Source organism: Coloeus monedula, assembly GCF_965178545.1.
Source record: "Coloeus monedula genome assembly, chromosome: 22".
Taxonomy (NCBI): Eukaryota; Metazoa; Chordata; class Aves; order Passeriformes; family Corvidae; genus Coloeus; species Coloeus monedula.
The window spans coordinates 8,190,258-8,331,035 of NC_138802.1; the positions used below are offsets into that span (position 1 = coordinate 8,190,258).

Here is a 140,778-nt window from a genome sequence, read left to right on the forward strand (position 1 = left end):
TCAATGTTTGCACCAGTGGGGTCCCAGTTTCCAAAAGCCGTCCCAAATTTCCACAAATGCCCCCCAGATTTAAGAAAATGCCTTCCAAATTTGTGTGTCGGGGTCCAAGGGTCCCAGATCCTGGACGGAATTCCCACCCTGTCACACGTGGGAATTACCTTTGAACCCCCAAATGGACATTACCCTTCCCAAAGCCGAGTTTTGGGAAATGATGGAGCTGGCAGCAACCCCCTGGGGCTCAGGGGTAAGATTTCCCTGGATAATCCTCTAATTCCTTGAGCCCCGTGCTCCAATTGCAGCAAAAACCTGTGGAAAAAGCAGCAAAAACCCCTGTTTGGAGCAGAAAAGTTTTTGTCAGGGCTGGTTGTGCCCCAAAATCTGCATGATCCCCCAAACTGGAATTTAGGGGTTCCCTCCCCAGAGTAAAACACGTGAAATTGCAGTGGGGGGGATTGTATGACAGGGTCTCCCAGTGAACCCATTTTTGGGGGTGGGGTCCCACAAGAAAACAACTTTTGAAGCATTGGGATCCCCCCAGATTTTTGCAGCACAAAATCCCCCATTGGAGGTTCCCTGTGGGATTGGGGGCCCCAAACCACCAATTTTGCACTCCTGGGACCCCCCAAAAAACTATTTTTAGAGTGGGGGATCCCTGCCAAAAAGATCAATTTTGGACTATGGGGTCCCACAAAAGACCCTTTTTTGCACTCTTGGAGTTCACCAAAAGACCCCATTTTTCCAGCACAGGGTCCCCAACAAGATCTAATTTTACAGCATTGGGATCTTCCCTAAAAAATCCATTTTTGCAGCATGGGATCCCCCAAAAATCCCAGTTTTCACTCTTGGGGTCCCCCCAAAAGACCCTTTTTTGCAGCATTGGGATCCTCCCCCCCCTCCCTCCCCAATTTTTGCAGCATTTGATGCATCTCTGCATCTCCCTGGGGACCTAATTTTGCACTCTTGGGATCCCCCACAAAACCTATTGTTTTTGGCATCATGGGGCTCCCCAAAATACCCAGTTTGCAGCTCTGCGATCCCCAATAAACCTATTATTTTAGCAGCATGGGGTGCCCCAACCAGCCAATTTCTCCCCAAGGAGACCCCGTTTTTCAACTCAGGGCCCCCCATGAGATCTGTAGATTCAGCACCATTGAGTCTTACAAAACTTCACTTTCCCAGACTGACATTCCCCAGTAAAAGAATTTTTACAGCACTGTGCCCCCAAATAAATCGGGGGGAGGGCCCCACAGAGCTCCATCTCCACAGCCCCCAGAATTTTTCATCGGGTCCAAAGATAAACCGAGACTAAAGAGAAACCCAGCCTGAAATAACCACCCCCTCCTTGTGCCCCCCAAACCCCTTTGTTTTCCATCCCCCATCACCCAGGGATCCACTCTCTGCAGCAGTGATAATGAAAATGATAATGATAATAATAATAATATAGTAACAATAACAGCAACAATAACAACAACAACAATAATTAATCATCTATAATTTTAATTTTTTGAGAACTGTTTCATTTACTGGCTTAAGCAGGTTTTTAGCAGAATTTCACCCCATATTTTACTACACTCAGATGGTAAAATCTCCAGGATTGGAGGTGGCAGACGGAAAATGCCCCTTTAAAGGTGGATGTCCTGAAAAAGAGTTGGGAAAAGGCAAAATTTAGTGGTTTAGTGGCAGAATAAAGGGGAAAAGATAATAAATAATCTGAAAATGAAGGAATAGAGAAGGAAAATGATGTGGAAGTCAAATAGTGTAAAAGGTAATGAAGGGAAATTAAAATAATAGAAAAAAACCCAGTTAAAAAGGAATAAATGCAGGAAGGTAAAAATGGGAATAGGGACATAAAGAATAGAAAGGTGAAATAATGGGAAAATAAAGGCAGGAAAAGAAGGATAAACCCACGTGGATGCAAAAAGAAACTAAAGGAAGACGAAAAATAATATAAAATAATAAAGAAAGGAATAATAAAATAATACAATCCAAAAATAATGCAGAGCAAAGTGATAATAAATTAATTACAAATAAAAATGCACAAATAAAGTAGTAAAATGGATAAAAAGGGAAAACAATGTAAATTGAAAAGAATATGAAAATGAGAAAAATTTAAAAATGAGAATATAGGAATAAAATAATACAAAAATAAAAGAATAGAAATGTAAAAGTATATGAAATATGAATTAAACCCAAAAGAATATAAAAATGAATGATACAAAATAAAATAATAGAAAAATGAATAAAAAGAGAATAGAAAAATATTACAAAAACCCAGGAAAAAAAGAATGAGAAATAAACGAATATTAACAAACTAACAAAAATGAAAATGATATGAAAATTATTAGAAGTAAAAGACTAAAATTAAAATAATATAAAACCATAAAATATAAAACCAACAATAAACACAAAGTATACTTAAATAAAAATACAGAAAATAAGTAACATTAAAAACTGAAATAAACCAATCCCAAATCCGAGCACATTAAAACCCAGGGATGTAAAACTGAACTCAACACAAGAATTCCATTAATTGGATTTATGATTTCCCTGCCCCCTCCCCGCGCTCCCAGGACATCGCCGAGCCGGGAAGGGAATTCCAGGGAGGGAAGGACTCGGCGCTGCAGCGGATGAGGAACGCTCACACCTCCTCCTGCTCTTCTTCCTCCTCTTCTTCTCCTCCTCTTTTCCTCCTTTCCTCCTCCTCCTCCTCTTCCTCCTCCCCGCGGGGGTTCCCGGCCCTTTGTTCCCCCCACAAAGCCACATCCCGCCGTCAATAGCACCGGGAGGGTTTTTTTTGCGTTTCCTAAATTAAATAAACACGTTTTTTTCCCCACCTTTCTGGAATTTTCCTGCCCCGGGAATGGCCTCAGCCGGGCTTGATTTGATTACTTTTTATTTTATTATTTTTTAGTTTGTTCTCTGGCTGTTCTGGGAAGAGGAAAACAACACACGCAGGCACCAAGCCTCCAGCATCTCCCTGGGCGGGGAATAAGAGCCCAAAAATACCTGGAAAAAAATTCCATCGCGGATTAAACTCATTAGAAAAGATTTTTCCTTAAAAAAAGGAGGATTTGGGGATTTGAGGGGATGCTGCGGTTCCTGCATCCCTGCCCACACCACCTGCGGTACCCACAGCTGGTGGGATGCTGCAGGCACATCCCAAAAAACCTTCATCCATGGATTGACCTCTCCCAGATGATGGAAAATCCTTCCCCAGAAATCACAATTCCTCCCCTTGGTGGAGTTTAAGAGGGAAATTTGGGTAAAACTTTGAAAATCTTCCCCCAAAAGTCACAATTTTCCTTCTCAGTGGTATCTAAGGGGAAATGTCGGAAAAAATTATGGAAAATTCACTCCTAAGTGTCACAATTTCCCTCCTCAGTGGGATATAAGGGGGAAATTTTAGAAAAAAATTTGGACAATCTTCACCAAAAAAATTACAGTTTCCTCCTCAGTGTTATTTAAAGGGGAAATTGTGGAAAATTCTCCCCAAAATATCACAATTCCAGTGAATCTTCCAGTGGGATTTAAGGGCTCACAGCCGGTTCCATGAGTGTCACAAGCTTGCGTGATCTCAGCCTCTCTCCAGGCTGCTGAATCCATAGATCAAGCTTCCCTAAGGTATGGAAAATCCACCCCAAAAAGTCGCGTTTCCTCCCATTGCTGGAATTTAAAGGGTTAAATTTTGGAAAAATTATGGAAAATATGCACAAAAAAATCACAAAAAAATTCTCCCTGTCATGGGCATTTAAAGGGGAAATATTGAAAAAATTATGAAAAATCCACCCCAAAAATCACCTCCTCTGGGTGTCTGAGGTCTGGTGCTGTCAGTGTCATGGGCTCACCCTTCTCTCCAGCTGGGAGTTTTTGCTCCACTTTTCCTTGGGAAAAGGATGAAGAGGTTTTTCCATGGGATTTGAAAGAGTAAAATATGTAGTTTTGGGAGTATTTATTGAGTATATTTTATTAACACTGTTTATTTTAGTCATCTTTAGATAATATTATATTAATATTGAAATATGGATAATTATTTATTCCATTTTATTCTGTTCTATTATTCTATATTATATCTTCTTATATATTTATTATATCTTATATCTTATATCTTTATTATCCTATATTATATGGTTATTTTATCACATGATACTATATTGCCATATATTTATTGTACAACATAGCCATGTGAATTAGTATTATATTTATATTATTATTAGAGTAATACTATGTTTATACAACATACCAATATTATTTTTATCTCATATATTAAATACAGATATAAATTTTCTACTTTCTAGGAAAAAAGGCCCCAATCCCCCATATATAATTATTTTTTTCATACAATTTTGTGTCTTTCTAATACAAAAAAGACCCCAAACCCTCCATATATTTAAATTTATGTATAATTTTGTGGCCTTCTGTTGCAAAACCCACCACAAGCCCACTCCCTATATTTGTATATAATTTTACAGTTTTCTAGTGCAAAAATGACCCCAAAACCTCCATACACGGGTTTTATTGTGACTTTCTTGTGAAAAATTCCCAATTAACCTCTGAATAGATAGATTTACATCTAATTTTGCAGCTTCTTAATGCAAACTCCACCCAAATCCTTCTATATATTAATATACAATAAGTATTTTATATACATTTGCAATATTCATGTGTCTGAGCATCTCAGCCCCTCATTCCACCTGGGTACCAGCTCCTGGCTCATCCCAAACCAGCATCCTCAGGATTCTTCTCCATAGGCCTTATATCTACAACCCAGGAAAAAACCCCTTCCACTGCTCCCTGGTATCCCAGATCCTGATGTCAATCCATTTTTGATGAATGCAAAATGATAATTTTCCCCAAAGTTTTGGAAAATTTGAGTTTTTGGGCAAGATCCTCCATGCAGAAATATATTTATTATAATTTTTTTTTTTTTTTTTTTTTTTTTTTTGTTCTTTCTCCCAAATTTATTTTCCCAACTTCTGGGGAAATGAATTTTCAGGATTTGGAGGGAAAATAAATGAGGGTTTGTGTCTATAAACCCCACAAATGGTTTTATTCCGCGGGACAGGAATTTTTCAGGTGGGCAATGCGGGAATTCACGGATTTGGAGCCTCGATGGAAAATTACCACCGGGCAAACAAAGAAATCTGGGATTTGGGAATAAACAGGCGGGCCAGGAAGCTGGGAGGAAACCTTGGGCAGGGGAAGGGAAGAGAGAGAAAAGCTCACACTGTGGGGGGCAGCGAAAATAACCCTGGGGGGGGCCGGTGCGTGGGAAAGGGGCTTCGGTCCTTGTTGGAGGGACCCCAAACCTGGGATTCTGCAGCGTGGGGGTAAAACACAGCTCCAGGCTGGGGGGCCAGGCCTGCACCCCTCTGATCCTGCATTTGGGGCAGGGCTGGGAATTCTAGGGGCAAAGAGAATAAACCTTTCCCTGGGTTTATTTGGCCTCACGGCTCTTTGTGAATGGCAGGCGTGCAAGGCAGGGAGTGTGCAAGGGAATGGGAGTGTGGAAAGGAATGAGGAGCGTGCAAGGAAATGGGAGTGTGCAAGGGGAGAACATGTATGAAGGAAATAAATGAGCAAGGGAAGTGAGAGTGCACAAGGAGCAAGTGTGGAAGGGAGCGAGTGTGCAAGGACAACAATTCTAGAAGGGCACCAAGCTGCAGAGGGGCCTGAGTGGGCAAGGGGAGAGCCCAAACAAAGGGAGAGAGAGTGGAGGGGGAATGAGTGTACAAGGGGAGTGAGCACAGAGGGAGAGTGAGAGGGAGAAGGGACTGAGTGTGCAAGGGCAGCAAGGGCGTTGGAACAAACACGTGGGAGCAAGTGTGCAAAGGGAACCAGGGCTCCAGGGGAGCAAAATTCCAAAAGGAACAGGCATGGAAGGCATGTGCACACCTGTGTGCAGTGTGCACATGGAGCAGGTGTGCAAAGGGAGGGAGTGTGAGCTGGGAGTGTGCAAAGGGAGTGTGAAAGGGCCCCGTGCGAGGTGCTGTGGGGGCAGCCAGGCCATGCAATGCCAGCTCCCACCCCCGACTCCTACCGGAGCCCCCAGCATTCCTATTTTCCTTAGGTTGTCCCAGTCTTGTAGGAAGGAAACTTCAAAGTATGTCCATCAAAAAAAGGGCCTCGAGCTGAATGAGCTCCCAGCACCCACACACAGCACCGGCACCTGTGGCTTGGGGGCTGGGAATGTTTGAGAGGTTTTGTGGGAGCAAATTCCCTAAATGTGGCTCCTGAGTGAGCAGGTGGGATGTGAGGATGTGGGGAGATACAGGGGCTGGCAGACGCCTCAGCCAGGTGGTTGTTGCCAGGGAGCCTGACCCTGGGAAAAGGGCTTGGACATGATGCTGCTCCCCAACCCTGGGGGATTTTTTCTACCATCCAGCTCTGGAGCATCCCAAAAAACGGGCAAAGAGGGGGTGAGGAGGCAGGGAGGAGGCAGCTCCCGGGCAAGACTGTGCCCATCGCCTGCGTCAGGCCAGCACACGCCCACCCCACCCTTGTGCAAGGGCTTGGAATGAGGAAGGAACTGCTCCTGCTCCTGCTTCTGCTGCTGCTGCTGCTCTGCTGCTCCCACAGCCTGGAAGCACTGCTGGGCCCTGGCCGGGGCCTCACCCCAAAATCCAACCCCACCTCACAGTGACCTGTTCCCAGGTGTCCCCAGTGCAGGACCCCTCAGTGGGACCCTGCTCAAATGGTGTTCCAGGACATCTGCCCATCGTCACCCCATGGAATGTCCTTCACTCCTCCGTGGAATGTCTTTCATTCCCCACACACATCCTTCACCTCATGGAGGTCCTTTACCCTGCAGATGTTCTTAATTCCCTGAACTTCCTTCACTCCACAGGTGTTCTTCACCCCATGGATATCCTTGACACCATGGATGTCCTTCACTCTGCAGATGTCCTGGATCCCACAGATATCCTTCCCCACACGGATGTTCTTCGTCCCATGAATGTCCTTTATCCCCCCATGGATGTTCTTCACCCCAGAGACATCCTTCATTCCATGTATGTCCTTCACCGCATGGACATCTTCCACCCTATGCATTTTCTTCACCCCACGGATATCCTTCACCCCGGAGATGTCCTTCACCCTGCAATCTTCTTTATCCCCCATGCCCCGCCCCCATTCCCACTGGGAACTGGTGCCTATCCATGCCATGATCTTCCCTGGACTCAGCCTTTGCTTGGATCCAGAGCAGTGCTTCTAAGCTGGCCTTGACTCCTGCAACAGGAGGCAACAAGCCCTGACCTGACCCCACTCCCCAAATTTTGGGGCTCCGGTGGCCAAGCAGGGCAGGTCCCAGCAGCTCCTGGCTGGAGTGGTTTTGGGGAGGGTGTTACCGGGATTTGACCTTGGGTTTGGGAAGGGAGAGTTTTTTGTCTGACCCACATTTTTTGGAGGTCTGTGGAAAATGGGGGTGAAGCCCGAAAATGCTGATCCCCCTCAATGAGCCAAGAAGTGTGGAAATCCATCTGAAATCCCAGGTTGGGGAATACAGAATGAAATTCAAAAGCCGCAGGAATTTCAGAGACTGAAAAGTGCGGGAGGGATCAAAGTGCCTGCGTGGGAATGGACAAGCCCCGGCAAGATCCAGGGTGACCTCGCTTTGACATTCCCGAATCTTCGGATCCATCCCGCCGGCACTGCTCACCATCCCGGTGTGCATTGCTGAATCCCCTCACTCCCAAAATTGTGACTTGAAACACCCAAGGAACCCCAATGGGGGATGTTTTTGGACTTTATGGGATGTTCTGAGTATCCCCCTATCCCACTGGGACGGCTGCAGCCGGGCCGGTTCCCCGGCATGCCAGGACGTGCTGGGAAGCACTTTTCCAGCATTTTCCTATCTCCCTCTTATGCAAAGAATTCAGTGCTAAGAACCAGTGCCGGGGGCTTTGCCCTGGCTCCATCGCACCCTTCCTGCAGGATGCAGCAGAGCTGCTGCCCGTGGGGGCTGAATTTTGGGATTGCATGGGAATTGCACAGGAATAACATGAGATTTCATGGGATGATTGCATGCGATTTCATCATCTTTCATGGGATTGCATGGATTACATGGGAATTGTATAGGATAATTGCATGGGATGGTTCCAGGTTATTTAATGGGATTCCTTGTGGTGATTGTATGGGAACTGCATGGGTTGGTTGCATGATATTTAATGGAATTCCATGGGATGATTGCATGGGATTGCATGGGATTCCATGGAATTGCATGGGATTCCATGGGATGATTGAATGGGACTCCTTGGGATGACTGAATGGGATTATTGATGGGATTGCACAGCATTTCGTCAGGTGAATCCATAGGACTGCATGGGATTGCATCAGATTCCACTGGGATTGCATGGAATTCCGTGGGATTGCACGGGATTGTGTGGGACGGGAAGCTTGGGAACACAGCAGGAGATGCTTACACAGGTGCGTGGTGGATTGGAGGACGTGGGATCAGGGTGCAGGGGGATAGAGCCAGGCACTGCTGGCCACCCTTCGGCACATCCTCAGGGCTTTTACCCGCCCCCATCCCATTTACATCCCCGGTAATGGGGAAGGAAAATCCCCCTGGGGAGACACAAGAGCCAGTTTGGCCTCAGTGAATTCCAGACCCACTGGAGCCTCAAATTTGTGTTTAAAATCCTTAAACCTGCAAAATGCCTGGATAGGACACAAAAAGGCTCTTGGCATCTCCTTGGCCAAATCCAGCCGGGAAAACCGCCAAATATGGGAATTTCATGGCAAACGCCATTGGTCCCCCCTTTTCCAGCCACACCCTCTCCATCATCACACATTTCTGGGGGGTCTAAGCCCCCCACTCTGTTGTCTCCACTTCCATCTAATGAGTGGAACCTTTTCCTTTTCCTAATTAAATCCCGCTCATTAACCCACGGGATTTAATTGCTCCCGACGAGGGGCAGCGGGGGCCACATTTCCAATTTCCTTCCCTTAATTCTTTTAATTGGGAGAAGCAGACGGATGGTGACCCAGCACCGCCAGAAAATCCACCCAGGCCAGAGCTTTTGGGAATATTTTCCATTGCTTTCATCCAGCAGCTCTGTATCACCCCCAAATATAAGGAGAATATCCCCAAATCCATGAGGAAAGGGTTGTAAGCGTTGTGTTGTCTCTCCCGTCGATGCTGACAACAGCAACAGCAACAACAAAATCAACAACAGCAACAACAATAATAATAATAATAATAATAATGTCGATCCAACCTTTTATTCCAGGTTATTTATAAAGCAGAAGAAAGTAGTTCAATAAATCCCTGAGCTGATGGAGGCATTTTTTGGGAGGTTTGGGGATTTTTTGGAAGCAAGCCGTCGGCATGGCTTTTCTTCTTCTCCCACTTGGAAAGGAGTTTGTAATCTGCCTCCCGGGTTTTTTGGGAGCTGCTGAATCATGAGTTTGGGGAATGGGGTTATGGAGAGGGCGGGTGAGGCTGTAGAAGGTGGAGTGGTGGTGGGAGAACCTCACAAAAATCAAGTTGCATTGTCTTGGGTGGGTGCTCTTCCCAAAAAATCCAATTGCATCATCCTGGAATGCTGATAACCGCCCCTGAATTGAATTGTGTTGTCCTGGGAGGGTGACGATCCCCAAAATGTCTGATTGCATCATCCTGGGAGGATGATACCCTCCAAAAAGTCCATTTGCATTGTCCTGGGAGGATAATGATCCCCCCAAAATTAAATTACATTGTCCTGGGTATCCACTAGCCCCCCCCCAAATCAATTTTCACCATCATGGGAGGGTGATAATCCCCCCCAGAAATCCCATTGCATTGTCTTGGCTGGGCTATATCCCCCCAAAAATCAAAGTTCACCCCCCTGGGAAGCTGATGCCTTCCCAATAAATCAATTTGCATGGTCCTGGAAGGATAATAATCCCCCAGAATTAGACTTCCATTATCCTGGATGGCTGATGCCCCCCAAAATGGAATTGCATTATCCTGGGAAGCTAATGACCCCCCCTAAATCAAATTTTATAAGCCTGCCGGGTGTTGCACCTCCAAAATTTCAAATTGTGTTTTCCTGGGAGGGTTATGACCCACTCAGAATTCAAACTCCCTGGCGCTCCCCAAAAATTCATATTGCCTACCCAAATTTAAATTACATCACACTGGGAGGGCGATATTCCTCAAAAAATCAAGTTGTATCTTTCTGGGAGGATGGGAGGCTCCACAAAAATCAAATCTAGCCATCCCGGGAGGGTGATATCCCCCCAAAATCAAATTGTGTCATCCTGGGCGAATAATGATCCCAAAAAATTTTAATTTCACTCTCCTGAAATTGTGATATCCCCCAAATAAAACTGCACCATCCTGGAAGGGCAATATTCCCAAAAAGCTGAGTTGCAGCGTCCTGGGAGGACGGAGCCGCCGGCCCCACCCTGCGGAGCTGCTCCCTCCCCGGGAAAGTTGGGATCGGAGGAATTTTTAGCTCCTGGATTTGCTGAGCCGCGTTTGCTGTCTCCGACATGTCCCTGCAGCCAAGAGCTGATGACACACAAATACCTGACTCATTATTATTCAGGCAGTTAATTAGGTAATGGGGATTAATCCTCCTTCCTGCGGGGCGGGAATTGCCCATGGAGCCTGCTCCGACCCATTCCCAGTGCTCAAACTGGGCACTTCCCAGTCCAGTAAGGGATGGGGAGGCAAAGCCCATCTTGTCTGGAGCCTCAGGGATTTTTAACGGAAGGAATTAGGATTTGGGGGCTTTTCTTCCCCTTCCTAGTGTTTTCCAGCTTGGGATGCCAAAGCCACCTGCACCCACATGCTGTCGGTGGGCCCAGGGGGTGAAATGTACCTTGTGCAGGAAGAGGGAAATAATTATTAAATTAATTAATTGAAAGTGGAGCATCCCAAAAGATGGGATCTCCTTCTCCATCTGCAGTGGGATGCATGGAGCACCTCACCCTGTGCCCTCCGGCAGCACCTGGCTCACATCCCCACCCTCAAACCCAACATTTATGCACCCTCTGACCCCAAATCCCCTAAAATTCATCCTCAAAATCCTCCTCCAGCCCTTTTCCAGGCTCCTCATGGATGATTGGGCATTCCAGGGATGCCAAAGGGCAGAAGGAGGATCCCTCCATATCGGCACCTCCAGGGTTGTCAGGATGCCTTACGTTTGCCAAATTGGGCTATTTTGAGTGAAAAATCAGGATTTAGGGGTTTTCCAAGCCTGGCAGGGAATATAGGATGGGAAGATCAAAATCTGCCTGTAAAGAAATTCATCACTCTGGAAGCAAACACCGGATTTCTCTGCGGGATGCTCTGATCAGCTGCTCGAAAATCCCCCCCAAACCTGGAAAATTCCTAAATCTGAGCAGGTGTGGGTGGATTCCCACCGGGATCGTGATGCTGGAGAGGGGAAGAGGGTCCTTTGGGGTACTGGGCGTTCTGGTACCGCTCCCGTCCCCTTCCTTGCAGGATTCCTGCTCCCAAAGCCCCGAGTGCTCCTACGGCAGGCCAGGGCTGAGACCTTGGGAATGTGCCTGGAATGGCAGACACAGGGAAAAACGGCCTTTCCCCACCCTTTCTCTCGCTAATCCACTCTTTTCCCCGCCGTGTTCCACCTTTTTTCTCTCTCTTCCAACCTATTTTCACCCTGTTCCGCCCATTTTCTCCCTATTACACCTTTTTTCTCCTCCTTATTCCACCTTTTTTCTCTCTGATCCAACCTTTTTTCTCCGTCCCACCTTTTTTTTATCTCCAATCCTCCCGGTTTTCTCCCTATTCTACCCTTTTTTCACTCTGTTCCACCCATTTTCTCCCTATTCCACTAATTTTCTTCACTCCACTCTTATTTTCCTTCCATTCCACCTTTTTTATTTTAATTCGTGTTTCACCTCTTCTCCCTATTCTACCTTTTTCGTCCCTGTTCTTCCTGTTTTTCTCCCTATTCCACCCTTTTTCTTTGTAATCCATCTCTTTTTTTCTCCCTATCCCACCTTTTTTTTTTCCTCTCTGTTCCAACCTTTTTCTCCCCAGGTGGAAAAAATCCCAGTGACTGAACCCCAAAAACTCAGCAACTCTCCCAAAACAATTCCCCCATGGCATCCTCCACATCACAGCAACGGGATGAAATAAAATCAAAGAATTAATCCAAAAATTAAACAATAAAGGGAACATCCCACAGGAGTGGCCATTATCCACTTATTATCATTAATGATTAATTATTGTCATTAACAGCCTTTGACTCCAGAAATAGCTCCCCAAGGGGAAAAATCATAGGCAAGTGGGAATTAATTCATCATAGTATTATGGAAGAGGAGGGAAAAATCCCCTTTTTCTGCTGTTTTGGCTGTTTTAGGGGTTCTTGGGAAATCCAGGGGGGGTGTATGGAATGAGAAAAGCAGGATTAAATGCACATTTATAGACACACACACACACACACACACACACGTATATATATATATATATATATATATATATCCATATATCCTCCTTTTCCTTTCTTCTCGGAGAAGGACTAGGAATCCTCATGCATGAACATGTGGAGCCAAAGGGAAAATGGATTTTCTCCTCTCCTCTTCTCACGGGTTTCAGCTCTGGCTCCGTTGGCACAACGCTCCTGGTGCTGGCCCTGACTCACCCGGTTATTTTTAGCCCCGACCTCTTTTCTCCCCATGTTTTCATCCATTCGTGGTGCCCTAAAAATGCAAAATAAGGGATGAAATGGAAAACCCACCTTTGGAAGAGGCAGAACTGCAGGTTAATTTTCCCCTTTTCATGGATAAAACAGAATTTCCCTTTGTTTTCCCATCTTTTCTGTGTTTATTGAATGAAAAGCCAACAAAACCAGGTCAGTTTAGGACAAGGAAGTTGCTGCCTGGGCTGGAAAACTTTTTATTTATTAATTGGGATACATTAAATTATAATAATTGATTTTATTTGGACCAGTGTTCCTGCTTTTTCAGACATAGAACCTTTCTCCAGTCTACTCTAACCCAAGGACTGGAGGGTTTAATGCACTTTAATCCCAGTTTTGCTAATCCTGGGGTTTAACTAATCCAGGTTTAAGGATGAAAAGTGAAATCCAAGGAGATCCAGCTGCTAAATCCAAATACTAAGGATATTCAGGAGCTCCCTCGCATCCCTAGAGCTGGACCAGGAGGCTCCAGGAGTATCCCCCACATAACAAGCCAAAACCAGCTCAAAATCCCAAAGGAAAAGCCAAGCCAGGGCATTTCAAGTAAGGCTGAAATCCCTGTGGAAGCTGTGTCACCATTGCCCAACCCAATTTTATGACAAATCCTGTTTCTGGATGGACTTTATCCCCAATTTCATCACCTGGGCTGCGTTTTTCCAGGTGACCTGACCCCGACTCAACCCACACCTTCAAAGAGCCTCACGCCAGGAAAACCACGCCGGATTGACCCAATTCATGGAATGCTGGCGGGATCACTGGGGTGTGGCGCCGGGCAGATGTTGGCAGCTGGTCCAGCTGTTGGGGGCTGGGGTTGTTGTACCGGAATTCTGCACTCCTGCATATGTTTTCCTTGATTTTTTTTTGGGATTTGGAGGAATTGGGATGGTGGAGCTCTGGAAATCCCATTTTTGGGGATTTTTGGCTGGACTTTAAAAGAATAAAACCCAATTTTTTGCCTCAGGGAAATATTTTAAAGCTCCTCGAGGCTCAAACGTTGGAGGACACTGGGAATATTGAAATAAATTCCCCCCTGGAGTGGATTAACTCCATCCCAAGGATGCTCAGCGTTGGGTGTCAAATTCTTAGGATTCCCTATATTTTAAGGCATAATCCAGGATTTTTGGTGTATGGCATCAAGTCCCAGCCAAGCCACATTCTCTCCCATGATCCATCCTGTGATGCCAGCTTTATTACCCCAAAAAAACATTCCCGGAAAGATGATTTCAGCCTGGACTTCACCTGAAAAAATGGGAGCCGTGTCCAAATCCCCTCCCCACATCCCATGTGTCACCAGGACTTGCGTGTCCCTGGTGCTCCGGAGGGTGAGTCTGGGTCGGGATGGGAGAGGCAGTGAGATAACGAGCTTGTCATGAGTGATGCAGCGCAAGGAAGGGATCGAAGAGATCGCCAACCCGGATTTCCTTGTCTGCTGGGAACGAGAGTTTGCAGGAGACATCCCTGGGGTGGGGGGCTGTGCTGGGGGCGTCAAAGCCGAAATCTGTGGTGGGGATGAGGAAGCTGAGCCCATCCCTTTGTCCCGGTCCTCCACACAACCCGGATCCATGGAGAGGCTGATCCCATCCCTTTGTTCCTGTCCTCTCGCACCGCTGGACTCCCTGAGCCCACCCCTGTAGCCTCGGGTCTCCCCCAGAACTCCAGTCCCATGGAGAGGCTGATCCCACCCTGTGACCTGTCCTGGACAGAGGTCGCCTCCCTGAGCCCACCCTTGTGGCCTCGATCCCCAGCAAAACCGGATCCCTTGGAATGGCTGAGCCCATCCCGGTGGCCTCCGGCCTCCCCCTCGCCCTCCCCCCGGTGTTATTTTAACCCTTTTCCCCGGAGCAAATCCCCCTAAATCCCCTCCAGCCCCTCGGCCCCGCCGGGATTATCCCGCTCCGGCCGTTTTCCTCCATCAGCATTCCCGCGGCGCCGGGGAGGGGTCCCGCCGGGAATGCCGAGTCGGCAAAACCCCAACCCGGCTCGCTTGGGATGGGCAAAAAGGGGGAAAAGGGTCTGGGATGGAGCCAGTGGTTATTTAGTGGAATTTACAGTTGAGGAATTGCGTGGAAGGGCCAAATTTGGGGCAAAATCGGGCAGATTTAGGAAAGAAAATTAATATTTATATTAGTTTTTCTGGTTTTTGGTGCAATTTCTGCTTTTGTCTTTTTAGTGCTTTTGGGACTTGCTCTTTTGGTGTCTTTTCTTTGCATTTCACCACCCTGTTTTGCTCTTTAAATTTTTGTGCATTTTGGTGCACAATTTTTTCTAGCTTTGTTTTTTGTGGTTTTTTTCCTAAGATTTTTTTTGTGCAATATTTGATTTTTCTTACTTTTGTCAGGCTTTTAAAATTTTTGTACATTTCTGTTCTTTATTTTTCCTTTCCTGTTTTTTTTCCCCATTTTTCTTCAATTTCTGTGCACCTTTTAGTCAACTTTTTTTTTTATTTTTTTGCCATTTCCCCTCTCTTTTTACCTTTTTGTGGTGCAATAATTTCCTGTACTTTTGGGGTGCTTTTTTCAATATTTGTGCGTTTTTTGTGCTTTTTTTTTTATTTTGAGGACTTTTTTTTTTAAAACAAGACCAACAAGGGGAATTGCATTTTTCATCCTCTTTTTAGGCTTTTAGTGATTTTTAATGATTTTTTAATACAAATTTTTTGGGGGAAAAGGGGAATTTTGGGGTGGGGGTGGCAGAGCCAGGCACACGTAGGTGTGCACTCACTTGTGCACACATGTACAGCCATGTACCCCTTGCACACTCGTGTGCACGCAGACACACACAGCACACTCACACACGTGCAGGTGTGCAAACCCTTGCAACACATAGAGAGCCACACAGCCCCTTGCACACTCACACACATGTACAGGTGCACACCCTTGCACATTCATGTGCACATGCCCTTGCACACTCACATGTGCACAAACAAGCACGTGGACACACATGCCACTCATGCTCACACTTGTGCACACACACAGTCACACACATGAACATTGACACAAATGCAGTTCACATACACAGATATGTGCACACACACTCCCACACATGCAGCACACACACAGACACCCCCTGCACTCACACGTGCACTTACACACACACACACGCACCGTGACACTCACCTGCCCACACCCGCCACATGTGCCGCCCCATGCAACCATGGGCGCGTGTTTACACACACAGACACACACACGTGTACAGCGACACACACAGCTGCACACTCCCGCACACACACACTCACACACACACATGCACACAGTGGCACACACACCTGCACACTCTCTCTCTCCCACACACACACGTGCACTCTACACACACACACTCACACGCATGTAAACACAGCGACAGCCACCCCCCACCGCTCCCCACATGTGCACGCTCCCGCGTGTGTATTTACACACACACATCTGTACACAGTGACACACACACGCACACACACGTACACACACAGACACACACACAGACACCCAGAAACACACACAGACACACACAGACACACAGACACACACACACACAGAGACACACACACAGACACACAGACACACACAGACACACACAGACACACACACACACTCACACACACAGACACACACACACACACACACACACACTCACACACTCACACCCACCCCCAGACATGCACACCCAGACACACAGACAGACACACAGATACACACACACCCAGACACACACGCACACACACTCACACACACACACACACAGACACCCAGACACCCAGACACACACCCAGAGACGCACACAGACAGACACACAGACACACAGACACACACACACTCACACACATACACACACCCAGACACACACACACAGACACACACACACAGACACAGACACACAGACACACACACACACACAGAGACACACACTCACACACACACACACAGACACACACCCAGAGACGCACACAGACACACACACACACCCACCCCCAGACACGCACACACAGACACACACACAGACACCCAGACACACACACACACACAGAGACACACACAGACACACAGACAGACACACAGACACACAGACAGACACACACCCAGACACACACACACACACACACTCACACACACACACACACACAGACACACACCCAGAGACGCACACAGACACACACACACACACACAGACAGACACACAGACAGACACACAGACACACACAGACACACACAGACACACACACTCACATACACACACACACAGACACACAGACACCCAGAGACACACCCAGAGACGCACACAGACACACACACACACAGACAGACACACTCACACACTCACACTCACACACACAGACACCCAGACACACACTCACACACTCACACTCTCTCACACTCACACTCACACTCTCACACTCACACTCACACACACACTCACACTCACACACACCCAGACACACTCACACACTCACACTCACACTCTCTCACGCTCTCTCACCCGCTCCCGCTCCCGTCCCCTCCCCCGCCGCCCACGTGCAGCCCCGCACGCGCCGCCGCCCCCCTCGCTCCCCTCCCACGCCCCCCATTCGCGGCCCCCTCGCTCCGCCCCTCGGCGTCTGCCCCGCCCCCGCGCCAACACCGCCCAATGGGCGCCGCCGCCTCGCGCCGCCCCCGCCCGCGCTCTTAAGCGGCTCCAATGCCCGGGCGGCGGCCGCGCCTCCGCCCCGCTCTGCTCCGCGCCCCGCGCCCCGCGCAGCGCCCCGGCCCCGCCGCCCGCCCGCACGGCCCCGCCGCCCCGGCCCCGCCATGGACACCGGCAGCAAGGTGAGCCCGCGCCCCCCCGCCCTGCGTTACACAACCCCCCGGCCGCCCCCGCGCGCGGCCCCGCCGCCCCCGCACACGCGCGGCTGTCGCCGCCACCCGCGAACACCTTTTTGCGTTATTTTTTACCCTAAACCTGAGTGGAGCCGCTCCCGAAAGAGCGGCTGATGCCGGCTCAGCGTCTCGTAGCGCGCTCGGCAGCCACTTTTGGGCTCCCCCCCCCCCCCCCCCCCCGGAAATGCGGAACCGCGAGGGAGCGACCCAAAACTGTCCCTTTTGACCCTATTTCGGGGGAGGTGGCCCCAGAGCCCGGCAAGGGCCGAGGTGGCTTTTGGGGGGTGCGAGGTTGGGATGACGCCGCCGGGACCCTCCGGATCCCCGCAGTGTTGGGGCTCAGCTGGGCACATCCCGCCTGGAGCTCCTGACCCAATTCCTATTAATTTATCCCAAACTGTGAGTTATTAAATGCTCTGAGCTCGCCCGGCCGCTCGGCAGCGGCCGGGATCCCCCAACACCCTCCCCATCCCAAATTAATTGATTTATGATTAATTTGGGGGGGTTAAAGCCCAAAACGATCCTGGTGGTTAATTCCAGCAGGTCACTGTTATCAACCCCTATTTGCTTCATCCCAACCACTAAAACATTCCCGTCCTCCCAAACATTCCCATCTGGGAGCGGTTGGGATAAATCCAAGTGGTTTTTTTGGGGGTGAGGGATCGGGGGGATGTGTTTAGAAATTGACTGCGTGGCGGCACGAAGTGTAATAACCCCCCAAATCGTGATTTTATCCTAATTAAAGATGTGACGGGAACGATCTCCCTTGGTATTCCCCCCCCCCCCCCCCATTAAACATGAACTACACAATTTTCTTAAATTTAATGGATCTATATCAATCTCTGTATATGTATCTCCTAATTTTAAATGATTTTGTTCCGAGCCGGCTCGCCCGCAGCGCCTGTTTTCCAGGATGAGTGGTGGGATTGGGGGTGGGAGCCGGGAACGTGCCGGCCGGCAGCGCGGTGATGGGGGCAGGAATCAAACACAAATTTGGTCTCATACCCAAATCCTGCGCACTTTAACTCCCGGCTTCCCGAATGGAGTCGGAGTCGCGTTCCCGCTGCTTTTCCAGCTCTGTAACTCCCCGCCTTGGATGGATTTGGGTTAGAAATGATTAATTTTTGTAAAGGTAATTAATCGCAGGGCTGATTTGCCAAGCGCTGATGGGCAACACTTCCATCCAGAGTGTGTTTTGCATGGAAGAAAACCGGATTTTTCATGGAAGCAGCTGGCGGTTGGGAGGTGGGGGACTAACTCCCACCCCCAATCCCCTTGAAATTTAATAATTAATATTATTAACCCAGGATGGTTTTTTTGGTTTTTTTGTTTTTCTTTTTGTTGCACATTCCGTGTGTATTTTCCAGCTCATTCCATGCAAAAACGTCTCCCATGCTTGTCGCAGTTGCAAAACTCGCCGGGATCGTGTCGCCGTCCCTGGATGACCTTTAAGTAGGGAAGAAAAATAAATAAAAAAATCACATTCCGCCACTCCGATGCTTCTTCCCATCCCCCCGGTTCTCTCCCAAATCCCACCCCGTCCCCACAGTGCCAGTGTGACCCCCAAATTCTCTGGGTTTAAGTCCCCTCCTGTGGGTTTGGAGTGGATTTTTTTCCAGTTTTCGGTGGGGGTGCGAGCTTTTCCCGTGTTGGGAGGCAGCTGCAGCTGTGTTGTCCATGTGCCCTCGCTCCCAGGAATGTGCAAATGAGTGTGCAAGGGGCTGCACCCACTCCCCACATCCCCTCTTCCACCCCTGGTTGGGAGCACTCGGGAGCAGCCTCTGGGCTGCTGCTTAAATCCTCATGGATCATTTTAATGGTGTCTTTGTCATGTGGATTTTCCCAAAATTCCCTTGTGGGACCCCCTTTTTTTAACTATTATTTTGATTTTTAAGGAATTATTATTTTTTTCTTGCTCCATAGGACAGATAGCATCCCAAAATCCTCCATGACAGAGTGACAAAAGAATTTGAATTCCCTCCTAAGACTCTTTTTAAAAAAATATTGTTTTAAAGGAATAAGTAATTTCTGTGTTTCATGAGGCAGCAGCATCCCCAAACCCTCCATGGTGGAGTAAAAAAAATGGGATATCCTCCTGGGACCTTTTTTTTTCATGTTATTGCTAATTTGCTTTTAAAGAAATTATTAATTCACTTGATCCGTGAAACAATCAGCATCCTAAAATTGCCCAAATCCTTCTGCACTGGAGTAAAAAAAGTTCAAATTCCCTTCTGGGACACTTTTTTTTTTAGTGCTATTTTGAAGGAATTATGAATTCCCTTTTTCCATGAAGCAGCAGCATCCCAAAATCCTCCATGCTGGAGTGACAAAAGTTGGAATTCCCTGCTGGGCCACTCTTTTAATATCTTTGTATTAATATTTCAGTTTTATTATTATTTTGCTTTTAAAGGGATTATTCATTCCCTTGATCCATGAGGTGGTCTGTATCCCAAAGTCTTTCCAGGCTGGAGGATAAAAAAAAAAAGGCTTGAAAATAGAGTTGTAAAGCCCAAGGCAGCAGGTCTGGGGGGCCCTGTCACCCCCCCACCCCGGTCCTCCTCGGAGTGTCCTGGCTTCCGTGTTGGAGCTGGGGAGGAAGCAGGAAGCAGCTAAGAAGAAAACAAATACTCTAAATTCATTAAAATTCTGGCTTTCCTATAACATAGAGGAATTATTAGGGATAAAGCCTGGAGTTTGGGGTCTAGTCGGGCTTAAGTAAGTTTATTTTTTGGAAATAAGAGGGAATTTGTCCCAAAATTCCTGATAAAGCTGTTTTTCCTGCAAGGAGTTAAAAAATCTCCCCACAGCCCCACGTGGGGTTTGGCAGGAACTGCTTGGGCAAAGCTGCCCTTAAGAATCTACTTTTTCATTTATTTAATTATTTTTTTTCCCCCCAAACTTGCCTTTAATGGCGACGTTCAAGCCGAAAGGCTCCCGGATCCGAGCCGGGCAGCGTGTTTGGAACAGGGAAGGGAGCGGCAGGAGCTGACTCACCCTGACCCTACTCGGGAATAGCCTCCAAAAAGCAATTTTCCTGCCAGTTTTACCCTTTCATCTCTTCAAACTGCTGGAATTTAATCAAAATACAAGGTTTTTGTTCTGGAATTTAATCCAAAAATCTTTTTTATTTTCTTTTTTAGTAGCCATGAAAAGTTCTCTTTTTCTAAATGTTAAAATGGAAAAATGAATTTAATTTTTTTTTTTTTCTTTTTTTGGGTAGTGGCTGGTGTGGGAGCATCAAGGTGTTGTTACCTCTCACCTTCCTGGAGCAAAGTTCATCCGGCTGCTGCATCCTCATCTTTGCAGCCGTGACTCACCTGTGCTCGCCCTACCTAGGGGAGCGCCTGGCAGCTCCCGGGGTGCCCTTTAGCCAGGAAAAGGCAAAATCAGGACCCAAACAAATCAGGGTGATCCCCGAAAAGCAAAGGAAAATCACCCCACCCCAAAACCTCCCAATTCCCCCCCAGTCCACTCAAATCTCCAAAATCCCTCATTTTTTAATGAGGTTTCCCCAAGCAACAGGTGCTTTCAGCATTCCCATCCTAGGTTTTTGGGGGATGGATAAGGTCACAGTTAGAATTGTGGTGTTTTTGGGGCTTTTTTTGTGTTTTTTTGGGATACCACCAACTTCCCAGCCTGTTTGTGCCCTCCCAACTGCGGCGTTTTCTCCTTGGGGTGGATTTATTCTGAAGCACTGACCAAATCCAAGTGCCAGAACCTCCCTGATTAGTTGTGTTGGGGCCAAGCCTAATTAATGAGCTTCATTAAGGGGCCTGGCTTCATTCCCTCTGCTTTTTCCCTGGGAACTTTCACGCGGAGGGAGGTGGTGGCCGGAGTGGCAAGGTCAGGGAGCAGCATTAATTCCATTATTAAAAGAGGAAAACGGTTCTTAAATACAAAAAATATCCTTTTGGTGGGGAAATTGGAGTCACCCCTCCTCATTTAGATGGGATCTGAGACATCGATCCCTTGGGAATATTAATCCAAGACCCCATGGAAGCATCCTTGGGGGTGACATGTTGGTACTTAGGGAGGACCACCCCCTTTCACCCCCCAACCCCCCCCCTCAAATTAAGGGGTTTATAAATTTCACGTGGCTCATCCCAAAGCTGATTAAGTGGGAATGTCGGATCCTGGTTCTAGTGCCGGGAAAATCTCCTGCTTGGGATAATTGGGCCTCTAACGAAGGTGGCCCAAGCGCTGGCCTGCCCTGACCCTGCTCCCGAACAAGGCTCTGATTGTTGCTCCAGCTCAGGCGGGAGGAAGAGGAGGCCTGGGAAGGCTTTGCCAGCTAACCAGGATTTTGCTCAGCGACTCTTAATTAGACTCTGATGGAAAACCTTTGTTAGTGACAGCTTCCCGGAGCATCCTCGGCCGTGAGTGCACGGAGGCTCTGCCGTGGCCCGGGAGCGGCCGGTGCTGGCCCGGAGCCTGATGCTCATGTGGAGCCTCCGAGGGGACCCTTGGAGCTCAGATAACACCTCCGGCCCACTCCAGGGCCGAAATTCCTGGAATCCCCCAAACCATGGGGTTTTTTTAACTCCCAAAATGACATTTTTATTATTATTTTTCCCCCTCAGCGCCAAAAAAAGTGAGTTTTCTCTTTTATCCTGAATATTCGTACTCGCCGCCTTCCCAGCATCCCGTGCAGCGCCCTGGGATCGCTCTGGTGGGGGAGACAGGGCTGCGGGGATCCCAGATTTAACCCCTTTTCCGTGTTTTCTGGCAGATGACGGCTCGCTTGATGCTGGCTGTGGGAGGAGCGGTGCTGGGCTCCCTCCAGTTTGGATACAACACCGGCGTCATCAACGCCCCGCAGAAGGTGAGTGCTCCCAGAGCCCTCCGGAGGGAAATTCCAGCCCCTCTGTCGCAAAATTCCACACCTCCCCCTGCCCCGTGTCTGAAAACAAACCAGCCTCCGCTGCCAGCCTGGCTAAAATAGTACATCCCGCTAGGCAGCTTAGGGCTGTAATGGGATTTGAGAGGGAGTTATTTAGCTCCAGCCTTCCCAGGAGAATTTGTTTCCTCCTTGCTTGGCATTTTTGCTGGGAAAAATCCCAGCAATGCCTGCAGGATGCTCTCTGGGTGTGGCCTGTGGAACTTTTAACCTCGGCTCTTAGTGAAGGTTTGGTAGTTAGTTAAGGTTTGAGTCATCCCAAGTGGCTGCTCCGGACAGAGAGCCCCTACCTCGGAGTTTTGCATCCCGGCACAACATCCCGGGAGGAGAGGGGGTTGGCTGGGAAGTGCTGTAAGGGGAATGGAGCGAAGGAGGTGTTGGCTCCTCCCCTAATGTAATGCCAGGACCCTCCAGCTGCTGGTAGATACCCGTGGGCCATGGAAAATGGCCACATGACTTTTCCCAAATTTGGTGTCTGTTTGAGGTGTTAAAGACTTGGAAAATTATCTCAGGCTTCCCATGTGGTACGTGCCCAGGTGTTCCCTGGGCACAGCTCTTGTGCTGGGATAAGGTGTGGAGGGACAGCCTGGGCTCTGGCAGGAGCCCCAAGTGTCACCACCCCAAAGAATTCAACCCACCAGGGCAGAATCCAGCAGCCAGAGTTTAATCCCATCCCAGTGGATGGCTCTGGAATGTTGCCTCAAACACTGGGAAAACTCCTCATGGGAGAGAAGACCCCGTGGAAAAATTCCCCAGGCCCCATCAGTGTGGCAAGAGGAAAAAAACAGGAATTTGTTCGAGGTGTTGCATTATCTGGTATTGAATCCCGCAATTCGGTTTCTGGGGCTGGAGGCTGCAGCTCCCACCCAGAACCTGCAGGGCGCTGCTGAAGGCATCAACCTCCTAAAATATCCTGATGCCTCCTTGCTTTCACGTGGACTGGTCTGATGTTGGGCATGTTCATTCTTGGGTGGCCCTAAGCACCGTGCCTGGGAGACAGGCAATGGAGCAGTGTTTGAACCGTTGGAGCTGGGAAATCCCTGGGATTGCACTGAGGAGCTGCTCCCCGGCATCTGCCCTCATTTTCCCAAGCTCTGGCACTGTGGGAAGCAGGAATGCTGTGATCACCACCCTGGTCAGAGCCCATCCCAGGAGTTTCCCTGGACTGAAGGATTTCTCTTCATCCTCTCACAGCTGGCTGCTCTGGGTGACATGGGCAGGGATCAGCTGTGAGCTTCCCATGGGACTGAGCTCCTGTGCCCACAGTCCCCAGCAAATCCAGACTCTCCTGATGGGTGTTGCCACAGTTTTCCTCATGATTTTGGGTATGAATCCCTGGGGCTCAGGCCAGGAGGAGTCATGTGGTGCAGGACAAGTCACCTGTGTTGGGTGGAAGGATTTGGGATGCTCCATGTGGGAGCATGAAGGCAGATGGGATGAGGGTCATCCTGGGCAGCAGGATGTGCTGGACACAGGGGGTCATCCCAGCTTTAAGAATGGGGACACATAAAGTGTGGGTTTTGGATAGGGACACGTTACTGTGCAGGACTGGAATGCATTGGAATTGGAATGGGGGTGCATTGGGATAAACTGGGGCACAGGATTGGGATGCAGGACGGGGATGCATGGAGGTGCAGGACTGGGACAGGAATGCCTCAGGATGCACTGGGGCACAGGATGGGGATGCACTGGGATAAACTGGAGTGAAAGGTTGGGATGAGGATGCACAGGGATGCAGAGTTGGCATGGGGATGCATTGAGATGCATCCAAGCACAGGACTGCACTGGTATTGGGATTCATGGAACTGCAGGATAGGGATGCATCACAATGCTCAGCTGAAAAGGGGGGTAAAAGCCCCAGTTTTAGGGACAACAATTTTTTTTTTCACCCATCTCCCTTTAAACCCATTTTTCATCCCTTCCTCTGCCCCAAAAAATACTGGACTCTTCAAAGCATCCCTTTTTTCAGGAGGAAGGGGGCAGGAGGGGGTGTTATTTTCAGAGATCCCCTGGCTCTACTGAGAGCCTGAGCCAGCCCGAACTTCTCCAATAATCCAATCAATTATTTAGTTTGGGGATGTTGGGAAAAGGGGGAAAAGCATCCAAACCTCCAGGTGAAACAGAAGGGAACAAAATCACTTAAATATGGCAACTCTAATGGTTTTCCTTTTCCTTTGGAAAAGGAACAACTCAGAAAAATGATACTACTGGGACTTGTATCCAGTGCAGTGTGAATTTCTTGTGCTGTCTCTGCCAGGGCTCCTGTTTGGGCTTGGATGGATGGGAAAAGTGGAAAGTGAAGCACGATGGTGTAAGCAGTGAATTGGGAGTGGAACCCTTCAGAACAGCAGAGTCTTGGAGCCACCTGAGGCCCAGCAGAGCAGGGAATCTCTGCAATTTCTGCTCCTTCCAACTTGGGTTGGTGGGGTGTTATGGAGCCCTTTGCTTTGGTGGTTTGGGGATGACTGACCCTTAAATCATGGTATTATGAAGGATTTGGGTTGGAAGGGACCTTTAAAGGGTCATTTAGGCCATTTCCCAGCCATGGGCAGGGACGGGAAGTTGGTGAAGCTACCAGTGATGGGCTGGCTTTAAAAATACATTAAAAGTGTACAAAATGCATATAAATGTATATATTTTGTATATAAGTGTATACTTTTTGTGTATAAAAATATACCAAACTTATATAAAATCATCAAAAATTTATATAAAACCCCCTAAAATTCACAAACCAGGCTGTTCTTAGTGTTTAAAACCAAGGCCTGTGTTGGGTGTTGGCATCACAGTCCTGCAGAACCATGGCAGAGATTGTGTGTTATGGAATTCTTGGGGGAAAAAAACCTGGAAATCCAGCTCCGGGAGTATCCAAGGGGATGGGAACTGCCCTGTGTTCCTTCCCTTCCTCTGCGGGGCTGGCACATCTCTGCCTCCTGCCCTGCCCTGGGGAGCAGCGTGACCTCCCCGTGCCCGCCCGGCGAGTTTTGGCAGCGCAGTCTCTCCCTCTCCGGGCAGGGTGAGTCCAGAACCCGTCCGGCTGCATTTCCCCCACGTATCCCAGCAGGTTCCCTCCCTTGGGCTGGAGTCGAGCCTCGACCGGCGGCTCTGGTGATGGTGACGCATTGTCTTGTGAGCCGCGGTGGCCGCGGGGACTCGTCCCTCTGGTGGCACGGCTGAAGTGGGGGCGGGTTTGATGCGTGGTTTGGTTTCTCTCCTTGTTTTCCAGGTGATTGAGGATTTCTACAACCGCACGTGGCTGTACCGATACCAGGAGCCCATCAGCCCTGCCACCCTTACCACGCTCTGGTCCCTCTCTGTTGCCATCTTCTCTGTTGGGGGCATGATTGGCTCCTTCTCTGTGGGTCTCTTTGTCAATCGCTTTGGAAGGTGAGCTCTGAGCCTGCTGGATCCCTGGTGGATCACTCAGTGGGGAGGTTGTGCTGCCTCACCCCACCCTGGCGTTCCAGGACTGCCAAGGGCTGATGTTTGGGTTCTCCTGGTGTTCCTCATCTCTCTCCTCCATCCCTCTCCAGACGCAATTCCATGCTGATGTCCAACATTCTAGCCTTTGTGTCAGCTGTCCTCATGGGCTTCTCCAAGATGGCTTTTTCCTTTGAGATGCTCATCCTTGGCCGCTTCATCATCGGCCTCTACTCTGGCCTCACCACGGGTTTCGTGCCCATGTATGTGGGTGAGGTGTCCCCCACTGCCCTGCGGGGGGCCTTGGGGACCTTCCACCAGCTTGGCATTGTCCTGGGCATCCTCATCGCACAGGTGAGCACTGGAGAATGTTTTGGGGGGGGGGGGTGGGGTTCCCCCTTTTTTTTGATCCTGACACTCATCAGGGCCTGCAGGGATGAGGTGCTGTGGATCTGCACAGCCTTTCAGGTGGAGCTGGGGTGGGAGGGGTGGAACTGGAGCTCAGCAGGAGCAGGGTTGCTGTGGGATCTGAAGGTTTGGGATGGGCAGCATCAGGATGTTGACATCTGTTGGCCACCTGGAAGCAGCAGAGGAGTCCCTCCAATGGATGTCCCAGCTTGGAGTGCACCATGAATTGCAGAGTCGTGTCCAACCAGGACTTTTCCAGCTGGGTTGGGTGGCTCAATCCCTCTTCTCCTCTTCAGGTGTTTGGTTTGGACTTGATCATGGGAAACGACTCTCTCTGGCCACTGCTGCTGGGCTTCATCTTCGTTCCTGCCCTGCTACAGTGCATCATCCTGCCCTTTGCCCCCGAGAGCCCCCGGTTCCTGCTCATCAACCGCAACGAGGAGAACAAAGCCAAGAGTGGTGAGTGACTCCTCCACAGGGCCCATCCTGGCACGGAGGGTCCTCGGCATCTCCTGACCCCACCTCTCCTTCTCAGTCCTCAAGAAGCTGCGGGGCACAACGGACGTGAGCAGCGACCTGCAGGAGATGAAGGAGGAGAGCCGGCAGATGATGAGGGAGAAGAAGGTCACCATCATGGAGCTGTTCCGCTCACCCATGTACCGCCAGCCCATCCTCATCGCCATTGTCCTGCAGCTCTCCCAGCAGCTTTCAGGGATCAATGCGGTGAGTCTGGGTGGGATCTGAATGACAGGGGTTGGCTTGGTTCACCCAGAGCTCCAGGACCTGACTGTGGCACCTCCCTGCCCTTTGTAGGTCTTCTACTACTCCACCAGCATCTTTGAGAAGGCGGGGGTGGAGCAGCCTGTCTACGCCACCATTGGCTCTGGTGTGGTGAACACAGCCTTCACCGTGGTCTCAGTGAGTTTTGGGGCCTCCCCGGATCTCTCCAGGGAAGGTGGGAGAAGGGGCCTTTCCTGCAAGCTGGAGAGGTGCTGATGGGCCATGTCCATCCCACAGCTGTTCGTGGTGGAACGAGCCGGGCGCAGGACCCTGCACCTCATCGGGCTGGCAGGGATGGCTGGATGTGCCATTCTCATGACCATCGCCCTCACACTGCTGGTGAGTGCTGGGGAGGCTGGGAGGAGGAGGAGGTTGAAGAGGGATGGTTGGAGTGGAGGAATGACTTATTCCTCCTTGAGGTGATGGCTGAGCACTCAGTTCCCATTGTCACATCTCTCCTGAGCTCCCAGAATTCCAGTTTCCAGCTCATGGCTCCTCTGCCAGCACCAGCTGAGGCGTCCAGGTGACATGTTCCCTTCACGGCACTGACCTTCTTCCTTTCCCTTGGCCTAGGACCAAATGCCCTGGATGTCCTACCTCAGCATTGTGGCCATCTTTGGGTTTGTGGCCTTCTTTGAGATCGGCCCAGGCCCCATCCCATGGTTCATCGTGGCAGAGCTGTTCAGCCAAGGCCCCCGTCCCGCCGCTTTCGCCGTGGCTGGGCTCTCCAACTGGACCTCCAACTTCATCGTGGGAATGGGCTTCCAGTACATTGAGGTAATCACAGCTGGAATACTGGGGGAGGGGGGGGTGTGACTGGGGATACAGGAATCTGGGAGTCCCAGGGGATCCCAGGAATCCTCCAGGGGAGTCTCAGTCCCACCCTTTGAGGCTGTGTTGGTTCAGGGTGGATCCAGATCCCAGTTCTGGATCAGGGATGGAAAGAGTGTCCAGCTGGATCCCCATGCCAGACTTCAGTGCAGGATCCCATTGCTGGACCCTGCTGCCAAATCCAAATCCTGGGTCTGGTTGCTGGTTCCTGGTGCTGGATCACGTTGCCAGATTTTGGTGTGGTGTCCTGGTGTCAGATCTTGGTGCCAAATCCTGCTGCTGGATCCCAGTGTTGAATTCCAGGGCCACATCCTTGAGTCCTAAAACCTGGGCTGAGGTGGTTTGGTTGGGTTAAGGTCCCTTGGGAAGGAGGACTTGAGCTGGAACTGGACTCAGTGTTCCTTATGGAACTTGAGATGTTCCTTGAAAGGAGGACCTGGGTCTTGGATGGCCATGGCAGGTGTGGGCAGGGTGGTACCAGCTGATCCTTCAGCCATGGCCCATCGCTCTGAGTCCAGAGAGGGGAACAGGGCTGGGGAAGGGGCTGGAGCACCAGGAGCAGCTGAGGGAACTGGTGGGGCTCCACCTGGAGAAAAGGAGGCTCAAGGGAGACCTTCTGGTTCTCCACAGCTCCCTGACAGGAGGGGGCACCTGGCAGGAGTCAGGCTCTGCTCCCAGGAAACAAGGGACAGGAGGAGAGGAAAGGTCCCCAAGCTGTGCCAGGGGAGGTTTAGATTGGATATTGAGAAAATTTCTTCATGAAAAGGGTGGTCAGGGAGGTGGTGGAGTCACAATCCCTGGAAGTGCTCAAAAACATGTGGATGTGGCATTTGGGGACATGGGTTAGGGGTGGATCTGGCAGTGCTGGGTTGGTGGTTGGACTCGATCTTGGCAGGCTTTTCCAGCCTCAACAACTCCATGATTCTGTGACCTCCATCCATGCACTCACGTCCCCCTTTCCCTTCAATCCCAGCAACTCTGCGGCTCCTACGTCTTCATCATCTTCACGGTGCTGCTCGTGCTCTTCTTCATCTTCACCTACTTCAAGGTGCCGGAGACCAAAGGCCGGACCTTCGACGAGATTGCCTCGGGCTTCCGGCAGGGTGGGGCTGGCCAGAGCGACAAGACCCCGGACGAGTTCCACAGCCTGGGCGCTGACTCGCAGGTGTAACCGGGACCCCCGGCACCACCGCCCCCCGAATCTGGGGGGACTTTTTAAAACACTTTGTACAGACCCCAGGCAGGAGGGAGTGGGGGGGGTCCGGCTCCGATGCCCCTTCTCCAGCCTCCCCCAGTGGTTTATTGGGGACAGACTGACCTATTTTATTATAATTTTTTTTTCTGCTAGAAATGATTTTTATTTTATTTTTTAGCTGGTTTTGCGTCCAAGATTTCAAAGCCAATAGGTGTTTTATAAACCCAGCCATGCAGCCTCCACCAGCAGGAGGGCAATTCCCTGTTTTTTATTAACGATGCAATAGTTATTTAACAGAAAATCACATAGAGGAAGTTTTTTAAAAGCTGGAAACTTATTTTTTAACATTCTAATCATAGAGGAAAAAAAAAATCACATAAATTGACTAAATCTAATATTTTTTTAAAAAAAAACTACCAAGAAAATGAGTCATTTTTTAAAGTCTCCTTGATTTCAAGCCCCGCAGTGGGTTCGTGGACGGGGACCTCCCGCCCGGGGCAGCGTGGAGGACGGAGCCGTCCGGATGGATCGGTTGGAAAGGTCAATCCCTTGCCACAGGCTCCTCTCCTTTCGCCTGAATTCCAGCTGGGAGGGGAAAATGGGAGGGGGATGTGTTCTTGTTGAATTTTGGGATTAATCTCGGCAATATTTGCCCGACAGTGAAGCGCCAGCGGCAGCCGCACACGACAACATCCCCCTCCATCACCACCCCCATCCTGGGAGTCACCAAAATCCAGCACTGCATGGATACAGCCGTTTCCTGCTCTGTGTATAGACTGGAAGATATTTATATTATATATATTTTTGTTCAATGGTTGTTAATAGTAGACATTTAAGTTATAGCATTTCTGATTTGACAAGCCAAGTACTGTAAATATTCTTGGAGTATATTCACACTGTATAATGTATACAAAAGGTACAGAAAAAGGTTATAGTTTCTATAGCAACTAAGAAAAAAAAGCTTGTACATGGTTAGGATGACTTTTGTATAGTTCTGCACTGTAGTTGTATCTATTGCACTGAATTTCAGGCTGTAGTATATTAAAGAAAAAAAATACACATGAGAAATACTGTCCTTTTCAAACAAAACTGAAAACACACACAAAAAAAAAAAGCATTTCCCTGAGTGCAGCTGGTGTGGGAGCTCCTGGCACATTCCCAAAGCCACAGGGAGGGTTGGTTTTTTTTGTTTGTGTTGGGTGGGGTTTTTTTGTTGTTGTTGTTTGTTTGTTTGTTTTTTTTTTTTTAATAGTATCTTTTTTTTAACTTATTTGTCTGGTTTGGAAGTGATGACACTTGACCACACGTGAAAGAAAAATAAAGGTTGGGGGCGGGGGGAGTAAAATAAATCTCTTTAAAAATGCCCGTGCTCAGCTGGTTGTGGCACAGCTGCGCCAAGCTGGGGGGGTGTGTGTGGGTTTTTTTTTTAAGCAAATCCCTGCAGTCAAGTGCTAAGGGGAAGGTGTGTGGTGTGAACAATAAAGGAGAATGTGAGCAGCCACCCAGCCCTGGTGTCCTGTGCCTTTATTTCTTGGAGCCAGACTTTCCCTGCCCTGCCAGGGATGGGGGGGAGGTTCTGGGAGTGCGTGTCCCTGCAAAGCTTTTTCCACCACGGGAACGACTCACCTGGTTGCAAAATACCTGCTCTGGGTGTACAACCTGATTTTAATTGCCTGGAGCAGCCTGGGCTGGGATCACGGGGGTGCCCTGGCTGGAGCTGTCCTGCCCTGTGGATCCCAAACCTGCTCCCCTGGCCTGGGACAGAGCTTTAGTCATGCCACGAGCACCTGAGCAAGGGCAGGGAGGGAGGAGGTTGCTGCTGCTCTGTGGATTTGGTTTTTTCACCTTCAGCTGAGAAGGTGCCAAGAACTGCAAGCCCAAACACTTTCGGGCAAAGAAATGCTGATCTTGGTCACTTCAGGCTTTTTTCTATTTATTGAAGCAGCTCTTTGCCCTGCAGGGCGCACACTGGGCATGGCTGTTGCAGTGTCTTTTACAGCTCCCCAGAATGTTCTTTCTGTGCCCAGAGCTCCTCTCCTCACTCTGCTGTTTAATTCCTGGCTCCAGGAGATGCTCAGCCCTGCACAACCTTCATTTCCAGGCTGGGTTTGTTTTGTTGAACATCCAGAGCAGCCACATGGTCCCACAGGCTCAGCCTGGGAGCACTGGAAGGATTACAGCCATGACCAAGCTCCAAATCCCTGGTGACCCAAATCCCTGTGCCCTGGGGCACCCCCAACATCCCCCGCCCCACAGAGGTGGTCATTCCAGCCCCTTCCAGCACTCCCACCCCATGGAGATGACCATTTCAGCCCCTTCCAATATCCCCCACCCCATGGAGGTGGTTATTCCACACCTGATGAGGTGGAGAAGCCACCAGCATCTCCCACAGGAGTGTTGGGAGGTCTCCTAGCCCTTCCCCAGGCCTGGGCCGTGCACCCCGAGCAGCCTCATCCCACCCCCTGGAATGGAACATGGCTGAACCTGCGCTTTTCCAGCAGCAGCAATCCCTGCTAATTGCTCAGGCCCCAGCTTGACGAAGCATTTACAAAGCACACTTGATTCCAGCCCAACTCGGCGAGGCAATTAAATACTCTCATAAATCCTCCTGAAGTAAATGAGCCTTAATCGCAGCTCAGGGCTCAGCCTGGCACAGGCCAAGATTCCCTTCTCCCCTTTCCCAGCTGTGAGGGATCAGGAGCTCCGGTGGCTGCACCGTGCTTCCCATACTCCCCATGGCCTCTGGAGCCTTCTGGTGGCTGGCCCTGCTCTGGTGTCCTTGTCCCTCCCCAGCAGGGTCACCTCTGTCCTGAGGGGTCTCGCTGTTCCCTGGGGCAGGAGCCAGCTGGGAATGGGCCTTGGGGTGGCACGAGCACCAGAGGCTGGTGGCAGATCCAAGGGGATGTCAGCTCTCTGCCAGAAGGAAACTACATCTCCTTTAGGTTAGAATGCCCAGTTGCAGCCTTTTCACTCTTTCCCTCAACACTGCTTACAGTCCCTCATGCCTCCCATGGTCCCTCCTGGATGGAAATACTTCCTGTGGAACTTCTACCTATGGAAGTGGAACAAAGGAGTCTCTCAGTGCCCAGAGCTATAAGAAGCTCTGCAGAAAGAGAAAATTCTAAGCACCTGCCCTAGTGGAAAGTGTCCCTGCCCATGGCAGAGGGTGAAGCAGGTTGAGCTTTAAGGTCCCTCCCATCCCAAACCAGTCTGGGATTCTCTGGAAATTGGTTTGGAGATGGAGGGGCTCTGCAGGGAGCTGCAATGCCTTGTCAAGGCCAACCAGGTCCCTGGGAGCAGGTGTCCACCACCCCAGCCCTTCCCTGTGTTCCTCTCCTATCCCTCCATGGGATCTCCCTCACCAAACTGGCAAGCAAAGCCAGGAAACCAGTAAGAAACACACCTGAGCTCGTCTTGGCTCCTGGACAACCACCATGACACTGTGAGAGGCTGTTTGCTTATTCCCAACCTGGCCAATAAATGATTAATTCAGTGTGTTCATGGTGCTTTTGTTTCTCATCCTGGTGCTGTTACTCCCTGAGAGGTTACAGAGGTGGAGCAGCACATGAAGAGTAACTCAGACCAAAATGTTTATTTTCCAAACAGTTTGGGACAGCCAGGGATGCAGCTGGAAAGGGGAAGCAGCAGGAAGGACCAAAGGCTTGTGACACTCGTGGTGTTCAGGAAACCGGGTAAGAGAGAACCTGGCCAAACACCTGGGTCTGGCAGAGCCAGTTTTTATGTGGTGTGGGAAAACTGGGCATTAATCAACTCCAGCAGGTGACCAATGGTTTCTAGAGAGTCTTGCTGGGGCAGCTGCTTGGCCAAGTCAAAGGCTTTCATCCCCACCTCCTGGGCCTGGAATGGGGCAGAAGAGACACCCAGAAATTGTCAGGAATCTGGCTTTTGTCACAGGGTAGTTAAATACCTGCTGAGGCTCAGTGCAGCCTGGAGCAGATCCAGGCTCCCTTTTCGAGGTGACCTGTACAAGCTGCTTTACAGGAGAGCCTAAAGCTGCCAGCAGATCCCATATTTAGGATCCAGTGGTGCAGACAGGAGATTACTGACCCCAGCCCCCCGTGCTGGACATCACCTCCTGTCTAATACAGCTCCTCTGAACAATCCCGAAGCTATGAAAAAAAACCAGCTTCACTGACTCTGAACGAAATCCTTCATTTCTCTTGATAAGGAACTAAACCAATTCCCTTGGTAGCTCTTCCAGGGATCAGACACTCTCACAGTTATAAAGCTTTGTCCTTTTTCTAATTTGAATTTGTTTCTGTTTCCCAAATACCCCCATAGTTGTGGCTTTCTATAATACAATGGAGAGACCATTAGTATTTCAACACAGTATTTTTCACCATCTGTATTTTCACTCCCCATAACCCAGGCTGAAGAAACCCGGGGTTTTGAGCTCTGATCCCAAACAGATGGGCCTGATTTCCAGACGGTTTTTGCTCAGCACTTCCTCAAAATCAATTCTTGGTAAAGCACAGAAGTTAGCAGTCACCTGTGAATTTTTTAGCCAGAAAGATTCAGGAATGCAGATTCCAAACTGGAATTACAGACTCCAATAGACTGAACTTTGAACTCAGGGGAATCTGGCTAAAGAACAGGTCCGTGAGCCCCAGGTGTTGCTCTCTGTGTAACCCCTGAGCTCAGGTCTAAAGGCAGCTACACTGCCAGGATAGCCCAGATAAAGGATGAATGCAGGAAATGTGGATAACTCCAGGATCCACTGGCCTGACAGAGACCAAAACACATCCACCAGGACTGTCAGCCTTGACAGAGTGCAGATCACAGAACCATGGCATAGTTTGGCTTGCAAGGGACTTTAAAGCTGATCTCATGTCCCATGGCAGGGACATCTTCCACTGTCCCAGGTTGCTCCAAGCCCCATTCAATTGGGCCTTGGACACTTCCAGGGATGGGCTGGCCACAGCTTCTCTGGGCACCCTGTGCCAGGGCCTCACCACCCTCACAGGGAAGGATTTCCTCCCAATATCCCGCCCAAACCGTTGGTTTGAGAGCTACGAGGCACTTTGTCCTCAGTCACCACCACTGTGGGCTCAGGAGAGGTGCTGGCGAACAAGAGGTCCAGGAGATAGGATGACCCCCAGGGCAGTTGACCAATTCTCCTGAACCTTTTCAGACACAACCTACCTTGGCTAAATCCAGGCCCAGGTAGTGGATCATGGCCAGGGCATGCAGGACTCGGGCTGTTTCCCTGGGATGATGCAGTGGTCCCTCTTCCCGGACCTTCAGCACCGCCCACAGCACCCGTGTTCCTTCCTCACGCTGGGCTTTGGCTGCATGGAGAAAGAAATGATCCTGATGGATGGATATGTGCAACAGAATACATTCAAAACTGCCCAACTGGCTCTTCTGGACAGCAAAGTATTTCTACTACAAACATCAACATGGTCTGAGGGTGGGGAGGCCCTGCCACAGGGTGCACAAAGAAGCTGTGGCTGCCCCATCCCTGGAAGTGTCCAAGGCCACGTTGGATGGGGCTTGGAGCACCCTGGGACAGAGGAAGGTGTCCCTGCCCATGGCAGGGGGTGGAATTAGGTGAACTTCAAGGTCCTTCCCACCCAAACCAGCTGGGATTCTATGATCCCAGCTTCATGCAAATTCCATGCCCTTGAACAGGACTCCTTTCATCCAGTCACTGTTTTTGTTGATCAGCCTTTAGAGAGGATGTGGAGTCACAACAGCTGCAGGAAAAGAGCTACTTTTCTACTCCTGTCACACCAAAGATGGTCTCCTGTAGCCCTGCCTTGGTGTTCTTCCTACTCTGGGAACTCCTGATGGAGGTAGTGCCAGGAAATGGGATTTACAGAAATGTTTCTCTTATAATCACAGAATCCCAGACTGCTTTGGGTTGGAAGGCACCTTAAAGACCATCTCATTCCAACCCCCTGCCACGGGCAGGGACACCTTCCACTTCCAGATCAGGTTGCTCCAAGCCCTGTCCAACCTGACCTTGAACATTCCAGAGAGAGAAATTGTTATTCCCGTTCCTGACAATGTCCTTAGCACAGATGGTAGAAAGGAGCCAAGAACCAGAGTCTGCTCTGGCCAGTGGAGCCTGAGGTAGTACCAGGGGCACACTGATGCTTTCTGCACCTTTACGTGCCAGTGAGAAACTCCCCAGCCTTTCCCTCAAGAGTACTTTCCTGATTAATACATCCAATTATCTGTACAGGCTATTCCACCATGTCCTACTGCTCCAGAGAGGAGCTGTAGCCCCTCCCAAGTGAGGTGAAATGTCACATCCATTATTAAAGGCAGACGGAGGAACTGCAGAGAAATGAGAATGTTGAAGTATCAGATTGCACCAGGAGAGGTTTACTTTGAATATTAGAAGGGATGTAAAGCATTGGAACAGGCTGCCCAGGGTGGAGTCACCATGCCTGGAAGTGTCCAGAAAACATGTGGATATGGCATTTGGGATGTGGGTTAGTGGTGAACAGGACAGTGCTGGAGGAATGGTTGGACTTGATGATTTTAAAGGTCCTTTCTAACCCAAATGATTCTATGATTCCATGGATCAAATCTTGCTTTGCTCCAGTCAGTGCCAAGGGAGCTGTGAAATGGAGAATGCAAACAGAAAGGGCAAAGCTGGGTTTCCACGGCACACTCTCACTCCTGAAGTGGCCTGCGGCAATCTGCCAAGCACCAACATCAAGAATACTTGGCATTCCCATTAAATTCAGCCTCTGGAAACACCATGCCAACCCCAACACTGCCAACATGATCTGTAGGGTGCAGGGACTCTTTAACCCCCCACTTCTCAAAGGTTTTGGAGCAATAGCAGCTCTTACTCATCCCATCCTCGATGCCTTCCTCATCCTCAGAGAAGGGCGATGCTTCCACGTGGGCCTGGAGCGCTCGCTGGTGCCTGTGAAGGGTGCTCAGCAGCCAGTCATGCCAGAGGCTACTCACCTGGCAGGAAGCATGGGAATTATTTCACTCCTGTGAATCCCTGGTATTCAGTTGTTCTCCAAACAATGTCCCTGCACGGCCCATCCCCTCTGAGTGCCTGCGGGTCACTGAGCTAGGCTGGATGTTCCTGGAGGGATCGCACCGCTCCTCTCCCACACAGCCCCAGCTGGAATCCCTCACTTCTTCAGTTGATTAGGGATTTTCACCTAACTTGAACAAATCTAACCAAAATACTAAAACCAAATCTAACCAAAAGCTAGTTGAGTTGAAGTTTGGGACAGGAATGGTGGTGGATTTTGCAGCTCCCAGCACCTTATTTCCACAAAAATTGATTTAAACAAATAAAAGCTCGTTTTTTTCAGTTATTAAATCAAGTAGATAATTATTACTTTCCTAGCTTGATCAATCCATTCTGAAAATCTTTTATCAGTGTGACTTTTCACTGATTCCCAGTGTAAATTTTAGGTGGCTTGTTTGTATCCCACTCTTCCCTGGCTTTAGGAACTCCTCAGAGACCCTCTGTGCTGGTGGGACTCTAACCTCTGGCACAGGGAATTTGGTAGCAAAGCTGTTTTTTGACAAGGTTTGGCTGCCCAAACTGAAGACAGTTTATTAAGAATTTTGAACTGATTACAGGATTAATGTCTCCTGGTTTTAACTCAGAGAATTATTTAAGTATGAAAAGGGTTTCTGGGATTGATCCTTAAAGGTAACACTGACACTTGATATAGTCATCATCTCTTTAAAGGGAAATGGAAAAACCATTGGAAAGAGTACCAAAAAAAGCTGAGAAAAACTCAAGAGGATGATTTTTGGTCCTACCAACCTCAGTATAGAGCGAGTTTGCTGCATCCATTTTATTCTGGCGGAAGAAAATGTTGGCCATGTGGAAGTACCCTCCAGAGACCTCAACAGAATTAAGTCCAAACTCAGCAGTAGCCAGGTAAACCTGAAATCAATATTAAACAAAAAATAAACCCCAGAAGGTTCATGTTCATGTCAAACCTGGGAAGTTTTTCAGTGTGGATTAATAATATCGCAAATGTTCAGGGTAGATTATAGCTGTTAGTGATTGGAAAATGTGGTACTTAAAAGCTGGTTTTGGGGGGTTATATAAAGGAATGAAGTACTAAAAACTCTACTTGGGGGTTATCCATAGGAATGAGGTACTAACAAGCTGTATTTTGCGAGGGGTTATCCATAGGAATAAGGTATAAAAACTCTGTATTTTGGGGTTGTCCATGGGAATGAGGTCCTTGGGAACCGTATTTTGGGGTTTATCCATAGGATCCATAGGAATATACTTAGCTCACAGAGTTCATCCATAGGAACATACTGAAAAGCTGTATTTTGGGACTGATCCATGGGAATGCAACACCCTAAATCCCCTCTGTCTGGGGCAGAGACACCTGCTCGGTTCATTGTCTAAAGCCCAGGGCAGGATTCCCCCGCTCTCCCCCTCTTCCTGTGCCACCTCTCCCAAAGCCCATCCTGCTGCTTTCCCAGCCCCCAGACAAGCCGGTTCTTCCCTGGGAGCCCTGGAGGATCAGTGGGAAGGCAGTGGAGCATTCCAGCTATTCTGAGCTGGCGTGTGACTCTCAGCAGATCCCAGACATGCAGCTAAGGTCCAGGCAGGTCCTGAACTTGCTAAGAGCAAAAAAATTCTTACCTGGTGCCCTTTCAGGCACCACATTTAGGGAATCTAAAAAAAAAAAAAGAAGAAGGATTTTGGCAATCTCCCAAGCCTTTGGGAGACTCCTGTGCAGGATTCTCAAATTCCCAAAGGGTTTCTAGACTAAGCAGAGACAAGTTTGTGTGTTATAATAGAAAGGGTCTAATTCTTCTCCCTTTATGTCATCATTTATACCCACACAAAGCCACTATCAAATTCCACAGGAGTGGGGATACATCACTCCGCACTGGATAAATTTAGTCTACATAGGACAGAAATAGGATGTGGAGAAGTTCATCTGGCTTTGGAGGATCAAATGACAGGCAAAGCATCCTCAGGAACACAGCTGGCAATGACCATTTCCAATGTAACAAACTGTTTTCATGGTTAAAGAGGTAGAATCGGAGAAAACGTCATTGAACCAGATACTGAAATAGGGAAATAATGCATTAATTAAATAATGGGTGACAGACCTGGGAAAGTATTGAGGGAAATAACAGCCAGAATGTAAATTATCTGTGGAATAAAAGGCAACTCCATCAGTTTGGGGCAGGAATGTCTGGGCATCTCAGCACTGTAATGAAGCTGATGGAGAAATTTATAGGGAGAAGCAGTAAAGACAAGGAATGCAAGAAACATATGAGGAGTGGCTGAGGGAGGCTCAGCCTGGAGCAAAGGAGGCTCAGGGGGGACCTTCTGGTTCTCCACAACTCCCTGACAGGAGGGTGCAGCCACGGCGGGGGGTCAGGCTCTGCTCCCAGGGAACAGGAGGAGAGGAAACGGCCTCAAGTTGTGCCAGGTGAGGTTCAAGTAAGGATATCGGGAAAAATTCTTCATGGAAAGGGTGTTCAAGTATTGGAACAGGCTGCGCAGGGCAGTGGTGGAATCACCATCCCTGGAGGTGTTCAAAAAAATGTGTGGACGTGGCACTTGGGAGACCTGGGTTAGTGGTGGACCTGGCAGTGCTGGGGGAATGGTTGGACTTGATCATCTTGGAGGGCTTTTCCAACCGTAGTGATTCCATGATTTTTTTGTCACTTCACGGGAATAGGGGTAACTGGCAAAACACATCTTTAGCTCACACATGGATCCACAGGTGTCTCAGATCTATCCAGTTCAGGTAATGTAATGTGAACCCTCTCAAGATCCCAAATCTGCCTGCTGGCATTTCCATATCAATGTGGGAGGAGAGAAAGAATTAAAATGGAAGTGTTGCTTGTTCCTGTACTCCAAGGGACTTACATCATTGGCCAGGTGATACAAAGCCTGGTCCAGGTTTCCTTCAGCAACAGAGAAAAGCCCCAGCCCACGGTGTAACTTAGACTGAAGAGCAGCACTGCAGTCTGGGGTTTGGAGGATGATCCACCGGGCTTGGGAGAGATACTTGGCTGCCTGTCGGAGACGGCCAGTGCCTGGAATGACATGTAGGAATAATCAGGGGAATAAGGAGGATAAGGAGCATTTTTTAAACAGGAAAGTCAGAGAACACTGCTGGCTGTCCCTTTGGGGTAGCTTGATATGGAGCTGCAATTTGGGGATTGCCCACTTCTTTCACAAGTGCTTCTGAGTTGCCCAGGTGTCTAAAGTCTCATTTACAGACAGGTGAATGTGTAGAGAACTCCAAAAGGAGCCAGAAGCCACAAAATTCCAGACTTATTTGGATTGGAGGGGACCTTCAAGCTCATCCAGTTCCACCCCCTGCTTCCACCTTCCACTATCCCAGGGTGCTCCAAGCCCCATCCAGCCTGGCCTTGGACACTCCCAGAGATCCAGGGGCAGCCACAGCTTCTCTGGGCACCCTGTGCCAGGGCCTCACCACCTTCACAGGGAAGAATTCCTTCCCAGCACCCCATCTGACCCTGCCCTCTGGCAGTGGGAAGCCATTTCCCCCTTGTCCTGGCACTCCAGACCCTCGTCCAAAGTCCCTCTCCAGCTCTCCTGGAGCCCCTTTAGGCCCTGGAAGGGGCTCTGAGGTCTCCCTGGAGCCTTCTCTTCTCCAGGCAAACACCCCCAGCTCTCCCAGCCTGGCTCCATGGCAGAGGGTCTCAATCGCTCTGGAACACGTGGCCTAGACCAGTCCACTCTGGGCAGGCACTGATGACTCGCACCTTGTCACACTGGAATTACTCACAGGATTTTTTCTCCCTGCTCTCACCACGCCATTTACGACAACCCCTGAGCCAGCTCTGTTGTGCCAGCGGAGCATTGTGTGTGCTCCTGGAATGGCAGTGATTTACAGGGATCTCTCTTGCTGGGAGAGCAGCTCCCATGCCCTCATTTGCCATGTTTTCCAAAGCACACAATGAGAAAAGGCTCTGCTCAGGCAGAGAAAGATTTGTGAATGAACCGGGGAGTTCTTCGGGTGCAATGGCCTCTGAAATGTTTGCTGGTTCCCTGAGATAAGAGCACAACCAATCACCTTCGGGAATTTAATGCTTTGGAGAGTCACCCGAGGCCACGGAGGTAAAGAACAGACTTTCATAAGGCTTCTCTTGTGGGAATTGGTGGAGAGGGAGAAAACATTTCATTTGCTTTCATTGATCTCCTGAGTGCTGAGAGATTCTTTTCCCCAGAGCCACAGAAAAGGGGTGTGAGGGGGGTGTGTGTTTGGGACGGCTCAAATCTCTGCAATGCCCTTGAGGCAGAGCAGGGCCCAGAGCTGCTCCTTCCCAGATAAATGGCAAATGGAAACCAGAAACCTGACCCGGGAGGCCTTGCCCTTGCCAGCATTCCCGTGTAGACAATGCTCACCCGTGGAGGCCTCAGCCAGGAGCAGATAGATGGGCACGAGCTGCATGGAGCCGGAGCCGAACACTCTGGAGCTGAAGCGCAGCGCCTGCAGTGCTGCAGGAATTGCTTCCAGGGGCTTCCCTGCCCACACAAACCCCTGGGCTGTGCTCAACGCCACAGCAATGAGGGATTCCTGCAGGGAAACAGAGCAGGGGCAGAGTGAGAAAAGACAGGGAGAAAGGAAATCACAGAATCCCACAATGGTTTGGGTTGGAGGGACAATAGAGCCCATCTCAACCCATCCCCTCCCATGGGACACCTTCCACTAGACCAGGTGGTTACAGATGCACAGGGTCTTTTTAAAATCGAGTTTTCAAATTATAAAGCATCAATTGTAATGTAGTTTGTGGCTGTAATTAACAGACAGACATTAAAGCTGTCATATTAGAGCATATTAGAGTCTGGCTCCGTTCCTGCTCTGAGCAGGAACAGCTTTGGACATCCTCACAGGTCATGTGGTGTCTTCTGGGACGAAGAATCCTTTACACCTCCTGACAAGGTCTCATAAGGCTGCAGCCATAAAAGCTGTGAAGCACAGAAAACGATCATCACAAGACCAGAAAGGAGATTAGAGCCAGGGGCCCCAGCGTGACTCAGAGCCAGCCAGGCCCTGTGGTGCCAGCACGGCACATCTCCAACTGCTGGAGACACGGCCAGCGAGTGAGGAGAGAGCTCCTCACAGGGAACTGCAGCTTCATCCCACCCTCTCCTGGCTGGTCCTGGGCTGAGATTTTGTGTGCAGAGTCTGAAAACTGGTTAAAATCAGAATGTGTTACACTCACCAAATCCATCCCCAGCCGGAGTTGGTGGTGCAGCAGCTTCTGCAGCCTTTGTCAGAGTTTGTCAGAATCCGTAACTTATCCTGTACTTATCCATGTATAGCTGCTCCCTGCCTTTTGCTGTTCCTACCAGTCCACACCATTTGGCCTCTTCACTGTTAGCAGCTGATGTAATTGCCAGCTCCACAAACAGATCTTCATCCCAATGCCTGCTCCCTGCCAGGAGCTGTGCATGCTGTGCCCTTACAGGGATGCCAAGGAAATAGCGCCAGGATCCTTGCAGAACCCCAGAATCCCAGAAAGGTTTGCGCTGGGAGGGGCCTTAAAGCTCATCTTTTCCACCCCCTGTCATGGGAAGGGACATATTCCACTAGACCAGGTTGCTCAGAGCCCCAGCCAGCCAGTTACTAACACTTCTTCATCAGCTTTTCCCAGCAGTGGTGCAGCAGGAAAGGTGCCTGAGAAGCAGTGGTGCTGCTGGAGAGCAGTGGGACCCTGAGAAAACACCAGTTCACCCTTTTATCACCCTCTGCCACCAGCTGGGGCTGAGCTGAGCAGAGACACCAATCTCAGAGCTCCGGGAGGCCAGGCTTTGGCATTTGGCTGAGCTTGACCTGCTTGGAGTGAGGCAGAGTTGTGCCATGGGTGAAGGAGCAACTCTGGGACAGCCTGCGAGTTGTTTCCTGGAGATCCTGGCTCAGGTAAAGAGACACCTGTTTGGATAAATGCAATTGTGGAAGAACACAGCCCAGAGCAACAGCCCCATCTCCAGTGAGGAGAGCCAGGAGCCAGAAAACACAGCACCCATTCCTGAGCTACCAGAACATGGAGAGGGGAAAGGCAGGTTTTCCAGAGAAGCTGTGGCATCCCTGGAAATGTTCAAGGCCAGATTGGACAGGGCTTAGAGCAACCTGGGGTAGTAGGAGGTGTCCCTGCCCTTGGCAAGAGGTGGAATGAGATGGACTTTAAGGTCTTTTCCACCCCAAAACAGTTTGGGATTCTGTGAAACACAAACTATGTCCAGGGAGCAGGTGGTGCCCAGGAGAAAACCAGCATATGCTTGGGGCAGCAGCAGGAAAACCTGGTATTTCTCAGGCTCTCTGGGCCAGTCTGGTGCAACCAGCGCAGACCCTGGTGCGTGGGCATCGCCCAGATTGGCATCTGGGAGGTGCTGGAGATCGGGATCATTCTTTCTTTACTCTATTGTCAATGGTACCATCGCTGCTTCCCATGGCCTGAAACATCTGCAGTGAGGACAAGCTGGGGGTTGGACTCTGGCACAGCTTCCAGGAGGAAAAGGAAGGGCGGGAGGCAAGAGGAGCCCTGGAGCGGTGAATATTTCCGACCACAGTTCCAAGCCTTGGAGGATGGTTTCCTTTGGCCCTGAGGAGCCCTGGGGGAATAGTTCCTTTTGGCCCTGCCCTGGTTTCCCCCTTGCCCCTGGCCCTGTCACTTTGGGCTCTTTCCATGTGTGTTGCAATTTGAGGTTTCTCTGAAGGCGCTGCCACACAGTTTTTGGGGCTTGAGGGGGCTGAGGACCCCAGCTCTGCTCCAGGTGGGAGCCGGGGGTTGGGAACACACTCAGGGCTCAGTGCCACTTCCATTATTCACACTGAGGCACCAAAACTGATGGTGTGTCTGCAGAAATGAGGATTTCAGGAAGAGGGAAGGCTCCAGTGAGCTGGAGCTGAACCTACAGCCAGAGCAGTGCCGCGGCTGGCTGGGCTGGACCTTTTCCCATGCCCAGGAGCTGTGGGGAGCTGACATCATGCAGGCAGGTGAGGCTCTTCTCCAAACAGAAACTTGGAGTTCTGTCAGTTTGGAGGTGCTGTCTGCAGGCTCCCCCCTGGCTATGTTGACAGAAGCAGATTTCTATCAACAAAGCTTTGGAGCACAGATGAGGAATGAAACTCATAAAACCTCCTGGCTCCCAGCTCCCTGCTCCTTGAGCCACAGGGCATTTGGATGTGCCCAGGTTTCCCTGTGTCCTGACTGAGGCTGGAGCTCTGTGTTTTCTAAACAAACATGAGGCAGGAGTGGGTGAAGTACAGCAGAAATGTTCAAAAAGCAGCAAACCCACAGGCAGGCTTCGGGCAGAAGGTTTTTTCTCTGGTTACCATGAGACTGAAGAGCTTTTCCCTCAACTTCAAAGGCCTTTTTTGCATAGAATCCCAGACTGGTTTGGGTTGAAGGAACCCTAAGGCTCATCTCATCCCAACCCCTGCCATGGGCAGGGACACCTTCCACTATCCCAGGTTGCTCCAAGCCCTGTCCAACGTGGCCTTGGACACTTCCAGAGATCCAGGGGCAGCCACAGCTTCTCTTGGCACCCTGTGCCAGGGCCTCACCACCCTCACAGGGAAGAACTTTTTAAAGCGCTTTTGTTGAATCTGCAATAGGAATGTGATGCAGCCAGTGAGACAAGGCACTGAATAATCTCCCCCTCTCCCAATATCTCTGAGCCAGCCCAGGCCCAACTTGGCTGTTCCAAACCCTGCCAGACAAAAAGGAACTTCCCCTCTTGCTGGGAAAGCCAGCAGATAACTGAGGGATTTCCCGTCTCCCTCCTTTCTTTGGAGAGAAGGAAAGCCAAGTGTCCCTGCACAGACTGTTCTCACAATCTATTTTATTTCAATAGGCTGGAGACAAAGGTCAAAGAGCAGATGTTGTTAAGGGTTGTTAAGGAGCCTATAAAAATCTCCACTTCAGAAAAACCCTGGAGTCTGCTCTCCCCACCTTGCCCATGGAGCCATTCCCAGCCCAGGCTCCCGCTCCAGGCTGCTGTTTGCTGACCCAGTGTGAACCCCAATCAAGAGTGACTTTCTCTCCACCAGCCTCATCTTCCTGCTGTCTTTCCCTTCACCTAATTAAACCAGCAGATTAACTTCCAGCTAATGAAGGAGCACTTCCCTCAGCTGGCAGCCACGTGGCCTGTTGGAATGTATGGAGATAATTTTAGTTGCTGATGTAATCAGTGTCAACATCAGTGTTCAATAGCAGGGGAGCTTCTTGGAACAGCTTCAAGCACTTCTGGATGCAAAATCCTGCCACAGCCCCGTGACACCCATTTTAACCTTCCTTGCAGGCTTTATAAAGAACAACTTAAACAGAACCTAGAACTAAGGAAGTTTTTCATTTTCCCTTTGGGACACACTGGCCTGACACACCTTCCGTGGACTTTGCTCAACAGTCTCACCTGGGATTTTCAGCCAGACAGAAGTTCCCAAACCAGCCTGTGATATCATTGCCCAATTCCTGTAAAACCAAAAGGAATCTGCTGCCTAAAGCCTGTCGTGAGCTCTCACCAAGCAGAACTTTTGCCTTTGGACTTTGTCTTTCTGGAAGCTCCCAAGACAGGTGACAGAAATGAGCTGGTCCCCAAAGCCCCACAGTTGGGCCAGAAACACCTTAAAAATAATAATTCCTATAAAATTCAAGATGAGGGATGTTATCTTCAGTGGCACCATTGGATTGTTCCAAGTCCACTGCGTGCTGCCCCATTATTCTGTGTCTGGGAGTTGTTATAGAGGGAAAATTATTTCCATAGGGAGGATTTTCAGGAGCAGATGCACCTGGGTGGGTTATTTTAGCAACAATGTGGAACGGCAGCTCCTGCCACTCCATAAACAGAAAAAGAAGGAGTTGCAAACCACTGGGGCTGGAAAGGAGCTGCACATCTGCACATCCCTGAGGCCTGATGGAGATAAAAGGCTGCACTTAGTGGGAAAGGGTGTTCCAAGTTGGTCAGGAAAACAAAGGGAGGGGACTTGGTTTCTTTGCCTCTTTGCTCTGGGAAAGAGGATACCCTCCCATCAAATAGCCTGGAAGAAGCAAAGCTCAGCTGGATCCCGGACTAACCAGGGTGATGGACCAACTCCCTGGCAGGGTGGGAAATCCAGGACTGCTGCTGCCTGAGGAAGTTCAGGACACCAAATTAACACTTGGTGGAAAAGGCTGGAGGCTCAGGAGTGACAGAGAGAATAATCCCACTCCCCTTACTTTTGAGGTTTTGTTTTAAAAAAACAACCCCCAAACCTCTGCAATCAAGTCCCAAATCAACCAAGGAGGTGCCATCCTCTTCTTTGGGAGCATCCACATGGAGGAATTCTAAAGGGGTGGATCCTGTGAAGGCAAAAGCCCTGCTTGGTTTTAGGCAAGAAATTCCTTTCAGTTTTATAGGAATTGGGCAGTGACAGCCCAAGCTGCTTTGGAGACTCCTGTGTGGCTGAAAATTCCAGGTGAGCGCAGTCTGCCCCCGGTGTGTCCCACGATGTACAGCCAGGGTAGGGAGAGGAGCTGGAATTCCTTCCCTGGCAGCACTTTAAAGTTGTGCTTGTTCCTCCCGCACCCACCTGCCTCCTCAGCAGCTGCTCCTTGCCAAGTTTTCTGTCTTTTTCAGAATGGAAACAGGGCTGGGGCCCGAGGACTGGGAGGAGCAGCTGGCAGATATGGCCATGGATGCTGATCCAGTCGGTTCTCTGGTGGGAGACATCGCTGGCAAAACAAGGGGAGAAGGATACTGATATTTGCTGGGATATGATGTAAGGAAAGATTATTCCCTACTGTATTTTAGGACTTTCTCTACAACAATTACCCACAGCCCCTGGGCTGTTTACAGGGCGCCCAGTACATGATATTTCCAAATGTTTCCATTCCGCAGTGCTGTCCTGCCACATCTCCACAGTTCTCTGTGTTAAAATCCTTATTTAAATCACTCCCTGAACTTCTGATACAGCAAGGTTTGAGCAAGTCCCTGGGTTCCAACACTGGAAAAACAAAAACCACAAACCAACCCACACCAGGTCACTGTGGGAACAGGGAATGTTCTGGAATTCAGTGACTGCTCTGAGGGCATCTGAGGCATATTTGTGTGACACTCCAGAGCTCCCGGCTCTGTTGCCTCCCTGATGCAGGAGCCACTGGAAGGGAGCAGGAACATCCCAGGTGAGTGTGTCTGCTCCAGTTGCTGCTGCCCTGCTGGCTGAGCTCCACCCTGGGTCCTCTCTAGGCTCCCAGGCTCCATTCTGAGTCTGGTCCCTGCCTCCTGAGCCCATCCCTGCTGGCTGAGCTTTGTCTCAGATCTCATCCCTGAGTCCTGGGCTTTGTGGAGGTTGTCGCTGTACTGAGCCTCATTCCGGGGATAATCCCTGCCTGTTGCCTATGTCCCAGACCATGTCCCAAGCTTTGTCCCTGTCTCTCTGTCCTTGTTCTGTACCTGCCTCCTACGTTTCATCCTGGGCCTTCTCCACGTGTCCTGAGCCTCATTCTGTGGCTGGTTCCTGCTTCCTGGGCCTCACCCTGGGCCTTCTTCCAGTGCCCTATGCCTCATCCTGGGGCTATTGCCTGCTTCCTGCCCTGTTCGTGTGTCCCAGAACACATCCCAAACTTTAATCCTGTCTCTCAGCCCTTGCCCTGGGCCAGTCCCTGCCTCCCAGCCGTTTCTCCTGCGTCCTGAGTCTTCTCCTGGGCCTGTTCCTGCCTTTTGTGCCACATCCTGGGCCTCGTGTTCTGAGCCTTGTTGTGTCCTGCCTCTCGTCCTGTCCCAAGTCTGTTCCTGCCTCCTCCTTCCTGGGCCTCATCCTGAATCCCAAGCCTTATCCCAAGCTTTCTGCCTGTGCCTCGAGCCTCACCCTGGAGCTAATCCCTGGCCTCTGCCCTGTCCCTGTGCCCCAGACATCATCCTGCTCCCAGGGCCTCCCCCCGGGGTCTCTCACCAGTAGTAGGTGAGGCGGCAGCCGGGGCAGCGCAGCGGGGCCGTTCGGGCCCCGCACAGTTCGCAGCGCGGGAGCCCCGCCATGGCCGGCCCTGAACCCTCGACGCGTCCCTGGTTACCGGGGTGACGCTTCCGGCGAGGCGGAAATACGTCACTTCCGAGAAACACTGACGATAGCGCTGGCTTGCCGTTGCGAAGGCAACACTTCCGGTACGGGGAGGGTGTTCACGTGATTTCCGGCGGGGGTGGGCGGGCCGGTCATGGCGGCGGCGGCGAAGGAGGAGAAGGAGAAGGACGAGGAGAAGGACGAGGACAACGACGTGGATGCGGCGGCGACCGAGGGCCGGGTGCGGGCTTGGGCGGCGGCACAGGCGGCACGCGGGCGGCGCGTGGCGCTGGTGACGTCGGGCGGGACGCAGGTGCCGCTGGAGGCGCGCGCCGTGCGCTTCCTGGAGAACTTCAGCAGCGGCCGGCGCGGGGCCGCCTCGGCCGAGCGGCTCGTGCGGGCGGGCTACGGCGTGTGTTTCTTGCACCGCGCCCGCTCCGCCTTCCCCTGGGCCCGCGCCCTGCCGCCACACGGCCCCGCGCTGCTCGACGCGCTCCGCCTCACCCCGGGGCCGCCGCCCGGCGTGGCCGCCGCCCCCGCCGCGCTGCCCGCGCTGCTGCCCGCGCTCCGCGAGTACCAGCGCGCCACCGAGGCGGGCGCGCTGCTCGCCATCGAGTTCACCGGGCTCGCCGAGTACCTGGCGCTGCTGCGCGCGGCCGCCCGAGCCCTAGCGCCGCTCGGTACGGGGAGAGCCTGGGCGTGAGGGGACGGGGGGACCCAGGAATGAGGGACGGGATGGCCACCGTGTTCGTAGGGCACAAGGCGAGAGAGGATGAAGCCCCCATGTGGGTCTCCAGTGTGAGGGAGCCCAGGAAGGAGGGAACAGGGTGGTCCTGTGAGAAGGTTCAGGATGAGAAAGGATGAGGCTCTCATGCGGATCTCCAGTGTGAGAGGACAGGAGGACCAAGAACGAGGGGATATGGTGGTTGTGGGGGGAAAGGTCTACCGGCATAGGGTAGATGATAGAACCCCCTCGCGGTAGCCCCAGGGCCTGGGTATGACGTGACCCCGGGGCCTGTGAGGCTCTGGCATGAGGGGACAAGGGGGGGCCCTTGCTTGGAGGGCTCCTGCACCCCGGCATGAGAGTCTGGGCTGTCCCTGCGGGCTGTTGGGGTTTGGGAGGAGGGGACAAGACAGACCCCAGTGGAGAACAATGTGTCTTAGGGGACCCCAGGGTGGGGTCAGTGCTGCCAGTGCTGGCGGTGGGGGGTCCCTGGGGGAGGCCCTGGTCTCCCCTGTTTATTGTGTGTGGGTGGCAGCCCGGCTGGCTCTGGGGTGACAGGGACAGGCCATGGCAGTGGGGGACAGCAGTCGTGTTCCCACAGGCTCCAGTGTCATGTTCTACCTGGCAGCCGCCGTGTCGGATTTCTACATCCCGGCCTCCGAGATGCCGGAGCACAAGATCCAGTCCTCGGAGGGGCCCCTGCAGGTGAGGCCCCCCTGGGCACGGCTCTCTCTGCCACCCCCCTCACCTGTCCCCTCCTTGCTTCCAGGGTCCTTCTCCTGAGAACTGGCTGTGGATAAAACCTGGGAAAGCTGCAAAGCAGAAGCTTGTGTGTGTTGTCAGAGGGAACGGGAGGGTGAGATCCCACAGGAATGGAACCCTGTGGAAATCCTGGAGTTGCGTTGTTTTATTCTTATCTTGCCCCGAGGGGCCCAGATAAGAGGGCATGGCAGGGTCAGCCCTGTTCTGCTTTGATCCAGGTTTATTTTTAGGGTGGAATGAAGGGGTGAGTGGTGCCATGGGTTATCTGCAAGGAGGTCAGTGCCGCTCTGTCTGATACAGAGCAGCTTCAACATGTCTGCAGTTGTGGTGTGGCACATGAAGAGGGGCCCCTGAGGTGCCTCCTGCTCTTCTGTCTTTGTCCTTTAAAGCTGCCTGTGCTTCCATGGAGATGAGGAGAGGGTGGGTCTCAGAGAGCTGAAGTGCTCCAAGAATAGCTCCTGGAGTACTTGAGTTGCTGCCTGTTGTCTGGAAAGAGGCTTTGGACAAGGGCCTGGAGTGACAGGGTGAGGGGGAATGGCTTCAAACTGACAGAATAGATTTAGATTGGATATTGGGAAGAAATTCTTCCCTATGAAGGTGGGGAGGCCCTGCCACAGGATGCCCAGAGAAGCTGTGGCTGCCCCTGGATCCCTGGAAGTGTCCAAGACCAGGCTGGGTGGGGCTTGGAGCAACCTGGGATAGAGGAAGGTGTCCCTGCCCATGGCAGGGGGTGGAATGGGATGGGATTTAAGGTCCCTCCCAACCCCAAATCATTCCATGACCTCAGGATCCATCCTGCTTGTACAAATGACAGTCCAACACTGCAGCACCGAGGTCCCTCTCAGCAATGGGAGCAGGTGGCTCTGGAATTCTTTATATAACAAATATATAAAAATTTATTTAATTAATTACCTTCTAAGAAGTTGCTGGGCTTCATTCTTTATTGTTGGCATTGGAAAGACGAGACCTGGCCTGATTCCCAGTGACAGATCTAGAGGTTGGGAGGCTGGAGAACAAAGTCTCCTACTATTTTTCCCCCATGCTTTGGCACTGTGATGCCTCATGTATGTTAAGGAGTTGATAGAAGGAAAGGTGAAGATGGGATAAACTGCCTGGATTCTGGAGAGCTGAAAACTCAGATTTATGCAGTTGTAATGCTTTTTTTTTTTTTAATCTTCTCTCCTCATGTTTATACTCCCCGAGTGGGGTTAGCTCTGGGAATGCAGAGTTCCTGTGGCCCAGCCCCAGAACCCCCTGATTGTGAGCACCACATGGATCATTTAACTTAAATTTACAGTGTCGTTTGAACCTTGTTTGGTGAGAGCTGCCCAAACACTGCCTCGAAAAACTTCCTGGTGTAAATGGAATATGAAACAAAGCTGGAATTTCTCTCTTTCCCATCCCATCTCCTGTTAGAACTCCTGGTAATGTTTCTACTGATTTTTTCTTTTTATCTTTCCCCACTGCAGATCACAATGAAGATGGTGCCAAAAATGCTGTCACCCCTGGTCAGAGACTGGGCCCCGGAGGCCTTTGTGATTTCCTTCAAACTGGAGACAGATCCCCAGATCCTCCTGGATAAATCTCAGCAGGCTCTGGAGAAATACCGGCACCAGGTGGTGGTGGCCAATGTCCTGGAATCCCGGAGAACCTCCGTCATCATTGTCACCAGGGACTCGCAGACTCCCTTATCCCTGTCTGACGAGGAAATAGCACAAGGCATGGAAATAGAGGAGAAGATTGTGAGTTACCTCCAGGGCCAGCACACGGCCTTCATAGAGAGAAATGGCTGAGGAGCATCTCGGAGGAAACGAGGGAATTGTGCTGGAGAGGGAGTGGGACCGGAGTTATTCCCTGTCCAGGTAGATAAACCAATCCCCACAGAACACTGAGGAGGGCTGTCCAACACTGTGTCACTTTTCTACAGCTTGGCCACGGCTATTGCGGTTTTGTAAAAGAGAAATACATGGAAGAGAAACCATTCCAAGGATATTTGTCCTGGTGTTTACAGGAGAAAACGAGCTCGCTTCTGTCCCGTGGGCTGGGAGAACTGGGAGGACGAGAAATGATGAAGGTCTCTGTATATAAAGAATTTCTTGAATCTCCCTCTTTGAAGTTTCTTTTGGAATGGCTATAGGAAGGAATGGGGCTTTGCAGGAAAGATGTGCTGGTTTTATGACTGGAGTGGGGAATCATCTGGTGTTGAGAGTGGATGATGAAACCAGGGTGTCACAAAGGAGAATGAGGTGACAGCGACTTTGGGGGAGCAGGTCTTGTGCCAGGAGAGATCCTGGGAGAGATCCCAAGTTCCTACAGTTCAGGTGCTTCAGCAGCGTCCCTAAAGCAGCTGTTTCAAAGGTTTTCCTTCCATCCCAGGTATTTGTAGGTTGCTTTGCTTCGTATTCCGTTTACACCAGGAAGTTTTCCAAGGCAGTGTTTGGGCAGCTCTCACCAAACAAGGCTCAAGTGTCACTGCAGAGCTCTGTAAACAAAGGCAAGGCCACATCTGGCTCAGAGCACAGAGGAAGGATCCAAGCTTAAGGCCAAGGCTGGAGAAGGGAAGTGGGCACTGAGGGGCATGGTGTCCAGGGAAGGGACTGGAGCACCAGGAGCGGCTGAGGGAGCTGGGAAAGGGGCTCAGCCTGGAGAAAAAGAGACTCCAGGGGGACCTTATGGCTCTGCACAACTCCCTGACAGGAGGAGGCAGCTGGGGACAGGGTGGGGGTCGGGCTCTGCTCCCAGAGAACAAGGGAGAGGATGAGGAAACAGCCTCAAGCTGTGCCAGGGGAGGTTAAAGGGTGGATATTGGGAAAAGTGTTCATGGAAAGGTGTTCAGGTATTGGCACGTGCTGTGCAGGGCAGTGGTGGAGTCACCATCCCTTGAAGTGTTCAAAAAAACTCTGGATGTGGCACCTGGGGACATGGTTTAGGGTAAATATGGCAGTGCTGGGGGAATGGTTTGATTTAAAGATCTTGGAGGGCTTTTCCAGGCTTAGTTATTCCATGATTCTCTGACAGCAGAAGGGGTGGCAGTGATTGACCCTGGAAGGGGACACTTCCTTTTTGGCTGTGTGGAGTTAGAACTGGAACGTTCCTGGTTTTGTCTAAACCCTCTTCCAACGATTACCAACTTCAAAGTGTGTGCTCCTCATGCCTGCAGGAAACTTGACTGCAGCTCTCCTGCTGTCCACTGTGTGTCTGCTCACAGGCTATCCTCAAATTCACTGGGATCCTGGAAAGAAGGACAACAGCACACGGGAATGCTGGAAGCATTTCCAAAGGCAAGACTGTGCTCTGGGTGAAACCACAGAATAGGAGGCAGCAGTGATTTTGTAATAACACCAATTCCCTGAAAGTGATGGATGCTCAAAAACCAAGGAAAATAAAGCCAGAAGAGCAAGAAAAGAGCACAAGGACAGGATCAGTGGATCCCATCAGTGATGGGAGAAGTCCAGGTTGGTCAGGAGAGGAGAGATCCGGCTGGTTAACTGAGTCAGGAGAAGGAACTCACAACTTCTCTGTGACCAGGACTGATACAGAAGGTGAATAAGCTCTGAGAACTGCTTGTCTTCATCTCCCAATATGTAATTGATGGGAATGTCGAGTCTGGGATTTCCCTTGTCTTAGAGCCTCTATGGACAGCATGGATGTGTCAGCAGGGATGAGAATGTAAAAATGTGTGTAAGTTGAACATGCCCTTGCAGGAGTGTTGGGACAAGGGATGGGAGAAATGCCACCAACACGGTCTTCAGAGTGTCCTGGGATTTCTCTGAAGTGGTTGGAAAGGAGAGGAATAATCTGAGCTTTTTGAGGAGCAGACTGGGGCAGTGGGCCCTGGGAATCTTGGGGTTTCATTGGACTTGGGAACACTTTGTGGGCTTCCAGCGTTGTGTCTGCCCCTACTTGTGAAGTGCGGGCTGGGGAGGTTCTTTAAGCTCAGTCTGAGGCACAGCCATCCCGATCCCATGTCAGGGATGCACCTCTTCCGTGTGGGAGGTTAAACCAAGCCCATGAGTGCTCCCACCCTGGCAGTGTTTGGGCACCAGCTCCGGGAATGCCGGTTGTGGTACCTAAGTTGGAGGTGGCTCCTGCAAGTCCGGGACCTGTCCGTTGCTTTCTGAGGATCCCAGAGGGCTCAGTGGAAGGTCCTCACTGGACTCTGCCATGTCCCTCTTCTCCATGTCTCGGTCTTCTTTCTCTGCCATCCCTTTGTGCAGTGTCTTCAGCCAGTGAGTCAGTTCTGCAGGATGGACCTACTTTGCTCTGCAGTTCTTCAATCTCATGGAATCATCTTTGGGTTTCAAGGGGCTTTAAAGCTCATCTCATTCCACCTTCCACTAGTCCAGGTTGCTCCAAGCCCTGTCCAACCTGGCCTGGAACACTTCCAGGGATGGGGCAGTCACAGCTTCTCTGGGCAACCCATGCCAGGGCCTCCCCCTCAAAGGGAAGGATTTCTTCCCAATATCCCATCTGACCCTGCCCTCTGGCAGTGGGAAACCATCCCCTCTTCTCTTGTCACTCCATGTCCTTGTCCCAAGTCTGTCTCCAGCTCTCTTGGAGTAGGAACTGGCATGGTTTCTAAGGTCTCCCTAAAGCCTTCTCTTATCTAGGCTCAGCTCCATGTACTCACCTGCTTCCCCTTCAGCTGTAGCAGATTCACTTGGGGTTTAGAAGAAAATCGGGAAAACTTTGGGCCCCTTTTGTTCATGTTTTTGGCCCGTTTTTTGTGACCCAGGGGTGACCCCGGCGGGAGCTGCGCTGCGCCCGCTGCCGGCCGCCAGGGGGCGTCACGGAGCGAGGAGGGGGCGTGGCGGCCCCCAAACCACACGTGACGTGAGCGTGGGGGCGTGGCCTCACAGGCCCAGCCACGGCATTGCGGATTGGGGCGTGGCCGTGGCAAGGGGCGTGGCCTGTTGCCATGGCGCCGGGGGGGCTCAGTCCCGCCGCATGGACGCGGCCTCCGCCGCCCCGGTGGGTGTCCGGCACCGGCTCGGGGGCATCGGGGGCCAGTTGTACCCCCGGGACCAGCCCAGGGGAGGGTTCGGGGTATCGGCTGTACCCCCGGCACCGGCCCGGCGTGGGGGGGGATTCCGGGGGGTCGGTTGTACCCCCAGGATCGGCCCGAGGGTGTGGGGGTACTCGCGCTCCCCCTGTCGCTCACGGCTCCTCTCGCTGCCCCGCAGGCGGAGCCCCCGGTGCCGGCGGAGCCCCCGGTGCCGGCAGACACCATCCGGCGCTGGCTGCGGGCTGTGGGCGCCGACCCCGCCGCCCCCGCCGAGGAGCAGCTGGGCCTGGCCTGGCGGCTTCTGCGGCGAGCGGAGACCCGGCTGGGCGAGCTGGAGCGGCGGCGGGCCCAGGACATGAGAGACGTAAGGGCCGGAGAGCGGGCCCGGCTGGGGCCTGTCCTGGGAGGAGAACGGCGCTGGGGAAGGTGCTGGAGCACCAGAAGCGGCTGAGGGAGTTGGGAAAGGGAGAAGAGGAGGCTCCAGGGGGACCTTGTGGCTCTGCGCAACTCCCTGACAGGAGGGGGCAGCCGGTGGGGGGGGGGGGGGTCGGGCTCTGCTCCCGGGGAACAGGGACAGGAGGAGAGGGAACGGCCTCAGGCTGCATCGGGGGACATTCAGGCTGGACATGAGAAATTTCTTCACTGAGAAAGTGGTCAGGCATTGCCAGGGGCTGCGCAGGGTAGTGATGGGGTCCCCATCCCTGGAGGTGTTCAAAGAACGACAGGACGTGGCACTCAGTGCTCTGGTCTGGTGACGAGGTGGAGTTTCATCACAAGTTGGACTCTTGGGAGTCTTTTCCAACCTCAGTGGTTGTAGGATACCCCCCGAGTTAACCCACCGAGGCCTGCATCCCCTGATCCCCCTCTATGCAGCAGCAGGTTCAGGGGTGTCACTGCCACACTGCTGCCCTCAGGAGCTCAGGATTTATGTCCCCATTCCTCATGTTGGGCATCACAAAGCACCTGGTGAGCCCAGCAGCTCCCACAGAGCCATGGTCAAAAGCTCCACACATGCCAGCACCCGCATAGCTGCCTGACCTGCTGACCTCCCAGTCAAGGTTTTACCATCCCTAGGTGTTCCAAAGGCATAAGACATATTGTCCTGCAAATATTTGAGGTTATCCTGTAAACATGATGAGGTGGAGAACTTTTTGTGCTGCTGGCTCATTGGAGGTGCTGGCAGACATGGAAGTAGCTGGATTTTCTGTATTTCAGGTGGAAAGCTATGTGGGCCATGTCCGTACCCTGACAGAAGAGTGGGATGCCATTGCCTCTGAATATGAGAAGGAGAATGAGCAGCTCAGGCTGGAGCTGGCACAGCTACAGCTGCAGCAAGGTAGTCCCTTCCCTCCAGAGCGTGGGCCCCAGGAATGCACTGGCAGGTGTTTGGGTCTGGAGAGCTTCTTGGAGAGCTGAGAAGCATTTTTTGGGGAGTTCTAAGGGAGTTCTCAGTGGTTTGTTGTTCAAGAAGTTGCTAAAAGTGTTAATGAGCTGTTCAAACAGATTTGTAATTGATTTAGAGATTCTTGCCTGCTTTTACTGCCTTTATTCAGGGAATTTGGCAGGTTCTGCACGTAGCTCTGTTGTTGCACAAAGCATCTTCTAGAGACTGTTTGAAGACCAGAATTGATGGTGCTCTTTGGTTTCCAGCTCTGAATTACCTGCTCCCACCAAGTCAGTGAATTTGCTCTTGGTTTTGGTTTACACAAACTCCACATTTTTTAAAACAATGTGAGGGACAGGAATTGTTTGTTCTGGCGATTCAAACTTGGGTGTGCTCATTGTTATGGAATCCCGGGATGGTTTGGGTTGGAAGAGACCTTAAAGCTCATCCAGTTCCACCCCTGGCCATGGGCAGGATGCCTTCCACTAGACCAAGTTGGTCAGGGCCCCTCAGAGGTTCAGTAATTTTATTTAAACAAATTATTTCACTTATTTAACTTCAAATAATTTGTTTTCAAACTCTAGGGCCCCTTTTGCTGGGTTTAATTCTTGATTTTTTTTTTCAGTCTTCTGGTGCACTTTCAGTGGTGCTCATAGCCCATGTCACCATTAACTCCTTTCGTGACCTGTATCATCCTGGGCCCTAAGATAAAACTGGCAGTGATGGCACAACTTAAAGAGTTTCTTTGTGATTCAGGCTTTTTTTGGGGCAGCAAATACAGGAGTTTGGGGAAAATTTTGAGCATCGGTTGGGTTTTCAGGGAGCACATCTGGTGGTGTGACTTTCCAAAGAGGGATTTATCTAAAAATTTGATTTTTCTGGGCGCTTAAAGGCGTGGTTTGTGGTGAAAAGGCTGCTTACAAAGGTTAAAATGAATAATGAGCTCTTGGGAGCCTCGCTGTGGCAGAAAACTCTGTTCCTGGTTCTCTCCGTTCCCACAAGGTGTCAGTAGAAAGACAGAATATCCCCAAAGCTGGAATGCGGTCATTTCCTCCTGGCGGCTCTGCTCCTCTGGACTTTCTCCATTTCTTGGGGATTCCTGAGGCTGTTGAGCAATGAGTACGTCTGGAATGGAAGCTGAGATCCTTGTCCATGGATCTCGGTGTATCCAGGGGGGGTTACTGGTTGCCATCCAGTTGTTCCCAGTGTATTGTCCTTGGGTGGGGGGGGTGGCTTTGGTACTGTAGAGTGTTTCTGGAGGGACTTTTTTGGGGCTATCACTCTGATTTTGAGGTTCAGGACTTGTTGTTGACTCACTGCTGGCATTGGCTGCCATGCTGGGATGTGTGTGGATAATTTAAGAAACTGGAAACCCTGCTCCCTCTGGGCTGTCACCTGCGGGGAGAGGTGCCAGCCCCAGGATGTTTTGGGTCCTTGTGGAGCACTTTATTGAGTGACTGGTCCTTTCATCCAGGTTTGTTCAGCTGGAGCAGAGGAGGCTGAGGGTGAGCTGAGGGCAGAGCTCATCCCAGGCTGCAGCTCCTTTGGAGGAGGATTTTATCTCTGCTCTCTGGGACCAGGGAAAGGATGTGAGGGAAAGGCTGGAGCTGTGCCAAGGAGGATTAGGTTGGATCTCAGGAAAAGGTTCTTCCCCCAGAGGGTGCTGGGCACTGCCCAGGCTCCCCGGAGAATGAGCACTGCCCCAAGGCTGCCAGAGCTCCAGGAGCATTTGGACGCCACTCTGAGGCACAGGGTGGGATTGTTGGGGTGTCTGTGCAGGGCCAGGGGTCGGACTGGATAACCCTTGCGGGTCCCTTTCAGCTCAGGATATTCTGTGGTTCCATGGTTCTAGGTCATCCTCTTCTTAAAAAAATCCCCCCGGCCATCTCTATTACAGAGTGCATGGACGTGCTTGTGCTGGAGATGCTGCACAATCCCAAAGGCTTCTGTTGGGCTGCTCCAGGTCTCTAATGCGTCCCTGCTGCAGGGTTCTATGCTGCATCCCTGTGTCTGTTCCCCAGGCCTCTGCTTTTCGTCAGAGTTCTTGGAATCATCATCTTGTCAAATCCAACCATTCCCCCAGCACTGTCAGGTTCACCCAAAGTGCCACATCCACATGTTTTATGAACAATTCCAGTTATGGTGACTCTGCTTCTCTGGGCAGCTGTGCCAGTGCCTGACCAGCCTTTCCATGAATATCCACCCTGAACCTCCCCTGGCTCAGCTTGAGGCCGTTCCCTCTCTTCCTGTCCCTGTTCCCTGGGAGCAGAGCCTGACCTCTCCCCGGCTGCCCCCTCCTGTCAGGGAGTTGTGGAGAGACAGAAGGTCCCCCTGAGCCCCATTTTCTCCAGGCTGAGCCCCCCAGCTCTTAGCTACTCCCCATAGGATTTGTGCTCCAAGTCTTGCTCCCCCTGTTGTTTTTGCAAAACACCCGGATGTCTCATCAGGCATAGGATGATCCAGGGGATCGGCCTGGAGAAGGAGCTTTGTGGAAAGACAGACCCTGGTCTGCTGGGATTGTTAAAAATGTGGGCAAGGCAAGAGGACAGGATGGTGGTTGGTAGCTTTTGGAAGCATTGAAAGGAGAGTGGGAAGGGGCAGCTGGGGACAGTGGCTGGTTCAAGCCAGTGGTACAAAGGAGGGGCTTGAGCTGTGAATGATGCAGGGCAAGGGACAGGATCTGTCCTGAGACACCTGAGCTGAGAGCTGGGGAAGGGAGCCTGGAGACCTCCGAGTGGGCTCTCAGGTCTGAGCACACTCCCTCTTCCAACAGCAGGCAAACGGATCAGAAACTCTGCTTGGTCTGGCATCACTCAGAGCAACTCGATCTGCTAAAAGCTGTTTCATAAAATCATGGCATTATGGAATGGGTTGGGTTGGAAGGCACCTTAAAGCTCATTCCATTCCACCCCCTGCCATGGGCAGGGACACCTTCCACTATCCCAGGTTGCTCCAAGCCCTGTCCAATGTGGCCTTGGACACTTCCAGGGATCCAGGGGCAGCCACAGCTTCTCTGAGCACCCTGTGCCAGGGCCTCACCACCCCCACAGGGAAGAATTCCATCCCAATATCCCATTTAACCCTGCCCTCTGGCAGTGGGAAGCCATTTCCCCTTGTCCTGGCACTCCAGGCCCTTGACCAAAGTCTCTCTCCAGCCCTCCTTTAGACCCTGAGGATAATTAGCGCTGGTGACTGAAACTGAGCAGTTTCTGGAGATAAAAAGTCAATCTCTGCTCACACGTTTGCTCCGTGCCCATCCTGGGCTCACAGGTTCCTACAGGGAGCAGCCAAGGCTGGTTGATGCTGGGCCATCGAGCTGAGTGTCACCTCATCTGATACTGCCCAGAGTGACATTTTTCCTTCCCTCCAGGCAGTTCCTGATCCATTTCTGATGCTCTCGCTGAACGCGCTGGGTGTTGTTGGAGGGCAGATCGATGGTGCTCCCAAAAGCCTTCCTGAAAAACAACTGGAATGGCAGCAAAACACAGCGCTGGGGGAGTTGCCTGAATTTGTTTAAAAAGTGGAATATAAAGAATAAGTAGTCATGGTCTGAGCTTGTTGTAACAGCTGGGCTGGTTAAACACACCCAGCAGGTCTGGAGGATGCAAGGCTGTGGTGGGGTGTGGTGGCTGCTGTTTCTGAGAGTATTCTTGGGGCAGGAAAATAGAAATATTAATGTAAAAGTTGCTTCCACACAAGTGTGGATGGAGGTGGGAGATGCCAGTGGAGCTGTGGTGTGACAGTGCCTGGGCAGGGATTGGCTCTTCCCAGACATTGGATGGGGGAGGGAAAGGGCTTGTAAGGAATCAGTGGGGTTTACACACAGGTAACCTGTGCTGTGTGGGCAGACCCCCCTCATCCTCACAAATAATTTTTTCTCTCCAGCCTCTGGAATATGTCTGGGATCGAATATGATACCACTTCATCCTGCATTGCAGGCTGGGGACAAGGGAAGCACTGGCAGGTGAAGGTGGTTCAGGGCACAGGGGGTCCCATCCTGGCTATAAACCAGAGCGGTTTCTGTTCATTTTAGCTGGAATTTGGCAAAACTGTGGGAGGAAAGTGCCAGGCAGGTTGGGGTTCAGTTTAGTGTGATCCATGGGCCCTTCCTGAGGCACACAGAGCAATTTAGATCCTGCAAACTGCCTTGTTTGCTCTGCTGCAGCAGGAAGCTGCTGGGGAACCCTGCTTGACCCTGTATTGACCAAGCTATGCTTTGTGTCCCTGGGGAAGATGCCCAGGAAACCGCAGGGTGTTTTCCATCCACAGGGCTGGATGGAGCCGGCTGCGAAGCGCGGAGTGGAAACATGGGATCGATTGGAGCCTCGGGATGTGATTGTGCTGGGTCCTGTGTTAAATCAGTGCATGGGAGTGAGGGGCAGGCTTGTCCAGGGCTGTGTATGTCCTGTGTCTGAGAAATATTTGCTCTGCTGAACCTCTGCTGTCCAACTGTAGATCCTTGAGCAGGGAAAGAGTGGGAATGTCCCTCCTACCTCTATACAGATCCCTGCACTTCCCATCTTACAACACTTGGAAGCCTTTGTAATCTGGTTTGGGCTAGAAATTTGGTCTATTGCTTTTGTTTTTAATATGAATTACACAGGGAGGGTTTGAAAAGCCCTCCCCTGGCTCCACAAGCTGCTGGATCCAGTGCAGGAGTTGCTGCCCTCACCATGCCAGACACCAAAGGTTCCTCATTTTCTCCTGGCAGGTAAATTCCATCCACAGCAACAAGGGGGTCTTTTTAACAACTGTTTGTTGCACAAACACAATGGTGCCCAGCCATAAACTGACTTCTGCAAGTCTTGTTGTCATGTTTTTGCCTTAGAGACCCTTGACTCTGGAAGTTTTTCCCAGTACAGAATCTTCCAGGCTATAATTTTTGGATAAATGGTGAAGCACTGGCAGTTTAATTCTTAAAGATATTCAGATCTGCCTCCTTTCCAGACATTCCTTGGGAAAATAGTGATGCTCTCCAGGAGTGATCTAGTATTTTGTGTGTCTCCTGCCAAAGAAAATGTGTCTGTGACTCTGTGTCTGTCTATTTGCTTTCTCTCCAAGACTGGACTTGATGATCTCAGGGTTGGAACTGATGATCTTGGAGGTCTTTTCAACCTTAATGATTCTCTGGTTCTCTCAGTATCTGTTTACTGGTGTTTAGTTTCCACCAAGCTGTACTTAGGGTTGAAGGGGCTGAGGATAAACCAGGCTGGAAGAACTCTGACTGGGGGGAGCAGGTCCTATCACACGCTTGGCAGGCAGGGAAGGGTATGTGAAGAGAAACCTTGAGAGAGAGGGAATAGGGCTGAGATAATGGATAGCAGGGAGTGGGAGGCAGTGAGGGAGCTGGGAAGCAGGAGAGACTTGAGGAGCTGTTGGGCTCCAGGAGAAATGGGGCTGTTGCAGTGAGGAATGTTTAGAGGAGCTGGGACAGATCTCAAGGAAATCCTGCCCTTTGTTTGTTCCTCTTCTGACACCAAGCCTTGCCTTGCCTTGCAGAAATACAGCTGAAGGAGGTGCAGGAGATGCTGGAGCAGGAAGGTTTATCCCAGATCTCCTGCAGCGCTGCCAGTGAACAGGTCGCGTATTTCCTGGTGGAGCGGGCGGCGCTGCTAGGAAAGCTCGAAGTGGCAGCCCAGCAACTGGAATCCCACAGCATCATGGATGGACTCCAGGTACCTCCTGCTCTGTGGCTCTGGCTGCCTGAGAGCTTCTGGGAAAGGAGTATCTTCTGGATATTTCTGTGATTAAAACTTCTCCTGTCTTTGAGGCCACTGTGGAGTCTTGGGGCTGAAATACTTGAAGGAGCTACAAAAAAGATGGAGAGAGAGTATTTACAAGAGCCTGGAATGTCAGGACATGGGGGAATGGCTTCAAATGGACAGAATAGGTTTAGGTTGGATATTGGGAAGGAATTCTTCCCTGTGAGGGTGGTGAGGCCCTGGCACAGGGTGCTCAGAGAAGCTGTGGCTGCCCCTGGATCCCTGGAAGTGTCCAAGTCCACGTTGGACGGGGCTTGGAGCAACCTGGGATAGTGGAAGGTGTCCCTGCCCATGGCAGGGGGAGGAATGGAATGAGCTTTAAGATCCCTCCCAACCCCAAACCAGTCTGGGATTCCAGGATTCTAAGTCAGCGCCTTTCTTAATTCTCACACTTTGCACTTGATTTACTCCCACATCTGCACAGGGACAGTGAAATTGATTAATTGTAATACTATATTGAGGAATTTGTGATGTGGTTGGGGTGAGGATCTTCACTGGGTAAGAATGACTTTCTCTGGGTTCAGGGGGAGCAGAGGAGGCTGAGGGCAGAGCTCACTGGCGGCTGCAGCTGCTCCTGATCTCTGCTCTCTGTGAGCAGGAGCAGGATCTGAGGGAGCAGCTGGAGCTGTGCCAGGGGAGTTTAGGTTGGATATCAGGAAAGGCTCTTCCCCCAGAGGGTGCTGGGCACTGCCCAGGCTCCCCAGGGAATGGGCACGGCCCCGAGGCTGCCAGAGCTCCAGGAGCGTTTGGGCAGCGCTGCCAGAGGTGCCCAGGGTGGGGTTGTTGGGGTGTCTGGGCAGGGCCAGGGGCTGGACCGGATGATCCTTGTGGGTACCTTCCAGCTCAGGATATTCTGATTCTATGGTTCCAAGGCCACCAGTTTCCACCTACTCTTGACTTATGGCCATGTCTCAATGGAGCTGGCGTCCAGGAGTGCTCTGGGATTCTGGGAGCTGCTGTTTGTCCCTGAGCTCCCAAACACTGAGGACCTCAAATAGGGGTCAGGGCTCCTGCTCTTGTTCCTTTCTGTTTCTTCCTGCTGACAGGAATGGAATGACACAGCAGTTTGGATTGGAAGGGACCAGGGACACCTTTCACTAGACCAGATTGCTCCAACCTGGCCTTGAGCACTTCCAGGGAATTGTTACAAATCTAATACTCTCCAACCAACCACAGCTTCTCCACAGTTCTTACACTGGGCACTCTTTCTGTGGTTTTAACCAGATATGGACACACTGGAGATGTGTTTTCCTGGCAAACGGTCTCCCTGACAGGACTGATTACTCTCCCCAGTGATGTCATTGCTATCTGTGCCTGTGGAGCAGAAACTGTTGATCAAACACTCCATTGTTCCGAGGAGCATCCCACTTGTTTTGCAGAACCATTAGAGTTGCTGCAGTGTTACAGGTTCATGTGTTAATTGCTCCTCTTACTCTGTTTACTGGAATGTGTGGCCTTGCTTGTTCCCAGCTGGCCTGTTCCACTCCGGAACGAAGGGCCGGACACGTTCCTGTCTGGTACAGGGATGAATTCAGCTTTTAGCCAGACTGCTCAAGCAGAATTGATTGTTTTATTGCATCCCCAGGAAAGCAGAAAGGCAGGATACAAACCTGCCTCACTGTGTGGTCAGCTCTGGGAAATCCATAGGGAAATGCCTTCTGGATTCATGGCATGTGCCAGCTCACTCACCCTCTGAAGTGCCGCATATTGATGGCAACCAGTGTGCTGAGCCTTAGGATGCAGTGGAACCCTCAGTGCAGATGCAGTGGAACAGGAATGTGTAACTCCATAAAAAAGAGGAACATGGAGCAGTGGTCCAGGGAACCTCATGGAGTTTGAGTCCCTGTGCCTGGGTTGGGGCAATCTGAGAATGAGCACAGGCTGGGGGAGGAATTCATGGAGAGCAGCCCTGCGGGATGGATTTGGGAGTTCTTACGGAAAGCTGGACATGAGCCAGGAGTGTGTGTTTGCACCCCAAAGGCCAAACAGCATTGTGACTCTGCTCCCCTCTGAAGAGACCACCCAGCAGCGCTGCTCCAGCTCCAGGACCCCAGCATAGGAAGGACCTGTTGGAGTGAGGCCATGGAGATGCTCTGAGGGCTGGAGCCTCTTGAGAGCCAGGCTGGGAGAGCTGGGGATGTCCATCTGGAGAAAGCTCTGGAGAGACCTTAAGGCCCCTTCCAGTGCTTAAAGGTGTGCCAGGAGAGCTGGAGAGGGGCTTTGGACAAGGGTCTGGAGTGCCAGGACAAGGGGGAATGGAGGAGGAATTCTTGGCTGTGGGGGAGGTGAGGCCCTGCCACAGGGTGCCCCGAGAAGCTGTGGCTGCCCCTGGATCCCTGGAAGTGTCCAAGGCCACGTTGGACGGGGCTTGGAGCAACCTGGGATAGTGGAAGGTGTCCCTGCCCATGGCAGGGGGTGGAACTGGATGGTCTTTAACATCTCTTCCACTCCAAGCCTTTCTATGATCCCATGATTCCAGGTCTCCCAGTGTTACTCTGACAAAGTGAGCCAATCACACTCAGTGCCAACACTTGGGGCAAAACTGAGCCCTCCAGCTCTCATGGGCAGGCCCAGGAGATGAGAGGTCTTAAAAAAGTAGTGAACCCACAGAACCCCCTAGAGTAGCTGGGAGAACTGAGGGATTTTCACAAGTGTTTTGAGATAACTCCGGTTGAAACATTCCCGTCAAGTATAAGGCACGATAATAAAACCCCTTCTAGTCAAGATAGGTTGGAACTGAAAATCCCCCTCAGTGGTCCTGAGGGACACGTGTCAGTGCCAAGGGGCACGTGGCCCTGTGCTGGTGGTGCTGCTCTTCAGGAACATCTCTCTGTGCAAGGCTGGCTTTGCTCACACCTGTCAGGCATTGGGAGCTGAATTCCCAGAGCAACAGGAATGCATACAGCTTCCTGGGGAGACAGAAATAAGGAAATATACATTTTCCTCCTGGTGACCTGGCTCATAGTTGAGATTTCATAGAATCAGCAAGGTTGGAAATGCCCTCCAAGATCGTTGAGTTCAACCATTCCCCCAGCACTGCTAGGGCCACCACTAACTCAAGTCCCTAGGTGCCACATCCACAGGGTTTTTGAATACTTCCAAGGGATGGTGACTCCACCACTGCCCTGGGCAGCCCATTTCAACATCTGACCACCCTTTCCCTGAAGAAATTTTCCCTACTATTCAAGCTAAACCTCCCTTGGCACAGCTTGAGGCTGTTCCCTCTTGTCCCGTCCCTTGTTCCCTGGGAGCAGAGCCTGACCCCTACCTAAGGCATCAACATCACCACAGGGTTTCTCATTTCCATTGGCACGTTAACCCTTGTGCTTCAGTTCTGCAGGGAAGAGCTGGAGGGGGAACCAGCATTGCCTGCAGGAATTGTGGGAGATCTGGATGAGGCCCCACAGAGGCTGGTGGTGGCCCAGGAAGATATCCAGAGGGTGACAGAGGAGCTGGAAGCACCAGACAAGGAGCAGAGTGGAGCAGGTAAGCGCTGCTCTGGTGGCCACTCCTGGCCTGCTCTTAGCCCTGGCTGGGTGGGGGTGCAGCCTGTCCTGTGTCCTCTCTGTTTGGAATGTGGGAAAATCAGTGCCAGGAGTCAGCCTGCTCACTAGGAGGTGGGAATGCAGTCGTTAACAGTCACAAATCCATTAATTCTGAGACTGGGCTTCTCTGGTCTGTGATGCATCTGCACAGTCTGGACTAATTTCCTATCCCTGGTTCCTCTTCAGGGAGAAATTTCTGCCCTAGGAGGGGATGGAGAGGAAATGATGGCTTGGTCTGGAAGCACAGTAGCTGAATTACCATGTGCACAGGGTTAGTTAGCAGAGCTGGACCCCTCATCCCAGGGTTCTCCAGGTGCAGTTTGGGATGTTGCCTCCATAGGATCCTTAGCAAGTGCAGCAGTGGGGAAGTGACTGGGTACGTTGTCCTTGCTGAGAATATTCCCTTCACCTCCTTCTTGAAATAGCTGTTGACCAGCCCTGAAGTGTTATTTATTAGTAGGATTTTTTATAAATTCTGACTGTAGAAATAAACAGCTTTCTGGTGGTAAAGCTGCTCTTGGAGTGAAATGTCCATGGAAAATGTCCTTAGGATACACAGGTGTCTAGATGCTCTTTTGGGGGGTTCCTTGCATTGTCCCCAAATCTGTGATGCAGAATTTCATTGGAGAACAGCAGCTGGGATGAGGTGACTCATCCCAGCCCCATGTGCCTTTCCAGGGACCAGCTCCCTTCCCTGGCACTACCTCGGGCAGGTTTAGGGCACAATTGCAGGTCCTAGGGCTCCCCTTGGAGCTCACACACACAGCACCAGGACCGGAGAGCTCCTCTCCAGCCCCAGCAGCTCCTCTCCAGCCCCAGCCCCATCATTCCCTGCCTTTTCATCCCTGGACTGGGTGGGGATCGATCCATAGTCGCCAGGGATGGGGTGAGTGGTGTGGCAGCTCCAGTGCTGGCTCTCTGGAGCACGGACGGGCTCCAGCCTGGGACTGTCACAGATTGTAGCCTGCTCAGGGAAATCTGTGCTTTCTGAGGTGTCAAATGAATACAAGGCTTTGCAAACGGTGAGTAAGGGTTTAATGCTTGTTTTGTCTCTGGGATTTGTTGTGCTGTGTGTGCAAAATGAGGGTGACAGAGTCCCAGTGGCTTCCCTGGTTGTCTGTCTCTGCATGGCTTCTCCTCCTGGCGAGCTCCGAGACAGCTGCTCTGGGAATCAATTGATTTGCTACTAAAAACCTAAACTGGGATCACTGATCTTTAGTAAAACCCCCTTAAACAGCATATTTTGGTTCGGTGGTAACTTGTGTGCATTAGAGGGAAGAATTCCTGACCAGTTTGAGCCCAGTTAGTGGGATTTTGGTGAGGAAAGGCTTTAAATGCTATTTAACAAAGTGCATAAGGAATGTTGCGGGGTTTTTCCAAAGCAGAACTAGGCTGCCACATCCAAACACTGTTCTCCTTGTGGAATCACCCCTGTGGTCGGCCCTGAAGGAAGCTGAGGGGGAAAACCAGGAGAAGGAATGGGAAAATAGGGGGTGGTCAGGATTTTTGCAAGAGGAAAAGAGCTGGAATTTTATTATCCTTTTATCATCCTTTCAATCATCATTTTAGTATAATTTTATCATCAATCTGTGTAGTGATCAACAGGCTTTTGAGTAAAATTTCTGTTCTGGTGGAAGATGGGGTTGGAAGGAGATGATCTTCAAGGTCCCCTTCCAATCCAACCCATTCTATGATTCTGTGAAGATGTTCTTTGCTTTTTATTTTAAATGACACAACTGAAAATCCGACATCAGAATCCTTGTTTGAAAAAGGAATTTGTTGCTTTTTCTGAACTGGAACCAAAGAAAGAGATTTGTTTATTATTTTTTCCTGAATAGACATAAAATTTAAACTAAAATTTCCTGTGCCCAGTGTTAAGCTTAAAAGGGAAAAATATTTCTTCCCTTTTCTCTAAGGAAATTTGTCTCCCTGTTTTTTGGGAGGAGATCACTGTGTCCTCAACATGTGCTCTTAGTACAAACACCTTTTCCTATTTCTGCCCTGGAAATATTGGGAATCTGCATTAATTGGTTTTGGTATTAATTTAGTCATTGATCCAGGTTTGAGGGCTTGGTGTGCAGTTTTTCCAGTTGTAGCCATTCCATTAAATTTTAATGCCTGGACAACATGGATACATTGGCTGGGATTGTGTTCCTGCTTGTGGCAATGATGGATTTTATGGTGAAAATTCAAAATGCGGCTGTTTGGGTTTTCCAAAGAGTTTGTGAAACCCATATGAAATGAGGTGAGTGATTTAAATGAGGTTTACCTCCATGATCCAGAGGTAAACTGAATCCCTGGAATAATGATGGAGAGACTGCTGTTGAATCTGGATCTCCAGGGACATCCTTTGCTGTGGGAGGGAGAGGGCGTGGATGCGGGATGTGTTCCCATGTGGATGTGGGATGTTTTCCCAGTGGATATGGGATGTATTCCCACATGGGTGTGGGATGTGTTCCCGTGTGGATGTGGGATGTGTTCCCATGTGGGACGTGTTTCCAGTGGATGTGGGATGTGTTCCCATGAGGACATGTCCATGCTGCCTCCCACCTTTCCCATGTGTGGGATCGGTGTGGGCAGGGACAGGCCAGTGACCACTTTCCTGGTGCCACTGTCTCCAGACAGGACTGAGCTCCAGAGGGCCATGGAGCACAACAGCCGGCTGGACAAGGAGATCCTGGCGCTGCGGGCGCGGGTCCAGACACTCGACCTGGAGAGGAAAGCGTTCCTGGAGCTGGTGAGGATCCACCAAGCCAAGCCAACAATCGTGGGCTGGCTCCTGGAAGTCATCCCTGCTCCCAAACCTGCCCTGCCTTCCCCTTTCCCCTCCCTGTTCTATGCCCAGACTTTCCAGAGCTGCACTTTGGCTGTGTTGTGGTTCATGGAGCTGTAAAATTTGGGAAGCAGGCAGAATGCAGCTCTGGGAGCTTCGTTCCATGCAGGAAGAGTTGGAGGGATTCTAACTGAGTGGGGGCTTGAGGATTTTGGGATACATTTTCCTGTGCCTGTGGAGAGGGATCAGCTCCCTGCTCCTGGTTGGTGTTTACCCCAACTCAGGTGTGTAAACAGAGTAAGGAACACATGTGCCTTTCCCTGGACTGGATTAAAGAGTTCAGTTTACCTAAGTTTATCTTTAACCCCTCAGGAGCTGGTTTGAAATCCATTTGAAATTTATGCTCATTTTTGATCCCTCTCAGCCCCTTTAGTTTTTAACTGGGCCACATTGATTAATTTGCTTACTTTCTGTGGGCTCTCTTAATGGAATGACTCACTATTACATTACTATTACATTATTATTAGTTAAATGCTTGGTGTTGTACAGCCAGGATTCTCTAAATGCCACCTAGAATTAAGGAACAATTAAGGAACTATCAGCCAGATAATTCCTTACTGAGGTTGCCAACAGGGAAGGGATATAGGAGTCTGCTTCCTATTAAAATGTGTCATTGGGCACAAAATCTGCTGCTGTTCTTATTTCATGATTTCCTTAGATCAGCCTTTGAGAGCCTGGAATTGCCTCTGCCATCCCAGCACTGAGAGTTCTTGGCTGTCTTGCAGTTCTCTCACATCAAATGAGTATCGTTAAATTAATACAAGTATCTCTGAGAATATAACTTTTCAAATAATATTTATCAGATAATATCTTGAATAGTATTTATTCCCATTTGAGGGGTTCAGAATTTTACGGTATTTTTTATAGTACAGAATTTTTTATAGTTTTGTTCCTTGCATTTAAAAAAGTTGCTGGTTCTTCCATGTCTGTCACCACAAACCTTGTGTTTACAGCATGGTCTCTTTCTGGAGCTGCAAAAAAACATAGCTTAGTTCAAATTCCTCTGTTTACTCTTTTTTTTATTCCCAATAATGTTTTCCTTGCTGTAGGACATTGCTCCTTTCAGTCATTATGGATACACACTTGTATGTATAGATTATAATAAAGTAGAAATATAATATTAAAATCTATTTATTTGTCTATATATGTCTATATAGACAAAAACCATATAGATACATGTAACATATTGTGGTCACCAAACAGGAAAAAATGTAGCCAGACTGAGATCAGTTCCAGTCACATGTTAAGCTAAAAGCAAATTGCCTTTATTCCTTAGGAATGGGGTTTAACTGTTGGCACAGAAGTTGAGAACCCCTCAATTTTTAATTTATAGAGTAGAAGATGTAATTTATTACCAACTACATCAGCTCTGTGTCCTGAAAGGTGTTTTCTTGCCTGTGGGTTATGAAGAGCAGGGGAGGAGCAGGGTGGGCAGTTGGTCTGGGATGAGCTCTGACTGTGGGGTGAAGAGCTGCTGCCAGTAATGGAATTCCATTGATCTCATGGATGGAAGACACTGAAAGGTGTCCTCAGAAATAGCAGTTGGAATCTGACACAATGTCGGTGTGGTCAGGAAGCGAAATAAATTCAGGAAAATCACCCTTTAATGGATTGCACATTCCCACTTTCGCTGTTCCTTGTCTGAGGCCATCCGGCAGCTGGAGCAGCCACAGGATCTCAGCAATCCCTCAGGATAAGGAATAGCAATAAATTAATAATAAATATGAAAATGGAATGTTTGCCAAAACTCAAAGCAGGTGTTTTGTGTTGCAGGTGGAGCAGCTCAAGGAGGAGATCTGTGAGTACCAGAGGAGCGAGAGGCCGGAGCCTCCACCGGCCGAGGGAGTTGGAGCAGCCTCACTGCAGGTGTTTCCAAGGGCTCGCCCTTTGTCATTCCAGAAAAACAGGGTCCCCTCTGCATCCCTGACCCTAGCTGTGTGTGAGAACCTGGATGTTCTGTGGTTGGAGGGTTTTGCTCCTAGGGCCTAGAGATGAAGGTGACGTGACTCATGTTTTATTTCTGAGAGACTCAGGTGGCCTTGCAATCACTCTGTGCTCGCATGGGAAAGATGTGGAGCTGTTGGAGCTGAGTGAGAAGGCCAGAAAGATGCTCCGAGGGCTGGAGCCCCTCTGCTCTGAAGCCAAGCTCGCAGAGCTGGGGGGGTTCATCTGGAGAAAAGAAGGCTTCAGGGAGACCTTAGACCCCTTCTAGGGCCTAAAGGGGCTCCAGGAGAGCTGCAGAGGGACTTTGGACAAGGGTCTTTAAGGTCCCTCCAACCCAATCCATCCTGGGATTCTGGGATCTCAATCCTAGTTCTGTGCTAATGTTTATTTTCTCTCAGGCACAGGGCACACGGGAAGAAGCAGGAGCCAATGGAGACGCTGGTGCCAGCAGAGCTGCCCCGTATCAGGAACATGGGGATCAGGGTGGTGAAATTCTCCACAAAAGGTGAGAGGTGTAGAAATTCTTCACCCCTTGTACTTCCACTGGTTCCTGGTGCTGTGCCTCTGGTGCTCTGTCTTGCAGGATTATTTGGTTACTAAATTGTTTTAGGAATTTTGGACTTTGTTCTTCTGCTTCCAGATGGGAAAATTTGGAGGTGATGCAGTCCTGAGGAATCACTTCCTCCAGTTAAATGCTGACACTTCCTCCAGTTTGTTGCTTTCCTAAAAGAAGGGATTTGGGCTTTTGGAGCTCTCTGCAGACAAAAATGTTGTCTTTAAACCTGTTTTGGTGCTGGGAAGTCTTCTCTGGATTTGAATGCTCTCCAGGAGTGCATCAAAACACCTGGCTTTCAACCATAAATACGTAAACAGGAATTTCTAAGGGAATTCAAAGCTTTGTTCTCCCAATACCTGGTCAGGAGCTGCCACACCTCTTTTGGCAGATTCAGGGAGGAAAGGGGGGCTGATCCCATCCCTCTGGATTTTTCCCTTCAGATTCCCAAGCCTGTTCTCCACCTCATGCAGCTGAATTTGCTGTTGTCTCTCTGCTGCTGGCAACCTTGTGCCTGACCTGTTTCCTGCCGAGACCTTCATAATTCCTCGTGTAGATCCCATCACCCCTAATTCCCTTCTAAATAAGGACAGGCACAGACCATGGTGGATGTGAGACTGGAAATCAGCAGGAGAGTGTGAGGAAAACCTCGGCTTTTCCTTGCTGGTGGGGAGCAGTTGGAATGCAGTTCCAGTCCTGGTCATGCTGGGTTTTGACGTGCAGGTGCCGGGAAGCCGTGGAAAACATCGAGGGCAGGAATTCCCAGCTCCTTCACAAGCTGCAAAAACTGGAGCAGGAATGCGAGGGTTTGGTTGAGCGCAATGAGGAGCTGGAATCAATTCTGGGAGAGACACAGATCCAAACCAAGCAAGAGAAGGAACAGCTGGAGAGCGAGGTGGAGGGACTGCACCAGAAAGTGAGTAAGGAGTAGGAGAGACAAAGTTTGGGTTTCTTTCATTCCAGCTGCTTTGCTCTCTGATCGGAAGAATAAAATGATATTTGACCTGGCCCTGCACTCTGCTGTGTTTAGTTTGACAAGAAATACAGCCAGAAAACCCTGCCAGTTTGGGAGAGAGGGGGAAGGAAGGAAAAAATCCCAGCAGGGAGTAAATGACTCTTGGTTGGAAGTGCAGATTCCCCAGTGTTATGGCAGCATTGTCTTTTCCATTTCCTGTTCCCCCTCACAGAATCCCAGACTGGTTTCACTGGAAAGGGACCTTAAAGCCCATTCAGTCCCAAGCCCTGCCATGGGCAGGGACACCTTCCACTATCCCAGGATGCCTCAAGCCCCGTCCAGCCTGGCCTTGGACACTTCCAGGGATCCAGGGGCAGCCCCAGCTGCTCTGGGCACCCTGTGCCAGGGCCTCCCCACCCTGCCAGGGAAGAATTCCTTGCCAGTATCCCATCTGACCCTGCTGTCTGGGGCAGTGGTGCTCCTTGATCCCAGGAAATATCAGCAGTTAAGTGTCCTGGTGGCAGAAGATTCCACTTTGGCTTTTCCCCAGGGATCTTGGAGATGTGTCAAACAGTGCTGGGTGTGAAGGACCAGCATCTGCAGTGCCTGGGAACATCCCTCTGAACACACAAATCGAGGGATAGGGAATTCTTCCTATCTCATGGTGCAGCAGCTGCTGTGAGGGGGGGCTGGTCACGTCTCTTGGAAGAGCTCTGAGATCCATCTTGAGAAGCTCTGCTCGATCAAGATGTGACCTCAGCAACCTCTTCCTAACCTGGATCCTACTTGATTTTGGGGACCCTCATCCCAGGGCAACCTAGATCTATTTCTGTTAATAGGACAAGTGCACTCAAATCATGCTTTGACTTCTGGAGGTGGATAGAAGTTCTATGTTATTTGCATGTGACAAATGGGAACCTTTGGGAAATCATGGATGTGAAGCACTTCATTGAACATCTGGTTTTCCAGAACCATGGCAACACTGGGGGCCTCATTGAGCACCTGCAGGGCCACCTCCATCCTCTGAGCAAGGACTAAGTTGTGGCTGAAGCCTGTCAGGCTGATGCTGCCTTTGTCAGGGTGGTTTTTAGCCTCAGTTTTCTGGAGGGACTCTCCATCCCTCTGGAGTAGCTCTGTGAGGAGCACTGGCTCTACAGGCTGGGTTGGCACTGCTTCCCCAGGGAAAATTCCATGTGGAGCATCACTGCCAGGGCACCTGATCCCTTACAGGGGGAGCAGCTGGGGAATTTACAGCCAGAGAGAACAGAGGAAAACAGAGTTTGGTCTGGCCAGGTGAGTAGCTGGGGTTCTCCCCACAAAGGCTGGCTGAGGAGGTCCTTCCCGTGGGCTGAGGCTCTGCTGCCTGGCCAGGAGCTCTTCATTGCTGGGGCTCTTGCCCTCTGCCCTCTATCTGTGCTGGAAACCCTCTCTGTAGTGGGCCTGGATTGATCCATCCTTCCTGACTGGCAGCTGCACCAGTCCAGAGTGCCCCTAGGGGATTTCTGAGGTGAGGTTTTGGACCCCTCCAGGTTTCCAGTCAGGAATGATGTGTCCTAACACCTGGTGTTGGGTTAAAACATGGTGTAGGAGATGGTGCTGGTGTATCCCACGTGGATACACATCTCCAAGCTGGATTGTTCAAAGGAAGAGATGAGGAATCCCCTGTCAGGCCTCTGGAAAAGCCTCTAAACACAGGCTGAAGGCAAGTTCAAATACCTTAATGAGGGTGCCAGTGGCACCTTGTTTGTCTCCTGTCTCAGAGGATCCATGAGCCAGCTCTGGGATGGGATGGAAAAGGGTCTGTCCACCATGGCAGTGCTTTGGTTTAACTTGGGGTTTGTTCAGCTCATACCAAAATCTTCCCCCTTGGAGCAGAGTAAACACAGGCCTCCACAAATCAAACATGATGTGTTTTCAGTTTGGACAAATCACTACTTTGATCTGTGGGTTGTCACACAGATCCCTGGGAATGCCACTCTTGGGAGCCAAGGAGATGTGAGACATTTTGGCTGCAGAGGCTTGGCAGCTGCTGCAGCTGGAAAAGAACCATTTTGAGGGATGCAGGGCCATGGAGCAGAGACGGGATGGACGAGGAGGTGGGTTTTAACCCTTGGATAGATCCATCTGCTTAGGTGGAGGTTGCTGAGCTGTGTCCTGCATTCCCAATGGGCTTTAAGAGCCCTGGAGATGAGGAGGGAAGGGGCTGGAGCCTGGGGAAGGCAGTGTGGCTGGGTGTTTGCCAGCCCTGCCCTGGCTGGGAAGGACTTGGGAGGGTTTTTGGTCCTGGCACAGCTGCAGAAGCCTTGGCTGGTCAGGCTGTGACTCAGGACCAGGACAGCGGATACAGAGTGAGGATTGTTCTGCTGCTGGCATGGGACTGGGAGCACAAATTAAGTGCTTAAAAGTTAATGGCTTGGCGGGAGAATAAAGAAATGCATTGCTGGATACAACTTCTGACCAAAGGCTGGGTGGCGGTGAGGAGGGGATGTGTGTTTTGCATTTGAGATCCCCCAAAGCTGTGGCTGCCCCGTCCCCGAAAGTGTCCAAGGCCAGGTTGGACAGGGCTTGGAGCAGCCTGGGATAGTGGAAGGTGTCCCTGCCCATGGCAGGGGTTGGGACTGGATGGGCTTTAAGGTGCCTTCCAACCAAAACCAGTCTGGGGTTCCATGGAGCTGGATTTTATCTCCCTCCAGTGTCCCAGCTCATTCCAGGAGAGCCAAGCTCAGGCAGTTGGACAGTTCATCCTGGGGTTTTAGAAATAAGCCCAAACAGGATTTCGAGCCTAAGGAGTGAAAGGGAAGCTGCCCAGGCTTCTGCTGGCAGTGGAGCACGGAGGCTGCCAGTGCCAAGACTTGGATTTTGGAAAAGGGTCTGTGGCATCCCTGATGGGGAGGAGAAGCTGAGCTGCTCCCCTGGGATGATCCTTAGCTGGGCTGCTCCAAGCTCCTTTGAGCCTTTTTTAACTTCAGGACCAAAGACTTTTCCCCCCAAGGGCAGATGTCCTTGGGGAGTGATCCAAATGCAGAATGAGACCTTGTCCAAACTCCCACCTGCCAGGAGGAGCAGAAGTCAGTGGTTACAGAGGTCAGCACTTCGCTGTCCCAAATCCCGAGTCCTTGGAGCCCTTCTGTAGGGACTGATAGCTTCCTATGAGCAGTGAAGGGACCAGGATGAGTCCTGATGGACCAGGTTGAACATCTGCTTGGATGAGATCAGCACTCCCAGCACAGGGAACAAGGATGACCCAGCACCTAAACTGGGGTGTCTTGGGGTCCTCCATGTTGGGGGAGCACCACAATGTGTGGAAGCTTTGAGTTTTCACCATGTGCCTGGAGCAGAATTCCATCTTTTTCTGGGTTGAGTCCAGATGGCTCCTTCCTCCTTGGAAGCAGCAGGATGAGGGATGAGCTGGAGCTGGCCATGCACACCCCCTCCTGTTCCTTTCCTTCCAACATGGGGCTTATCCCATAGCAGCACAAGGAGCACTCTAGGAGTAGTTGTGCATTTAGTTGTGAGTCCTGGTTTGGTTTTAACTTGGAATTTGTCCATGTTTAGATCACCAGTTTGGAGACAGAGTTGCTTGAGGTGCAGAAGAACAAAAGTGAGATGAACGGGAACGAGCAGGTGGTGTCTGGAGCTCAGGAGATGCAGGAGGTGAGAGGTTTTCCTTGGGAAATGAACTGTTCTGTTTAGAAATGTTTTAAATGAGCATCTTAAATGAAGTGAATGATTTAAATGAGCATCTGAAGTGACCCTCTCCTGGGGATGCTCTTCGTCACCATCTGCTGAGGATTTGTAGCCCCTCAGCTCATTCAGGTGGGTGGATTTTTGGAGGAAAGCAGACGACATGATCTCCATGAAGACTCTCCCTGTAGGAATTTGTCTTGCCTTCAGCTCTGTCAGCTGAGGAGTTTGTTATCTCCCCACAAGAGTGAAGTTTTTACCCGTGTGAAGGTGTTCAGTTCTCATTTAGGGCTTAGTGAAACCAAGGGATGTGTAGATACATTTAAAGCTGATTCCCATCAGGTTCTGGGTTAACTTTCCTGTCTATTTGTTCCTTGCCAGCCCAACAACTGGATCTGCCTGGTGTGTCAGCCAGGCAGAGATGGGGGAGGAGCTTCCCAAGGTGTTTTGGGTCAGTGGAGGTTCTGCCAGCCCTGGATAAGCCATGTAGGAATTCCACTGGCAACATTTGAGAACCTTTTCTCTCCTCTTTTTTCCTAGATTTCCTGCAATCTGCTTCTCTCTGTGTAGAAAAAACAATGTTGTGGCAGTGACTCTTAACATTTCTTGTTCCAGATGTTGGAAAGCTGTCAGGAAACCATAGACAAATTGGGAAGTCAGCTGGGAGAGAGGAGAGAACGGAGAAAGCAACTGGCATCTGAGCTGGAGTTGCTCCGGGAAGATCTGAAGGCTGAGAAGGTGGTTCTGGGCAGCCAGGTATGTCCAGCCCCTGTGGTGGGACTCCCTGCAGGAGCCAGCTGCCTTTGGGTGCTCCTTGAAACATCCCCAGGTGCCCCCTAAACTCATTGTTTGGCATCTCTTGATGCATTTCTCTAGCCCAGCCACTTTCAAACCTTTGGCAAAGGGTTTTCAATCCAGCTGCTCTCATGGCACCATCTCTAACTCCAGAATTTATTTTTCCTTTCAGTGAATCTAATACTAAATCAGTAATTCCAACTTTGTACCCAAACCCTGATTCTCCAGAGGGCAAAGAGGGAGTTTTCAGGCTCAGGTATTAATTGCAGGAATCAAACACCCAGAGCCAAATGAACATCCTGCTGGGATTTCCCCAAGGACCTCAGCATGCTTGGCTTGAACCAATTTAGGTGCTAAATCAACTCCTGGGGATTTCCCTGCTGGGAATTTTGATGGAACTCTTGTATTCCAGCTGGGCCACAGAGGAGAGACAGTGAGTGGTGCCAGCAAAATTGTCCAAGGGCTGTCAGGACAAGGGCTGAAAATGAGGGTAAAAATTTAGGAGATTGGCAGATCCATGGCCTGGACAAAGGGACCTGGCAATGGGAGACTGGCAATGGGGGGTCACAGCCATGAAAAAAAACCATTTTTTAGCACTCTGAGAGGCCTTAGATCGGTTTGTGAGTCCTGTCACTTCCTTGAATCCAAGTAAAAATGCATGGAAGTCCTGAGCTGTTGGCACAGACAGGCGCTGCTGGAGGAACAGTGGCATCTAGAGGCCAGGGGTTGGTCGGGCTGCAACAAATCCACACTGAAACTCAGGATCAAAGCTCGGGATGAAAACAGCCTGGCTGGGAGGAAAAGGCTGGGTCAGTCTATCAGTACACACATGGAAAGGAATTGTCTGATCTGGGGGATGTTGGGAAAAATGGGAAGAGTCCTTTTTTAACCCTTGCCTCCCAGTAGTTCAACTTACTCATGATCCAGGGACCTTTGAATCCAAATCATCCACCCCTGAAAGTCTGATTGGAATTCAGTCACCCACTGGCCACTGGTCTCCCTGAAGGAGGGGCTGTTTTCCCATCAGAAGGCTCAGGAGGAGATGGAATACAGAGCTCTGTGTTAGACTGGAACAGCCTTTAGCATAGAGACTTCTGCATGTGTTTGGTGGATTCCTGGCTTCCCACATGGGCTCATTCCCTTTGGATGGAGCAGCTGCAATGAATCATTTCCCAACAGTGCTGGAAACAAGCTTGGCATGAAATCGTTGGTTCTGTCACCTGGAAATCTCTTCTTGTTTTTAAGAGATTTTTGGACAGTCGAGAGGAGAAATCTTTTTCTGAGCTTGTCATTTGGGGTGTGTTTCATCCACTGACTCTGTTGTTTCCTCTCCAGGGGTTGCCTGACTCCCACTCTGAGCTCTCAAGCCACAGAAACACCTTCCCGAGTCTCCAGAGAACATCAGCCAGCAGGGATCTTGTGGATGTATCCCATGAGAAGCTACACAAAGACAGTGCTTTGTTACATCCAGAGGTGAGACATGGAAAGAATTCCCAGTTGTTGTGGTGTCTGATGCAGGCAGGAGCTGCTGGGGTATGTTGCTCAAATATGAGCAAATTTGTCCTGGTGTAGATAAGATGCCTTGTAATTGAAATACCAGGAAATACCTGGGACTGAAAGCTCAGGAAGAGCTGTTGATTAAAAAGCTTTAGGAATCAGAGTTGCTGTTGGTGTTTAGTGAGGGTAATAGTGTTTGTGTCTGAAAGATTTGGGTCCGTCACTGCTGAGCAGCAGATCTGACACTGGGTGGACTCCAGTTGTGATTCTGTCCTGATGCATTCCTCCTTTCCTGCCCCTTTTTTTTTCTGGGCATCTTCTCCTCAAATCTCAGGTTCAGGGTGTGCTGTTACCTGGTGTTACATGGTTAGGTGACGCTGGGAGTGGAGAAGCCATCCCTAGAGAGGTGTTTCGGGTAGAGTTGGAGCACCTCTGTGAGAGCCATCTGAATCCACACCTTGTGCTCCTCCTGGTTTGCCAAGAGCTGCTGCTTTTGTAAAGAGCTTTGGCACATGCTATAAATCCCTGGGAGCTGCAGATGGGCCACAGTGGGATGAAATCAAATAAAGAACCATGGCTTGGTAGTAGTTAGACACAGCTACTTTCCATGCAGGAAAAAGGACTCGCACGTGTCTCCGAGGGGGAAGAACTGCAATAATTTAGCCACAGAATCACAAGCCATGTCTTGCTGGAGTCCCCAGATTGCCCTGTGCTGCTCAAAAGATTTCCATCGGAGCAAAGGAAATCCAAGTCGTGGTGTTTTCTGACCTTATAGGCCTCTGAAATCCCGCAAGACAGAGAACAGAGTCCCAAAGTGGAGCAGAAACAGGAAGATCCCTGTGCAGATGCAAAGACCTATGAGGAACAGATGGCTAAAGTAGTGTTTTTGGAAGAACAGATCAAAAACCTGAGGGAAGAACAAGAACTGCTTTGGTAAACCTTAACAAAGCCTGTGGTATTTTCTGCTCCTTGTCTTTGCTGACTAAATTTTTGAGTCTTTTTTTTTTTTTCAAATCCCCATGGGGCTGCTCCTGGCAAAAATGGGCCTGGCATCTTTGTGTTGTCCTCGGGTCATCATCTCTGATTTTGGTGAATTCCCTCAGTGCCATCAGGATTGGCCAGAATTAAAGATTTTTTTCTGCAGCTCTTCCAGATTGTGAGCAGCCTAAATGGGAGCTGTCCTTAGGAAGGAAGATTCTTCCCTAGGAGTTGGACTAACAGGGTCCCAAAACTCTCCTGTTGTGGGTTTGGGCTCCTCAGGGCTCACTGCTGGCAGAAGTTGGTGGTCCTAGTCCCGCTGGAGATTTGGGGAGTCCTTGGAATCTGGGTGTCCTTGGAGGGGAGGTGTCAGCAGGTGTTTGTCTGACTCCCCTTTTTGAGTAGATCAGGACAAATTTGGAGCTGGAGCATCTGGGCTCAGGCTCTCCTTAGTAAATAAAAGCTTGGATTAAGTTCAGTATGGTTACAGTGACCTAGGTTACTGGTACTGGGATAAAGTACAACCAGTAGAAGGCAGGTAGGGAGCTGCTAAGGAATCATGGAATTCAGGCTGGAAAAGCCCTCCAAGATCATTGAGTCCAGCCATTTCCCAACACTACCATGTTCACCCCTAACCCATGTCCCCAAGTGCCACAGCCACAGGCTTTTTGAACGCTTCCACGCATGGTGATTCCAGCCTGGACAGCCTGTGCCAGTGCCTGGACATCCAGGACATAGAATCCCAGAATCCCAGACTGTTCTGGGGAGGAGGGGATCTTAAAGCTCATCTTTTTCCATCCCCTGCCATGGGCAGGGTCACCTTCCTCTATCCCCGGTTGCTCCAAGCCCATCCGACTGGGCCTTGGACACTTCCAGGGATGGGGCAGCCACAGCTTTGGGCTTGGATGGAGAAAATGGAGATGGAGTTTGGGTGAAGATTAAGTCAGGCAGCGGGACTGGGACACCCGAGCCCCTATTCCAGTGTTTTCCTGTGGCTTTGAGTCCAGAGCAGCTCCCATGCCTTTGTGAGGGTTCCTTAGCCAGCCCGTTACCTCCTCCCAGGGAGAGCTGAGCCTTTGGATGCACGTGGTTTTGTGGGAAGTGTCCCAGGGAGACTGACCCTTGCCCAGAACTGCTGCACCCGGGATTGAATCCCCTTTGGAGCCTCCCGAGGCGCTTGAGTGTTTCACTGGACTTTCATCTCCCAAGCTTTTCCCCTTTAAGGGTGTTTTCCCTGTATGTGTGTATTATCTCTATCCTTTACTATTTTTCCTTCAAGCTCTGAATTACTAGAGAGCAACAAGAAGAAGGAGGAACTGGAAAAGCAGCTCAAAGAGAGCAATGAAGAGAAACGGATGTTGCTGGAAGAAATTGCCCAGCTCAAATGTGACATCCGGAGTGCCCGGGAGCAGGGCCCCAGCGGAGACATGAGGAGGATGATCCCAGGCTTGGAGCAGAGGGAAAACAGGTTTCTCCCATGGCAGAACTCAGCAGGCAGTTTAGAGGGGAGCCTTAAACAGGTATGGGCAGCTTTGTCATCTGCATCCTGCTTTTTGTCACTAATTGAGTGGCAAAACTTAATTAAAGTGGGCTGGAAGCCAGTCATGTGGTGTGAGCGATGGTTGGAAATTAGGGATGTGCTAATTTCCTTGTGTTGTGCTTTTGGATGTTGTGCTTGTGGGAACTTGGATAAACTGAACTGATTGCACATGGCAGGAATAAGTGATTTAAATGGAATTTGTTCATCTTTCTCACCTTGTGAGCTGAAAGAGAAAGGGAGGTGCAGGTGTCCCTGCCTAACGGGAAGGAAATTATGGAAGAACTCAGGATGGGGAGACTGAGGAGGAGCTCAGCTTCTGTGCAAGGATTTGGGGGAGAAGAGAGGTCAGGGTGGTCCGTAAGGCCAGGGTGGGAGTGGGAAGTAGAGGATAGGAGTCCAGTTGCATACAAGAAGCAGCAAATCCATCCAGGTGGAGCAGAGCAAGACACAAAGAGTGCAGTGGATGTGGGAAGGGATCCTGATAGAAACAAATGTGGAAAACCCCACAAAACCAATGGAGCCAATGGACCTCCAGGACAACTTACACTGCCAGATCCCACAGTGCTGGATCAAGACTTTTCCCAGCTTGGGAAGTTATCTGGGGATTATGTGAGAAGGCAGATTTGGTCTTCAGGGAATTCCATCTGGTCCCAAGAGCAGAGGGTGAAGGCGCAAAGTGGGAATGCAGATCCGGAGATGGCTGACAGTGATGCTGGAAAGAAAGGCTTTGGTATAACCCAAGCAGAGATTTTGGCCTGTGTGTCAGGAAGGTGGGTGAACCAAGGAACTCAATTATCTCCCAAGTGCCATTGCAGACCATCGGTGACACCTCCCAGTGTCCAGGCTCTGTCCTGTTGTGTTCCTGTCCTGCTGCCAGGACTCACCTTTCTTCTGTTCCTGATCCCTCTGGGAGCTGGCCTGGCTGCATCACTGCTGCTTGGATGCCTGAGTGAGACTCTGGTACAAGAGTCCAAAGTGGCCTAGTAGTTTTGCTTTGATTGGACAGGTTTGTTCTAATAGGGGATTTTTTTTTTTTAAACTTTTCCTCATCCAGGCTATCACCTCTTCACCTTCGGCCTCAGGAGTTGTATTGGCTTCTCTGAGGGGATGGAGAGAATCATTGAATCACTGAACTTGGAAAAGGCTTCTAAGATCAACTGTTAACCCAGCACTGCATATTCACCATAAACCGTGTCCCCAAGTGCCACATCCACATGACTCTTAAAGCCCTGCAGAAACAGGGAAGGGAGCAGGACATGGTGTAGGGACAGAGAAACACTGGGCTTTACCCATCTTCCTGCCCAAATGCCCTTAAATCCAACTGGCTTCTGCTATCATTAATCACCTTTATCCTGCCTTAAAGTTTATTTCACTTCTGCCGTTCTTGCAGGGTCTGTCCGAGGAGAGGTTCCAGCAGCAGGAGGAGAAGCTGCAGCAGCTGCGCCAAGATCTGCGGCGGGTGCAGAACTTGTGCAGCTCCGCCGAGAGGGAGCTCAGGTATGAGAGGGAGAAGAATGCTGACCTCCAGAGGCAAAATCTGCTGCTCCAGCAGGAATGCACCAAGGTAGGGACAGAGCCAGGCTGCCCAGTGTGCTCTGCCTCAGCTCCATGGGAATTATGGCCACGAGGGCTGGAGCCCCTCTGGAGCCAGGCTGGGAGAGCTGGGGGTGTTCGCCTGGAGAAGAGAAGGCTCCAGGGAGACCTCAGAGCCCCTTCCAGGGCCTAAAGGGGCTCCAGGAGAGCTGGAGAGGGACTTTGGACAAGAGCCTGGAATGACAGAACAAGGGGAAATGGCTTCCCACTGCCAGAGGGCAGGGAGAGATGGGATCTTGGGAAGGAATTACTGGCTGTGAGGGTGGTGAGGCCCTGGCACAGGAGGCCCAGAGAAGCTGTGGCTGCTCAACCCCTGGAAATGTTCCAGGCACGGTTGGACAGGGCTTGGAGCAGCCTGGGATAGTGGAAGATGTCCCTGCCCATGGCAGGGGGTGGAACCAGCTGATCCTTCCTACCCAAACCGCTCTGGGATTCTGTGATGAATTTCACTGCCTCCAAATAAAACATGCTTTACTACCTCTACGGTTCCTCTTTTGCTCATTCTGGAATCCTGTCCCCCTTTCCTAGCCGAGCCATTCCAGCTGATTTATGTTGAAGTATAAACCCAATTTCTTCTCTGGGATCTCAGGTCAAAGCCGAGCTGAAGCAGGCCCGGGCCAAACTCTCAGACACCACAGAAACATGTTCCTCCCTCTCAGCACAGTGGGAGAGGAGCCAGCAGAAGGTCAAGGAGCTGGAACTGGAGCTCTCCAAGTGCTCCCAGGCTGACAAGCTCCAGAGCAGCCTCCAGGAGAGGCTGGCCCAGGAGAAATCCAGAGCAGGAGAAGCACAAAAGAAGGTGAGTGTAAGCTGGGGTGTGTTTGACAGTTCTGTGCAGCTCTAGTGCAGAAAACAAGCAGGCTTGCTTCCCCAAATTCCTTTTTGTGATCCCTTGGCTTAATATTATAGGAAAAAAGCCTGTAATTAGTGGGAGCATAATCAAGGCAATGGAAGCCACGTCTGATAACCCAATGTCTCTGAAATACTGATAGTGGGGCTGGCAGGCACAGGGAACCCCGATTCTGTTTTTACTGAGGAGATTTCATACTGTTTACTGGCTGGAAAATTCCAAAACCTTGTGTTTTCCATGGCACTGATTCTGCCATGCTCCTCAGAAATCATTGGATTATCTTTTGAAATGTGCAGGATCAAATTGGGTCAAAAAGGATTGCTGAGAATTTGTGACATAGTATTTGGTCCAAAATCTGGTAGCCATTCCAGACGTTTTGCTTTTAATGGACTTAGAGTCAAAACAAGGAAATCTTTCCTTCCCATGCGTCAGACACTGGGGGATCAGAGGGGTCTGATTCAGATGCTGGCCTGTACATTCAGAATGTTTAATCCATGTCCATTTTAATCCAAGATCGCAAAACTCCAGCAAAAGCTGAAGGATTCCCAGCACCAGCTGCTGCTGGCAGAGGCCCGTGTTTCTGATAAGAAGCTTCTGGAGGAGGAGCTGAAGGAAGCTCGGGAAAATGAAGCTCGAGTGCAGCAGGAACTTCACGAGGAGCAGCTGAAAAGGTCTCTGTGCTGTACAGGGGCTGTGCCAGCCCCAGGAGCCTCTGGCAGCTCCTGGCTGCCCTGGGAGGGTTCAGGGAGACACAAACCACTGCTTTGACCTCCTGTCTTCCCTTTGGACCTGCCTTGTCCCTGGAGTTCTCCAGGGATTCCCCCTTCCTGAGATATAAAAGATTTTTGGAGGCTTCATCTGCCTGGGAAGGGCCGTGGTGTCACTGTCAGCCCAGTGATGCCAACAGCCCCCTTCCCTGTGCAGCTGGGAATGATCCCAGTATATCATCCCCCCTTTCTGTGTCACTGGGACATGGGGACAACTGGGATGTGCTGATTCCTTTGTTCCCTCCATGTCAGCTGGGGCAGGAGGAGAGCAGGGCGTGTTTGGGTGACAGACAGACACCTTGAGGGCAGGTCGCACATCCCCCTCCAGCTCTCACTGTCACCCCGTTGTGTTTTCAGGAGGCTGCTGGAGCAGCAGGTGGAGGAGCTGCGGCAGCAGCTCCGGCATTCCCGGGAGACGGAGGCATCGCTGGCCAAGATGCATGTGGAGCTCCAGGCCAAGACCCTGCACGTCATGGAGGATGAGAAGAAGCTGGATGCTGATGAGGTGAGTGACAGTGAGGGGGTTCCTCATCATACAAGGGGGAACAGGACCATCATGAGCTGGAATCTGCTCCTGGGGGCCGCTGGAATTGGGAACATCTGATCGGGGCTGAGCCCTTGCAGATCCCACTGATTTCAATAGGAGCTGGAGGAAAAGCAGCATCCCATTGCCAGTTGGTTTCTTGGGATGCAGCTCTGAGGGCACAGGAAGGCTGGGTGGTTTCTTCCTTCCCTTTTTCTTGCAGAGCTCAGAGTTTTTGCTTGGAAATTTTGGCAGAGTCTGTTGTCTGGGAGGGTTCATTGCCTCTCTCTGCAACAAAATCCCACTGCTCCTTGTTAGTGGGAGGAGGGAGTGGTCTGGGGGGCTGGCTGGCTGGCTGGCTGGATATTGGCTGTAGTGGGAACCACTGGGATTGATGAGAGAGAAGCTTTGGAGACCAGGCAGATGGGAGGCAGAGGGGCCCCTCCAGTTGGGGCCACACACACGAGTTAAAAATAACCCTTTTCCAGCATGTGCAGTGCCAGAAGGAGAACCAGAAACTCTCGGAGCAGCTGGCACTCCTGAAGGAGGAGAACAAAGCCCTGTATGAGGAAGGTGTCCGGCTCCTGAACCAGAAGGATCTCTATGTCAGGTAATGCCCAAAAACCTGACGAGGAATGGCCCCTTCTGGGCCTGCTGCTGGATTTGGCTGTGGTGTGGATTTTCCTGTCCAATGTTCAGGCTTTTAGCAATAAATCCACTAGTCCTGTGTGCAGTGAGCTCACCCTCCCTGTCTGCTGTCAGGGAACTCCAGACTGGTTTGGGGGGGAAGGGACCTTAAAGCCCATGCTGTTCCACTCACCTGCCAGGGACAGGGACACCTTCCACTATCCCAGGTTGCTCCAAGTCCTGTCCAACCGTGCCTGGAACATTTCCAGGGGTGGAGCAGCCACAGCTTCTCTGGGCCTCCTGTGCCAGGGCCTCACCACCCTCACAGCCAGTAATTCCTTCCCAAGATCCCATCTCTCCCTGCCCTCTGGCAGTGGGAAGCCATTTCCCCTTGTTCTGTCATTCCAGGCCCTTGTCCAAAGTCCCTCTCCAGCTCTCCTGGAGCCCCTTTAGGCCCTGGAAGGGGCTCTGAGGTCTCCCTGGAGCCTTCTCTTCTCCAGGCGAACACCCCCAGCTCTCCCAGCCGTCCTGCTCTCCTTGGCAGCTGAAAGGAGCACAGGAGGGTGTTGGTTGGGGTCTGGTGTCATCAGAGACACTCCCAGGAGCTGCTCCTTTCTCCTCAGAGCCCTTTTGGTTAATTTGAAGCAGAGTAGCTTTTTTTATCATGAATTTTGAGCAAATATGGGCAAATGTCCCTTATATGGTAGAAATTTATCTTCTTTTTTGGTGTTATTTTCCCTTCTATCTCAACTGGATAAAAATAAACAAGAACTTTGCCCAAATGGACTAGAGGGGAAGAGAAAAAATCAGAAGTGTCAGGAGGGAAAAGTATTTGTCCCCAGTGGCCCAGCTCAAAGAAGCTCCCACTGAAGTGGCTCTTCTTGCTCCTCTTGGTTTGTCCATTGCTGTTTAGAATTCTTAGTTTTCCAACCAATGTGTGGATGTGGCACGTGGGGACGTGGTTAGTGCGTGGCCCTGGCAGTGCTGGAGAATGGTTGGACTTGATGATCTTAGAGGGTTTTCCTAAATTTTCCTCCTATTCAGAAGTCATTCCCTTAACCATCCACATCCCCACCAACAAAACCAACTTATCCTTTCCCTGGAACTTCCAGTTTTGGTGTCCTTATAACCATATTTGTTATAAAGAGCTGGGAGGGGGGAGCACAAGGATTTGTAAAGCTGGGAGTCACTTTTGGAAATGCTTTGGGTCCTTACCAATTTCCATTTGATCGACACTTAAAAATTAAAATTTCCAACAAAAACACCCCCAAACTGATCACTGAAAGAGTCCAGACAGTCCATGTGCTCATTCTGGGCAGGCAGGAGGAGCTGGGGAATGGCTGAGACTCTGAGTTTGGACTTTGAGGAGCCTGAATAAACCCAGGACATTCCTGCCTGGATGGTGACCCCGAGCAAAAGAGCCTTTCACAGCCTGATGGTTGTCCCTGCTTTCCCAGGAAATACAACGAGATGCAGCTCCGGCACAAGGACAAGATCCGCAGGGCCAAGGAGACCTTCATCCATGAGGTGAAACAGAGGGACAGTAGGATCAAACAGCTGGAAAATGAGCTCAGTGAGTCGAAGCTCCAAGTGGAAAAGGTGAGAGGACACATTGAGGGCTTCTCCTGCAAAGGGAGGCTGCAGGGGCACCGCTGCTTCCAAAATAATCATGGATTCAGGGAATGGTGTGGGTTGGAAGGGACATTAAAGCCCATCTCATCCCAGCCCCTGCCATGGGCAGGGACACCTTCCACTGTCCCAGCTGCCCCAAGCCCCGTCCAGCCTGGCCTTGGACACTTCCAGAGATCCAGGGGCAGCCCCAGCTGCTCTGGGCACCCTGTGCCGGGGCCTCCCCACCCTGCCAGGGAAGAATTCCTTCCCAATATCCCATCTAACCCTGCCCTCTGGCAGTGGGAAGCCATTCCCCCTTGTCCTGCATTCCAGGCCCTTGTCTAAAGTCCCTCCTTGCAGGAAGGGGCCAGGGGCACCAATCTATAGTAACAAAAAGCCAAAAGGAAATTCCTGGCTCAGGACTGACCTTGGGGGGAAGCCACATCCTCAAATCCCAGTCTGACACTGGCTGAACTCCATGTTCCTTTGCCTCAGCAATTCCTGCTGGGAAGTGACCCCAGAGCCTCTTTTTGGGGTATTTTACATCGAACAGACTATGGAATTGCAGAGTCGTTGAGGCTGGAGAAGACCTTTAAGATGAGGATCTTCATCAAGTCCAACCATCCATCCACCACCACTAAAGCATGTCCCCAAGGGCCATGTCCACACAGTTCTTGAGCACTTGCAGGGGTGGTGACTCCAAGCTTTTAGGAGCTGGCATCCTTGATGGTGATCCCTTGGGAAAGCCCCGAGGTTTGCAGAGGACAGAGAAGAGTCAAGAGTAACTGGTGGTTGTTCTTTCCTTCTCGACCACCCTCAGGGGAAGGTGCTGATTGCCCAGATCACTGCTGAGAATGAGAAATTACTCCAGGAGAGGCGACGGCTCCTACAAAGAATATCAGACCAGGAGGAGTCCCCTTTGAGCCTCTGGTCTGGGATTCCTTCCCTGCAGAGCAGGTAGGCCCCTGCTGATGTCCATCCCCTAGGATTCTCCCTTTGCCGGGTTTTGTGCCTCTTAAGAATTCCAGAGGAATGTTTGGATTATGCTCCAGCCATTGGTGCAGTGGCTTTCATGGCTGTAATTAGCCCGTTTTCCCATCCAAGACCTCGCCACTGAGCTGGAGGCTGTGGAGAGCAACAGCTCTGAGGTCGGAAAAGAAAATTCCTGTTTGAAAACGGAGCATGGCTGGAAGGAAAGTAACTTGTGCCTTGTGCCATGCCCAGAGGGAAGATCCTGGAGGAGGAGAATGTTCGGCTGCATGACAAGCTCCAGCTCTCCAGCCATGTGGCCACCTCCCAGCACCTTCCCAGGAGCAGCCCTGCTCCCAACACAGAGGTGAGACCTCGGGAGGGCTGGGATCAGCAGGAATCACAGAACTTGATGTCTGAGGGGCTTGGGAAGAGCTGGATCCAACCCTTGGGATGGAAAGGGCTCACCAACAGCTATGGTGAGGAGGGGCTTTGTGAGGAGCTGAAGGCTCCATACACTCAGCCCCTGCCCATCCCTGAGCTGCTGCCTGTGGGATCCCCTTCCACAGGGACAGGAATCTCACTTGGCACATTCAGAGCTTTTCAAAGGCCTCAGTTGTAAAGTTGGCTCTAGGAAAGGAGAACCAACCCCAAGTGCAAGATTGGGAATGTTCCTCCTGCCAGGAGGAATGTTCCTCCCTTAGGCCAAGCTGAGCGATAATTCCTGAGCTGAGTGAAGGTACTGGCCATGTTAATGAAGAACTTTGGCAGGAGAAGTGGAGACAATCCAGGACATCAAAGAGTTTTCAAATCAGCCAGTAGATTTAGGAGTTTATTGGGGCTTTTAATTTGGATCGAACCCAGGTAGGTTGGAAATGAGCTGTTGAGGGGGAAAGGGCTGTTTGGGGCTCACCTGGCCTTGGTGGGGCTTGGTCTGGATTTTTTAGTTTAAATTCACACCCAAAGGACAAATCCCTGATTAGCACCCCTGTGGGGCTGCAGTTGGTGGACAGGACTCTCAGTGAAGCTGGGGGAGAGCTTGGAAGATCAGGAACTGTCGGAATTCAGGGTCTGACCTGCACCTCCTCCTTTCAAAGTCTCTGTTCCTCCTTCCAGGGCTCGAAGATCATTCCTGGCTCTGAACGCCAACCACAGAGTAAGGTGTTGCCACCTCCTCGTGCCAGGTACCGTGGGGGGGAGGAGGAGCCAGGGAGCGGCCACTTCAGCATTTTGGCTGCTCCACACTGTGCGTTCACCTCCCAGAAGTCTTTTTTGTTTGCTTTTGGTCAAATTTTAGGGAAAATGGTATTAAAATGGCATTAAAATGGTACTAAAACCAGTCAATTGATGGGATGGAGAAGTCAAATTTTCAGGGTATTTTGGGCAACACTGTGGGATTTAGCAGTCTTGGTGCTCAGGGGCTTTGGAAGAGTCTTTATACAAGAGGTGGTGAGACTTGGAGCCCTAGTGCTGCCAGAGCTGTGTCCCACATCACACTGGGATGTGCTCCTCCATTCCAATCCATGCCAAACCAGATGTGAAAGGAAGGCAAAGGGACCCTGCAGCTCAGGGGGTTTGGTAACAGCCCCAGCAGCCGTTGGGGTGAAGGATGGCCCGAGCAGGTTCTGGGTTGGCTGAGGGTGTCCCTTCCTTGGCTGGAGGAGGAATGTGGAGTCTTGATCCAAGAGAAAAACATCAACATCGCCATGTGCTGCTCAGAGGTGTTGGGTAAGGGTCTCCCAGACTCCACGGAATGACAGAAAATGGAAATTTATTTCCAGCTTCCCACCCCGAGATCTCCCAGAGCTCCTCGGCGCCCTGAAGGCCCCACAGAACGCAAAACCTGAGGGAGAGGCTGAAAGCCAGGACTCTTCCTTCTGCCTGTCCCCCTCACAGCCTTCGGAGATCGGGTACCTGAATGTGGCCTCTCCTGGGGATACCCCAGCCCCCACAGCCTCACCACTGCAGGACGAGAGCCAGAGCCTCGGCTCCGAGAACTTCTGAGCTGGGAATGTTGGTGCAGCCTTACCTGGACTGCAGGATTTGGGCTCCTGGGGCAACGGGATGACAGAGCCTGCAAAGAGAATTGCCAAATGGACTGACTCCATGATTTCTGGGATATATTCCAACTAAATGATTCCACAGGTTTTTTTTTTTCACTTGCCCATCTGTAAGTGTGTGTGTGATCCCAGATCCACTGGAGGCTGGAATTTGTAGATAAACTCAGTACAATGGAAGAGGGGTGGGGTGAAGAGTATCTTCCCTCAACGCTAATCCCTGTCCAGTCCAGTCCAAATCTATACATTTTATAAATAAAACTTGGAGAAGTTCCCTTTCACCCTGTGCCCACAATCCGTGCCCACACAGTGTCGTTCCCCTTTGTCCGTGCTCTCAGCGTTCCCTTTGCTTTGTGCAGAGGTGAACGGGACAGCTGAGCACTGGGGAGAGGATGGGAATGTGTAGGGAAGGAACATGGGATGGGAAAGAGAAGCTCTGGGGGCAGGATGTGATGGGCAGAGGGATCAGAAATGAGATAAAGGGAGATGGAAGGGCAAAGAGAAATGGAATAGGGGCAGAAGAGAGGAGGGATCTGAGCATCCAGGAAAGGAAAGGAGATATATCTGGAACAGATGACCTCTGAGGATGCTCGAGTGGGAGTGGGAAGGATCAGGCCATGCAAAACAGGGAGTGGAGGGGGTCTGAGGATGCCAAGAGGGAAGCAGTGGGATCAGAACTGCAGGTCACGTGGGAACAGAGTGTGGCTGTGCACCTCTATGGGCCTTTCTGTGCTTCCTGGGCTCTCCCTGTGTGTTTTGGGGAGCCCTGGACCCCTCGGTGTGCTCCCTCTGCACCCTGGCTGTCCCTTAGAGGGTATCCCAAGCCCTGGTGTCCATTTTGGGGTAACCCCACCTCTTGGTTTTTTTGTGCCATGCCCAGGCCCCAGCGCTGCCTTTGGGTGCCTGTGGCCCCTGGCTGTGCCTGTTTGGGCTCCCCACAGCCCTCAAGGAGCCTTTTGGGGTGCACAGAGCCTCTCCATGGGATTTTCTGTGTCGCAGAGCCCTGGGTGTGCCTTTGGGCTTCTCTGCACACCCCAGAGTGCGTGAGCTTTGCCTGGGCTTTACAGTGTGGGGTGTAGTGCATCCTCAGCCCTCTGGCTGTGCCCTGGACTACCCCAGACCCCGGGGTAGGTATCAGGAACACTCCCCTGGAGGGCTGAAGGGTTTCATCCCTTCTGATGGGGCAGAACTGGCTCAGCCACACTCAGGGAGAGGCAGAGTCAGGTCTTAGAAGGGGCACAAACCATCAGAGACCCTGAAGGGCCCACAGACTCATTTCTGGGCCTTCCACCAGAGGACTGGGCATGACCCCAGTGTTACATCAGACAGTGTAAAACTCCTGACCCCAGGGAAGGTACCCGGGTGTTCCCACCGAGCCTGAGCCTGTATTAACCTACTGAACTTTGTGGTTTTGGACCCCACCCCTGATGGATCCAGACTGTGACCATCACTTTGACCATGGACACCGAAATTGCAACAACCAAGTCTTGTCACTGCACTCATGGGTGGTGAGACCTTTCCTCTCCACTCTCTACTCTTAATCTTTCTTTTTTTTCTTTCTTTTCCTTAATGTATTTTCTAAAGTGTTATTTTTATACTTTTATATTGGTATATCTCTAAAGGAAATAACCAAAATGGCCACATAGGTGAGTTCCATTGCAACCAAAGTGTTAAAATAAATGTGACATATGTATTAATATGTATGTATGTATGTATATAAACACCAATCATTCAATGTCCTTTCACTCTCATCCATTCCAAGGGTGCCCCAAGAGCCTGGGTTATCCCGCCTCAGAGATGGCTCGGAACAGCTCCATCAGTTCTCCCCCACCTCACAGCAGCTCTGTGCCCACAAAACAGGATGGGCAATTTTCCACAACCTTCCATTGCCTCAAAGTTTGTCTTGTAGCGAGGGGCCCAAAACAACCACAGTACTCGAGGTAGGGCCTCCCCAGTGCTGGAAGCATAAAACAGGGAAGAAAATGCAAAGCTCCAAATGTGACAGGGCCTGTGGTGCAGATACAGAACACGAGTACAGTCCTGCAGTTTGTGTTGCTGTGGCATTGAGAGGAACATGGAGCAGGGCATGGTCTCGTTTTTCTGCTTGATACCCAACAACCCCTACCAAGGAATATTCCATACACTGGGACCACAGAGAACAGGAGGTTTGACCATGATCCCACCCACAGCACTTGGCACGGTCGTGGTTGATAAGGTATGAAATGTACCCCAATTTTGTACCTACCTAGGGGATGAGAGTTCAACCTGGAATTTGGAGGGGCAATTTGATGGGGTTGTCCCCTTCATCCTGCCCGGAAGGGATGTCCTTGGGTAGTCCCCTTTCCCCTTCCCAGAAGGGATGCCCCTGGGTAAATTCCTGGGTAAAGCCACGTTGAGTGTTTTGACATAGGAAATGAATCTATGATGGCGATGGCATTGTTGGAGCTCTCTGGGACTGTGCTGCAGGTTTGTTTTCTTTATGCCCAGCATAGGAATGGATCTGGTACAGCATAACTGGGATCCCCGTAACTGGTAATCACTTAGCCAGTTAACTGGGATCAGTTACCCTGTGTGTCACATTCAGTGAACCCTGCTCTGGGTGAACCCCACCAGAACTACACTTCATGGACTATTTGTGCATCCAACATCAGCCCTGTGGCTGTTTTTGCAATAACCTATTGTGGTACATCCTCCTCCCCCTGCTCTATGGGAGCTCCTGATAAGGTGAAGTATCCCCTGACCATACCAGGAACTCCTGAGTGCAACAGGAACAGCAGCTGCCTGTCCAAGGTGGGGAACAAAGGATAATCAGGCATTCCCTGACAGCCTTGGAACAGTCCCTACATGAGTCAGAGCCTGAGTGGAACGGCACCATTGGTGCTGGAGTTTTGAAAACAATTTCCAGATGTTTCAGATAACTTTGATTCTGGCCATGATGGAAACTTACTGATGACTGAAACCAGTCATCTCCTGACCCTGCAAACACCAGTGCCTTGGAGGTCTCCTGTGCTGCAGCTCTGTGCCTGTGTAGGAATGAGGGCCACAACCTAAGGGATTTCCATGGGATATGTGGTGATGGGAGTACCTGGGTGTGATCGCCTGCTGAGGGGGTGATGGGTTATCAGGCAGAGGCCTATCCTTGGAATCTGCCAGGTGGAAGAGGGAGTGATGCTCAGGTGTCACGTTCTGTTCTGCCCTTGCCAAGACCCAGAGCCTTTGTAATCTCTCTCGTTATGACTCTTGATATCCCTCATTTACAGATAAATTGGCTGCTCCTCCTTCCTCCCCAAAGCGGGGACACCCCTTATCAAAGATTTGTGTCTCCAGCTGCATCAAAGAATTCCTGGGAACATTTGTCTTGTGCAGCTTTTGCAGGTCAGTGCATTTATCACTCTCAGTCTAACAAGAGTCTGTAACCCGCTGCTCCAGTAAACTGCACTGTTGGTGAATCTGTGTTTGTGAAAGTTCCCACTGGATGTGACCACACCTGCCAGGTGGAACTGGCTCCTATCAGGAATTCAGCCCTGCTGCCTGCAGCCCCTCTGATCCCTCAGGACCAGCTGGGACACTAGGTTTGTTTTCTGCCAAATTTCTAACTTGTAACACAGCAATTCCCAGTGTCTGTGTAAATCATTCTGAATTGATTTCCATCCGATTTTCCCATGTGCTTCACCAGCAGTTGTGGGAGACTTGTCGGGAAGGGCAGTGGCTGGGTGGGCCAGCCCCTCAAAATGATAAGTACAGCCTCCTAGCGCTGTAGGGTGAAGCCTGGGGGCAGGGGCGTGTCTGTGTGTGGCTCTGCACCCCTCGGTGATGCATGTGAGGTCACAATGGGGCGTTCTGCTTCCATGGAACCGTAACACCCACTTCCCTGAGAGCCAGAGACCAGCCCAGCTGTGGTGCCCCGCTGTACCAACAGGTCCCACCGTCCTGGGGCCGTGGTGGGATGGACAGGAGGAGAGGAAGAAGTCGGGCAGGAGGAGCCGCAGCCACGACAGAGGTTTACCCTAGCTTCCTCCTCGCGCTGTCTCCGGACCTTGTGTACTTCCACAAAGATGGTAAGGCCTTGAGATCCCCTGAGGTCCCAGCATCCTCCTCTCCCCGGGGTGGGAAAGTGTTAGTGGCTTTGCCCAGGGAGAAGGTCCCTTTGGAGAAGGGAATCTGCCATTAGGAAGGTGAGGGGGGGGATGATGAACTTCATAACTTCAACATGGCCCTTTCTCGTCTTCCGACAGAAATCACTAAAGTTTGGGATTGTGTGTCTGAATGCTATCGCCAAGACCTGCTGCTGAAGAAGGTGGGGCTGGTTTCCTCGTGGTCCTCCCTCAGACCATGGGGGTTTCCCGATCCTTCCCCATCCCGCCTGGCCCTCACCCAGCCTAGAGGGCAGAAGTGTCCCAGGCAGACCCTGAATTTTGGTCAGAGACCCACTGTGAGCACAGGCAAGAAGTCAGGTGGTGCTTGAGTCGGAGAACATTGGGTTTCCTCTTTGGAGTCTTCCCCAGGATGGCTGGAAAGGAGGGATGCCCAGGCAGTGCTCCTGCACTCCTTGGGCCTTCCCAGGCTCCAGGAGTTTCTCCCACATGTCTTGCACCCTGCAGCTCCTGGAGATGAGGGAGTGAGGAACCATCTGGAGTGAAAGGCTCTTCTCCAAAGCTTTCCTGGCTCTCCTGAGAACCACCCTCCATCTCAGGCCTTGGAGCTGCAGGGCTGGAAAGGCCACAGATCACCCTTAGCTTTTCCTCCTGTCTGCCCTGTAACTGCCTGCTTTTGTTTCCAGAGAGTTGGGCTGATGGGCCTGGGTACCATACACATTATGAAAAGACCCATCTGGCATGGAGAAGGGGAAGGCTTCATGGTGGACAGTCTGGAGTTTGATCTGAACAAGCCGTTGCTGGTGGGGAAGAAGCTCCTCTGTGGGAACAGCCCCGTGCCTGGTAAGATGAGCCCTTCAGCCCCGTGCTCCCCCTGGACATTAACGGGTCCCTTCAGCAGCCTCTCCAGGGCTTTCTGGGTGCTGGGGCGTGCTGGCTGCTGCCGGAGAGCTCCTGGAGGTGTTCCTGAGAATCTCCTGGCACCAGTGAGGCTGATGATCCCCGCCACCTTGGGAAGGCAGGAACCAGAATTCCTGCTGGCTCCTGCAGCCACCTGGGAGGTTCTGTGGGGCTGGAGCATGGTGGTTGAGTTGGCGGTGCAGGGACAGGGGCTCATGGCACAGAAGCAGAACATTTGCTGCTGGGTGAAGAGTCACTGTGGTGGGAGGGGGTTGGTGAACTCTTGAGGGGCCACACAGAAGGGCTGAGTGAGTGACTTTGCATCGGGTGGTTTCTCCACAGGGCTCTCCAAAGCCAATGAGTTGGTCTGCGCTGAGGTGTCCTTGCGCCTGCACAAGCCCAAGGCCACCATCATGATGTGCATTGAGGCCACCTTAAAGATCTGTGTGTGGGCCTTGGCCAGTGGCCAGAACTTCGACTTTGTGTTCAAGGACATTGGCGTCCTGGTCTGCCGGGGAAGCCACGTGGCCATGAGGTTCTTTGAAGGCTTGACCCGAGAGGTGGCTCAGTCGGAGCACCTGGCAGAGGGTTTGCTCCAGGTGAGTCTTGCATGTATTTCATGTGCCCTCAAACTCCTGGGGACACAGCCGTGGCCTTGGGTAGCTTTCCACAGTCCTGGTAGCTGAGCCTGCCCTCCTGCTCCCAGGGAATTAGCCCTGGGCTTTGGCTCCTGTGGAGATGCTGCTGGTGTGGCCTTGTTATGCCAGAAAGCCAAGGCGGTGGAGATGCTCATGGATTTGGGATGATGTAGGGGCACGGGGTGGCAGAGAAACGGCTGGGGCTGGGGGTTGAGGAGGGGCAGCTGGGGCTGGCAGTGGCAGAGGGGTTTTGTGCCTTGTGAACAGCAGGTAAATTCCCTGTGAATCCTGTTATGTCTCTGTCCCTGTTGCAGTCCCCAAATCTGAAGCCATTATTCATAGACCACACAGAAGAGGACATTTCCCAGATTCCTCCTGGAGGTGTCCTTGTGTTGCCGCAGTGAGTGCAATTGTTTCTGTACATGGGGGGTGATAACCAGCAACACCTTTTTGTCCAGGCTTCTCCCGTGTGGAAGGAATCCTTGGATGTATTTAATTTTGGAGGTGGAATTGAAATTGTGTAAGGTCCATGGCCATTCTGGCTTCTTTGGGGAGTGTTTCAGGTGGATTCCCTGGGAAGAGGGCCTTCTTTATCTTCCCACCTCTGTGGGAATGACCCTGGAGGCACACTTGGGGGCCATGGAAGCTCCACCAGCTCCTTCCTTTTCCTTTGAGAAAGAGTGAGAACCAACATGCCCCAGAGCCTGAGATGTCCTCAGTCACTGTGGGTTTGTTTTCCCTGTAAAGCGTCTCTGACAAGGGGGATCCCAGACCTGGCTGAGAGGAGTGCTGTGGAGGGAGGCTCTTCTGCCTGTGCTCCAGTGTTATGTCTCCTTTGGAGAACTGGATGCCTGGGAACAACTTCTTCCCAGAGGCTGCCATGGACTCTGCTGCCCTTACTCAAACTGGTGTCACCACCTTCTTTGCAGCTTCATACAGGCAGATGGGAAGTCCCAGCCACATCCTGTAAGCGCTTCCCTACTAGGCACTGGAAGCACAAGCAAAACCAACACCAAGCGCCGAACAACTCCAGGTTTGTTCCCTCCTAGGAACTGACGTCCTCTGTGCCAAAGGGAATTCTGTCTCCTGCCAGAAAAGTGTCCCAGCAGGTCCCTCTTTTTCTGAATGGGGACCCAAGGAGGCAGTGGGACAGGACCATGGAGCAACATGGCCCTCAGGGAAGGGGACTGGGCTGGGACAGGAAGGCTGGGAGATCCCTCATGTCCAAAATGTTCTGGAGATGCAGCTGAGAGGAGCTTTCTCTTTTTCTTCTTCAGGGAACCCTCCCAGCCAACACCTCCTTCTTCGTCCGCGTCTTTCTCCAAGTCGGATATGTGACGTGAAAGTGAAGGGAAGAGAAAAGAAAAAGGTTGATGGTGGAGTGCAGAGAGGGAGGTGAGAGTTTGGGAGCTGGCTTTGGGTAATCCTGCGCTTCTGGACAGGTGCAAGGAGCTGTCACCTTTGGCCATGCTGCTTGTACTTATGGAGAGCAGATATGGGCATGTGCCCAAGGCCTTGGTTCCTGTGGCATGGGAAGCAGGCAGCAGAGTTTTGGAGAGGCCTGGAAAACACACTGGAGAAGATGCTCCCACTCTTCTCAGACAAAATGCTTGTGTGGTGTCTTTGCAGTTTGCTGCCTCCAATTGAGAACTCTGGGAAGAAGGGCAGAGCCACCGAGGGGATGGAAGCACCCAAAGCTGGGCTGGCAGCTCCCACCAGGCAGGGCAGACGTGTCCAGGTGTGTGACATGGATGTAGGATTGCGTCCTGCACCACTGCAGGGAGGCTGTTGAAAGGATCCCTTTGGATGTGTTTATTCTGGGATGTCTTTTGGGTCCTCCATTCAGTCGTGGGAACAACTTCATCGTTCTGTACCATGTTGCAAGGAATCTTTCTCTGAACTGAACCTCTACGGTGTCCAGGCTTCAGGAAGCAGAGAGTCACTGCCAAGAACTCTGGGGGAGAGAGCAGGAATCCAAACTGTCCCTTGGGTCATGGGCTGCGGGATGGGACCCTTGTTGTTGCCAAAATGTCTGAGCTGCCTTCCCTTTAATTCATGGAACAGCTTCCACCCCTGGCAGAGCAGAGGAGTCTGAGGACGGCTACTGCCTCCTATCCTGGAGGATTTGAAAGGCTAAGGAAGGAGAGAGTGGCTGCTGTAGCAGGAGTGGCTGCTGCTCTGTCCCCAGAGAGAAAGGAGGAGAAGACACCATCCCCTCGTGGGGGGAGACCACAGCCAAGGTAAGAGTGTGGCAGCACCTAGCAGGGCCAGGGAGGGTTGAACAGATGGGAGGGACCCCTTTGGGATCAAGGAAGTGGAGCCCTGAACCCTGGGCTGGATATTGTCCCTTGGACATCCCCTGCCATGGGCATGCCCTGGGATAGCCCCTGATCCTGGTGTCCCATGTACCCATGCTGAAAGGGGTGGTGGGGCCAAAGGGAATGTGGACACAGGAGCAGAGGGAGCTGGGCCAGGCAGGATTCCAGCCAGGGAATGAGAGCAGAATCTGTCCCTGCTTTGCAGGACCCCACGAGCAAAACAGGTCTTGCTAAATCTGAAGCCATACAAAGTTGCCCGGGAGCAGTGCAAGAAGGCCTTGCAGATCAACTTGTTACGGAAATGGTCCTACGACAATTTCCTTGGTAAGTATTTCCAAGCACTGGATGTGTTTTCCTGTGGCAGCACATTCCTCCCTTGCCTGGCAGCAGTACCCGAGAAGCACTGTCTGTGCTGCTGGGGGTCCTGGAGCTGTCCCTGAACCAGACATGCCTTCCAGTCCCGGGTGACAGCCTCAGGCAGGATGGGGCAGGTAGGGATGTGGGTGGGTTCCTGTGTTGTCCAGCCTGGCCTCTCCCAGGTCTTGGGCTGGCAGGGCTGGGTCTGCAGGGCTGGGGTGTCTGGGAGACTACAGAACCTCCAGGAGCAGACCTGGTGAGCAGAAGTTCTCTGCCCTCCTCCCTGAATCCTGAACAGCTCCTGATTCTGAGCTTGGTGAAGCAGCTGGAGCTCCACAAACAGAGAACAGTGGAACTGAGACATGGGGACAGCCACATGACACCACGGAACAAGGAATACCACATGACACCACGGAAAAAGAAATAAAGACCTAGAAATCCATCACCTTGGTGTGTGAATTGTTGCTCCACACCAGGGACTGAGCCCCTGGTCGGGACAACAGTGTTTGGTGATCCAGATGGGACTGGTGGACCTGGACACCTCCAGTCACAGAATCCCAGGATGGGTGAGATTGGAAGGGACCCCAGTGGCTCGTCTGGTCCTACCTCCCTGCTCTAGCAGGGCCATCCCAGAGCACATGGTACAGGATTGTGTCTGGACGGGTCTGAAATATCCCCACTGCGGATATTACCCTCTCTGGACCACCTGTTCAGGGCTCGGTCACTGTACAGCGAAGAAGTTCTGCCTTATGTTCAGCTGGAATTTCCTGGTCATCAGTTCCTGCCTGTTCCTCTTGTCCCATCACCAGGCCTCCTGGAGCAGAGCCTGGTCCCTGCTCTAAGCCCTCCCTGCAGACAGGGGCAGACAGGGATGAGGGCCCTTCTCAGCTGTGTCTCCTCCTGAGGCTGAACAGCCCCAGCTCCCTCAGCCTTTCCTGGGCAGGGAGATGCTCCAGGCCCTTCCTCATCTCCTCAGCCTCCACTGGCCCCGCTCCAGGAGCTCCCTGTCCCTACTGTGCTGAGGAGTCCAGAAGTGGACGCAGCACTGCAGATGTGCACTCCAGATGTGCCTCCTGCCCTTCCTCCCTGACCAGAGGGGCAGGAGCACTCCCTCATCTTCTGGCAGTGCTCTTCCTGACACCCTCTGCTGGCACAGGGACAGCTCATTGTCTCCAGGACCCCCAGGTCCTTCCCCGCAGAGCTGCTCCCGCAGGTCACCCCCAGCCTCTGCTGGTGCCTGGGGTTGTTCCTCCACAGGTGCAGGACCTGCATTTCCCTTGTTGAACTTCAGAAGGTTCTTCCCTGCCCATCTCCCCAACCTGTTCAGGTCCCTCTGAGGGCTGCACAGCTCTCAGGGCCGTTGAGGCTGGGCCTAAGGAGGAACAAACAGGGCCAGTCCGAGGTCTTCAGTCTATGAAAGGTGATTTTGGCGGGGGGGAACATGACAACTGACTGACAGCCACCAGCTCCAGAATCCCACCAACTCCAAAGATGGACAAGACTGAGCCTGTGGACTAATTAGTGTGAGAAGGGAGACAATCATTTAACCAATAGAAGATAGAATATTAATTAGAGAACTCTGTAACGTAGCCAGTGAATGTTGAGGCCTTTGTTTGCTAAAATGTAAAAATAACGTAAAGCTCCAATGAATGGGGGAGCCAAAGTCTGTGGGAACCACTCAGGTCCTGCTGTGCACAAACTGGAATAAAGATATAGAGGTCTCTCACCTCGGGGTGGGAACTGGCTCTGCACAGCAGGGAATGAGCCTGGGATTGGGACAACCAGACCCGCCTTCCAGCCCCAGGATGGCCACAAGCAGGACAGGGCAGGTGGAACACGGGTGTGTTCCTCTGGTGTTAGGCCTGGCCTCTCCCAAGTCTTGAGCTGGCAGGGCTGGACCTGCAGGGCAGGGGTGTCTCAGAGGCCACAGAATCTCCAGGAGCAGACCTGGTGAGCAGAAGGCTTCTGCCCTCCTCCCTGTACATCCAACTGACCAGTTCCTGGTCCCCCCGAGCTTGGTGAAGCAGCTGGAGCTCCACGACCCCAGAGAGAAGTGGAACTGGGACATGGGTGTGGTGTGGGGTCATGGCCCCACACGGACCTGCACTGTGACCCTGAGGAGCAAAGGGGCACAACAAAGCCAAAACATCCTTCTCTCTAAATTGGAATAATTCAAATTTCATGGATGGACTGCTCAGGGGATAAGGAGTTGGTTGGATGTACTACATACAGGATAGTGGTGAAGGGCTCAGATGGAGCTCAGTGACAAAGGGGTGTCCCTCAGGGTCCATACTGGGACCAGTGCTTTTTAATGTCTCCATCAATGACAAAGACAGCGGAGCCAAGGGCACCCTCAGCACGCTGGCAGATAACCCTGAGCTGAGCAGTGCAGGTGACACACCTGGGAGACAGGATGCAATTCAGGGGGCCTGGACAACTTCCAGAAGTGGGCCCATGGGAACCTCAGGAGGATCAAGGCAGCCAAATACAAGTTCCTGAACATGGGTTGGGGCAACTTCAGTATCAGTCCAGAAATGAGCTTGTCCCTCACTTGTCCTTCTTCCACTCCAAGTCCTGCTATCAAGCCCTTCATTCCCAGAATGGATTGAGAGTGGGGGTTTTCCCAACTCATGTGCAGGACCTCATGAGATTCCCATGGACCCACTTCTTGAGCTTGTCCAGGTCCTCCAGGATGGCCCCATCCTTTGGGTGCATCACTTGTCCTGCTCAGCTTCCTGTCACGTGCCAACAGGCTAAGAGTGTGCTCGACCTCACCGAGTCCTTGATAAGGTATCAAAGAGCACTGGTCCAAGGCAGGACCCTGAGGTACACCACCCCTCACTGGACATAGAACCATTGACTACAACTCTGTCTGCATCTGTTGGTTCAGTGTTGTCTCTTGTGACACCTCTCCAAAATTGCCTGTCCCTCTCTTTGGGTTCTCTCCAAGGCTGGACTTCATAATCTCGTTGTTTTTTTCCAACCTTAACAATTCTCTGGTTCCCTCAATGCCTCTTTAATCTGTTGTTTAGCTTCCACCAAGCTGTACTCAGGGCTTAAAGGGTTTTGGAGAAGAAAATGGTTGCAAAAATTACCAGTGGAAATGTTCTCAGAGATTTTTACTCTGCCCTATGCTGTTCCACCCTTAACCCACATTAAAGTAATTAAGGGCAGAGGCCTGAGCTGCTGTGGGGTTGCAAATGCTGTTGGCTGCTGGCCAGGGCAGCAGAAAGCAGAGAAATCATTACAGCAGAGGAAACGGGCTTGTTTTGTTGGAATACAGATCCTTTCAGGGGTTTAAATTTCATGGATGAGGCTGGTGGAGAGGAGAGAAGCAAAGTCTGTCAGCCCACACTCTGCATTGTCAGCTCTGCTTCAACTCTGCAGTAATTTTTGGGTTATAATGAATCCGAAAAGTCCCATTCCCTCTCTTCAAGCCCCCTGCCTGAGGACTTGGCTGCTTTGGATTCTGGAATTTTACTCCAAGCAGGAAGATGATTTTCACTGTAACTGGAAAAATAATTTGGATTACAGCAAGAACTGGAGCCTTTGGGGCATAAAGCACTGCTGAGATTTGAGGAAGGTGCTCAGTGGGTGACTGTTGCCCTCTCCTGTTCTGCTGGGATCAGGAACATTGTTCTCCGGGTGTCTGTGTTAATCCAAACCCACAAAATTCCAGACATCATTTACAGATTAAAGGATCTGAGCTTGATGTCAGAACCGAGCTGAGGCACATTGGTGTTCTCCATCCGTGTGACTCTCCCATGTTTCTATATAAGCATGGAGGTCACAGAGAAATGGATTTGATTCCTGTCAGCCTTTGTCCTTAATGACACCTCCCGTGCCTTTTAACACATGCATCTTAATTGGGGGCAGAAAAGAGCAAAGATGACATTTTGCAGCTGGGCATGTGCAGGCACAGCCTGGGCTTCTCTGCCTTGGTACTTGGCTCTCTCCAAAGCCCTAACAGGAGTGGGGTGACAAGGGCCAGGACCTGGGGAAATGGCCTCAAGTTGTGCCAGGGGAGCTTTAGGTTGGATGTTCGGAAATTCTCTTTGTGGAAAGGGTGGTCAGGCACTGGAAGGGGCTGCTCAGGCCAGCGGTGGAGTCACCATCCCTGGAAATGTTCAAAAAACATGTGGATGTGGCATTTGGGGACATGGTTAATGGTGAACAACCTACCGTCAGGTCCTGGGTTGATGGTTGGACTCAATGATCTTAGAGGGCTTCTCCAACTTCAGCAATTCCATGATTCTGTGATTACACTCTTAGTTCCTGGAACTCCCAGAACAGCCAACTGACTGCATCAGTTTTTTTCTATCATCTTCCAAACTTCTTTTTTTTTTACTCCCAGCTCTGCAGAAAGTGGCCAGAATTATGGGGGCTTTCAGGTGTTGCCTGAGCTCTATCTCCACCACTTCTTTGTTGCAGTTTGGAATGTTTTGCCCACCCACGTCATGGCCAGTGTCTCAAAGTGCGAGCAACTCATAAATCCCAGGATCTGCCCTGGGTGTGACTGACCTGCTGTGCTACTGAGCAGATAACTGAGAGTCCCCTCAAGCTTTATGATATGTCAATAAAAAGTTTGGATTAATGGATTACCAACCTAATGCTGTGTGAAGTCTTTATAAAGCTCTGACTGCTGGGCAGTCTGAGAGCTCAGGAGAAGAGGGAAAGTCGGGGAGACACAAAAAAGGTGGAGAAACGCCAAAGGCAGAGGAAATAAAATCTATCCAGGTGAGGAGAGGTTTGGCTTTGCAGGCACTATGAAAATCTTTCTTTCCTGGACAGTCCTGGCAGTCCTTGTCCTGGTGCACGTCTCCCAGGCAGTCTACGTTCAGGTGAGTCTTTTCCTCTTTCATTTGTTGGTATTAAGAGTTCAACAAAGTGCTGATATTTTTTAAACTTCTGGCTGCAACAGGAATTTTGAACTAAATTAGTAGACCTGATTTTTTGCTTTGCTCTGCCTTGATTTCCACTTGCATCTCCCTGTGCTCTGGGTTTTCCTTCTGTGAAACACTTCAGGTATCACTAAATGCTGCTGCTGGTTTTTTACCTTCTCCAGCCATATCTCTGCTCTGAAATCCCTCAGGGACTGAGGCGTTTCATACCTGGAGTTTTCTCCTGGACCTAAAGCCACGTGTGGTGAAAGTGCTGACTTTAGAGAGTGATGCAAACAAGGGGTGACAAAGGAGAAATTGTCTTGTGTTACCTGGTTCTAGGCAGGAAGTTCTTTACGGAAATGATCTGTGAGTTTAGGGGATGGAGCCTGTTAAAAAAGGGCAAAGAAGGGCTTAGTTGGATCCAATTAAATATTAATAGGCAGAAAAGTGATTAGAGGAGACTCAATGAAATTTTCCAAGTACACAGCACCTATGGCCGATATTCCATGCAATGTGGAAGGGGTTAAGAAGGTACTTCAGGGCCCTGGTCTGTCCTTGGGAGAGCTTTGGATCGCTCTGCACTCATCGTGAGAAACAGCGTGGGGGATTTCAGTCTGACTGCAATATAAACTACTTCCTCAGGGAGCCAGGAAAACTAATACCTGTTAAACAGTTATTGACTCTATGTGTCTGCAGCAGGTTTCCAGGGACAAGGTATGTTTGTGTCCTGGACTATCCTCTTTTTGTCCATTGGATGGCAGAGGTATCCAGAGGTAGCAGGTTTAAGCTATTGCTTTCTCTCAAACCATTCTTCAACATTTACAGTCTCCAGAGGAGCAAACAGCTTCCTACCCAGTGAAAAACATCCCAGTTTTCTACTTGTAGCCATAAAAAAAATTAATAGATGAGAATGGCTGCTTCTATGTTGTGTAAAAGAGTAGGAAGCTCTGGAGTTTGAGCCGGAATTCTTCTCTCATTAATCATTAAATCTGTGTTTTCTCCACTGTACTTGCAGTGAACTCTGAGTGTGTTGCACTCCTTTCACCTCAGCTCTTTTAGGTCTGACTGATTCTTTGACTCTTCACTACACAAAGTCAGCTTCCACTCTTCTTCCCTGAAATCGTTTCCTAGATTTCCCTTCCCTGGCCCATAATATGTTAGATTTAGCTCTCTCTAATACATCTTTCTTACTTGACGTGGCAGGGTTTTGTTTCTATTTTGCCGTTCCTTTGTTCTTTTTTGTCCCTTGGACCTGCAGATCTCAGGGTTTGTTCCCAAGTCCTGCTTTCTCTGAGGTTGTGCCTGTGGAAATCCACTCTTTTTTAGTTCTGTGGGTTTTGGTTCTCAGGTGTGTGGCCAACAGCTGAATCTAGAGCTGCCTTTATACAGGAAAAGTGAATTTTTCATAGGCAGCCAGGGCTGATCACAGAATCAGAAAGCTGTTTAGGTTGGAAAGGCCCTTTAAGATCACTAAATCCAACTGTTTCTCCAGCACCAAGAGATCCACCATGTCCCCGGGTGCCATATCCACATGTTTTTCGAACACTTCCAGGGATGGTGACTCCACCACTGCCATGGGCAGCCGGTGCTAGTGCCTGATCAACCTTTATAGGATCATTAAGGTCCAAAAAGATCTCTAAGATCATTGAGTTCAGCTGATAAATTAACCTGAGTAAGATCATAAACTGACTGCAAGAGAAAGGAATTTTACTTAGTTAAGTAAAGGCACGTCCAAAGTCTATCCGATTGGTTTTTTTAAACCTTTAGCACCAACTTAATGTGATTCTGTAAAAAATCCCCCAAAACCCCAGTCAGAATCAAATCCCCTCCCCACTTATATCACACCATTCCCCACTGGACTCCTGAGATGTGAAACAAATGCTAATATTTGGTCTTCTGCTGTATCAGAGTCACTGAATTTTATTTCTTTGGATGAGGAGCTGTTACTTGATCCCAGAATCCCAGGATGGTTTGGGTTGGAAGGGATATTAAAGTTCATCTCATTCCAAACCCTGCCGTGGGGTTGGAACCTCCCACCTCACCTTACTGACTACATGTTGGCCATGAAACCATGTTAAAACAGCAGATAAAAATCAGTTTGAAAACGCTTCTTCTGTCTTCTAGGCCAAACTCTGATTACCTGCAGACGGGCAAAGACTTTGTGCACTTGGTTAAACAGCTGCAATAACTGCAACCTAAATTTATGACCTCAAAAAGGGGAATTCTCTTGAAACTGAGGGAATGACCCTTAACTGATGCACAGGGACAAGCAACGAAAGCATAGAGTAATATTTCTCAGAGTCCTGTCCCAGCTTCCTTAGGTGGTTTCTAATGTGAGCTTTGAGTCAGAAGTGTAATATTTATGCTTCCAAAACCTCATTTTTCATGAATTGTGTGGGCAAGTTTTAAATTGGCACAGGGTGGGATTGTTCGGCTTTCTGTGCAGGGCCAGGAGCTGGAGTCAAAGATCCCTGTGGGTCCCTTCCAACTCAAGAGATTCTGTGATTTTAAATTAATGGAAACTTTCCACAAGGTGTCGGGGTGAAGGGTTTAAGCCCTTAACAATGTGTGGTGTGAAAGAAGAGCTCCTTTTGTGTGGTCACACCCTGCCAGGTCACAGCCAACACTTGACACTGCCACTGCTGTGTCAGGAGAAAGAGTGAACCAAATAAATTCCCATTTACTCCCATTGAACTCATGATTTTGTAGATCTCTACCACATATCCCTGGAAGTGCTGGATGGCACTTGGAGCAACCTGGTCTAGTGGAAGGTGTCCCTGCCTGTGACAGGGGGTGGAATGAGGAGAGCTTTAAGGTCCCTTCCAACCCAACCCAATGTCTCTTTTCTAGGCTGAAGATTCCCAGCCTGGATCTTCCTATCCCAGATTTTATGGGTCTTCTCATGGGGATGAGCCAGGCCCGAATTCTCCCTCTGTCCACTGCCCCCATTCAGCACAGGTTTTATCTGGGCTTTCTTTCAACACCGTCTTTTCCCTCTGTTATATTTTTTGGGAGAGCTCCTGGTTGAAATGGAATGGATTTGCCAAAGGCCTGACTTCCTGACACCTCTTTCTTCTGCACAGGATGGTGACTTGAAATTCTCCCTGGAGTCCGTGAAGAAGCTGAAGGAGCTCATGGATGGGAACAGACACATCAACCCTCGCATGATGGTTCCCATAGCCAGCTATTCCCCATGCCAAGAAAAACACCTCCCAGAGGAATTCCAGCCTGTGTGCAAGAGGGAAGATGCACCCATGATTTTTAGGAGGCTGAGTATGTAGTTCATATTTCGTAGTTTTCATTTTTACCACACTTTTCAACCTTTAACATTCCAATAGCAGGAGGCAAAGCCATGGAATTACTGCTGTGTCACTTCTAGGGCAGCTGGGAGGGTTTGTGCTGCCTTCGTGCTGCCCTTTCTCCTGCAAGGGTTGGGCTCCATGAACCCCCTAAGGAAAATTCCTGCAGTGCTGAGCTGAGCTGTTCCCTGGGCACATCCCACTGCTGTGACCATGGAAAAGTTCATCCAAGTAGAATAACGGAATCACTGAATGGTTGGGTTGGAAGGACCTTAAAGGTCATCCAGTCCCACCCCTTTGCCATGGGCAGGGACACCTTCCAATATCCCAGACTGCTCCAAGCCTTGTCCAACCTGGCCTGGGACACTTCCAGAGATGGGGTAGCCACAGCTTCTCTGGGCAACCTGTGTCGGGGCCTCCCCACCCTCACAGGGAGGAATTTCCTCCCAGTATCTCATCTAAATCTACCCTTCTTCAGCTTAATCCATTCCCCCTTGTCCAAAGTCCCTCCGCCATGGGCTGCTGCTGCTGCAGTGTTTGCTTTTTTATGTTACTATATTTCATTTATCTACTGCTCAGTACAAGGGACACTTTAGGACGAAATGCTGCCATGCCCTGTTGTCCTCTTGCTTCCACATGTTCCCATTGCTTCCCAATGAATTTAGGTATGACTTCATTCATTAAGCCATACTTTAGCATAAGCCAATTTTACTTAGAGCAGTATTACCTACAAGGATCTTAAAAATGATAAAACAGGAATGCAAAGGCATCTCCAAGTGCTTTGACAGTGGCTCTGCCCTCCTGGCATCTGCCTGAAACCCTCCTTTCTCCTGGACAGGCCTGGCTGCTGAGGACGACCTGTGTGAGATCTGTGCCAATGCTGCCTGCGCCGGCTGCTTCTGAGTGAAGATGGAGAAACCCACAGAAGATGTGTCCAGCTGGGACGTTTGTGCATTCCTGTGGCGAGATCATGTACTTTCACCAATCAATATTCCTGGGCTTCATCTCCCACTCCAGCCAAACTGGAGCTGCCAGCTCGTGGGGACATCCCTGCAGTCTTGCAGCACGTGGATCAGGTGCCACCAGCAGAGGAGTTCTGCTAACAAGGAGGCTGTGACTCCTCCGAGAGGTGCAAGTGCTGCAGGAGTTGGGTGACACTGGAATGGAAAAGCCCTGGGTTCCATTTCCCACTATTCTGCCTTTGGATTTGAACAAGCTGGGTGAAACTCGGCATCCCCTGCAACCTTTTTAATAGCTAATATTTAATAGCTAATATTTAATGTCCGATAAGTAGTATCTAATCATTAATATCTGCCTGTGATTTGGCCTCCCCTACACACAACATCACTGGGTTATTCCCTTTCCCAGTCCCTCCTTCCCAGTGTGTTGGATCCCTTTCCCTTCCACCTGTCTGCAGGTGACACCTTTGATTTTGTAGCAGAACGCCAACAAATAACTTGGGACAAATTCCTGGTGTTTAGGAACACTTTGACAGCCAGAAATCAGACTGTTCCTTGTACTGATTGTTGTTGATTTAGGGAATGGGTGTAGAGGAGCACAGGAACACTTCTTCCCTGGTTGGATATCAAGGTTCTTTAAACTCTCTTTGGGAGAAAGAAATTCCAAAGTGTAGTGCTAGAATCACACTGAAATGAAAACATTGCCTGTTGTTTTATTTATTGGTGGCAAGATCGTGAAGAAACAATCTGCCCATGTTTATATGCTGTATAAGCAATAAAAACGAGCATTAATTTGGATTTTCTTTTGTTTTGTTTATGTTATTGCTGGGTTTGGGGGTGGGTTTTGTTTTAGGATACTCTTCTTGCCTACTTGCTTTTTCCCCATATAAGGGGCTTCATGTCTGGGGCTTCCCTGAATAAAATATATCTTTTCATAAAGTCCTGAACTTAAACCAATTTGTAGTCACAGAATCACAGAACTGTTTGGGTTGAAAAAACCCTCCAGGATCATTGAGTGCAACCTGTGCCTGATCCCCACCTTGTCACCCAGCCCAGAGCACTTAGTGCCATGCCCAGTCCTTCCTTGGGCACCTCCAGGATGGGGACTCCACCACCGCCCTGGGCAGCCCCTTCCTATTCCTGACCACCCTTTCCACAAAGAAATTCCTCCTGATGTCCAACCTAACCTTCCGCTGTCAGAACTTCTTGTATTGTCCCTTGTTCCCTGGGAGCAGACCCTGACCCCCCTGGCTGCCCTCTCCTGTCAGGGAGTTGTGGAGAGCCAGGAGGTCCCGCCTGAGCCTCCTTTTCACTAGGCTGAGTACCCCCAGGTTCATCATCGTAATGCAAGTCCATATCAGATATTTTAAATCTTTCCCTCCTGACTGTTGAACTATTATCTCCATTTTTATATATGCAGCCCCCAACCCACAGGGAGCAGACGGATCTCAGTGCTCTGACAGCATCTTATGAGGTTTGTGTTTATAGCCCAAATGCTGAGTTGACCGAAATCCCACGTCAGAAAGAACTGATTTTGGGCAGACCTGACCTCTGGACATCAGGTCACAATGCAAAGCCCTTCCTGAGGGGTCCAGTAAGAGGTAGGAGGTAGTAGGTAGAGAGTAGGAGGTGTCTCTGCCCAGGACAGGGGCTGGAACTATATGATCTTTGGGGTCCCTTTCAAACCAAACCATTTTGTGATTCTAGGATTCCTCAACATCTCAGTCCCTGAAAAATGAGTGAGCTACAATGAATTGTCTCACTGGCAATTCAACTGGGTAATTTGTATTATGAGAAAAGATGATGTTGATTCCCTTATTTTTCACCAAACCATCAGGCTTGTGTTACCTCATGCACCCTTCTTACCTCCAAATCCATTATTTCCCCTGTTCTGCTTATTATATTCCTTTTCTCCACTTGTGATCTACAAGTGACTTCTGAATCCCAGTGCTTTGTGGGGATGGGGAGCCAAGATCAGGTTGGATGGGGCTTGGAGCAATCTGGTAGAGTGGAAAGCATCCCTGCCCACGGCAGGGGTGGGATGGGATGGGATGGGATGGGATGGGATGGGATGGGATGGGATGGGATGGGATGGGATGGGCTTCAAGGTCCCTCCCAACCCAGACCAGCCTGGGATTCTCTGATACGATTCTCTGATTTCTATTAACGTTTAATCACTAATGAGAGGACAGACGTCAGCCTGGTGCTGATATCTTTATCTTCTCCTCATATGAGATTTACAATCAACTCTTGGCTCTGGGCTCTGGTTAGAAAATTCCGTATCATATTTCTGTATTGCTGTTCATAAGGAATATGCAAAACTGGTGACAAGGGGGCAAAGGGCAGAATAAGGCAAGGAAAGTTGTAGGAGTGGTGTGAACAGATCCTGCAAAGGATCGTTACCGTAATTCCAGTCTACCTCTAACCAAAGTCCAGGCTGGGTCACTGGGGCTCTTCCCACAGTGCTAAACTCTAAATCCAGCAGGTCTCCCTGTCTGCCAGAACTACTTGGGAAGTGTTGGCAGAGTTTAATCAGCATTGTGATGGAAGTGAATCAGGAGGACACAAAATTTCCTTCTAAATCTCACCTATGGTGCACAGCCCTAAACCAAGAGCATTAGAGCAGTGTATCCAAAAAACACCTCTCAGGAGGGAAATGGAATTCAAAGGTAAATATATTCACCAGCAGAAATGCCTGGTCTTGTGCAGACTGGGCTTTTTGAGGAGAGTAACACAACCTGAATATTGGTGCAATCATATTTCAACCCTTGGAGCTGATCACAGGCATCCCTTGTCCTTTATTCCTCGTCGCACACATCAGCTTCCTTCAGTATTCATTCTCACGGCTCAGTGATGCCATAGGGAGGTCAGGCAAGTGACAGCCACCACCAGCACTGCTCTGGAAGGTATACCACAGAAATGTCCAGGTTTCCTCAATCATCTTCAGCACATTCCCCTGGAAGCTTAATCCCAGGGAATACTGAGCAGTTTTTGTACATCAGAAGTTTCTCATGTCTCAGCAGGACATTGCCAGGCTGCAGCTGTGTCTCTGAGTTCAACTGCAAATGATGGATGGGATAGACATGGACACATCTCTGGTAGTGAGGTTTGTACCTGGGAGCTGGGTAAGGGAACATACCACTGGAAATAACTTTGAGTACACCCAGTTTTTTGGAATTGTCCCAATATAACGGGGTTTTCTCAGCAGCTGTCCTTGGCCTTGGTTCTGAGTTCTCCTCCAGTATACTGGAAAGCCCAGATACTCAGTTCTATAATCAGGTTTTAAGCGAATACAGGCTTTTATGGGCTGACCTGGGACAGTTTTAGTCTAATTTTGGAGTTTAGGACTTGCCCATGTTTATGCCCAAATCTGCTCTTCTGCACATTTTCACTCCTTTAAAGGACTAACATTGTTTTAAAAGGGAAAAAACCACAAGGAACACGAATGCATATTTTTTTGTGATGTCTTTTTTAATTACTTGGGAGAATTTGCTCCAATTTATAGGGTACTTCTCGTAGCATAACAGTGCCCCTATTAAGCAGCACAAATTTATCTGTACTCTTTGCTCATGAGAACACATGCAAGCCAATTCTGTTGATACGAGATGATAACACAGGGCTGCAGGAGGGAGATTGTACAGCTGGAAAGAGAGAAAAAGGAACTTTCTACTCTCCTGCTGCTGGCTACTAAAACTGCCCCATTTCTGCAGCAAGGTGAGGGGGGAAATTGAAAGGAGATTTAGGGCTGAGTTCCAAAGAAAAACATGGGATAAAGATTTCAAAGCCTTTAGTGATCATGGTGGCAAACATTCCTTTTTGGAACAAAGTCCTCTGCTCTTTGGATGAAGAGCTTGAACTTTTTACGAGAGCAGGCAGTGATAGGGTAAGGGAGAATGGCCTTGGAGGGGAGATTTAGATTGGATCTTCGGAAGAAATTCTGGAGTAGAAGCACTGAACAGAGGTAGGGGCAAAAGGCTGTCCACGAGGACAGCAGCCACAGCTGGCAGCTCTTCTCAAAGCCGGGATGATCCTGCCTATGGAACGTGTACAGCAGTGGGTATTACATAAGTTACTTTATCCAGGACAAGAGAATTCCCTGACACAGGGGGAGGTTTGCACACAGGAAAAGCTGATTGATAAAAAGGGGGATTTTATGTCCGGGGCATAACAAAATGGTTTTAGACACCATTTCCTTTCAGGGTGTGTGATTAAATAATGAGCAGCTTGCAAGGGAGATTGAGCATCTGCTAATTAAATATTGCCTGTATTATCTTTCTTAACCACAGATTTACATCCACATCCTTTAACCACACACTAATTCCTCCCTAACACGTGCACACCTTTCTCTAGCACATGTTAAATCCCAGTTCACACTGGGCATCTGCGGAGGGGTCTTTTAGGCTTTAGAATCTATGAATTCTTCTTTCTGAATCATCCCCTCTTCCTTTCCATCCATAGGAAGGGCAGTGTGGTCTTTACTGCCCTGACACCCCCAGGCCTGAACCTCAGCAATATTAACAGCTCCTTTATTTGCCAACTCTCAACACGGGAGTTTTTTTGCAGCTGTTGAGCACTGAGATGACAAATTCCATCAGTTCCGTAATTCCGAGAGCTTCTTGAAGCACTGGATAATCCAGAGACTGGCAGCTCTTCCCTGTGTCCAGCACTCGCCGCTCTCAGCCCCTGATTCCCCTCGTCCCTTTATCGCTGTGTAATTCCGTGTTACGATGTCCACAGTCGTGGACAGGAAGGTGGGATTTTCCCTTTTCTCACTATTATTGGATGCACAGACTTTTGTGCCTGCTCTCCCTTAAATTTGCCTCACATTTCCACCCAAATTTCTCTTACCTTTCTCCTCACTTTGCCTGGCTCTTCCACATTTCCACATTATCCAAGCCTTGCCTGATACATCCATTTATTCTACCTACTGGCTGCCAGTTCTGCTCCTTCCTACTGGCACCATCCCCAGTCTCTTATCTCTAATTTTTGGAGTTTGGGTTGGTTTTTTTTCTCCTTGATTCTACAATGTGGCTCTTTATCCAGCTTTCATTATTCCTCCCCTTTCATTCCTGCCCCATGACTCCCTTGGTCCTTAATGAGATTTCCCTTCCCATTTCTCCCTGTATTCCACTGAAGCTCAGAATTCCCTGGACTGGTCATTTTTTCTTAGTTTCAAATATATAATTTCTACATATTTCCCATATTTTTAATCTCTCCTCTAGTTCTAGCCACCAGTGTTCTCAACCAACCAGCTTTAGATGCTATTAAAATACAAATCCCATAATTTCTTTCCAATTCCCACCCACATTACCCTCTAGTCCCACTCCTGTACCCCTTCTATCCAGAAATGCTGTGTTTATCTGCTTCTATTCCCATTAGCCTCTGTCTTCCCAGAGGTTGTCCTGGTTTGCCCATATTCTTCCTGTAGTTCAGAATGCTTGTTAGCACTTGTTTTTTTCCTTCCCCCCACCCTTTTTTTTTTTTTTTTTTTTATAGCTTTCCATAAAGGGATAAATCCAGATAGCATTTGAGGCAAGCAGGAAAAGTTGTTTTAGCAGCAAAAAAATTTTCTTCCTTTCAAAGGTACAAAAATATGAAGGCTGAAACCCATTTCTTCACAGAATCCTGGAGTGGCTGAGGTTGGAAGGGATGCTGGGGGTCATCCAGTCCCACCTCCGTGGTACCTGAGTGCCCAGGACCATTTCCAGATGACTTTTGGATGTCTCCAAGGATGGAGACTCCACAGCCTCTCTGAGCAGCCCATTCCAGTGCTCAGTCACCCTTCTTTTTGTCTTTTTGTTTAATATCAGTGAATTTCTGACTTGCCCCCACCTAGGAAATAGAAGAAGTTTTTGCTAATTTCAAATGAAGCTTTTCCTGGAAAAAATGCAGAACGATTGCAGGCGGTGTTGATGGGGTTGGTCTTATCCCTGGGCAGGCCTCTACTCCTACCCCATGCAAATCCAAGGATCCTGAAGTACTCAGCAAACACTGAGCACACAAAGATATGATTGTCCTTGGGGTAACATTTTAACTAAAGGGTCAGAGAAAGTACCAGCGATGACGTGATTTGGTTTATAAGCAGTAAAAAGTCCATAAAAGCAATGGCACACCCAAGGAGAATTTGCATTAAATATTTTGCATGTTCTGATAAAAAATATCAGGGTCAAAATAGAAACACTCTGAGATCTTTATATCTTTCCAGGATCTTAACTTGGCTTTATTCCCAGGAATCTGAAAGACAAATCCCATGTTCTCCTCTGCCTGGGATATTTGCACTATCAGGCACTGGAATCAGAATTGCTGATAAAAGTACTTTTTTGCTCACCTGTAATGGTGAGACACTTTTTGACCAGATCACTAAATGTTCTGCTTTGCTGTTTCAGTGGATGAGGCGACACAGTGAATCCCAATATCCCTGTTAGCATTCATCTGCTTTAAATAGCAAATACCCCACAGTTTGGTGTCTCCCAGCTGGGAATAGTCAGTCAGGTGACTTAGCCCAGACAACTTTGACTTTTTGATATCTTCTGGTAGATGTCCAACCCCTCTCCTGGGAGATAGCTGTGAAAAAAACTGGAAAATCCAAAACAGAGTGACCGGGGCGGTGAGGGGGGTGAGGTGGACATCAGGTGGGGGGAGATGAACTTCTTTCATCTGGGAAAGAGGAGAGGAAAAAAGTGAAGGGGGCAATTGTGAGAAACAGGTTAATCACGGGAGTGTCTCTTATTTCCAGATCCTTCAGAAAGGCACATCCAGTGACACTTCCGTGACACTTCCAAGGATCCACGTCTCAGTTTGCTCATGAGCCACACTGGGTTTTAATAGCTCTGGAAGAGTTTTTTTATTACTTTGGAAGCTTGTACTGAGTGTGGTGCATATTTGTTGGTGAAAAAGAAATGATTATTCTGAACCCATTGCCTGATCATTTCACTAAATTCCCCTTGTCCAATATCATTTGGCTTTTTGTGCTCTAAAGCTGCTCCTTATCTTTGATCTCTTGTTGACTCGGACTTCAGGGCCTTCAGTAGAACTCTTGTGATGGCTCTGAATGAACTCAGTAGATGTGGGTGAGTAAGCACACAAAGGCACAGAGAACAACAGGGACTTGCAGGAATAACAAAGGGTTATACACTCTGGAAATCCAACTGTTGAACAGATTGTTTTTGGGAAGGGAGGAAGGTCTGAACCCTGGTAAGTCAACAGCTGAGATAACTCATCACCAGAGAGGGGAATTCACAGAACATCACACAAAGAATTCTCGTCCTGTTGCATTCCAGGAGCAAAATAGATTGTGTCTAGGGAGCAGCCCGAGGTAACTCTGGACATCTCATGCACATTGAAGATGTGACCTGAAGTTTGTCATTGCCAGTCAACAAAGGCCTCTGAGGGACATGGAGATGCTTCAAGGGCTGGAGCCCCTCTGGAGCCAGGCTGGGAGAGCTGGGGGTGTTCTCCTGAAGAAGAGAAGGCTCCAGGGAGACCTCAGAGCCCCTTGCAGGGCCTAAAGGGGCTCCAGGAGAGCTGGAGAGGGACTTTGGACAAGGGCTGGAGTGACAGGACAAGGGGAAATGGCTTCCCACTGCCAGAGGGCAGGGATAGATAGGATACTGGGAAGGAATTACTGGCTGTGAGGGTGGTGAGGCCCCGGCACCAGAGAAGCTGTGGCGGCTCCACCCTCGGAAGTGTCCAAGGCCAGGTTGGACGGGGTATGGAACAACCTGGGGTAGTGGAAGGTGTCCCTGCCCATGGCAAAGGGGTGGGACTGGATGACCTTTAAGGTCCCTCCAACCAACCTCTCTTCTCCCTTTCTCCCTGCATAGGTATAGAGGAAACATTCTGAAGTGCAGGGGAAGGGAAGTTCAGGATCCCATTACATTTACTATAGGAAGCTTAGGGGAAGAACCAAAGGTGGGGAAATGGAGGGGTTGATGGAATCTGGAGAGGAAGAAACACCAGACAAAAATAAGGCTCAGGGGACAAGAGCCAGTGCTGTGTAAAGAGCTTACTGGGTAGCACGATCCTGATCAGCACACTGTGACCTGGCTTCTCATTAACCTCCATTCCTAAATCTTTTCCTGGGTCAGGGACTGTTTATTCCCTCTGAAGGGAAGTCTGAGAGCCCGCCCCCCAGAGTGGAACTGTAGGCATACAGCTCGCTTGCCAGGGGCCGGAGCTGTGTAGGCGTGTGGGAGCGCGATTCCAGGGAGCGTCCAGCCAGGTAAGAGCCTTGGGAGCCAGGAGTCTGCATGTGCACAAGGATGTGAAAACCAGAGGATTTGACTGCCAGATTCTCAGAGGGGCCTGGCCAATTGATGGAAAGATCTTGGAGTCCGGAGGGGTCAATTGGGAAGATCCAGGAGCAGCTACTGGGCTGATGTGCAGCTACTGGAGATACACAGCATTGCTGAGCCTGGTGGGCCTGTGGCAGCCTTGCCTCTCTTGGGGTCCCAGATTCTGCACCTCCCCACGAGGAGCAGCATCAAAAAAGAGCCATCAGTTAAATCAGTCAGGGACTGGCATCTCTGAGAGGCACTTGAGGGGTTTGTGAGTACATGACGTCAGGAGACAACTGGCTTGGAAAAGAGGCTGGACAAATGAATGCAAATAAAACACAAGCCCTGCCTCAAAGAGTTTATGGCAGGAATAATGTTTGTTCCGTGTGAAATAGGGGTAATTGCAGATCCTGGTTCATGAGGCTGGATCACTCAAAACCAACAAAGGGCTGGGTATAAAACACTCTTGTGTTTTGGGAGGATGTGGGTGTTCAGTCAGGTGGTATCCAGGTTATTGGGGCCTTCTCACCCACCAGTCTTTCATCCTCTCCTTCATAAAAGTAACAAATCCATTCCAGCAATGCTCTGGCAGCTGGGGCTGAGGAATGTTAATGTTTATTGCCTGATAAAGCTCTGCACAGGACTGTGACATCATCTCCAGGTGTTCCAGAGGGTGCTACAGAAGCTGTGCCCACTGTCCCCAGGTGGGTCACAGCAGTCAGCACCCCATGGACACCATCCCTCACTGTGGGGATCCTCTGGGAACCCTGCTCTGAGAGGGGATGTCCCACACCTGGGTCACAAGTCAGGGGAGGATCAGAAAAGCCTCCAGCTAGAAAAGGAGCCTTGGGAGAGAGAAAATCCCTGGACTGGTGACAGAAGCACCTGAGGCAGAGGAAAGTGAAGGAAGAGATTTGTACAGGGAGGTTATAGATTGGAGTGTGGGGAGGGACACACGCTGACCTCTGCTCTGTGACCAGTGGCAGGATCCAGGGAATGGCTGGAGCTGTGTCAGGGGAAAAAGTTCTTCCCCCAGAGCATGGTCAGGCACTGAACAGGCTCCCCAGGAAATGGTCACGGCCCCAAGGCTGCCAGAGCTCCAGGAGCATTTGGACAATGCTCTGAGCACAGGGTGGGATTGTTGGGGTGTCTGTGCAGGGCCAGGAGTTGGACTGGATGAGAAGGGCAACAAGGCTGGTGAAGGGTCTGGAACACGAGCCCTGCGAAGAGCGGCTGAGGGAACTGGGTTTGTTTAGCCTGGAGAAGAGAAGGCTCAGGGGTGACCTTATCACTCTACAACTACCTGAAAGGAGGCTGTAGCCAGGTGGGGGCCGGTCTCTTCTCCCAGGCAACCAGCAACAGGATTGGAAGGGACCATAAAGACCATCTCGTTCCAGCCCCTGCCATGGACTCGGATCCACTGGTCTGACTCCGGAGCTCACATTTGGAACGTGCAGCTCTGTGGGGGGGTCTTGCTTTGTCGGTTCAGCGCGTTAGGAGTGAAAGGGGAGAAACAGAGGGTGCAAATGGCACCAGGAGCCACTGGAGGTGTGTCTCTGTGAAACCAGAGTAGCTTGCATGGCTGGTGGGCCACAGATCTATTGATCCAGACAGATCTATAGTGAGCTACAGATCAATTGATCCAAGCAGATTCACAGTGAGGTACAGATCTATTGATCCAGACATTTATAATGAGTTACAGCTATACTGACTAACATTTAGTGACCTACAGATCTACTGATGCAGATCCATGGTGATCTACAGATGTATCTACTAATAGATCTGTGTGGTCTATTGATCCCCACAGATTTACATTTTCTTCCAAAGCAGAAGTGATTCTTTCCAGGTCATTCCTGGCAGGTGCTTGTCTGACTCATCCTTAAGGCCCTACAAACAAGGGAAATTCCACAATTTCCTCATAAATGTCCAAAACTTCATCATATCCGTTATTTAAACTTTTTCCCTTTGAATCAACCCTTTGCTGCAGTTCATAGAATCCCAGAATGGGTGGGTTGGAAGGAACACCTTAAAGGTCATCTCATTCCATCCCCTGCCACAGGCAGAGACACCTTCCACTGTCCCAGGTTGCTGCAAAGCCCCATTCAGCCTGGGCTTGGGCACTTCCGAGGATGGGGCAGCCACAGCTTCTCTGGGCAACCTGTGCCAGGGCCTCACCACCTTCTCAGGGAACATACCTAAATCTAATCCTACTCTCTTTTAGTTTAAAGCAATTTCTTTCCCAATACTTAATAAATCAGATCTCTTGGGAAGGGAAAGGAAGGGAAGGGAAAGGGAAAGGGAAAGGGAAAGGGAAAGGGAAAGGGAAAGGGAAAGGGAAAGGGAAAGGGAAAGGGAAAGGGAAAGGGAAAGGGAAAGGAGGTTTTTCTGCTACCAGCAACAAGGAAGACTAGCAACCAGCTTAATGGTAAACTAGTGCCAAAAGCAGAGGGGCAGCCTTCAATTTGTAGATCTATTTTACTGATTCTGACCTTGTACAAAAGGACAATATATTTTAAACACTAAAGGTGTCAATACATTTTAAAGGATCGTACAAAAATGTCAACATATTTTCGGCTTTTTTTTTTTTTTTTTTCTCCTTTTTTAAATGAAAGCAGGGTTTGATTTGGATTTAAACCCTGCTCTGTGGCGGCTGAAACATCGCAGTGTCGTACTGGTGACGCTGCCCGCCAGCCGCACACGGGTGAGAACTTAATAAAAACCCACAAAACTCACACACTGTAACAAACCATAAACAAATGCGAGAGCAGCCAAGTTTTCCGTGCTAAGCTCGCAGCGAAGGAGAATTGCTCCGGAGCGCGGCTTTCTGCCCTCCCTTCTCGGCAGTTCCCTGACCTCCAGCGCGGACATGCACTTCCCGCTCCGGCCTCTCCCCGACCGCTCCGCGCCCTGGCGGGCTCAGGGCCAAGAGGATTTTCCCCATCACTCACTCAGGACAGCTCATTCCTGGCGCAGCAGGAACAGGACAGCCAAAGGAGAGCGAACCCCACGTTGTGCGCCTCGGGGCGCGCTCTGGCGGACACGGGGGAGGGCAGGGGCGGAACCGCAGCCCCCGGTGCTGCACCTATTCCGGGACCCCGACCCTGCGGGTGCCGCCCGCAGCTCCCGCTCCATCATCCCCACAGCTCCATCACTTCTGTTTCAGGGGCAGACAATGGGCTGTGTAGGGGAACGAACAACAAACAGGACCGTTCTCCACCTCATCCCCGGCTCCAAGGTGCAGCAGCTCCAGGTGTGACCAGCTGCTCTCAGAGGGTTACCCGGGCACACCTGTGCAGGGAGCTGCTAGTCCAGAGAGGCCAATGGGAATATCCCGAGCGTCTCTCCAGGAACGATAGCTGGAGCACCCAGCAGGGGCTGGGGAGCAGCCGGATGCACCTGGGCGCGGAGCATTGCTTCAAGAAAATGCCGAGGGAAAAGCCCTCGTGCCAAGGGGCAGCACCTGAGCAGGCGGGGCAGCATGTGGGGTGCCAGGGGAAAACTTTCACCTTTCCCTTTTCATTTTGTCAGTCCCTCCACAGTGTCGCCAGAAAAAATAGGGGTTATTAGGAGAAAAGGGGTTTAAATTGAGGGAAGAAAATTCCTTTTCCATAATTGTCTCTGTTCAAATTTATGTGGAAAGCCCCTGCCTTGCAATTCTAGTGGTATCAGTTAAGGGAAACCCTGCCTTTTGCATGCTTTTAGGGGTATGGACTGACAGGGAATCCTCATTTTCCATTGTTTTCCAGTTTAAATGGAAGGGGAAAACCTCAACAATGCTATTTTATGGGTTTAAATTATGGCTAACTCCCCCGTTTTCATCATCCTAAGGTTTAAATTGAGAGGGAAGCCCAGTTGTCCCTCCTTTTTAAGGGATTGAATTGAGGGAAAAATCCCCCTTTTCCCATCATTTGAGAAATTTAAAGTGAGGAAAATCCCTCTTTTCCCAATAGTTTAGGGGATTAAATTAAAGGGCAGAAACCATTTATTTGCCATTGTATTGGTTCAAGGGGAGACAAACACTCCCTGTTATCTCATTTTAAGGGGTTCAGTTGAAGGAAGCTCTCCCCTTTTCAGCATTTTAAGGTTTTAAATCTGCATTTCAGGGTGTTTTTACCCGGGCCCCGGTACCAAATAACTTGTACAGGAGCAAGCCTGGCACATATGTAACCCTAATGCCACCCAGGAGTCCATTAAATTTTCTTATTTTTATTTATAATGTATACTGCCTGAATTAGAGGTCCCAATGAGAGTTATACCATTCGTGTAATTACTATTCTTCTCTACCCTACTTAGTCATGTATAGAGTACTACTTAGTAATCACTAAGGAATAATTATGCAAGTTGACAACAAATTATCCAACTTGCCTAGCTATATTACTGAAACACAAAGTTTTATTTCTTACGGGTTTTCTGCCCTTTTACTTGATATAGGTGTAGCAAAAAGGAAAGTGCCACTCTCTGAAGAGCTTTCTTCTCCATCAAGCCCTTTACTCACCTCGAATTTAAGCCAGAGGAGCCAAACAGTGGCAGCTCCTCTGGGGGCTTTTTATACCTTGAGGTATTTGCCTCCTCCCTTTTCCCTGGACATCATGGGAACAAGAGGCGGGCCTGGCCAGGGGTATATTAACCCCAGCCTTTTGCAAAGGGTTTCATTCCTTCTCTGGGATTGAGCAGGTTAAGAGGTCTCCTCTTATTTTAATGAAGGGGATCTTTCTGTTTATCCTAGCTTGTTTTCAGCAGCTGCTTTTAGCCTTTAAAGCAACAGACGCTTTGAAGATACCACAAAGCATTAAACACAGGGAGTATTTAAGTTCACAATTTTGGGGTGTGTTTAGGGGTGGTAAGATGGCTTTGTAATTTCTGGTTTTGTGGTGTATGTTTGGTTTTTTTTTTTTTTAGGAGCAGTGCACCTTCCTGTAATTCTGGGTTGTGTCAAGTATGGCACTTCAAATTTTTTCAGCAGATTCATTGTCTCACAAAAGGGACCTGTCCAGTGTCAAAGATAATGTCTGATATTGAGGCTTCTGATAGGTAAGTTGAGGATTGTCCCTGGGAGATGGAGGGTGAGCAGGGTACCAGGCTAGGAGTTACTGTGGAGGTGGTTTTTGAAGGCACCTGACCTCTGGCAATGGCCTGACTTTTGGCTCCGTGTTTACCTCATTATTTGGCTCCTCACTTCATTTTGAAGATGTGAAGCGCTTGGCACGGCCGGGGCTTGGCACCAGGGAGACTGTGAGCTAGCTGAGTACCCATGACTGAGATAAGTGTTGATTCCAGCATAGAACTAGATGCTACCAGAGTTTTTGTATTAGTGATAAAACTGTAAGTATCCTTTGGTTTTTTTTGTATTGTACAGGCAGTCTGCAGCATTCAAACCACTATTCCAGTATGACAGAGAGCCTGCAGAAAGAGGTCATGGTCAAGTGGTTTCAGATTAAAACTACCATGCTAATGTGATGCTTTTGGACCCTATGTGGGTACATGCCTTTCCTTTTTGTTTTGCCCCTTCTCACCTGGGAAGGTCAGTCATTGTTTGGCTTTTCAGGGGAGGTATAAATGGTGGCCATGTTACAGCATTGTTCCTTGTCTTTATTTTTAGGAAGTGAAGCTGGATATCAGCAGTCAAGGTCGATGGAGTGAGGTGAGTGGTGACCGGTGGACTGAACCGGTTGTTATTCCTTGGGTGCCGAATTCTGGTAAAGCTCTAAGCATCCATCATCATTTGTGTGTTTTAGGGGGTTCTCTTTATTACGCCGAGCCCTGTCGCCGATGGATCCGGTTCGCCGCCCTCATGAGCCCTCCAGTAGTATTATGGGGCTCTGCAACAAAGCCTTTACCTTTTCCATTTGAAGGTGCTGTTCGGGTAGCCTTTGGCAACCGCTGAGGAGTTGCGGTGAGTCGAGGAGGGAGGAGGAGCCAGGGTCTGCTCAAGTTTCAGCAGTGCCACATCACCTCGTCTCCTCTTAATCCAGGTACACCCTGCGATGACCGCGTTGGCCTCTGAGCGCGGCCAAAGCGTGCGGCCTGAGGACCCCGGCCTTCTTAGGAGACGGTGAGTAGCAGGATTGTTGGGTTTTGGCCTAGGTGCCAGTAAGTTCATGTACTGATGTTTGGTTTTCTTTATTGTAGCCGAATAAGAGACAACAGCCTGGCGATGGCAGGAGCTTCCCGCATGGCAAGGTGGCCTTCTGTTGTGCCGGAGGAGGATTCGCGTCCCCAGATGTCTGAGAGATAAGTTGAGGGCTACGATCCACAGAGGGAATGAAAGCAGGGTGTCAGGGCTCACCAGGAGGGATTTTTGAGTCCGCTTTGGAGGTGAGTATGTCCAGGAAGGGGCCCCATAGGCCACATAAAGGGAAAGTATCACATTTGATCACAATGCTGAGGTGCGCAGGGCAGAGCAGTCTTGGTGCATGTTGTGTCATTTGTCTATCACGTGTCCTGTGTCTTTTGGGTATCTTGTGTCGCAGGTCTTTAGCCTTAGGCCTTCAATTTGCTTGCAGTCATTCTTTTTGCCAAGGGTTTTCTCTCCTTATTGCATCCCCTCATTTGGCATGTGCTGTGTCATGGGTGCCTGCATGGGTTTGGCCCGGAGCTGCTCTGCCCTGCTGCACAGTCTGGCATATAGGTGTAATAGAACAAGGCTTGGGGACTTGAAATTTGTAATGTAGGGTGTAGTTTGGCCTCTAGATGTTATAGATGGTATTCCTAGATTGACACAAGATGGCTGGAGCTGTGAAGTTCTCATGCAGCCCTTTGACTTTTGTCATCACTTTCTTGCAGATGCAGACAGATTAAATCCATGGCAGAGCGTCCCATACTGGGTGAGGGGGTTCCCACAGGAAGGTTGGTCACCGTTTGTGTTTGCAGAGCAAGTGTAAATGGTGGCTATGTTACAGCATTGTTCTTTTTTCTTAGGAGGTAAAGCCAGATCTAAGCAGTGAAGGTCAAGTGAATAAGGTAAGAAGTCACTGGTGGAAAGAACCACTTGTTATTCCTTGGGTGCCAAGTTCTGGTATAGCTCTAAGCATCCATTGTCATTTGTGTGTTTTAGGCGGTCCGCTTGTATTACACTGAAACCCCTTGCTGACCGGCTGATGGACCCGGCTCGCTGCCCTCGTGAGCCCTCTGGAAGTGTTACAGGACTCTGCGACGAAGCCTTTGCCTTTTCCATGTGAAGGTGCCATCTGGGTAGCCTTTGGCAATGGCAGAGTAGTTGCAGTGAGTTGGAGAGGGAGGAGGAGCGAGGGGTCTGCTCAAGTTTCGGCAACGCTGCATCACCTTGTCTCCTCTTAACCCAGGTATAGCCTATGACGATGGCATTGGCCTCTGAGCGTGGCCATAGTGTGCAGCCTGAGAACCCCGACCTTCTTAGGAGACGGTGAGTGGCAGAACTGATGGTTTTTGGCTGAGGTGCCACTAAGTTCGTGCACTGATGTTTGGTTTTCTTTATTATAGTTGCCTAAGAGACAACCAGCCTGGTTGATGGCAGGTACTTCCCACATGGTGAGGTGGCCTTCTTTTGCACCCAAGGCAGATTGATATCCCCAGACATCCAAGAGATAAGTTGAGGCTTGTGACCCACAGAGATGGTGAAAGAGGCATGTCAAGTTAGGGCTCACCGGGAGATATTTTTGAGTCAGATTTGGAGGTGGGGATACCCAAGAAGGGGCCCCTTATGCCCCATAGAGGGAAAGTCTTGCTTTTGATCACGCTGCCAAGGTGCGCAGAGCAGAGCAGTCCTGGTACATGTCACTTGTCTATTGTGTGTTCTGTCTTCTGGGCATCTTGTGTCACAGGTCTTTTGCCTTAGCCCTTTGAGATGCTTATCAAAAACGCTGGGCATTATTCTTAGCATCTCTGCTCTTGGTGTTCCTCAGTGTGGTGCCAATACCATTGATCCTTTGACTTGTGAGCTTGGAGGTGCATCAGAATCGTGTCTCTCTTTAGTGATGTTGAGTCGGGTGTCTTTTCTGGTCTTGTTCTGAGCTCCATCGACAGCTGTGCACCACAACGATCTATTATAGGGGATGAGGACTTGTAAGAATGTGAAGATTGCTAGAGGATTCTGCCTGTACAATTCTTGGGCTTCCATCTTTGTGGTTCTTGGAATAAGTCCTTCTGTTAGCATCCTCTTCTGCCAGGGTTCTTGCAGCCTCGTTGGCTCACCATCGATCTTGCCTAGGTCATCACATTCCTCATTGTCTTGGTACCTGTGATCATCTAGCTCAGATGTTTCTCTCCTCGTTGTGTCTGCTTGTTTGTCATCTCCTGTGTCACAGGTGCCTGAGTGGGTTTGGCCCGGAGCTGCTCTGCCCTGCTGCACAGTCTGGCATGAGAGTGTATTAGGACAAGGTCTGGGTACTTGAAATTCGTGATGTAGGGTGTAGTTTGGCCTCAAGATGGTATTCCAAGATTGACACAGGATGGCTGGAGCTGTTAAGTTCTCATGCAGCCCTTTGACTTTTGTCATCACTTTCTTGCAGATGCAGATGGATTAAGTCTGTAGCAGAGCGCCCCATACCGGGTGAGGGGGTTCCTGCAGGAAGGTCAGTCACTGTTTGTCTTTGTAGGGCAAGTGTAAATGGTGGCTATGTTACAGCGTTGTTCCTTGTCTTTATTTCTAGGAGGTAAAGCCAGATCTAAGCAGTGAAGGTCAAGTGAACAAGGTAAGAAGTCACTGGTGGAAAGAACCACTTGTTATTCCTTGGGTGCCAAGTTCTGGTATAGCTCTAAGCATCCATTGTCATTTGTGTGTTTTAGGTGGTCCGCTTGTATTACACTGAAACCCCTCGCTGACCGGCTGATGGACCCGGCTCGCTGCCCTCGTGAGCCCTCTGGAAGTGTTACAGGACTCTGCGACGAAGCCTTTGCCTTTTCCATTTGAAGGTGCCATCTGGGTAGCCTTCAGCAACGGCAGAGTAGTTGCGGCAAGTTGAGGAGGGAGGGAGGAAGAGTGAGGGTCCACTCAAGTTTCAGCAATGCCACATCACCTCGTCTCCACTCAACCCAGGTATACCCTATGATGATGGCATTGGCCTCTGAGCGTGGCCAGAGCGTGCAGCCTGAGGACCCAGGGCCACTTAGGAGACGGTGAGTAGTGGAATTGTTGGGTTTTGGCCTAGGTGCCAGTAAGTTCATGTACTGATGTTTGGTTTTCTTTATTGTAGCCGAATAAGAGACAACAGCCTAGCAATGGCAGGAGCTTCCTGTACGGCAAGAGGCGGCCTTCTTTTGCGCCCCAGGAAGATTCACATCCCCAGACATCCGAGAGATAAGTTGAGGGCTATGACCCACAGAGGGAATGAAAGCAGGGTGTTGGGTCAGGGCTTGCTGGGAGGGAGTTTTGAGTCAGCTTTGGAGATGGGGATACCCAAGAAGGGGCCCCTTAGCCCACATAAAGGGAAAGTCTCACATTTGATCACAATGCTGAGGTGCACAGGGCAGAGCAATCCCAGTGCATGTTGTGTCACTTGTCTATTGTGCGTTCTCTGTTTTTTGGGTGTCTTGTGTTGCAGGTCTTTTGCCTTAGCCCTTTGATGTGCTTGCAGTCATGCTTTTTGCTGAGAGTTTTCTCTCCTCGTTGCATCCCCTCGTTTGTCATGTCCTTTGTCACGGGTGCCTGCATGGGTTTGGCCCGGAGCTGCTCTGCCCTGCTGCATAGTCTGGCATATAGGTGTAATAGAACAAGGCCCAAGGCCTTTAAATCTGTAACGTAAGGTGTAGTTTGGCCTCTAGATGATATTCCTAGATAGACACAGGATGGCTGGAGCTGTTAAGTTATTGTGCAGCACTTTAACTTTTGTCATTTCTTTCTTTCAGATGCAGATGCACTAAATCTGCGACAGAGTGCCCCATACCAGGTGAGGGGGTTCCTGCAGGAAGGTCGATCGCCATTTGTCTTTGCAGGGCAAGTGTAAATGGTGGCTACGTTACAGCATTGTTCTTTGTCTTTGTTTTTAGGACGTAAAGCCAGATCTCAGCAATCAAGGTCAAGTGAGCGAGGTAAGCGGTGACCGGTGGACTGAACCAGTTGTTATTGCTTGGATGCCAAGTTCTGGTAGTCTGAGCTTTAAGCATCCATTGTCATTTGTGTGTTTTAGGCAGTCCACTTGTATTATGCCAAACCCCCTCACCGACTGGCCGACAGACCTAGCTTGCTGCCCTCGTGCACCCTCCGGAAGTATTACAGGACTCTGTGTTGAAGCCTTTAGCTTTTCCATTTGAAGGTTCTGTCTTGGTAACATTTGGCAACTGCTGAGGAGTTACAGCAAGTTGGGGAGGAGGAGGCGTTGGCCTCAGAGTGTGGTCAGAGCATGCGGCCCGAGGACCCCGGCCTTCTTAGGAGACGGTGAGTAGTGGAATTGTCAGGTTTTGGCTGACGTGCCACTAAGTTCATGTATTGATGTTTGGTTTTCTTTGTTGTAGCTGACTAAGAAACAGCAGGAGCTTCCCAGAGAGCAGGGCAGCCTTCTTTTGCACCTGAGGTAGATTCACATCCTGGACTTCTGAGAGATAAGTTGAGGGTTACGGCCCACAGAGGGGATGAAGGCAGGGTGCTGGGTCAGGAGGGATTTGAGTCAGCTTTGGAGACAGGGATGTCCAAGAAGGAGCCCCTTAGCCCACCGTAAAGGGCAAGTCTCACTTTTGATCGCAATGCCGAGGTGGGCAGAGCGGTCCTGGTGCGTGTCACTTGTCTATTGTATGTTCTGTGTCTTTTGGACATCTTGTGTCTCATGTCTTTTTCCTTAGCCCTTCAAGGGGCCGGTTTATCAGAAATGCGGGGCGTCATACTTAGCATCTCCGCGTTCCCCAGCTGGGTGCCGAGACCGTGGGACTGTTGGCTGATGAGCTCGGATGTGCATCAGAATCGCATCTCTGTTTAGAAGCATTGAGTCAGAGGTCTTTTATGGTCTTGTTCTGAGCTGTATTCACAGCTGTGCACCGCAGTGATCCATTGCAGAGGATTAGGACTTGTCAGAATGTGAAGAGTGGTAGAGGGTTCTGACCGTACGATTCTCGGGCATCCATCTTTGCAGTTTTCAGAATAAGTCATTCTGTTAGCATCTTCTTCAAGCCTTGTCAGCTCACAATCGGTCTCACCGAGATCATCTCACTCTGCATTCTCTGTCCTTGCAATCATTCTCACCAAGAGTTTTCTCTCTTCATTGCATCTCCTTGTTTGTCATCTCCTGTGTCACAGGTGCCTGCATGTATTTGGCCTGGAGCTGCTCTGCTCTGCTGCACAGTCTGGCGTATAGGTGTAAGAGAACAAGGCCCAAGGCCTTGAAATTTGTGATGTAGGGTGTAGTTTGGGCTCTAGGCAATATTCCTAGATTGACACAGGATGGCTGGAGCTGTGAAGTTCTCATGCAGCACTTTGACTTTTGTCATAACTTTCTTTCAGATGCAGACGGATTAAATTCTTGGCAGAGCACCCAATACCGGGTGAGGGAGTTCCTGCAGGAAGGTGAGTCACCATTTGTGTTTGCGGGGTGAGTGTAAATGGTGGCTATGTTATGGCATTGTTCTTTGTCCTTATTTTTAGGAGGTAAAGCTGGATCTTAGCCGTCAAGGTGAAGTGAGTGAGGTAGGTGGTGACCGGTGGAAGGAAAAAGTTGTCATTCCTTGGGTGCCAGGTTCTGGTACAGCTCTAAGTATTCATTGTCATTTGTGTGTTGTAAGCAGTGAACTTGTATTATTCCAAACTCCCTCACTGACAGGATGATGGACCCGGTTCGCCACCCTTGTGAGCCCTCTGGAAGTATTACGGGACTCTGCCATGAATCCTTTATCTTTTCCATGTGAAGCTACCATCCAGGTAGCCTTCGGCAACGGCCGAGGAGTTGCTGCGAGTCTGGGAGGGAGGAGGAGCGAGGGTCCACTCAAGTTTCAGCAATGCCACATCACCTCATCTCCTCTTTACCCAGGTATACCCTGTGATGACAGCGTTGGCCTCGGAGTGCGGCCAAAGCGTGCAGCCTGAGGACCTTGGCCTTCTTAGGAGATGGTGAGTAGCAGAATTGTCAGGATTTTGGCTGACGTGCCACTAAGTTCCTGTACTGATGTTTGGTTTTTATTGTAGCCAACTAAGACACAACAGCCCGGCGATGGCAAGAGCTTCTAGGACGGCGAGGCAGCCTTCTTTTGCACCCAAGGCAGATTCACATCCCCAGATGTCCGAGAGAAGTCAAGGGGATGAAAGTGGGGTATCAAGTCAGGGCTTGCCGGGAGGGATTTTTGAGTCAGCTTTAGAGACGGGGATATGCAAGAAGTGGCCCCTTAGCCCACATAAAGGGAAAGTCTCACATTTGATCACAATGCTGAGCTGCACAGGGCAGAGCTGTCCCAGTGCATGTTGTCTCACTTGTCTATTGTATGTTCTGTGTCTTTTGGGTATCTTGTGTCTTATATCTTTTGCCTTAGCCCTTTGATGTGCTTGCAGTCATGCTTTTCGCCGAGAGCTTTCTCTCCTCGTTACATCCCCTCATTTGTCATCTGCTGTGTCACGGGTGCCTGCATGGGTTTGGCCTGGAGCTGCTCTGCCCTGCTGCATAGTCTGGCATATAGGTGTAATAGGACAAGGCCTGGGGACTTGAAATTTGTGATGTAGGGTGTAGTTTGGCCTCTAGCCGGTATTCCTAGATTGACACAGGATGGCTGGAGCTGCTAAGTTATCATGCAGGACTCTGACTTGTCATTGCTTTCTCTCAGATGCAGATGGATGAAATCTGTGGCAGGGTGCCCCAGACCGGGTGAGGTCTTTCCCACCTTCCCACAAGAAGGTCAGTCACCGTTTGTGTTTGTGGGGCAACTGTAAATGGTGGCTATGTTACAGCATTGTTCTTTGTCTTTGCTTTCAGGAGGTAAAGCCAGATAGCAGCAGTCAAGGTCGATGGAGTGAGGTAAGCAGTGACAGAATGAGTTGTTATTGCTTGGTTATCAATTTCCAGTGCAGTTCTAAGCGTCCATTGTCATTTGTGTGTTTTAGGCGGTCCGTTTGTATTACGCTGAAACCCCTCACCGACCGGCCGACGGACCCGCTTCGCCACCGTCGTGAGCGCTCTGGAAGTATTACAGGACTCTGCAATGAAGCCTTTACATTTTCTGTTTGGAGGTAACTTCCGGTGCATCCATGGCTGTGGAGTTGCGGTGAGTTGGGGAGGGAGGGAGGAGGAGGGAGGGTCCACTTAAGTTTCAGCAATGCCACAACACCTTGTCTCCTCTTAACCCAGGCATACCTTGTGATGATGGATGGCATCGGCCTCGGAGCGTGGCTGAAGCATGCAGTCCGAGGACCCTGGCCTTCTTAGGAGACAGTGAGTAGTGGAATTGTCAGAGCTTTGGCTGACGTGCCACTAAGTTCCTGTAGTGATGTTTGGTTTTCTTTATTGTGGTTGACTAGGAAATGACAGCCCGGTATCAGGAGCTTCCCAGAGCATGAGCCAGCCTTCTGTTGTGCCTGAGGAGGATTCCCATCTCCAGATGTCTGAGAGATAAGTTGAGGGCTACAATCCACTGAGGGAATGAATGTGAGGTGTTGGGTCAGGGCTTGCTGGGAGGGATTTTTGAGTCAGCTTTGGAGGTGGGGATGTCCAGGAAGTGGCCCCTTAGGCCACATAAAGGGCAAGTCTCACTTTTGATCACAATGCTGAGGTGAGCAGAGCAGTCCCGGTGTGTGTCACTTTTCTATTGTATGTTCTGTGTCTTTTGGGCATCTTCTGTTGCAGGTCTTTTGCCTTAGCCCTTTGAGATGCTTATTGGAAATGCTGGGTGTTATTCTTAGTATCTCTGCTCTTGGTGCTCCTCGGCCCGGTGCAGATACCGTCGATCCTTTGATGCGAGAGCTTGGAGGCGCATCAGAATTGCATCTCGCTTTAGAAGTGTCGAGTCAGATGTCTGTTATGGTCTTGTTCTGAGCTGTATTCACAGCTGTATGCTGCAATGATCCATTATAGCGGATTAGGACCTGTCAGAATATGAAGAGTGGTAGAGGGTTCTGACTGTATGATTCTCAGGCATCCGTCTTTGTGGTTCTCAGAATAAGTCCTTCTGCCAGGGTTCTTCGGGCCTTGTCGGCTCACCGTCAGTCTCACCTAGGTCATCTCATTCCTTGTTCTCTTGGTCCTTGCGATTGTTCTTCTCGCCGAGGGCTTTCTCTTCATCGCATCCTTTGTCCTTTCCTGTGTCACAGGTGTCTGCATGAATTTGGCCCAGAGCTGCTCTGCCCTGCTGCATGGTCTGGTATATGGGGGTAATAGGACAAGGCCTGGGGACTTGAAATTTGTGACGTAAGCTGTAGTTTGGCCTCTAGATGATATTCCTAGATTGACACAAGATGGCTGGAGCTGTGAAGTTCTCATGCAGCCCTTTGACTTTTGTCATAGCTTTCTTTCAGATGCTGAGGGATTAAATCCGTGGCAGAACGCCCCGGACCAGGCGAGGGGGTTCCTGCAGGAAGGTCCGTCACCATTTGTGTTTGTGGGGCAAGTGCAAATGGTGGCTATGTTACGGCATTGTTCTTTATTTTTAGGAGGTCAAGCCAGATCTCAGCCGTCAAGGTGAAGTGAGTGAGGTAAGTGATGACCGGTGGACTGAACTAGTTTTTCTTGCTCAGTTATCAATTTCTGGTGCAGCTCTAAGCATCTGTTATTTTTTGTGCATTTTAGGTGGTCCACCGGCAAGATGTCCTGGTCTGGGATGCTGGCAGCCAGGTGGGTGCAAGCTTAAGGTATAGGTGCAGTATACTTTAATTGGAGGGGGAGGTTGTGATTTCAGAGTCTTTCAGGATGTTTTTTGCTTTGTTTTTTTGCAGGTGCTGCTGCTGCCTTGGACATGCCAAGAAATAGAGACAACCAGGTGAGTTGGCCTTTAAGTGGGGCAAGTAATAGGTGAGCTGTATGTGGCGGTGTACTAAGCATGTACCTTTTTGCTTTGCAGGTATTTTCTGGGCCACCTCTGGAATCGGATGAAGATTTGAGGTGAGCCGGGGTACCGGTGCAGAGGACCCTTGGGGATTAATATTCTCGAGGGCCACAGTGACGTTTTCTGTTTTGTTGTCTTAGGTACCGTGAGCAGCTGCGGAGCTGAAGTTTGGAAGCGGCAGGTAAGCGATGAGCCTCAGCCCTTAGGAGGGAGGGAGGCCTTGCAGAAGGTGTCGCTTTTGGGGTATCTCATTCCGGTCTGAATTTTTGCAGCTACCGAAACAGACCCTGGGGACTGTATCAACATCCATGGCGCCCGTGTGTTCATTTCCATCGAGGATGGATTTTGTCGGCTTGTCTTCCAAAAGCTAAGTGTTGGGACCAGTGGTGGGGACAAGGGAAAACCCTTTGAATTGCAGGAGGCAATTTGAAGTTAGCTTAAAGGAGAGGGCTGTAGCGGGATAGGCCCCTTGGAAATAAGGGAGAGGGTTTCTCCTCGGCATTGCCCGACCTTTTGCCGGGCAGGACGGTTCCGACCTGTCTCTGTGTTTGTTGCAATTATTAAAGGATCAGGGGTGTGGATCATTGATAGAAATATGGGATCAATAGAAGGACTGTACAAGCAATAGGCCTAGAAGCAAAAGGCCTGTGTGTGAGAAACTGCCTGCATGAGAAGGCACTGGTGTGAGAAACAAGCCTGGGAATAAAGAGGGAGTTTGAAAGGATGCAGCTGTCCTGATAAGGTGTGCTAACCAGGGAACAGGAGGGGTGAACACCGAATTCTTTTAACCATAACATGACTATGGAGGCTTGCCAATGTAAGTCCAATTATGTAGAAATAGAAATGTGCTGCAATAAGCTTTAGGCCACTTAGGAGTTAACAAGCTGGTGTACTATATAAGTGCTTTTGGATTGCTAATAAACCGGAGTTTGCGCTTATCAACCACATTGGTTTTGGACTGCATTCCTCCCCCCGCCGGGATCCCTGGGCTCTCGTCCTTTTACAATTCCAACACGTGTTCTCACGAGCTTCATGTCATCGGCCTTCTCTGAGTCTCGATGTCATTGCAGATCTTTTTGCCTGAGGAGCTCACCTTTGGGTCTGGAGCAATCGCCCCAGTCCCCTAGCCGTTGTTGCCTTCTTCTCTAGGCCTCCTGAGCTTCTTGAGCATCCTCTTAACAGCTTTGGTACTAACTTCTTGTAAGGACTTATATTTCGCCATCATGTGCTATTGCCATAGAGCTTTCTTTCCTTTGGCATCATTCGCCTCTGGCTCATCTTGCTGTAGGAATCTTGGGTCCATCAGGTGAAACTGCTGGGCAGTTTCAACTTGTGTCTATGTTCTGTAGGTTGTGTCTTTGTTATGTAGTGTCCATTGTCCTCTGTGTCACAGGGCTTTGTTGCACGTCAGTGATTTTTTTGCATTGTTCTGGGCTGTATTGTCTGTACTCTACTTGCCTACTTTCCCAGATGGGGCTTATTCTGGCATCTTCACCTTCTTACTTCTTGAGACTGGAGGAAGTACACAAGATGTTCTCATCCATCTTCCTTCTCAGTTTTGGTACTGGCTTCTTTTCACATGCCATTCCCTTGGACTTCTATAGGGAGGGTATCGGACCCTCCCTCCATGACCGCAGTATTTCAGTAGGTTCCATCGCCTCTAAGTGTATTGCACTTGAGAATTAATCTTCTGGAGACTCATCTCGAGCCCTGGTGTCATCTTTTCTTAATTTGGGGTGCCGCCCATCCATGCGCCGCTTAGCCGCCCTGCCCTGGCACGTAGAGTCACAGTTAGGTAGAACAGTCATAAAACTTAAGGGTTCATCTATTTTCTATGGGGTTTTGGGCAGAAAATTTATGGGCCCGGTGTGGGGATAACTCCTAGCCATGGGCCACTCTCTGACCGCTTCACATTTTCTTGCAGGTCCCGAGGCGGCTTTGGATCTCCACGGTCACTGATGCTACCGATTTTTCCCGGAATCTGTGGCTCGATGTCGAGGAGCAGCAGCCAGGGAAGATGTACCAAAGTATCTTCATCAGTGGAGTGTTTTGATGCATGGCTGCAGTCAGTGTGTAAGCTGAAGAGCATGTGACTGTATCTGTGTGTGAGAGGTTGTGTCTGCATATGTGGTTGTGTCTGCCTGTGAGAGTGTGTGTGTGGAACGGTTCTAACCGTGTGTGTTTGGTTTTTGCTTTTCAGGTTTTTCAATACATTTTTAAATTTAGAATTAAAAAACCCCAGCTGGGTTTTCTTCCCGCCCCCCCCCCGGCTCAGTTTTTTTTTTCCTTGGTCCCAGCCAGTCTGTGAGGCGATGTTCATTGCCAAGGTTTGGGTGTGGACCATGCTGGGGCCAGGGTTTTGTCAGGCAGGACGATTTGGAGGGTCTTGGGAACCCTGTTTCCGAGGGGCCTGGGTGGGGAGAGTGGTTGAGATGATGGTGGGATTGTGTGGAAGCTGAGAGGGGTGTGGGTGTGTGTGTGTGTAGAATGGTTCTAACCTTGTGTGTTTGGTTTTTGCCTTTCAGGTTTTTCAACACATTTTTAAATTTAGAATAAAAAAATCTCAGCTGGGTTGTTTTTTTTCCTCAGTCCCAGCTGGTCTGTGAGGCGACGTTCATCGCCAAGGTTTGGGTGCGGACCGTGCTGGGGCCGGGGTTTTGTCAGGCAGGACGATTTGGAGGCTCCCGGGAACCCCCTTCCCGAGGGGCCTGGGTGAGGAGAGTGATTGAGATGAGAGCGATGGTGGAGTTGTGTGGAACCTGAAAGAGGTGTGTGTGGTGGATGACTGTTATGTTCTCCCTGTGGTGCTGTTGTTTTGGGTTTCCGCTAACAATAAAACAAAATGTAGCAAGTTTTCCAGAAATAGAAAAATTGTTATATTGTATTGATATGGATTTGGCTTGTGTTGCTCTATATTGGTCTGTATTTGTGTTTGCTGCTGCATTTCCATATATTGCTCTGAATGCAAATTGGACTTTTACTAGTGTGTATATGGATTGTATTTGTACTTTATTTGTATACATTGTTGTTTCTGTATATTGTGCTAGAGTGTAAATACAAAAATCCATTCAATAAAGTTGAATAAACCCTAATAAAGATATCCAGGCACCTTCCCCCCCCCCCCCCCCCCCGTCTGTCTTTGGTGTGGTTTAGTCATTTTTTCACTGTATTTCTTGCTTTGCTTTACTTTTTAGTCTATTCCTCACTTTACTTTTCCCTGTCTATCGTTATTTCTGTGTCTTTCTTTTTCTCACTGTTTCTACCTCTGTCTCTCAGTTTCTCTTCTTCTCACTCTCTCCAATTATGTTTCTCTCCAATTATGTTTCTCTCCAGGTTTATTTTCCTATTTCTCTTTAACTATTTCCTTGTCTTTGACTCCATTTCTTTGCTTCTCTAGAACTGTTTCTTTGCTTTTCTCTTTCTCCTTATTGCTTCGTCTCTCTCTTTTTCTCTTTAACTCTGTTTCTGTCCTTCTCTATTTTTCTCTTTAACACTGTTTCTTTGTTCCTCTGTTTGTCTTTATTCCTGTGCTTCTCTACTTTTCTTTTTCCTCTTCTCTCCAACTCTACTTTACTTTTCTCTTTCCTCTTCTCTCTAACTCTACTTTTCTCTTTCTCTTTAACTTTACTTTCTCTCTCTCTCTCTCTAACTCTTTAGCTTTGCTTTTCTCTTTCCCTCTAACCCTAACTTTTCAACTTTACTTTCCTCTTTCTCTTTAACTTTATTTCTAACTTTATTTTTATTTATAGCTTTAATTTTAAAAAAGCAGCAGTAGAACTTTTAATGCTCCCTGGGAGTAAAAAAAAAAAGTTTTACATATAAAATGTTTACTCTCAGGCAGCATTAAAAGTTCTACTGCTGCTTTTTTAAAATTTAAGCTATATTTATTTTTTCTTCTATTTATATATAGTATAACTAATTAGTGCTCCACCTGGGTGTAACTACTTGAATTGATTAATCATTACATAGCTGCTCCCATCTGGAGCACTAATTGAATTGGATAATTAGTCAATTAGCCAATTTTTTGGTGTGCACACACACACCACCCACACCTATCACTCATCCTAAGCTCTACCCCTCCCACTCATCACAGGCTCCCACCCCCCCACCCATGTGTCATGGCCCCCTGGCCCCAGTCGCTGCCCCCTAACCCGGGCACCACCCCCTGCCACGTGCATCATAATATAAATGAAGAAGAATGACAGGAACAAGGGGAAATGGCTGTCTCCTCCCCAAGGGAAGGCTCCTAAATTGGATAGGAGCCATTTCTCTAGGAACTGCTGCCTTTGATTGCCACTGGAATGGCTCTGGAAGGAGCTTAGAGGGGATCATTCACCTTGGATTTGTCCTGGATGTGCAGAGCTGGGGAGATGCTTTGGGGCTGAGAGATTTCCTGTGCCATCTTCCATGAACATGAAGAGAGGTGGATTAAAAGTGCCTGCAGAGCTCTGATGTGCAGCCTGTGGCTCCCTGCTCCCACTGCTGCTCCGCTCAAGGAGTTTCTCAGCCCCAGAGCAGGAGAAAAAGGCAGAAAATCAGGGAATCCTGGGGTTGTTGAGGCTGGCAAAGGCCTTTAGCATCATCAAGTCCAAACATCAACCACCACCATGGTCACACCAACCCATGACCTCAAGAGCCATGTATTTATCCATACATATTTATCAATGGATTATCCATATACATTTATCCCTATATTTCCCCATGTATTTCCCCATGTATTTTATGAACACTCAAATGCCATATCCATGTATTTTATGAGCACTTCCAGGGTTGGTGACTCCACCACTGCCCTGGGCAGCTGTTCCAGTGCTGGACAACCCTTCCCATGCCGGGCCAGGAGATGGATTCTGGAAATCCAGACTCTGAGGAGCTGGGGATTAAGGCAGCATTGGATTCCTTTAATCTCCCAGAAGGATAAAGGAGATTTATCCCCAGACGAACCAGAGGTGATCACACTGAGGTCATTAGTGGGATTTCTTCCTTACTCCCACAAATACCCACTGGGGTGACAGAGTTCCCTACAAGGGCGGTGTTGGAAGGAGCTGCTGGAATGTTTTGCTGTTTATTGGGATCCACAGAATGTTTGGTGTCTCTCAGAACTGTTCCAGGCTCTCCACAGACCCAAACAAATTCGTTGTGCAGTTACTTTGGGCCCTTTCTCTCCTTCCCCTTCTCCCTCTCTTCCCAACACCAGTTCCAGACCTCAGTATAATCCATGTTCCCACAGCCTGACCTTGCAGTTTTCCCAGTTTAGCAGCCCCAGCCACACTTGCAGCCTCTCTGTCTGGACTTTGTCTTGCTGAAATCTCCCTTTGTTGATCCTTTGCTGCCTCACCTCTTATCCAGCAATAACGTGCAGTGGGTGGAAGCTTCTCAGAATTCCCTCCCTGTTCCACTGGAAACATTCCCAAGTGGAAGCAGCTGCACTGCCCATCAGCACTTGCCTGCTTTTAGGGGTGGTTGAGGCATGAAGGATGCAACAAATGGAGTTGGCTCCAAGGGGATGAAATGCTCCCCCTGAGGCTGCTCAGAGAGCTGGAGCTGAGGAATCCGGGTGGGAATCACTCCAAGAAAAAGGAAGGAAAAGAGAGCAGAGGAACAGGGATGCAATTCCAACCTCTCCAAGGACTGGGATGGGCACATTCACCATCACCATTTAATCTAGACACGATTTCTTCTTTGCCTCTGGCTGCCAGGAGCAGGATGAGCAGTTTAATGAGTTTAAATAGTGAATAGTTTAATTAGCTGGAAGAGACTGGATCAATAGCTGCTTAAACAAACAACTGGATCCCTGTTTCCAAGCTGGGATGTAGTTTTGGAAGGTTCCCGGCAATTTGGCAGGGATTAGTGATGCTGAGAATGTGCTTTTTTGTGGGTTTGGGGCTTTTACTCCTGTTCACGTGGCTGCTCTTTTTCTTGTTGAGTGGAAAACAGGAGGGAAAGAGCAACGATGGAAGGAATTCCACTCTTGCTGCTTGAAGGGATGGATCAGGAAGGGAACAGGCTGCAGGGAATTTGGAGTGCAAACTGAGATCTCTCCGATATTTTCGGCTCAGTCAGTCCATCAGTGCTTGGTAGCTGTTTAGGCCACGTGCAAGGTGAATGATGGTGCACGTGGCAGAGTTGCTGGTGGCTCCTTCCCCTGCCCGGCTGTCAGTCACCCTGCAGGGTGCTGGAGCAGCGTGCCAGAGGCCGTGGATCCTATGGATCCCATGGATCCCAGGGGCGTGATCAGGAGCCTGGGCCTGCTGGCCACTCCTTGCTCTCTCTTACCCTGATTTTTCAGCTCTGCAGCGAATCCAGCTTGAGTTTTTCAACCCCCTAGAAACCCAGGGACCTTTCATGTCTGTTCTCAGATCTGGGATTTAAATCCAGCCCTTATCAAAGCACCCCGTGACCAGGCAGGCCCTGAATCCCAGCAGGGATCTGATAAAGAGGGACCTGACATCCTAAAGAAACCCTTTGAAATCCTGCTGGGATTGATTTGTATCCATAATGGAGCCCCGAGCTCTCTGCCAGGGAGAGATGAAGCTGCTCCTTTGCTTTATCATCCTCAGGCCCTTCCCAGCTTCGAGGGAAATTCACTCCCTCTTCAAGCCCCAAAATCATGGAAAAGTTCCTTTGTATCCTTCTCTCCACAGCCCCTACATGGATTAATCAACTTTTCTGAGCTGATTAATGGTTTGACAGAAGAACTGCCTGGAGAGCAGCTGAATTCCCACAGCAAAATTCCTGACTGAGGGAAACGACCTTGGGTTCCTCCCCTTCCCGTAAAGCCTGGGAAATCTGGGAAAATCACAGCTCCAAAGGAGCTGCTCCTCTCGCCCCCAGATCCAAAGAGAAATGGAGAAACACTCGAGGAAGTTTTGAGATAAAACCACTGCAGATAAAATTGAAATGAGCCCTTCAGCCCTTTTTTTGTGTGGTATTTAGGATGCAAGGGAAAGAAGGGCTGGGTAATCCCTGGGATTAGGGAACAGCACGGCTGAGGTCCCAGATTTCGAGGCCATTAGGCTGGAACAAAACATTAATATGGACACTGTCTTTAAAAGCAAAAGCTTTGAAAATTAGGAATAGAACAGAAACTGTCATTAATTCAGGACTGTACAGAGCCTAAAGCCTCCTTCGGTTTTCAGCTCAAGGCAACTTTCTTTTTCATAGGGCCATAAACAGATTTTTTCTGGCTTTTTAAAGCTGTTTCCTCTACTAAAATCCATTCAGCTGTCAATCCATCCTCCCTCAGAAGGTGTCAGTGCAATCTACCTTAAATTTAAAAAAAAGCCCAGGGAAGAAGATCTTATCTCCCAGATGGAGAATGGGACAGGAGGAATAATAAAAGTGAAAGTGATTTACCAGGACTGGTGATGAAAAAATCTGTGATGGAATCAAGATTAGGATCTTAATCTGCTCCCTTCTTTCCACCTTGCCCCAGATCTGGGGCAGCTCTTGCTGGGCTGGATCCAGGATCACTGAAAGCAAAGTGCCAAAGGCTTCCAGGAACTTCAAACTCAGCAAAAATCCCCCCAGCTCTGCCTGAAATAGGAATATTGGGTTTAAAATAGACTGGAATTAGGGAGTCACCTAGCAGGGACTGAAAACACATCTGAGGATCAGCAGAGGAAAAAGCAGCTTTTTCCTGCTGTCTGCAGGTCAGAGCTCTTTAAATTGGGGCTGTTAAATGTCCCTGGCCACAGGAGATTGGGGAAGCAGAGGTGAAGGGAAAAAATCCTTTTTATTCCCTGATTGATCCCTGAGCTTGGGCTGCTCCAAAATGCAGCCCCAGAAAAAGAAGAAGCAGAGAGAGGGAATTTGTGCCTGCAGGGAGGGGCCTAAAGCCTCCTTAGGTTTTCAGCTCAAAGCAACTTCTTTTTCATGGGGCCATAAACAGATTTTGAACTACCTTTTTCACCTTCCTTCCTTTGTTCATTTTTACCTTTCTACCTTTGTTTGTTTCTGTAGCAGCTTGGAAAAAACCAAACAGAGACCACTGTTTCTTCAGGCAGGATCTCTCTTTATTACGCAAGCCCCAGTATTTCTGTGTTTCTATTTTGGGAAAGTTTTAAGAGAGTTCTGGGAATGGGCACAGGGAAAGACAAAACAGATCCATGCCCACAGACTGGTCAGGGCAGACTCTCTGCCCCTTCTGGGCCACTGACTCAAACATGAAACCCCCCAGCTTTCTGGGAGGTGAAGGAAGAACAGTCACACCTGGTGCTTCTACCTGTAGCCATTTGCCTGCTCTGCATCTTTCCCAGGAGAGCAGAAGGCCCTTAGCAAAGTGAAGATCAATGGAACAAGTTGCTCTTCCACACAGGGCTCTCGTTAAGGCTGGAATGGCTGCTGCCAGCCTCTGCACTTTCTGCCTCCCCAACTTCCTACCTTTGTTCATTTCTACCTTTTTAACTTTCTGCCTTTGTTTGGTTCTGACTCTCTACCTTTCTATTTTTCTACCTTTGATGCTTTCTACCTTTCTAAATTTCCAACTTGACGTTTGTTTGTTTCTACCATTTGAACTTTCTATCTTTCCATCTTTCTTAATTTCTAACTTTCTACATTTCTACCTTTGTTCATTTCTACGTTTCTACCTTTCTACATTTGTTCATTTCTACCATTCTGACCTTCTGCCTTTCTACCTTTTTCGTTTCTACTTTTATGACTTTGTACCACCTTTGTAAGTTTTCTCTCTTTTTACCTTTGTTCATTTTTACATTTGGTAGTTTCTAACTTTCTACATCTCTGACTTTCTATCTTTGTTTCTACTTTTCTGACTTTCTACATTTCTAACTCTCTACTTTTGCTTGTTTCTACCTTTCTACATTCCTACCATTTTTGTTGCTACCTTTCTAACTTTCTACCTTTGTTTGTTTCTAACTTTCTAGATTTGTCCCTTTCTGCCTTTGTTAGTAACATTGAAACTTTGTACCTTTGTTTTTCTCCCCATTTTTACCTTTCTAACTTTGTTTCTAACCTTCTTGTTAGAGAAGTTCCCTCAGGCCCAGAGGGAAGCCAAAGCATTAGGTGTGAATTAAAACCTTTGGACAAGCTGACATCCATGAAGCCACACCAAAATGAAATAGAAATACAGATTTTTAACTTTTAGTAGAAATAGATGCTAAGTGCCTTAAACATGAAAAAGCTGTAGCAGAGATCTTAAACACAGCTCTTGCTGCAGCAGTGTTACTTTTTCACAGAATTCTTTACTTCAGACAAAATCTAGATAGAATTACACTGTTCACATTTTTTAGATGGAGTGTCCACATAAACAGTAAGAGCTGATAGAAACTGTATATGCAAATCTGTGTAATACAGATGTAACACTTGTGTGAGGCTTACGAGTGTTAGAGCAGGATGGGTTAAGAAAAAGAAAACTAGAATCGTGTGTTAATCTTACTGGTCAATGAACAAATAGAATCCACGCTTCTGTAAGAAAAAATAGAGTGTATGGAGCATATAGAAGAAGCTGGTTTTGCCTGCTGCTGCTGCTTGGCTTTATCATGTAACCCCATTCGAACTCTGCCTTCAAGACAGCTGTGAGACCGTGAAATAAAGAACTTAGCAGAACAGCAGCCTCCTCTGCTCTTTCACCCTGGTCCGAGAAGGAGGGGTACCCTGTCAAAGGCTCAACACTTGCCTTTCTGACTTTGTTTCTAAATTTCTACCTTTCTAATTTTGTTTGTTTCTAATTTTTTTTTGTTTGTTTCTAACTTTCTTTGTTTTCAACTTTCTCCCTTTAGAAATTTGTTTGTTTCTTGTATTTTACCTCTTTGTTTGTTTCTAAATTTCTGCCGTTGTAACTTTGTTTCTAACTTTCTACTTTTAAAATTTCATTTGTTTTTAACTTTTTACCATTCCTCCCAGCGAGGGCTGTGTGCAGAATACTAAAACCTGTTAAGTTCTTCACTTTTACATCTATAGGCAAATGCTACTGATTTAGATGTAAATTCATTTGGAAATAAGCCAGCCCTCTCTGTCTACTCTGTCGCATACAGCAATATAAGAAGCTGGGAATAGAGATCAGCAAGTTTTGAGAATAAGGAGCCGGCGTTTTTCTGTAGGAAGGAAAGCAGCAAGCGCCTGGCCCCAGGAGCCGAGACGCTCGGGCTGCAGGAGCTGCAGAGCGCCCGGAGCCGGCTTTTCCCTGTGCTCTGTGCCTGCCCCCGGGCTGAGCTGGGCGGCGCTGCTGCCGCCTGGTGGCGAGAGCGCGGCACTGCCGCCCCCGACACGGCGCCCCGGCGCTGCTGCCGCCCGGTGCCGGCTGAGCCGAGAGGGCGGCGGCCTCGGTGGCTGCCGAGCGTGGCAAGGAGCGGGAGCGAGCGGGGCCGGGTCTGTCAGCGGAGGGGAGGGGCGAAGGGCGGTTCGCAGCGCCAAGGGACACGGCCGTGCACGAGCGGGGCCACAGCTATGGAAAGGGCCGGGCGCCGTGCGGGGCGGTGACCGCGGGGAATGACAGCGCGGGGGGCGGCCCGGCGGGGCCGGTTTTGCCGGGCAGCAGAGGCGCGGTCGCAGCGCGACCCGGGCGGGAGGCACCGGGCGGGCACGGTCGGAATCGAGCCGCCCGCGTGTCGCTCTCAAGGAGGCGGCTCGGAAAGGAAGGCGCAGTTCCGCGCTCTCGGGACGGCGTTAAGTGACGTTTTTATTAGAATATTACAGTATTTATTTTATTTTATTATTTTATTATCTGCCAGGACCTTGCAGAGGGTGGTTTACACTTCCGCCACACTCAAGATGGCGGACGCAATAGGCCCCTGCGAGAGGTGTCCCTGCCGATGCCTGCCGCCGGTCGCGGAGCCGTCGGCCGCCTCCGGCGCGGCTGACCCCGCCAGCCGTGTCCTCGCACCGGGAAGCACGGCGGAAAATCGCGCGGAAAGCGCGGGGCCGGCGTCGGAGTCCGGGCCGGATTCAGGCAGCCGACTAGACAGAAGCCCTTGTGAGGGGCGGCGGGGGCCCTAAGTGTACCACACTAAAGATGGCGGCTCGACCGGAAGTGGCTTCTGCCAGCACCCAAGATGGCGGCGAAGGGCGGAAGTGTCGTCACTGCCACACTAAAGATGGCGGTCGTGTGCAGTGTTTTCTGACCTTCTCAATATGGCGGCAGGGAAGGCCCCCCCCCCCCCCAAGCTGCGTCTATTCGGCTGCCTGAACGCGACGCCGACGCCGACGCCAGCCCAGCGCTTGCACGCAATTTTCTGAGGCGTTTCCCGCTATGCGGACAGCGACTGTGGGGTCAGCGGCGCCTGGGGCAGGCGGGAGCATTCAGGCAGTCGAATAGACGGAGCGGGGCGGGGGGGGCGGGGGGGGGGTCCTTCCGGCCGCCATCTTGAGAAGGTCGAATAGCCACATCGGTGCGGTACCGGTGACTTCCGCCCTTCTTCGCCAGGAGCGCCAATGGCGGGGAGCCCGGGGAGCAGCGCTGCCGGGCCGGGGGCACCGGGGCGGGTGCTCCGGGCTCGGAGGTGAGCGGGGAACGGGGACAGCCCCGAGCGGACGGTGGGGGCCGCGGGGGATCGGTATTCCGGCACAGGGATGGGGTCCTGGACTATCTAATAATATTATATAACGATTGTACAAGCAGATCTATATAAAAAATCCTTCATTGTCATCCTTCTCCCAGCCCCTCTGTGTTTTCAGGATCTTGGGGGAAGAGTTTGGGTCTGAACAAGGCTCTCGGGCACAGGGTGGGATTCTTGGGGTGCAGGGCCAGGATTTGGACTCGATGCTCCCTGTGGGTCCCTTGCAGCCCAGGAAATGCTGCGATCCTGTGCCTCTGAGGGTGAAATAAAGGGGAGCGGTGGCGTTTGTGCCCGCTGTGTTCACGGCCCCGCCGGCTCAGGGCGGGTTAAAGGCGCAGCTGCCCCGAGACAGCGGGACCGGCCGGGGCTGCTCGCTCCCGGTGCTGCCGCCTCGTGGGGAGAGCCCGGCACTGCAGCCCGCGCAGGCGCTGGACCACGGGATGGGCGTGGAACAGCAGCGCAGGGGATGCTGAGGCAGCCCAGGGAATGCTGCGGTCCCAGGGAAGGCTGAGGCGTCCCCTGCCCGGGGCACTCGGCAGCAAACCCCTGATGTTGAGCAGAAAAAGGAAAGTTCTGGGTTAGTGGGAGGAGGTTTCTGGAATGGAGCTGGAACAGGTGCTGATCCACGCATGGAATCACGGGCTGG

The 140,778-nt window shown here is 50.2% G+C and overlaps 5 protein-coding genes across 7 annotated transcripts; 4 read left to right on the top strand and 1 right to left on the bottom strand.

Annotated features, from left to right (window-relative positions):
- Positions 1 to 17,376: 17,376 nt before the first annotated feature.
- SLC2A1 (solute carrier family 2 member 1) lies at positions 17,377 to 30,512 on the top strand. The gene is made up of 10 exons (XM_082295906.1): positions 17,377 to 17,428; positions 22,209 to 22,301; positions 25,600 to 25,760; positions 25,907 to 26,147; positions 26,498 to 26,660; positions 26,737 to 26,924; positions 27,015 to 27,119; positions 27,219 to 27,320; positions 27,555 to 27,758; positions 28,786 to 30,512. The coding sequence occupies exons 1-10, from the start codon at positions 17,411 to 17,413 to the stop codon at positions 28,981 to 28,983; spliced, it is 1,473 nt and encodes a 490-aa protein (XP_082152032.1). The 5' UTR covers positions 17,377 to 17,410; the 3' UTR covers positions 28,984 to 30,512.
- Positions 30,513 to 32,745: 2,233 nt separating this feature from the next.
- Positions 32,746 to 46,993, bottom strand: ZMYND12 (zinc finger MYND-type containing 12; the record flags this gene model as incomplete). The annotated part of the gene is made up of 8 exons (XM_082295737.1): positions 32,746 to 32,865; positions 34,171 to 34,316; positions 35,835 to 35,955; positions 36,782 to 36,904; positions 38,870 to 39,039; positions 40,379 to 40,550; positions 45,549 to 45,690; positions 46,911 to 46,993. 8 exons carry the CDS (start codon positions 46,991 to 46,993, stop codon positions 32,746 to 32,748), a joined length of 1,077 nt encoding a protein of 358 aa, XP_082151863.1.
- A 165-nt stretch (positions 46,994 to 47,158) lies between these two features.
- PPCS (phosphopantothenoylcysteine synthetase) lies at positions 47,159 to 50,482 on the top strand. 3 transcript variants are annotated; one of them, XM_082295599.1, is made up of 3 exons: positions 47,159 to 47,695; positions 48,341 to 48,444; positions 49,971 to 50,482. In XM_082295599.1, exons 1-3 carry the CDS (start codon positions 47,170 to 47,172, stop codon positions 50,292 to 50,294), a joined length of 954 nt encoding a protein of 317 aa, XP_082151725.1. In that variant the 5' UTR covers positions 47,159 to 47,169; the 3' UTR covers positions 50,295 to 50,482. The 3 variants fall into 3 exon arrangements, with proteins under 3 accessions (XP_082151725.1, XP_082151726.1, XP_082151727.1); XM_082295600.1 differs by having other exon boundaries at positions 48,368 to 48,444; XM_082295601.1 differs by having other exon boundaries at positions 47,182 to 47,256.
- A 2,966-nt stretch (positions 50,483 to 53,448) lies between these two features.
- On the top strand, positions 53,449 to 88,299 carry CCDC30 (coiled-coil domain containing 30; the record flags this gene model as incomplete). The annotated part of the gene is made up of 24 exons (XM_082295598.1): positions 53,449 to 53,547; positions 53,685 to 53,870; positions 54,722 to 54,842; positions 60,390 to 60,565; positions 63,985 to 64,138; positions 66,819 to 66,934; positions 68,804 to 68,896; positions 69,373 to 69,479; positions 70,251 to 70,443; positions 74,038 to 74,136; positions 74,782 to 74,922; positions 76,297 to 76,434; positions 77,234 to 77,391; positions 78,716 to 78,956; positions 80,367 to 80,540; positions 81,159 to 81,368; positions 81,933 to 82,090; positions 82,544 to 82,691; positions 83,198 to 83,319; positions 84,794 to 84,935; positions 85,768 to 85,904; positions 86,172 to 86,283; positions 87,033 to 87,100; positions 87,698 to 88,299. The coding sequence occupies 24 exons, from the start codon at positions 53,449 to 53,451 to the stop codon at positions 87,918 to 87,920; spliced, it is 3,516 nt and encodes a 1,171-aa protein (XP_082151724.1). The 3' UTR covers positions 87,921 to 88,299.
- Positions 88,300 to 101,046: 12,747 nt separating this feature from the next.
- On the top strand, positions 101,047 to 105,365 carry LOC309581329 (guanylin-like; the record flags this gene model as incomplete). Its single annotated transcript, XM_082295883.1, has 3 exons — positions 101,047 to 101,121; positions 104,247 to 104,436; positions 105,301 to 105,365. 3 exons carry the CDS (start codon positions 101,047 to 101,049, stop codon positions 105,363 to 105,365), a joined length of 330 nt encoding a protein of 109 aa, XP_082152009.1.
- Between the last annotated feature and the right edge of the window lie 35,413 nt (positions 105,366 to 140,778).

Coding starts and splice junctions, on each gene's coding strand:
- SLC2A1 (XM_082295906.1), top strand. Junction 26,661..26,736: donor GGAGAACAAAGCCAAGAGTG/GTGAGTGACTCC, acceptor TCTCCTTCTCAG/TCCTCAAGAAGCTGCGGGGC. Junction 27,120..27,218: donor CAGCCTTCACCGTGGTCTCA/GTGAGTTTTGGG, acceptor TCCATCCCACAG/CTGTTCGTGGTGGAACGAGC.
- PPCS (XM_082295599.1), top strand. CDS start 47,170: ATGGCGGCGGCGGCGAAGGAGGAGAAGGAGAAGGACGAGGAGAAGGAC. Junction 47,696..48,340: donor CCGAGCCCTAGCGCCGCTCG/GTACGGGGAGAG, acceptor GTGTTCCCACAG/GCTCCAGTGTCATGTTCTAC. Junction 48,445..49,970: donor CCTCGGAGGGGCCCCTGCAG/GTGAGGCCCCCC, acceptor TCCCCACTGCAG/ATCACAATGAAGATGGTGCC.